This window comes from Cupressus sempervirens, chromosome 3 (genome assembly GCF_028749045.1).
Source record: "Cupressus sempervirens isolate cs-2001-9-10 chromosome 3, ASM2874904v1, whole genome shotgun sequence".
NCBI lineage: Eukaryota > Viridiplantae > Streptophyta > Pinopsida > Cupressales > Cupressaceae > Cupressus > Cupressus sempervirens.
In genome coordinates, this window is record NC_143120.1 from 691,120,546 (window position 1) to 691,264,724 (window position 144,179).

A 144,179-nucleotide genomic window follows, 5' to 3' on the forward strand; every position below is an offset into this window, starting at 1 on the left:
CTTTTAATTTGTTCTTACCTTTTACTAGAAAACCTAATTAGGGTTTAGAATTCTTTTGTAGCTTCCTTTGGAATCCATCTCCAATTTAAACTTTCTCAAATCTTTGATCAGGTCAGCTAGATCTAACTCATCGTATCAATCCTTAGGTAAAATATACCTTTATTTTTATTTGCCAAAACATTTCTTGAACTCACCATAAGATTTATTCAAAAATTTCAACAAATCATTTCATTTGACTCGTTGACCCATTTAGAAAATTTTCCTTTTTGTCTAGATTCATTAAATCTCACTCCATCATGATCACACATCTAATTAATTAATTTCTTTTATGTTATGCCTGTTTATTGGCTGGTCAGTTAGTCTATTTACTTGTTCACATTTATCTATTTGCCTATTGAGCCTATACACCAATAGCTCATGTTTACTGATAAGAATTTACATGTTTGCTCTCCAACAGTGTGTATTTTTGTTGATATGTGGTGATTGATCAGGAATTTATTGTACACTTTTTCATAATTCTTTGGGCCTTATTTTATTGACAACTTTGAGATGATGTATTGTAATTAATTATAACCCTAAACCAAGAAAAAATTTATATAAAAAGGCTTAGGGTTAGGGATTTTATTGATGTGTGATGCGAAATTTGTTTCTTGCAGTGGTATTGAGCTATAAGGGATTACATATTGAATCAGGTTGTAATCACTGGAGAATAATAATATTAGACTCGTTGTTTGGTGGAAGTAACCTAGGGATTGGGTGAATCACATTAAATCTTGTTGTCTTGTGTTCTCTTCTATGCAATTTATTATTGTTTGATATTGGTTATATTTGCATGTAATTGTTATTTATGTTCGTGGTTAATCCTAACAAGTGGTATTAGAGCAAAAAAAAAAAAAATTCCACTTATCCTCCATAGGAAAGTCTCACGATTGAGTGGGAATCTCACAATTGAGTGGGAGCTATGGCAGACAAGCATAAGTTGAAGGTTGACAAGTTTAATGGGTTGAATTTCAGTTATGGAAAATGCAAATGGAGGACTATCTTTATCAAAAGGATTTATGGAAGCCATTGGAAGGAAAAACCAAGAAACATGGAACTATGAAAAATGAGGACTAGGAGATTTAGACAGAGAGGCACTTGGAAGCATTTGACTATGCCCAGGACCATCAGAGACATTTAACATTACAAAAGCGAAGATGACGAAAGAGTTGATGGAAACCTAAGTGAAATTTGTATGAAAAATCCTCTACTTCAAATAAGGTATTTCTCATGGAACATTTATTTAATATGAAGATGGTAGAAGATGGATCTATTGCAGATCATTTAAATGAGTTTAATACTGTTACTAGTTAGTTATCTTCTATGAATGTCAATTTTGATGAAGAAAATAGGGTTCTCTTGATTTTTTTTGTTCTTTTTTCTGAAAGATAGAATAACTTGGTAATGGTTGTGAGTAATTATATTTTTGGATCTAATACCCTAAAATATGATAATGTGATTGGTGTTATTCTAAGTGAGGAAACTGGTAGGAAAACCTAAGGTGGATCTACACAATAAGTGCTTTGAATGCACAAAAGAGGCAAAATGGCTAAGAGAGGAAGTAATTCTGGAAATTGTGGAAAATCAAGAGGAAAGTCAAAGGGGAAGAGATCTCAATCCAGAGGACTAAGAGATTGTTGGTACTATGGGAAACCAAGGCATAAGAAGAAAGATTCCTGGACTCAAAAGAACAATGAAGGAGATAAACCAATTGGTAACAAGGAGGCAAATGTGGTAAGTAACAAATTCAAAGAGGATGCTTTACTTCTTTCTTTAGAAAGTGTTGATGATTCATGGGCTTTAGATTTCAGGGCTTCATTTCATGCTACAACCCATAGAGGTTATTTTATTGATTATGTCCAAAGAGATTTTGAGATTTTTTTTGGGGGGATAATGAACCCTATCAGATTGTTGGAAAGGGAAAAGTTAAGATTAAGTTACAAAATGGGAATCATTGGCTACTACATGAGGTAAGACATATTCCAAGGTTGAGTAGAAATTTAATTTTAGCAAGGAAACTCGGTGATGAGGGTTGTGTAGTCACTTTTAATGATAAAAATTGGAAGGTCTCAAAAGGTTCCCTTTTAGTAGAAAAAGGCATGAAAGTAGGCACCTTATATCTTTGTACAAGTCATAGTGTTCCTTATACTTTAATTGTTGCAAAGAAAAATGAATTTTCAAGAATAGTTACCATAGTTGAGTAGGGAGAACTATTGTGGTTTCATAATGCACACTCCATTTCTTCTAGAAATGGGGACCCCCTAGTAATTTTTTTGTTTCCTAGACCCCTAGTTCAGGGCCTAGGTCTTTTTTCGAAACTCCATCTGGAGTTTGGGTGAAGCCCTAGTCCTTTGACTAAGAAACCCAAATGTCAAAATAAAGATTTTTTATTGAAGAAAAGGGTGATTTTAGTGCTAAAGGGTGCACTAGTGCACCTAACACACATGCGCACCCATCCAGGGTGTGCATGTGTGCTATATGTGCAAGTGTACACTTTACTCCTTTGGAGATACACACTTGCGCACATGCGCAAGTGTGCACCCCTGCCCCCCTCTCTTGCTTGCACAATGCATGGATACACATATGCACAATTGCGCACCATGCACACCTTATCAAGGTGCGCATGTGCGCTAATGCCAATGCTGCACTTAGCCAGTTTCCCAAAGTAAATTAGTGCACTAGTGCACCTTCCAAGGTGTGCTAGTGCACAAAAACTAGCTTTTTTGGGGGGAAATTAACCATTTTAACTAGAGTTGACCTGATTTTTTCAGTCTGAGTCCTCTTTTGGGTATTTCAACACAAGATAATTAACATTTTCTTCTTTGTGCAAATAAAAAGGCATCCTTAACTTGTTGGGGTCATAACTTTTGACGTAGAGCTCAGAATTCAAAATTGTTTACACCGTTGGAAAGAACTAAAATTCTAATTTCAATCCCTAAAATAGTGAGCCTTTGGGTACCCAATTTTAGGAATTGATGAAAGTTTCAACTTCAAATTTTGAGCAAAAGACCTCCAAAAAAAAAATGCCTAGAAAATCTTGTCAAAAAAATATGAAAAAAATTCAAACATTTGACCATTTTGCATAGTCTAGATCACTTGGTCTTTGACTGGGACGAGCAGTCGAAGAGAAGAGAAAATCAAGGAATAGACTTTACCATGCATGACGATGTGCATAACATGAACATGTGGTGCATAACACACAAGTGGACATATCATCATAGCATCCTCATTATCAACAACAATAGAGATCTCACCTAAGTTGGTAACCTTCACCTTCAAAGGAGTCACACATAAGTTTTGATTCATGAATTTACACTAAACATCAAAGATAGAGAGGTTGGACACATGAACTAGAACAAGTTCCTCATCTTATGAAACTATTAATGACAAGATTCAACATAGGTGCCTTGGGATTTCAAATAGAAGAAGCAAAAGGTGTTCAAATCTATGAAAATGTTTGGCTACAAAGAGGGTATAAATCATCAAAAAGGGAAAAATAAGTACACTAGGGTGCTCTTAGACGTCATCTTAGAAAAACATAGAAACCATTTTCAAAACAAAGAACTTTGATTTTTTGATAAATTGAGCACCTTGCACAAATTTCATCAAAGGTGCGCAAGGTGCGCTTCTCCAAAGGTGCTTCAAAAGTTTTTGAAGAAGTAATAGGTGTGCCAAAAATTAACTATCAATTCCAAATTCAGAGCTTTTCATGCACCGAAAACGCATTCTGACAGTAGTTTAACTCTTACAAACATCCATAAAAGGTTGAGCTTCTATTTTTGGCATTTCTAGAGATTCCTACATCATCTGACAACTTCCTTCTTCTTACCTACTTCTTCTTTCATTGTTTTTAAGTCATGTAAAGGCTCATGCACCCATTAATTAATATAAACAAGGGTGGAGTCCTACTTGGCACCATTTAGAGAGTCAGTTTGCATATTATTAGATTTGTTTTATTAGTTTTAAGCATATATTTGCATGAAGGAATTTCTCGGTCTCAACACAAATTAAGGAGATGATTGCCTATAAATTGAGGAATTAAATATGTATTCTAGGTCATTATTTGATGCAATAATATATGCTGTTAGTGCTCTCATTTTGAGTGTAGTTATTCTTGCTAGAGTGTGTTATATTTTGTGGATGTATGTTCATGAAGTGTAATGGAGACAATGGTTTTTTATTGTGTTATTTTGATTGAGTGATCTTTTAATTCTAGTGTTTATCACATGTTTACAAATTTCATTGACGTACTTAGTTGGAGAAGAGATCACCTATTGTTCATACATAGCTTTTTGGCTTGCATGAGGCCACTTTATGTGGCCTTGCGATCTGATGAGAATTGAAACATCTTACAATTACTAAATTCGCATCGATGATTGCATCAGTGGAATTAAGGAAGAATTGTTCCTATTTTCATTGGTTACCTACTGATCTTTTCAAAGGCTTAACTTGCAAACGTGTTGTTTATGTGGCTTATGTCCATTAGGGATTTACTTTTCAAGTCATTTTCTTAAACTTCTTGTTACCTTATCTTTGTTATTTTCTTTTACAAACACTTGGTTAATTTAGGAATTCATATAGTTGCATAATTAAAATTGCATTCATTATAAATAGAAAAATAGATTTCTTTTTGTGTGGTTACTTTTTTGAGATAGCAAGCATATTCAACATCTTATTCAAAATTGGTCAAACTAGCAAAGGCCTTCTCATGAACACTCACATTTATCTTCTACTAAGCAGATTCCAGTAGGTTGCAAGATCACCCAGAACCTTGGAGTTGATCCCAGATTAGCTTTTCAAGAGAGGAGTTCAAAAGGATAACTGCCATTAAGCATCATGCAAAATGATAGCTCAACAAGATTAAATAGCTACTATAGATTTTGATACAACATTGTGGCACAATAGATTTGGACACATGAGTGAGAAAGGTATGAAATTACTTAATTCAAAGAAATTTTTACTAGATTTGAAATGTATCAATATGAATTTCTGTGAAAGTTGTGTGTATGGAAAATAAAATAGAGTGGGAAGGAAAAGAAAAATGAGAAATTAGAGCTTGTGCATACACATGTATGGGGACCAACTCAGGTATCTTCCCTTGGTGGCTCTCATTATTATGTTACATTCATTGATGATGCAACTAGAAACGTATGGGTTTATTTCCTTAGACAAAAATCTAATGTATTTCAAACTTTTAAGAAATGGAAATGCTTGGTTGAAAATGAGATTGGTAATAGATTAAAATGTCTTCGATATGATAATGGTGGTAAGTATTGTAGTCATGAATTTGAATATTATTGCTCCACTAATGGTATTCATAGACATAAAACTATTCCAAGGACTCCACAAGAAAATGAAGTAGCCGAATATATGAACAGGAAAATAATGGAATGTGCAAGGAGCATGAGGTTGCATGTTGGGTTTCTCTTAAACGTGTGGGTGGAGGCTATCAATACTATTGTATATTTGATTAATAGAGTCCCTCTACTCCTTTAGGTTGTGGTATTCTAGAAGAAGTATGGATTGGAAAGAAGGTGAGCTGTTCTTTTCTCAAAACCTTTGGTTGTGAAGCATTCACACATATAGATTCTAGAAATAGAACCAAGCTGGAAGCTAAGTCAAAGAAATGTATATTTTTTGGATATGACATTGATGAATTTGGTTATAGGCTTTCGAATTTTGAAAATTGTAGGAAGCTTGATGTATGATATGGTATGTACAAGGCCAGACATTGCACATGTAGTGGGAGTCATTAGCAGGTATATGATTCATTCAGGTATTGAGCATTAGAATGTAGTAAAATGGAATCTCAAATATTTGAAAGGAACATCTAGTAAGTATTTACACTTTGGGGGCTCTACTACGGATTTACAGGGCTATGTTGACTTAGATTTTATACCTGGTATATTGATACCAGGTAGAATACTACAGGTTATTTATTTACTATTAGTGGGACAATAGTAAGTTGGGTTTCTAGATTACAAAAGGTGAACACTTTATCCACAAAGGCAAAGTATGTTGCTGCTACAAAGGCAACCAAGGAGATGATGTGGCTTCAATTCTTCATGGAAAAATTGGGACACCCACAAAGGGATAATTATTTGTTTACAAATAGTTAGAGTGGCATTCATCTTGCAAAGAATTCTTCTCTACATTCAAAGACCAAACACATACAGTTGTGGTATCATTTCATTCTATCGGTTTTGGATGATGGACAATTAAAGTTGGACAAGATACGTATAGACAACAATCCAACGAATATGTTTACAAAGGTAGAGACAAGGGAGAAGTTGAACTCCTCTTCAACTTCGGTTGGTGTTCTAGAGTGAAAAAAATAAAAGAACAATAGAGTCCAAGGTGGTTTGATCCAGCGGGAACTCCATATGGTAGTGGTATTGCTACATGATCGGTCTCCAAGTGGTAAATTGTTGTCTAGTGTAGAGCCTGATTAGTCCCCAAGTGGGAGATTGTTGATATTTGGTGACCAATTAGGAATGTACTATACACTTTTTAAAAATTTCTACCTATTTATTGGCTAATTAGTTAGTTTACTTACTTGTTCACCTTTATATGTTCGTTTGTTGAGCCTGTATACCAATAGCTCATGTTCACTCATAAGAATTTACATGTCTGCTCTCCAATAGTGTGTAGTTCTATTGATATGTGGTGAATAATCAGGAATGTACTGTACACTTTTTCATAATTCTTTGGACCTTATTTTATCAATAATTTTGGGTTGACATATTGTAATTAATTATAACCCTGAAGTAGCAAAAATATTGTATAAAAAGGCTTAGGGTCAGGGATTTTATTGATGTGTGATGTGAAAATTTCTTCTTGCAACAATATTGAGTTGTAAGGGATTAAAAATTGTAATTAGGTTGTAACCACTGGAGGATAATAATATTGGACTCATTGCTTGGTGGATGTAGCCCAAGGATTGGGTGAACCACATTCAATCTTGGTGTCTTGTGTTCTCTTCTGTCTGATTTATTATTTTTTGATATTGGTTATATTTGCATGTAATTTTTATTTATGTTTGTGGTTAATCCTAACAAGTTTACCTATTCATATTTAGGTTTCCTTTCACCAATTAGCTTCTCCTTTACCTCACTTCACTTAGTATTCCTTCTTACCAATCGCTTATACCTGTTTGCTAGTTGGTCTAACTTCTTATACTTAACCAAAAGTGTGTTATCTCTTCAATAGTTTGCCAATAATGACAATCATATCTTCCAAAATCATCATTAATAACCTTATTATGATTTTCCAACAAATAACCTCCACATGTATATCCATGTTATATGATTATAACTAACTCATTACAAGTCATTACAATCATAACACCTTTCATTGATTTCAATGATCAGTTGTTACTCAAGAACTCATTATTTGTTAACTTATCTATCATAACTTCATTGATTGTCTACCTTAACCTGAAATTGTATCATCTATCATATTTCCATTCTATAAACACTTTACCCATAATGATAACAAGTTTCTATCATAATTAAATTAGTATCACTGACTAGTGAACATCCTCCTATGATTGGCCCACTCAATTCATCATGGATTTGATAATCTAATCAAATCACCCATCAATTGTCACTAACTTCTCATAGTAGTTGCTGGTACTTCATTGATCCTCTCATTCTTTCCTTAGGCTAGCAACACACTCAAGCTTCATCCACTCAATTACAATGACAACATACTAAGAGCACTATGTCAATAGTTGACACCAATGACCACATAACTGATCACCATGTAGTAAAATCATCACTTTTTTTTTTACATCATCACATCATCACATGTTCTATATCATCACTTGTTCTATCAATTTAATCACTTAAATGCCAACATTTGCAACTTCCACTTGGCTTTGTACCCTCCCCAACATATTATGGTTCAAGCTTCTCGCTTCTCTTACATATCTCCTGTGGATATTACTCTATATTTCCCTAGAAAAAAGAAAGGGTTAAAAAGACCCAAGTTTGCAAAACTTCCCCCATGCTTCCGCTGTCTATGGTTCTCTATTAGACATGACTAAAAAGGGTAAACTTGAGTAGGTGGTCCCCTCTAAAAATAAAGCTATCAAAAACCCTAAAACAAAACCCAAAGTTCATGTAGTGGATTCAAAAGAAGAGGAAGAGACACCTCGTAGATCCTCTAAGATTACTGCAAAACTTAGGGTTATGGAGATGACAGTTAGATAAAATTATGGAAGGAATAATGAGACCATGAAGACTGAGAGTAATCCTAGATTAGAGTTGAATATTCAAAATAGTAGCAGCTCCATCCATGTTTCTACTAGCATCAAGATAGAAGAACTAAAGGAGGCTTAAGATAACCATAATTTTGATAGAAAGGAGGGATCTCCTATAGAAAAATATTTCCTCTCCTCTCTCACCGCATGAAAAAGGTAAAAATGTAATTGCAAACTAGGATGATTTGGTGGAGACTGTAATGGGCACCCTAGAAATGCCCAAGAACTAAACCAATTACTGATAAAAAAATTAATGTTTCTTGCATAGATTTTGAAACCACATAACATGTACAAGAAGGAAGTTTATGCAAACTGAAGATTGAACTACTGCTGAAATAATATTAGTTCTCAAACTAATAAAATTAAATACATTGAATACTCACTATTTACTCTAGCATCATAAGATCAAATACATAACAAACTCTTCAACTCACTAATTACACCCTTGTATCCAAAAATGTGTCCAAGTTGCCTGTTAATGAGTTGATAACAATGAATTCCAAAGGCCAAACCCCAAGGGAATGATGTCTAGAATGTCACAAGAGAGGATAAACATCCTCTAATGCCAAGAACAAATCTGTAACTCACACATCCAAGTTCTTATCAAATGTCGTTCACAATAATTTGATGCTAAACAATGAAGCTCCCACCTTTATTTATACTTTTCCTTCACCCTTCTAGAAGGAAATAAAATATTAATTAATTGCATTTATTAGAAGCTTCGCCCTTCCAATAATTAATGTACTATCTAGAAACTTCTCCCTTGCAATACAATGATTAATTGTTCTTTTAGAAAATTAAATTACTAGAGGCTTCCCCCTTTCCAATAATTAATGCACTGTCTAGAAGCTTCTCCTTGCAATACAATAATTAATTGTGATTCTTAAAAAATTAATTAATTAAATATAAAGTCACCTTTAACTTTAATTTATTTAATGACTTTATACAAAATTAATTTAATCAATTTCTCCTTATTTCTTCACTTAGCCTTTGGAGAACGTAAAGGCTAAGAACTCCACTAAGTTGCTAAAAGATGGGGATTATAGTCTACCCTCCTTGAAATTTCTTGTCCTCAAGCAATCCAGCAACACAATGAACTCCAACCTCCACCTAGATCCCAAATGAAGTAGTATGTGACATCCCTGTGGACATTAAACCAACTGCAAACCAGCATCATCAAGACCAACCACGTCCTACAACCTAGCACCCAAAACTTGTGCTGATGATGTAGAAGTTAGAATGCCACCAAAAGGCAACTCCATAGAAGATCTATGAAACCTCTTCTTCCCTGTATCCACCCACATAATTTATATTGGACTGGAATCCTGATCATCACCAACATGTATTGAAATTTTTTTAGCTATGGGCGAAACATATGCACTCATGCTAACTGTATCAACAATAGGTGTAACCACATCGAAATATATAGACATAGGAACAACACTAAGGACTGCAACGAAAAAACCAAACCGAATCTATAGTTAATGAAAACTCATAATCATCAACATGTGCACCATCATTAGAACACATATCAACAATTGCATGCATATTGCTAAACTCCTTGTTGGATGGTTCAACTGACACATAAGTGGCTGCTGATATGAAAATATCCTCACATTCTCCTAATCTCACTATTGTTGCATCACCATCCCCTAACAAAGCCTCATATGTGGACTCCTGACTCTACACACATGACTCAACACCAGATTGTGAATCAATAATACTAGAGCATAAACCCACATCTACTGATTCCATTGAAACACCCACACCACCAACATCATAGTTGGGTGGCTCTATACGTTTCTTGATCCCACCTGAGGAAGCAACTACCTCCTACACTATAGCAACACCATGAGATCTCAAATACAAATCTCCAGTAATAATCTTGTCCTTGAGAGAGTTGCAAGTATTAGTGGTAACAACTACATCAACTATCTCTGTACTAACTATAACAAAAGCTCAAGGAGTCTCAACCTGTTGAAGCTCAGTGCTGCTATCCTTTGCTACCATTGACACAACCACATGTCCCTGTGAAGTAAGTCCATCGTCAACATTGCAGATAAGACTAGTAGATGTCGTACTAAATATAGGTACATTTGCATCAGGGACTCTTGTCACAAAAAACTCAAACTTGCTTCTTTGTAACCTCGATCTCTGCCTTCTAAAAGAAGAAACCATATACCTCACTGCACTTTCAATTGTCTCTGGATCTAAAAAGTTCTCCCTCAATTTCTGTTGATGAAGTTTCTCCATACTCTCTTGCAAAGCATTCATCTTCATCTAACTTCCTCATTACTCCACCAAGTACAAGTCCTCCTATGTTTGTTCATGGCTAGAAAGTACTAGAGTACTGGTCACTCCAAATGCAATAGAAAATCTGACAATAATTAATAGTTTCCTACCCCACAAGATGACAAGAAACTTCTTTGATACCATTGTAATGGGCACCTTGGGAATGCCCATGAACTGAACCAACTACTGATAAAGATTTTAATATTTTTGCATAGATTTTGAAACCACATAACATGTACAAGAAGGAATTTTATGCAAACTGAAGATTGAACTATGACTGAAACTATATCAGTTCTCAAACTAACAAAATTTATATATATATATCAAACTCACTAATTACTCCGGCATCATAAGATCAAGTACATAACAAACTCTTCAACTCACTAATTACACCCAACCTACCTGTAGTCAGAAATGTGTCCAAGCTGCTTGTTAATGAGTTGATAGCAATGAATTCCAAAGGCCAGACCCCAAGGGAATGACGTCTAGAATGTCAGAAGAGAGGATAGACATCCTCTAATTCCTAGAACAAATCTGTAACTCACACACCCAAGTTCTTATCAAATGCCATTCACAATAATTTGATGTTAAATAATGAGGCTCTCACCCCTATTTATTCTTTTCCTTCACCCTTCTAGAAGGAAGTAAAATATTAATTAGTTGCATTCTCTAGAAGCTTCCCCCTTTCCAATAATTAATGCACTCTCTAGAGGCTTCTCCCTTGCAATACAATAATTAATTGTGCTTCTAGAGAATTAAATTACTAGAGGCTTTCCCCTTCCAATAATTAATGTACTCTCTAGAAGGTTCTCCCTTGCAATACAATCATTAATTGTGCTTCTAGAAAATTAAATTAATTAAATATAAAGTCTCCTTTTAATTTTAATTTATTTAATGACTTTATAATAAATTAATTTAGTCAATTTCTCCTTATTTCTTCACTTAGCCTTTGGAGAATGTAAAGGCTAATAACTCCACTCAGTTGCTAAAAGATGAGGACATTACAAAGACAAAGGCTCAAGGATAAGGATGTTGTGATTTGGGTGTCAATTATGGTAAGGAGATGAATAAAATGAAACATGAGTTGTAGAATCTAGACATAAACTTCAACATACTGACACACTTTGTTGTTAGAATCATGCACTCTTTGATGTCCATGTTGTTCCTTTTGCAACAAGAAAATGAGGATAACAAAGAGGAAGATGAAACCACTAAGGAAATTTTTTAAGTTCCTTATTGAAGATTGGACTAAGATGTTGTTGTTCGAACCCAAGGATTGGAAAAAGTGTTGATGCTTATTTTTATTTTAGTGCTAAGGATTATATGGTGGCCCATCTTCAATGATTGAATGAGAATAATTTTTTTTTAGTTTACTAGTATTTTGAAACTTTCTGGAATATGGTTTATTAGATTTTCCTACATGGTCGCTTAAACTTTTTATAAAATATATTATGAATGTTCTGTATCACAAAAACATTACTCTAATTATGGTAAATAGTAAGACCTTAAATAGTTGTTACAATTTATTACTACTTAATTATTATCACTATAGATCGGTTAATAGGTTTTTAAAAGGTATCAGAGGACTTAGATATTGTCTTCCTCTTCTTCTATGGTTAATATTTTTGATTTGTAAGTGATGAGATCAGGTTTATCTTGTTTGGGTTGTGCTTGCCAGTGGATTTGCAACTATTTATTCATTGCTAATGTGCTATTGATGAGGGTCTATAATCTCAACTGCAAATCTTCTTTTGTTCTTGGACCAATCCCTTAGTTTTGGTTTCTTATCTATAATTTATTTTTATTTTTTTAAAAATATTTTATATTCATTTATCTTAGAATATAAAAAATTATGCTGAATGTAAATCTAAAATGATATTTAGATAAATAATAATTTAAATATTTTTCTTTGGTGTAAAGATAATATTAGTGAAAGGAAGGTAAGTAGGCAAAAAAAATGCTCAAGCTATAATACAATGGATTACTCGTTGTCATGTGTCCTTTAAAAAATAAAAAATCCCTTGCCCTTTCCCAAGGCTGCTATGCTCAACACTGGTCCAATTTGGGGATATCTCAATTAATTGATCTCTTTGAGCACGATAAGATTATTAGCTGGGAGGATATTAGAAACAAATTTTATATCTTGGTCTCTATAAAAAATACCTATAATATGATCCTTAAAGCTGTTAAAGATTTTTCCACTAAATGTCATGTGGACTCTCATAGATATTTGGAATGCAAATGGCCTAATGGTGTTATTACTTCAAAAATCAAGGCTAAAAATATTTACAATATCATTGGTCTCAATAAGACCATCCTTGATCATGTTAATTTTGTTTGGTACTCATCTCTTGATAATAACAATTTGATTTATTTATTTTTAATATTCTTTGGAAAGGAGCTATTGAACCAAAAATTAAATGCTTAAAGTTGTCGGCTATTCTTGACAGGCTCCCTATTAGAAAGGATAATTCTATGAATGACCATTGTAGACTTTACAGACTTCTTGAATCTGGAAGACACATTCTCTTTTAGTGTGTTTTTGCTAAAGAAATTTGGGGATTGTTTGGTATCACTTACCCTATGCATGTGAATATTCCTGAAATTATCACTGGGAATATTAATGGTATTAAAAAATATTTCTATTTTTTTTTGGAATATTCTCTCTTCTAACATTCTCTAGCAGATTTGAAAATGCAGGAATGAGCAAAGGTTTTAGAACAACTCCAGGGTTCTTACGGAGTCTTTTAGAAAACTCACTTATTTTAAATTTTTTATGCAAGTGCACACTACGATGATGATAGAGAAGGACAAACTTAAAAGATTCCTGAAGATGGGCATGCCACCTTCTTTGTTTATGAGCTAAAGCATGGGTATGAATGGAGGAGTAACTTTGATGACCTCTGGATGTTTGAGAGGACCTGCAAGAGACTCCATTAGGAAATCAAGAGGAACCTCAAGTCCAAGAAGGACAAGATCTTCATGCTAACTCATATCCATGAGCAAAAGAGTGTTGTGTGGATAGAGAGATCTTTGGGGTGGACTGCTTAAGTAGACACCCACTATGATGTCTTACATTAGTTTCTCTTTCTTCTATGTACTGTAATATACTCAGTTATACTTTGATTTTGTGGTGAGGTCGAGCCTCCTTTTTAATACTTTCTATTGACACTGTTGTATCTTTTTTTGACACCCTTATATATAATACAAACAAAATATTATTTTTCTATAATACACCTACCTTCCTTCTACTATAAAACATACCTTTACCTCCACTTCTATTCTATTTCACCCTTTCCAATTTCATCTTCTTAATCATCTATACAACAATTTTACATACCATATATAATGCTCATACTTCTATTAATAACAATACTTCTAACTCGTGTTATACTCTTATTAACAACAATACTTCCAATGGGTGTTGTGGATATGTTGGGATGTTGTGGATATGTTAGGATATGTTGGGATGTCTGAACTGTTAATTTTCTAAATTGACCTTTTATATTTTAAAAAACTTTACTTCTAATTTTAAGAAAAATTATATTTAATTTATAAGTACTATCAACATTATTAGTTTTATGTTAGATAAATACTTTATTTGATTAATAGATTATGCATAGATTAATTTTTATGTTAGATAAGTACTTTATTTGATTAATAGATTATGCATAGATTAATTTATGATATTTTCAATCAAAACTATAAATTTGTTTATAACACTTCAAATATTACTTTTCTATTATTATTAGTTCTTGCCCTTGGCAGAAACTAATGGAATCACCAAGTTCCATATTAGTTCTATAATCTAAAAATTTCATTGATATACTAATGTTTGCAAAAGGTTTATTAATTTGCATATTTTTAAGAAATTCAAAAATACAATTTTTTTAAAACTTTATTGGCTCATGATGAAAAAGGCAATGAAAAAATTTAATTTTCTTCAACAAAAATACAACTATTTTTTCCGACACCTCTATTAATGCAAGCATTAATTGCAACTTTATCTTTTCTTGTGACAAGTGGATAAACTTTTTTTTACAATAATCATTTTTCTAACACCTCTATTAATGAATGCATTACTTTCAATTTTATCTTTTCCACATTTGTGACAAGTGGATAAACTTTAAAAAAAAAAAAAGACAATCAATTTTAATTGATGTTTATCTTTGTAATTTGTAAAATGTTATTCAAATATAGATATTTTAATCAAATATAGATATTTTAACTCTATTAAATTGTCAATTTTCAAAAAATATTTTTTATATAATTTAATTTCATATTAATTTTAATTTTAATTTGTATATAAGTTTAAATTAGAATTTAATTATTTTTATTTTTACCTATCTAAACCAATGCTTTTAATAGATTTTCTTTTATTTTTTATTTTTATATATAATTTTATTAGATTATACATTTATTTAACATATATAATTTTTACTATATTGATATTTTTAGTTTATACTTTAAAATACATAATATTAATTTTGTATCAATTTTAATAAAGTTCAAATTGTTTAGCTTGGTATATTATCAACTTTATTTATTATAAGTGTGTTTGGTTTTTTTAAAGCATAAATGTTATTTTTAAATTAATTTATGTTTATTTATTTTTATGCATTGGATTTAAACTTAAGAATATTGTCCAGCTTCTTCAATTGGATGAATTTATTGCTTAAACAATATATATCAAACAATTTAATAATTGAAATTAATCAATTTAACTCTTTTTTTTTAAAATTATACAATTTTATCTATATCTCATATATAATTAGTTGATAAATATCTTTAGTATGATAAATGTTCTTTAAGATGTCATCTAATTTTAATTTAGCATGATACTATAATGTTTATTTATATATTTTTTTACTATTTTAATTAATATACATCATTGCAGTTATATAATTTAATAATATAGTTACTATACTCGTAATTTAATTTAGTTTAGCACTATAATGTTATTTTTTTTCATTATTATTTATTTGTTATTTTATTAAATTAAATATATTATATTTTAACGAAAATCTACTTCAATCTACCATAAAATCATCAAGATAGGAATTTTGGCACATGCACCCCTTGTTCTAAATGTATTCACCCCTTTCCAATGTCCTAAGAAATATTTTTAACGCTACCAATCCCCGCTACCCACCCTGCGCCAAAAATTAGGGGCAACTGCTAGTTAGGTAATTTGTTTCGAGGCAAAAGCAACGAAAATCTGGTTCAAATCAAGGTGTCCCCAAAGTGTCCACATAAGCTTAAGAGAGAACTCGAAATAAATTACAAGGATATATCTCAAACAAAGATCACAAGAATCAATCCGTTGGACTAATAACATGTGGTGGGCATGAACCCAACATCTTGACAATTTTTAACTAAGACATGGCTACCCCATGTTTGTACTCTTCAAGCTTCTCAACCCACCAGATACTCCAGAGAGCAGGATGGGCTTCGTTATGCCCACACACCCAATTGTCATTTCGACAAATTACGCCACATTTTTATCCTCAAATCTTTCTTTGCACGGTTCTTGGACTGGTTTTAAGCTTCCCAAATACAAGGGAAATCCCTTTCCAGTATATAAGATCTCAGGAAAGATTCAAGCCAGAAATGAGCTTAACAGTAGCCTAAACTTGTCTGAAGATTTGGGATTGGATCAACCTCCGTCTAAAAAGAAGGTACTCTTCGTTCCCAAATTATGTTCAGCGTTACGTACGCTCCCCTGCAAGTCACCCACTTACATATAAAATTGTTGGGTTAAAAGCATTCATGACATGGGACACGTACCGGGCTTGATTATAGATATAATAGTTGTACATCTTAGTTCCTGGTTTCTAAAAGAAATAAATTCAAACAACTATTGAAAATCTCAGTATCGATTTTTCAAATCTATATTTAGCTTGGGGTTTTATTTCTTCATTTGTCCTTCTTGTCTAAATTCCTACAGAGAATGTGGCTAAATATAAATTGATCATTCAAAACTATGTTGTATGATCACAACGCATATATGTTGTATGATCACAAGGCAACTCGGTTAGAAAGTAATAATGGATTTGCTGAGATGATAAGGTAATGGGAATTGAATAGCCGAAGGGGTTATTGTGCGATGGATATGAAGGTATTCCTAAGACCTTGAACCGGATTCAAAGTCTCCTGTTATACACAAAATAGCTGTTGAGAGATAGCTTCGAGCATAATCCTTGATTTTCACTTGGAGTATTAAGAATGTGGTTCAAGGTCACTCACTCCAATTTGAAAGGCTACGCATGAAAGTCACCCATGATTCCTTGATGAAAGTCAATGAAAATTCAGTGTTCGTTCACATCTAACTAGGTGCTCAAGGGTGTGGCCTTGGACAATATTTATGGATGCCGAATTCTAGTGGGATTCCCAATTTCATTTATGGATGTTAAGTTATTCCTAATATTTATCAGCACGGCTAGCTTAGCTAGTGTATAGTGACCTCATAGTGTGCCCATGAAAATGCATTTAAATATGTTTTTGTTATTCTGACTGTTCTGTCAAACTTTGATGCCGTGGACAATCCCATTTCGCTGTGCTTTTGAGAAATTTTATTCAGAACTTGCATTGTATTCATAGTTGTCAATTTTTTTGATATTGTATAGATCTTCATTTTCTTTTTGGTTCTATTTTGTATCTAGATTTTGCCTTAGACGCGTTTTAAATTTCTAACTGTTGGAGGATTTCTTCCTTAGAACTCATGATTAGACGTTTAACTTTCTGTTATTCTTGATTTCTATTGATCCGCTTTGGTCATCTGTAGACTTAATCATATTTCTTTAACATCCCTTCTTTAGTATTTGGGAAATCTGAAAATTGTTAATTTCACTGCTGTCAACACGAACTTTACTCTTTGAAGAGGGATTGTGAAAATCTTTTCTCTTTCTATTTTTTTTCAGGTGTTGTATTTTGAGGATTTGCCTTTCAAGCTACACCATGCTTGTGCTGTCTTTCTCAGCAATGTTGTCTCCATATATTTATATTAGGTTCCATACTTTTTAAAAAATTTAGAATGCTGTGTATGGCTTTCTCAGCCTCCTGTCTTCTGCTCTGTTGCTGAAAATTCCAAAAATTAAATTGCCTTCCTACACCATCTCAAGCTTTGATATTTTTAAAAATGTGCACCTTTGAATTGATTGAATGACTAAAAAATCATCATTATGACATATTTGGTACCTTCAACATTCTTCAATCTTATTACCCCTGTAAACTTTTGGTGACATTATTCTTTTGCAGTTTAAATTGTTTCCCTTGATCATTACAAGATGTCTGTGGATGCTTTTCGGAAAATTATTGCTCATCTTGCTGAACAGAGAACTTTTAATTGGTGTAAGATCAGATATTCACTTCCATTTCAGAAGTTTAGCCTGTATTTTTATCGAAATCATCCACATTTTTCTTTTCTTTTGATAAGTAGGTGCTACCAGTACGGGGTTACCTCTCTATATTATGCAAAGCAAAGTGTCACATAGTAGACAGGGCTTTGGCCATTTTTACATATGATAGGATCATATTATGTCAGATGCTCGAAAATATAGCCAAACCTCTGGCAACATTCATCAGTCTGTTTCCACTTTTATTGCTCATCCAGTTATCCTCCGAGTACAGAAATGCATTAAAGGTGTTGAGGCTGTTGCAAAGCGCTCCAGTTCTGAATAATTCATTCCCCTTCTTTATTCCTTCAGTGGAAGGACCTGGCTCTTCAGTCCCCTCCCTATCTGTAATGGGCACCCTGGAAATGCCCAAGAACTGAACCAACTGCTGAAAAATATTTTAATGTTTTTTGCATAGATTTTGAAACCACATAACATGAAGAAGAAGGAATTTATGCAAATTGAAGATTGAACTACTGCTGAAATAATATTAGTTTTCAAACTAATAGAATTAAATACAAGCAAACTCACTAATTACCCCAGCATCATAAAATCAAATACATAACAAACTTTTCAACTCACTAATTACACCCAATCTGCTTGTAGCTGGAAATGCGCCCTAGCTGCTTGTTAATGAAGTTGATAGCAATGAATTCCAAAGGCCAAACCCCAAGGGAATGACGTCTAGAATGTCACAAGAGAGGATAGACGTTCTCTAATGCCAAGAATAGATCTGTAAATCATGTGTCCAATTTCTTCTCATATTCAACCTTGCTTAACAATAGTTACAAACTCTCTTTTTATTCCTACTTCATAGGGTCGACCACTTTACACAAGCAATGTGGGATAAATAAAATAAAAGAAAAGGCTAACGGTCACACAACTGGACAACTGCTAAAGTTTTGGAACATTACAGTCCGCCCTCCTTGGAATTGGTTGACCTCAAGCAATCTCAATCCTGTTTGCTATAGCCCCTACTCACTCTCCCAAGTAGCATCTTCCTCTAGTAGGTGTCTCCATTTGACTAAATATTCTTTAATCATCCTCTTTCGCAGTCCTTTCCCTGGTATCCAGAATAGCTTTAGGAATCAATACGAACTTCCCTTCCTCATCTAATGGTGGCAAATTTGTAGAAGGCACAACTCTTTGATCGATGGCTTTCCTAAGCCTTGACACATGAAACACGTTATGCACCCGACTGCTCTCTGGAAGCTCAATCTCGTAGGCAACCTCGCCCACCTTGCGAATCACTTTGTAGGGACCATAAAACCTAGGCTTCAACTTCTCTGCTTCGTTCTTCTTGAGTGATGGCTATCTATATGGTTGTAGCCTCAAGTAAACCATATCCCCAACCTCAAAGCTGCACTCTATCCGGTGCTGATCAACATACAATTTTTGCTGATTCTGGGCCTATTGGATATTCTCCCTGAGCGCCCTAAAAATATCCTGACTATCCTGCAAGAAGTCTTTGGCTTTGGGCACTTTACTATCCCTCAAAACTAGATCCATGAAGCTAGGTGCTTCATAACCATACAGTGCCATGAATGGAGTCATCTTGATGGACATATGATAACTGGTGTTATAATAGTACTCTCCTATATGTAGTCATTTGACCCAAGCTCTCTATTGTGCAGTCACATAGTTCCTCAGATATCCTTCCACCCATTTATTCACAATCTCCATCTGCCCATTTGTTTGCGAATGATAACTAGTGCTAGGTGTAAGATTTGTGTTGCACAATCCAAACAATTCCTGCCAAAAAACACTCATAAATTTACTATCCCGGTCATTGACAATGAAACTAGGTAGCCCATGTAACTTGAATATCTCTCCGAAGAAAAGAACGGCCACCTGTGCTATTGTGTAGGTGGATGGAATAGCAAAGAAGTGAGAAAACTTTGTCAGCCGGTCAACTACCACATAGATGCAATCTCTCCCCTATACTCGTGGTACCTGATGATGAAGTCCATAGAAATACTTTCCCATTTCCTATCCAGAATGGGCAAATGTTGTAACAACTCTGCAGGATATGTGTGTGCTTCCTTATTTTGCTGACAAACTGCACACTCCCTGACATGCTTCTGAACATCATCCTTGAGCCCTTTCCATATGAATTGCTCATAGATCTGCATGTAGGTCTTTAAAACCCTTGAATGTCCAGCTGTAGTTGCATCATGAAATGCCTTCAGTATTACCTCCCTAAATTGTGATGAAGGAATCAAATATATCCTACCCTGGAACTTGATCAATTCGTCCATCTCCACATAACGATCATCTTGTATGGTGCCTGCAACTTCGTAATCCACTTCTGTTGTCCATCATTCAAATCATGTTGGCTTATGAAGTATTTGATGTTGTTGTGATCAATCTTGATAACAAACTTCCCCCCAACTAGGTAGGGCCGAAACTTGGCCAATGCATGCATAATAGCCAACATCTCCCGATCATAGATGGAATAGCTCCTCTCCACTCCATGGAGCTTCTTGCTCTCAAAAACAATGGGATGCTTCTCCTGCATCAAGACTGCCCCAATCCCATCTCTTGACACATCACAATGAAGCTCAAATGGCTTCGTGAAGTCCGATAGAGCTAGTATTGGACATGATGACATCACCATCTTGAAATGATCGAAGCTTCTCTGAGCTGCCGCTGACCATGCGAAGGCCCCTTTCCTGGTAAGGTCTATCAAGAGTGCAATGATCTGTTGAAAAACCTTAACAAATCTCCTATAAAACTTGCAGAGACCAAAGAACCCCTTAAGTTGTATAAGGTTCATGGGAGTAGGCCAATCAACAATAGCTCTAATCTTTTCGGGATCTACCCGAACTCCATCTGCGTTAATGATATGCTCAAGGTATAGTAGCTAAGTCAACCCAAACTCACACTTAGAGTCCTTGGCATATAGTGACTCTTTCTCCAAAATGGATAACACCATCTCAAGATGTTGTAAATGCTCCTCCCAAGTCTTACTGAAGACTAAAATGTCATCAAAGAAAGTCAGGACAAATCTCCTAAGTTGCCCCTTGAATACCTGATTCATGCAACTCTAGAATGTAGCAGGGGCATTGGTTAGCCCAAATGGCATAACCAAAAACTCGAAGTGGCCATAGTGACATCGAAAAGCTGTCTTCTCAATGTCCTCTTCCCTCATCCTAATTTGATGATACCCTGACTGTAAATCAATCTTCATAAAAAAACATGCACTATGCAATTCATCAATCAGTTCATCTATCTGTGGGATGGGATATCTATTCTTAATGGTCTTCTTATTTAATGCCCTTTAATCGATGCACATGCACATCGTCCCATCCTTCTTCTTTACCACTACTACTGCTAAAGCAAAGGGGCTCTCACTAGGCTTGATATGCCCCATCTTCAACAACTCCTTAATTGCCTTCTTTATCTCATCTTTGTGCTTCTTAGGATGACAATAGGGAGTAATCATAACTGGTTTGGCTCCCTTCTCAAGCTCAATAACATGCTCTATCCCCCTGTCAAGAGGAACTCCATGCAGAATCTCGCCAAATACCTTAGTGTGCCTGTCAAGTATCTCCTGGATATTTGGTGGATGACTCTTCACCTGTGGCTTCTGTGAAGCTGGCATAGTGAAACATTTTGCTGCCCACTCTATGTTATTATGTCGAAAAAGTCTCTGCGTTCTCCTTAGGGAGACTACTCTGCAACTCCCATCTGAAAGTCCTCTAAGTACAACAGTTCTCCCCACATGCTGTAACCTCATCTCCAATTTTGCTAGGTTGAGTGTGAACTCGACTAGCGAGGCCATCCATGTCATGCCAAGGATGACATCATAGTCTCCCATGTCTACTACATAGAATTCATCCTCCAACTCATAGCCATCTCCAAACTTGATGTGAAGATTAGATATCTTCCAAGTGCATGATAATTTGTCACCATTAGCTACCATGACTTAAAACTCGACATGCTCCTCAGTCTGTAAACCTCTCTTGGCTACCAATTGTGGATCTATGAAATTATGTGTAGCACTGGTGTCAATGCGTGAGATCACTTTCTTCCCCTGGATAGTACCCCTGACCTTAAATGTGATTGCCTTCTGAACCCCCCGTTAATCATGCCAATGACTTCTCATTCTCAAGAATGCTACTCTCCTTTGTAGTGCTATCCTCATCTGAATCAGAGTGTTGATACTCCCTCTCTGACTGTGACTCCTCTGCTAAGAAACACTCCATTTGATTTGCCTTAGCCTTGAGAGGGCACTTATGAGATAAATCCCAAGGCTCTTTGCAATGAAAACATACCTTCTTCTTTCTCAACTCATTCAGGATGTCATTATCCAACTCATTCCTTTTTGGTTGAGCATCCTTGTGAAAACATTTTTTGTCCTTCTCCTTGTCCTTTTTCATATATGAATCCCTATGCTGAAATATGCTCCTAAAAGAAGAATGTGCTAAGTCATGAGCCTTTTTAGTGGCCTCCTGTAATGTAGCTAGGTCATGGCCCTTGACCCAACCTCGCAAGGATTCTGAGAGCCCATCCATAAAAACACTACTAACCTCCTCTCTGAAATATCTGTGACCAACACAGCTAACCTCTGAAATTCATTGATATACGTCTCAACTGATCCCCACTACTTGAGTTGTGCCAACTCCTTAAACTGTAACTTGGGATCCTTGGTATCAAATCTCTTTATGAGCTTCTCAGTGAACTCCTCATAAGATGCGATCTGATTATGCTCCAAGGTTGCCATGCCATGGTGCCACCACTCATGCGCTGGTCCATCCAAGTGAATAGCCGCATACTTTATAGCCTCCTCCTTAGGCATAGGATTCAGTTGCAAGTATGTATCTTGTAACGCCCCGCTAAGGGATCCAAAAGAATTAACCTAAAGTTTTGATTAAGTCTGCCAAACATTTTTTTTTTAAAAGAAAGAATAACATACACGTCAAACATAAAGTAGCAGAAGCAATAACATACAATCATACATAAGCAAACATAACAGATTACATTCCTTAAGGATCCCAAGACGTTGAGTCACATTTAATTTTTAATTAATACTAAGTCTAATAAATAACACATCCACATAAAAGAATAATTAAAAGTCCAAAGTCTATTGAAATAATATACATTTGTTCCGAATGCCACTTGGCAATAAAATTCGGAATGCTCAATCATCCACTGTACATGTAATAGGGTATGAAAGGCTAAAAGAATATACATATAAAACTAGACTACATCATCTTTTTCTGATCTATGATACAAAGTACAATACAGTAAATGAAACCATCCATCATAAAGATACAACCATCCATCATAAAGATACAACCATCTATAAGAAGACACATAGTAATCCATCTAACTAATCATCATCAATAACTGAAATCACTGAATAATCATCATGCATACATGAAGTATAGAGTACCAAGTAATCTCATCATAAAATCAACTGAATGTGAAACAATATCTGATAATCTCAAAACAATACTATTAATAATCAAGCATAAAACTGGCCTAAAAGAGTTCGGCAATGATAATAGAAATGTAAACTAGGGGTAGGCACTACATCCACCCCCCTTAGACTTAGGCTTACTCCTAGAAGCCTATAAGGATGGTAAAGCTAAAAACTCACTGTGCGGGTCCCATTGAACCCTTTCCCCCCATAGGAGGATATGACTCCACTTGAGAACACTACAACAATAATATCCGAGATAACAACGTACTATGATAACCATATAACATACTACTTTTAGTCACTTAGAGCAATATGATTCTGTTTTAATAGTAAACCAAAAACCATATTGATCCAACATTCATTCTTTTAACAAATACTGAAATAGATCTCCTAAACACTCTAAACAAAGGATCAACATCCTTAATCCATTGGAAAACATACAAGATGCTATAATAACCATAAACCATACTACTATAAGCATATATAAAAGACACATGTTTTGAAAACAGAATAAGTTTCAATTTTTAGTTTTGCCTATTTTTAGGTTTACGTATAATTCAATTTTGAAGTCTAAAAGTTCAAGTTTGAAAATATGCAACTAAATGTTTAAGTTTTGTTTCTAGTTCAACTAGTTCAAGTTTCAATTTGAAAAAGATATACATAATAGTTTAAAGTTTGTTTTAGTTTCAACTAGTGGCGTTCCAATATACCCAGAGCTCCTGATGTAGAAACTCGGGCTCTGATACCAGATGTAACGCCCCGCTAAGGGATCCAAAAGAATTAACCTAAAGTTTTGATTAAGTTTGCCAAACATTTTTTTTTTTAAAGAAAGAATAACATACACATCAAATATAAAGTAGTGGAAGCAATAACATACAATCATACACAAGCAAACATAAAAAATTACATTCCTTAAGGATCCCAAGACGTTGAGTCACATTTAATTTTTAATTAATACTAAGTCTAATAAATAACACATCCACATGAAAGAATCATTAAAAGTCCAAAGTCCATTTAAATAATATATATTTGTTCCGAATGCCAATTGACAATAAAATTTAGAATGCTCAATCATCCATTGTACATGTCACAGGGTATGAAAGGCTAAAAGAATATACATTTATAAAACTAGATTACATTATCCTTTTCGGATCCATGATACAAAGTACAATACAATAAATGAAACCATCCATCATAAAGAAACAACCATCCATAAAAAGACACATAATAATCCATCTAACTAATCATTATCAATAACTGAAATCACTGAATAATCATCATGCATACATGAAGTATAGAGTACCAAGTAATCTCATCATAAAATCAACTGAATGTGAAACAATATATGATAATCTCAAAACAATACTACTAATAATCAAGCATAAAATTGGTCTAAAAGAGTTCGGCAATGATAACAGAAATGTAAACTAGGGGTAGGCACTACATTTCTACCTTCTGCACCCAAGCTCTTGCGGTCATCTTCCCTGAAGCATCATAATAAGGTAAAGAAAGTTCCCCAACTTTCTTTCTCAGCTCAAAGTTTTGATTTCTCCTTCCTAATTTGGGCATGTGTCTCATCCTCAAATCCATATAATCTCTGAGGGAAATATCCGCCTGAAACTCGAGTCCACTAGCCTTCTAGTCCCTCCTGAACTGATCTTGTAACTCGGAAATCTGCGGTTCATTAACTAGTTGAATTGGATCTCTGGGTGGGAAGGTGGGTAGAAGAGGTCTTGAGCTCGCTATTCGAGCTGGGTGTGCAACATGTCTAAAGTTATCAGCCTCATTCCCATTGTTGCCATGTCCATTATTACCATTAATGTTATTCTTAGGACCGTCATCGTTGCTTCGGCCTCCATTATTATTGCCCCTATTGTTGTTGTTTCCTCCATTGTTATTGTTTCCTTGTTGACATCACCTGGATTAATATTGATGCCCATCTGTCTAGCCATAAGCTGCAACATCATATCCATTCGCCTATTCTACTCCTGTTGCATACGCTGCCCCTCCTCTAATGTACCTAGTAATTGTCTGAACATTACATCCTCCTGATCTGGACCGGTATTCCTGCCTCCACCTAATCTTGTATTCATGTCATCTCGATCACCCATATTGCTGTCTTGTTCAAAGAATATCTCCTTTGTGTCTGTATGACTGGATTGTATGTCCTTTTGCACAAATGAACTAGACTATTCACTCTACAAGTTTGAACTCCTACTTTATCTTGCTCTGGTATTGCGGAAATTATAAAGCCCTTGTCGCATGCTCAAACATAAATGTTTAGCCCTTCTGATTTTAGTGTTTTGACATTTTGTCAAACACTTTTCCCTTTATCCGGCTGTCCCAAATTCCCAATAAGACCTCCGCAGGATGACATGACTTATAGCTCTGATACCATTGTAATGGGCACCTTGGAAATGCCCAAGAACTGAACCAACTGCTGATAAAGATTTTAATTTTTTTGCATAGATTTTGAAACCCCATAACATGAACAAGAAGGAATTTATGCAAACTGAAGATTGAACTACTATTGAAATAATATTAGTTTTCAAACTAATAAAATTAAATACAAACAAACTCACTAATTACCCCAGCATCATAAAATCAAATACACAACAAACTCTTCAACTCACTAATTACACCCAATCTGCCTGTAGCTAGAAATGCGTCCAAGTTGCCTGTTAATGAAGTTGATAGCAATGAATTCCAAAGGCCAAACCCCAACGGAATGATGTCTAGAATGTCACAAGAGAGGATAGATGTCCTCTAATGCCAAGAACAGATCGGTAAATCATGCATCCAATTTCTTCTCATATTCAACCTTGCCTAACAATAGCTACAAGCTCTTCTTTTATTCCTACTTCATAGGGTCGACCGCTTTACACAAGCAATGTGGGATAAATAAAAGAAAAGAAAAGAAAAGAAAAGGTTAACGGTCACACAACTGGACAACTGCTAAAGTGGGAACATTAAACTACCATCTTCTTTGGGAGTGTTAGGTACAAGCCCCAATTCGAAATGAACTCCAAGGAAGCTTGAACATTTGCTAACTTGTATTTCAAAACTCATGTTTGCAATGGTTGTCCAGTTATAATCAACTACAAATTCATTCATTACTTCAGATGCCTTTTCTCTTGACCTAGTAATATCAGCAATGCAACTAGCAACCGTCACACCAATGGCATTCGAAGTTTAGTAGCCCAGAGAGAATGCGCCTAAGGTCAGAGGCCATGTCAGGATTGGCAGTGTTAAACAGCCTTCAGCACTTGGTCATGTGTAAGCTCCACTCTACATATACAGCTAATCTTAACATGGTGCACTATCTTGCTGATTGAGCCAGTACATCAATCTTCAATATGGTAGGCAGTCTTAATATAGAATTATATCCTATAATGAATTGACAAAAACTGTGCTGCTAAGATCTTGTGATCACACAACAACCGAGAAGATACATGTAATCCAATGCATCCGCATTTTATAATTAGAAACATCCTTTTGACCCATTAATTGAATCTGCCCTCTATCTATTAACTGTCTTGTGTACAAGATTTGCTGATCTTCATATTGTTATTATTCATAAATGATTGATTGAAGTTTTGCAGGTTGTGTGACTATGTCATTATTCTTCAAAGTCGAGTCATACCCATGAAAGTCCTTCAATGGTGCCATTTTACCCAGGATATGAGAAGACCCACAGCCTACCTGCTAGCCCTATAAATAAGGTACTGCACAATTTTCATTGCCTATGTTTTGTCCTCATGGTTAAGCTTGTTTCTGACTCACCCTTGCATTAGTAAGTGTTAATGTTTTGCCCAAAAATAAAGATAAGCAATGATAAACAAAATAAAGAACACTAAGACACAGAAAGACACAACAATTTATCATGGGCAAGATCCTCCAACTTGAGGGGAAAAATCCCGGCCACACCCAAAATATCTCTCTTTTATTAAACAATAGAGGTGTGAGAACAATGCTTCTAATTGAATACACCACTCCTCGTACAAAGTAATCATACATATCCTGAATTGAGAGACTCTCCATATCATAGCCGAAAGTCTCTTCATATTTTCAAATGCATGTTTCTTCCCATGTTGCATGCCTTTTCATATTTCCAAAAACATGTATATGAGAGAGCACAAATGCAAATTTTTAGTGTATCTCCTACACCTACAAACATCAACACTCCCTCTTAGCAAAGAAGATATCATTTGCAGATTCCACGACATCTTGACAAACACAATGTCTACACTCATGTGTGTCAACAACAAATTTTCAACACATTTTTTCTCAACATGATATAGTTATCTCAGCATGATATTCACCATGGCTAGTCCTAGGGTGTGAAGAAATAGAAAACTAAGTCATGGAGTCTCACCTATGACTTCCACCGTGCCTACTCATAGAAGGTGGATCCACCATACCCACTTAGAGAGGGTGGAACGAGGGCTTTCACCTCAGATCTCTTCCCAGAGAAGAATGCATCTTTACCATGCCTACTCCCAGAGGGTGGATCCACCATACATATTCACAGAGGTTGGAGTAAGGGATTTCACTTCAAACTTCTCTCGTAGAGAAGAACTCATTAAGAGGAGATTTCACCTCAAAATTCTCTTGAAGAGAAGGACCATTAACAAGGGATTGCACTTAGAACTTCTCCCTCTTAGAGAAGAACTCATTAACAAGGGATTGCACCTTGAACTTCTCCATCATAGAGAAGAAGTCATTAATGAGGGATTGCACCTCAAACTTCTCTCACATAGAAGAACTCATTATAGTACATAACAAGAACAACTGAATGCTGAGACTCCCACTCATCAGGGGCCTGCATTCTCACAACTAAAATATCACAATAATTACAGAAGACTTCAATGCTTGACCAATCAAGAATCTTTTGCAGTTACAATGCTATATGAGCTTGTTGATCCTTTGCAAAGGACTTGGCGCTCTTTATCTACCACAAGAGCTCCCTCTGAATCTTAATGAGCTAAAGAAGTCCTTCTTGTTCAGCTCATCAAGCTTTCTCTGTATGTAATAGATATTTTTTGTCTCAGCTTCATCTCCAATGGTTTATCGCTTTGATAGATTGCCTTGAATTCTCGAAATTTAACTTCCTTTGAATGCAATCTCTCATCATCCTTATGCTTCTCGATCTGTCTTGGAAGCATTTTATAGTGATTAGTAAATAGTATAAGCATACATGATTCACTATTTCTTCCTTATGGCATGAACTAACTACATAAATTTCATGATAAATATTCAAAGGTATAATCATAAAATACGCATCTCTTTACTGCAGTCAAGGAATAACACCAACCAAGCAATACTTGAACTCCTTGAGAAATAGTGCCTTCAATTGAGACTCTTGAGCCTCTAGCTCCATATGAATGCCACAAAAATGACTTCATTTGTTAGCATAATGTTGTCTGAAATATCTCTACTTAGGACGAAACCATACTACTCATAAATGATTAAACTCAAAATCTTCTTTATTCTGTTAGCAAGTACATTTGCAATAACCTTGTATGTGGTATTGTACAAGGAGATTGGCCTGTAATCGTTGAAGGATGTGCAACTCTGTAATCTTTTGGAACTAGAGCTATAATTGTTTTATTGATGTTTAACAACCCTTTTATGCTTCCTAAAGTCCTCCAGCAACTTCTATATATTACTTCCTAAAGTCCTCCACCAATTTCCATACATCCCTAATACAAACTTTTGTTGATTTAGATTGTTCATTAATATAAGAATTTTTTCCCAATTTTCAGTAGTTTTGGTAGGTCCATGAATGAGAATTCCAACATACTTCGTGTCAAGTGAAAGGCTATAAGCCTTAATTGCCATCCAGTTTGAATGAGCCTCAATTAAGCTGACTGTCATCTCTTGCTATTTCCACAAACCGCACCCTTCCATCTGTCCCATTGACCTTTTGCAGATTTCCATTCCTTGTTTGTAATGTCCTCTTTTTTGTGAGTGTCAACTTTCGGAGGATTAGCCTATTCCTTGACCCAAATAGGCTAATGGAGTGGTTCTGAGGGTCCATTTGGCAGAGTTGGTGGTAATTTCCACTCTAGAGGTCAGGGATGTTTAAGATTGTCTTTGTTTGATCAGATCAACACACTTACAATTTATAGTGTCTATTTTGGGTACGTTAGAGTTACTATCTTTAGTAGGGCTCTTGCACAATTTTCTAGCAGTGTCAGAGCTTTTACTAAGAGGCTTACTATTTATAATAAGTTAGTTATGTCATGTTGCTATTTTTGGTAGGGCATTTAGGGGCCAAACTCAGGCAGTGATAATTAGGATTTTTCAGTTGATTGAGTGGAGGATTTGATGAGCTATTTATTGATTAGTAATTATTAATTAAGTTAATAATTATATTAAAATTTATAATAAAGCAACATCTAGTACATTTCATGTTTTATTACAAAATACCTTTGGGGCCTTAGTATGGAGTTATTACAACTAAATATTATAATTTGAATGGCAAGAAAAGCAAATATGTTTTAAAAGATGTCATGATTTAAGTTATGCAGAGAGTGAACTTGAAGCTTCCAACTGATTTGTCTTGAAGATTATAAATGCATTCAAATGCAATGAACTAAATCGTCCATTGTGCATTTGGTAATTGTGAAATTGTGAGAATTTTTGTTAAAGGGTTTTGTAGAAGGAAGTGCTTAAGAAATTGGGAATTCCTTCAGCTATCATGCACTGTGAATTGATTGAAACTATACTAGTGAATTGTGCCTGAAAGATGGTTTATTCTAGAGCCATCATTGTGCTCAAACCGCGATTGTTTACAAATTTGGTGTTGAAGCTCCATTGAATTCCAGTATTGATTATATTATTAGAGGATCGTAGCTAGTCAAGAGAGATGCATTTGGATTTAGAAGCAATGGCTGAATAAATAAGAGCCAAGTGAGGGTATAGAAAATGACATTTGGAGTCGAGAGTCACACTTTGTTGTCTTTGGTGCCAAAATGCAACATTTCCAAGTCTTGGTGTCAAATTACAATCATTCTTAGTAGGTTGTGATTCTTCTTTGGGAACAAGGGAGCAGCTACAAGTTCATTGCATTTTGTTTTTTTCCAAAAAATTCTAAAAGCATGTCATTGCCATTGTAAATCTTTCATTGGAAATTAGTAAATAAGATTTTCCTATGCAAGTTGGCATTATTTTCTAACAATGGCTGAATAAATAAGAGCCAAGTGAGGGTATAGAAAATGACATTTGGAGTCAAGAGTCACACTTTGTTGTCTTTGGTGCCAAAACGCAACATTTCCAAGTCTTGGTGTCAAATTACAATCATTCTTAGTAGGTTGTGATTCTTCTTTGGGAACAAGGGAGCAGCTACAAGTTCATTGCATTTTGTTTTTTTCCAAAAAATTCTAAAAGCATGTCATTGCCATTGTAAATCTTTCATTGGAAATTAGTAAATAAGATTTTCCTGTGCAAGTTGGTATTATTTTCTAATCTTTTCTTGCATCATTATATGTTAGGTAATTGCAAAATCATTCAAATACAAACAATCAAATATATGTACATTGAGAAATTAGAGTTTAAACATTGCATGCCAACTGTATGATGAAACGTCAAAAGGGAAAAATTGAGTTTCCAGGTGGTAGAGCCCGCAGATTTCTTAGAGAGGTATCAAAGCTTACATGCAAAGTGTTTGACAAAATGTAACATATTCAAAATTGATAACCCAAATCAGATTTAAGACAACATCCTAGTGTGGGGATATTACGGTGGTTTCTTGCCATCTTGTGGGGGAGGCCTCTTACATTTAGAACAGAGGGTTTGTGTGAATCATGGGCAAAATGAAATCTATACAGGGTCTCATGCCAGATCTCATGTGGGCCTTATAGGAACTATAATTATGCTTTAGAAATTATGATAGTTTTTTTTGGGCTTCCACAACATCCAAAGATTCTAGAAGCTTTGTTTGCAAAGAAGGAAGAGGCAAACACTTGTTCAAGTAATAATAAAGGTTCTGATTTTTATGACAGTAGTTCCTTGCTTCAGCGTAATGATGGTGTTGATGTTAGGACACGTGTGGAGGATGTTGTTGGTGTTACCTTGAGTGTTGACACACAATATGGGAGTCTCAAATATGAGGATTGCTTGGAAAATACAAGCTCTAAAAATTCTGATTTTCATTACAGCAATGGGTTGTGTTTGCAACAGCCTAAAACATCAGAGAGTTCTCACGTGGATGATGATGGTACTCGATATTTTGGTACTACTAATACAAACTATGATGCGGACTCATGCTACATTGAGTTGGACTTTTCATACCAGACTTAAGAAAATAAATCAGAGGATTCATTGGTTGGTAATAGGTCCCAGGATTGTGACTTACAGGGAGTTGTAGTTGCATGGGAAGTGGGAGTGTTCAAAGAGATTGTCATAACAACTTCCAATTTATCAGATGAGCCATTTGTTGAGGTGCTTAGTAGCAATACCTCGGTTGTTGATGTGTGCAGAGATGATAGCACACATAAAGCTATTGTTCATGAGGTGAGCCTTGTAGATGCAACATCCTTTCATTGTGTAGATTTTGATGGTGAGAGCTTGCATTAATGCTTTGAATTTTAGGACTTCAGTTGGTTAGGCAATTAATAGTGAATGATAGTATGATTGCCATAGCTATTGAGCATTTTGACGCTTCTCACTAGATGTGAGCCAGTTGTGGTTAGAGCACTTTTGTGATAGATGACACTATAATGACAATCTTTCCCTTACCAAGTTTCATACGCTTTGAGAAGCTGTTAGAATAATGAAACAACAATATTTGTAGTTATTAGATGACATAGATTACATTCTCGAGTGGTATTGTACTTGTTATGATGCAGTGAGGGGAAAGGGGGATGAGATAGATGAGCTCATAGCTCAAAAAACTGTTATCAGAAACTTATCATCGAGGGCAAAAGGATTTTAGGAAATGTTAGAGAGAAGTTGGAAACTTAATAGGAAAATATCACGATCTTAAAAAATTGCTTAAGCTCAATTAGAAATGCAATTTTTTTGCAAAATTCAATAAGGAAATTCACCTAACGAGTCAGTAAATAAGTAAACAAGCCAAGCAAGCTGATATAGATACATATAAATGCAAATAGGTAAGAAAATGCCATTCTCTTATGGAATGCTAATGTCTGATAGTCTGCACTCTGAAGCAATTTAAATATAGATAATTGCCTTTGTAAAACTATAAGCAAATACAAATATAATATCAAAATAGTCTACCATTTCTCTCCTCTCCAAACCTGTTTTTGCAATAAAAAAGGTTATGTTTTGCCCTTTTTTGGCCTTCTCTATGTAAATGCATCTGCAGGTGTTAAATACTGACTTTTCGCAATAAAACATCAAGGTATCGATGATATTTTTCCAGTTTCTCTGTGATATTTTGGAAATTTTCTGCAATATTTTCCTACTAGAAAGTTATGCAACTTATCACGCTGTAGATCTTCTCACGATAAGTGAGCTTATTGCAGAGATATCTCCAATATCTTAATCTTTGGATGAGCTCATTCACGAGTGTGAGACGAGTATAGACTTATTGGAGAGCACACAGTTAGAGCACCCAGTTGGCTCTTTAGGAGTCACAATTACGATTAGAGGAGTTTACTGTAGATTTGGGATGGGCACAGTCTTCATCACCTACATGCGTAGTGCATTTCTCTACAGTGATGGCGATGACCTTATATCTGTGGGTTTTATTTGTGAGCTGGTTGAGAATGTGACTACTCTTATACAGGTGCAGATGATAAAGCCGGGACAAACGCATTTGTAGAGGGCAACAAAGAACCAAATGTTGCATCAGCTTCTCTAGTGGTTTCATCCACCACGATAGTTGATGGTAATGGGTCAGTTGACAAAGCTTGTATTTAGAACTATGACAGTCGATGCTTCACTGAGGTGGGAGGCTTTAATTGGGATTGCATATGGAGGAGAGCTCATCACTACTTTTTTAATCCATACATAGAGGATTTGATGATGCATTAGTGTGGATTGGTTCAGGGTTTGTACCGTCCTTTGTGCGATGGATATTTGCCATCTTCTATAGATGGAATCATAGGCTACAAGTTAGATTACTTGTTGAGTCAGCACATCCATGGGAGACTAGAAAAGGATGGAGACAGTGAGACCTTCAAATGTTCTTATCTCCACAATACGTATGGATGTGAGCTCAGTGTGCTGCGGGATTCAAGTGATGACAAGGTTAGCACTGCAGTTTGGGTGAATGCCATTGATTGGCTTCATCGCTTTGAGCACAATGAAGTCAAGTTTGGACTTGAGCAACAAAAGTCTGAGGACGTTCTTTGGGCAGGCTTCTATTCAGAGTTTGGGATCCTTCTAGTGCATTGGGATTTCAGACAAGGTTTGTAGAGGAGTTTTGGGATGGTGTACATGGTGCTGAGACATATAGTTTTACTTTTTTTACCCTTATGTGCAAGATCTCTTTCAGCTGCATAGTTTGGTTGCACAGGTTTTGGATAGTGTGTATGATAGCTCACCGTGCATAGTTTCGGGAAGCAAGCTTTTTCAGCCTACTCATTTGCTTCCCTTTGAGATGTTCAATCGTGTGACATCTATAGTTAGATCAGATTCAATTTGGTAGGTTTTGTTAGTTAGATTGGTGATGATGTTACACGAGCTAGTTTGTAATCATAGGGACATTATATAGCACTAATTTTGGATCCGAGTGGACCATTGTGTTTTTTGTTTTTGAGATAACTTGGGGCCAATAGATTTTAGGAAGGGGGACTGTAATGATCCCTTTTTCGTTAGTGTCAAGTTTTAGAGGATTAGCCTATTTCTTGACCCTCGTAGGCTAATGGAGTTGTTTAAAGGGTCAAGTTGGTAGAGTTGAAGGCCAATTCTCACTCTAGAGGTTAGAGGTGTTTAGGATTGCTCTTTGTTTGAGTTAGTCGACACACTTTCTATTTATAGTAAGTGTCTATTTTGGGTAAGTCAAAGTTGCTATCTTTAGCAAGGCACTTGGATATTTGTTAGCAGTGCAGATTTGTGGTGACGTTAGAGCTTTTACTCAGATACTTACTATTTATAGTAAGTTAGTTATGTCATGTTGCAATTTTCAGCTGGGCATTTAGGTGTCAGGCTTAGGCAGTAAGTATCAGGATTTTCCAGTTGTCTAAGTGGAGGACTTGAGCTATTTATTGATTATCAATTATCAATTAAGTTATACTTAATTAATAATTATACTAAAGTTTATAAAATAGCAATGTCTAGTGTATTAATTGTTTTGCTATAAAATGACTCTGTAAATATGGAGTAATAATAATTTGAATGGCAATAAAAACAAATATGTTTTAAAAGCTGTCATAAATTACGTTATGCAGAAAGCGAACTTGAAGCTTCTAGTCGAGTTGCCTTGAAGGTTATAAATGCATTCAAATGCAGAGAACCGAATCATTCATTTTGCTTTTGATAATTGTGAGAAGTTTTGTGACAAGGGTATTGTAGAGGAAGGGCTTAAGGAATTGGGAATTTCTTCAGCTATTGTGCACTTTGAATTGGGCTTAAAAGAAAGTTCATTCCAGAGCCATCATTGTGCTCAAACTGTAATTGATTGCATATTTTGGTGTTGAAGCTCCATTTAATTCCAGTATTAATTATATTAGTAGAGGGCTTCATTTTTATGCAGATCACAGCTAGTCAAAAGAGCTGCGTTTGGATTTAGAGGCAGTGGCTGAATACACAAGAGCCACATGAGAGCATAGAGAGTGACATTTGGAGTGAAGAGCCTCGCTTTGTTGTCTTTGGTGCCAAAACACAACATTTCCATGTCTTGGTGTGGAAAGATTGACATTTACATACGATGCCACATAAGCAATTACCATAAAAATGTGGAAAGAGTCGATTTGAAAAGTCAAAGGTTGAAAACACGTTTGTAGAGCCAACAAAATAATTTACTTCTCCATAATTATATAATTAAATTACACCAGAATTCAACCTACACGTCAAAATATAAAGATACAATAACAATTACATTTCAAATGCCAAGTACTGACCAAACTGTCAAGCAAATGTCATCACATGACTACAAATAAATAATACATCCGAGAAGTTGACATTCATGTCAGCTTTAATACAACAAGAAAATACACAATATACTTATATCAAGTCTGTCATACATCAAGAATCACCATAGAAGAATGTCGATTTGCATGTTGAACATTACACAATGAGTACGCTACATGAGTACAAGATCATTAAATAACACAATTACATAAAAGAAATATGCAATTGGACCTCTGTCCATCTACATGAATCTCCGTCTCCAAAGCCCTTGAACCGGAGTCCATTTACTATCACGAGACGAGAGTGTGGCCTAGGTGCTTTTACTGCACAACCATGGAGTGCTTAGCCCCCTAGGGTTATTCCTGACACGAAGAACTCCACGACCCTGCCCGAGGAACCTAGCAACTCAGGATGGTTGGATTGGATGGATCTGGTGCAGCCATGTGACTAATCTACAATGCAACCATATGCCTAAGTAGAAACTAAACATGGATGTGGCAGGGAGAAATATATATAACCATGCATAACAAACATGTGTAATAAATATTGGCTTGGCCAAGCATTTAACCAGAATAATACTGGCAGGTAGAGTGGAAAAGGACATTTATTCTTTCAATTAACTTCCCTTCCCTGATTTGTCTCCACATTCAGCACCTTTCCAATAAAGTAACATGTCACAATTCTTTTCAGTTCTCTCGTGTTCATTACTCATATAGATCAAACATAGGAGCCAAAGATTGAAGATGAAATGCAAGGAACTGATTATGAAGAAAAACTATCACAGTTACACTGGAGTAGATCAATCAAATTCTCTCATGATATAAATATATCTGACACACAGATCTACAAAATAGTTTTTCTATTCTATATTCCTACCATTTAATGATTGAGCAATTAATGACAGAATTCATATCACCCCAAGGGGTCTCCACAATGTAACTACTCAAAATGCTGCCTACAACACAGTCAGTCATTTAGTTGTGGAACTTTACCATAAGAAGAACCATTACCAGAAATCATTCTTAAGAGGGCAGCTAAAGTAGGAATTGTTGGCCAGATTGTTTCCCTAACAATTCAAGGCAGAAGGTTTACTAATCACAGCAGTATTGTCTGTCTTGTGAGAGGTTGCCACTAGTTTCAGCAAGTTAATCATGATGAAAGGAGAGTCAAAATGAGCAAGAAAACATATGTTTGAGAAGAACTCTAACAGGCTTGAAACCATGAAATTGACCAATTATCTGTTTAGCTAAATTGCCATACTTCTTAACGAGTTCGGTCATTTAATTAAAAATTGTAAGAAATATTAATTTCTCTTTCCAAGCCATTGATGGTTCTTAGTCTGATTGAAGCAAACTTTGATTAAGTAAGACACCTATGCAGCACATCTAAAATATAAGTTTATTCTAGTTACAATGCTAGAACAGCACATAACTAGTCAATGATATCGGCTCTAATAATATCTGGATAGACAATGGTTTTGATTCCCAATAATAAAATTAATGTCTTGCGAACTCCCCCGCCTGAGTTACTACAGCTGAGAGACGTGAATAAACAAAATAGATAACAAAACATTCAGCATGCAATGCCCAGCTGGAAGATGTTTCACTCAATTTAAAAACCTCAGCTTAAATCAAAACGCGAGGTTCAGAACTGGGAAAACATTTATCTGTATGGTTTATACATGAATGCTCTTCTTCAAGAGGATGGTTTTAAACAAATCCTAAGGAATGATTAACAAGTCAAACAATGATGACCATGCTCGCGTATTAATAAAACTATGCAGTGAAAACGGAGATGGCACGGTATTTAAAATTTCCTCAATGTAAAGTAACACAGAAATAGAGTGAACTCATTCTTGAAAATGCATCAAACTGATTCAACATGCATTCAAACTGACAGTGATAGTTTTCAAAAGAAACCTGGATGGTGAATCAGCTTGTGGAGTTTTCCCAAAGAACTGATCCAGAACACTTCCAGCACTCGTAGTCACCCCCTTTCCAAATCACCACGGGTATTCCTCAACTACTGGAATTATGTGCAGATGGGCTGCTCTAACTATTTATTCAGTTTTAGTAAAAAGGGCATGGAGTTATACCAAAATAGCTACGCCAATGTTTCAGTAAGCAGGACTCCTTTTTTCCCATTCTTTGCAAATTCCTTCTTTTATTTATTCATTTATTTTTTTCTCAGCCGAATGCTTTTGTCCTTTACAAAAACTAAAAACAAACTACCCAGTTCTCAGCGTTATCTCTAACTGCTGTAGAAGTAGTAACTGTAAAATTATATTATGATTGTTTCACTTCCCATCTATATCGGGAACACTCTCCATATCAGTTATCCACGAATGAACAGTTTTTAACTTCAACTGGTGAAATAATTTCCATTCAGTATTTACTTAAATAAAATACAAAGAAGTATGCATACTGAATTGTTTAACCATTCTTCATCTATTTCGTTTCATCATTTTAATAAATAAATAGTAAATTTTATTATATTTAAAGACACTTTTAAATAAGATAGAGCATTTTGAATAATGATCTAGAAAATAAAAATCCTAAATCATCACAATTTTAAACACTCACATACTAAATTTTAAGATTAAAAGAGAGACAAAATTATATAAGAAAAGATACGCACAAGAAATTTTACAGTGTGTGCATGTGCGTGTGTGTATGAACACTAGAGGATTCAATACCAACCCTATCGAGGAGCTAAACTCCTCTACCTCAGCCACACTCTCGCCTTCAACCTGCATCGACTCAGACACAGTTGCAACCATAGAAAATAGATCAGTACTCATCAGTGATCAACTGAAATAACATCAATAATTGCACCCAATGAAATCATACCACATTTCATTTATTTGTAAATTACAACATCATGACAAGTAATTTCATCATTGAATATGAGGATATTAGTACATAACATCAATAAATGTGCCTCGACAACATATATTCATCATTATGCATATGAACTAATTTAAAAATCAACATCAAATAGGAATCATAATCATAGCATCATCATCTATGTATCCATATAAACTTGTCAAATGTGCATCATCAAGTGTAGATAAATCAGATCTATAATTAAAACATGTTGATGCGAGTTTTGTGTCACTACATAACATATTAGTAATTGGATGCTTGATACAAAATATCAAATACACAATTCCTCTCTTGAAAAGTTATCTCTCATGGGACATGAGTATAACTCCAATGTTCCTTACACCGTTGGATACTCGCTCAGTTTTATCAATGTGATTTGCTGGTAATCACGTAGGCGGCCTTACGTTTTCTTGTTTGAGAAAAATTTGGATCTTGGTGAGAAAATGGAGATGGTGGTTCGGTGTGAATGCTAGATGATGTTGATGGCGCGATGATGGCAATGTAGGGTGAATGGCGATGGAAGGTGAGAATGCCGATGTTTTGGTTTACTTCTCTAACTAACCTCTTCTAAGCATGAAATTTGGCTGCTCAACTACTCCTACTCCTAAGAATGGAAGGTTAGCAGATGGACGGGGATCGAATCTAATGAAGGCTAACCAGCGGCCCTACCTCCATAGATGCAACGCTTCAAAGGAAAGTAAACTAGATCACCACACAAAGCCTCCCAACCAGCCGCTAGGATGCTAGTGGCCTAGTGTTGACCCCTATCAAACATCTACCAAAGCTACCATGCAACTATCCATTTTATTTTACTCTTACTCTAACAACTTGAAATGAAATTGCTTCAACTTGAAAAGAAAATTTAACTATGTGGAAGTAGAAAACATGCAATAACACCCAATGTTCTTAGTCAACATGCAATGAAAAAAAGAGCACTTTGGTATTATTTTCGCAACAATTTCTCCAAACCCCCCCCCTTTACAAATGAGAGCCAATGGCCTTATATAGAGGTCCAAAATACAATGGACGGTAGAGATCAAAACAAGATCGACGATCCAGATTGGATCCAAAAACCCTAATTAGGGTTGCCACCCCATCGGCCAATGAGAAGATGCCACCTCATCAATGGACCAATGAAAAAAGTGCAAAAGTGGCAACAATGAGAAGGCACCAAAATGGTGGCCAATCAGAAACAAACACTTGTCCTATTCTAGAAGAAAGAGAAAGTTGCCACTTGGGCTTACATAAGATGATCTTCTAATATAATTCTTCCCTTTTCTTTTGTTCTTTTAGCTAAGGCAATGAACTTAGCTAGCCTTTCGTTAACTTCTTCCATAGGAGGACAAGGTGTGTGCTTCGCTCGGAGTTCTGCTGACTTTGCCACGCTGTTTGCTGCTTGTAGTATGCTTTCGTGATCCTTCTCATATTCCTTTGCAAACCCAATAAAAGCATTGAGTGAGGAAAGGGTGTTCAGATGTTTCCTTTTGACGGCAGCCTTTCCTAACTCATCCAATCTCGATCCAAATCCTGTCTCACTGACATCCTCCTCTCTAATATCCTCAAAATCAAGCGCCACCCCAACGTCGCTCATCATGGTCGAAATGGAAGTGTCGACGCTTGGGCCGTGTTGTGCAATCTCATCATGAATTTCTTCAAGTGTTCTGAATCTGGTAGTCAATGCGACATACCAAGATTCAACTATGCTCAATCCTCTCTCATCAACCAACCGGGCTCTTTCCAAATATGCCTCCAGTAGCCTAATGAACGCCTGCAGCCTAGGAATAACCAAATCCTTGATGGGAAGAAAATTCTTCCATTCCTCTTCAAATAATCTGAATTTGTTTCTAACAGTCACCAATGACTGGAATGTTGAGATGAAGGAGGGCAAGAAATTTCGCCCATCTTGGATTGTATCATAGATCCAACCCCTTACTTCATGTAACTGAGCTGATACCTCTTCTGAATTGCTCCCGCTGTCTTGAGGAAGGGCTGCCTAATGCAGCTGTTGGATTGGCTGGCAATCTCTCCAATATTTGTTTTCGGCCTCCAACTTTACTATCCTTTCGTTTGCCTTCCTCAATCTTTCTCTGATTGATGCTATGCCTTCCTGAACCTCCTCACATTCCATATCATCTGTATTTCTTCCCAAATTATGTTCTACTATTTCGTACTCCCGGGCTGCAATCTCATCCGCTGCCTTATTGACTGTTGGTATAGCAATCTGAACCCTTTGGTGACCATCACTGTCGCTTCTGATTACCCTTGCCACCGTATTTGCCATCTGTTTTTGGTTCTCGCTATCATCCTTTTCTATTAGTCTTTGGATATCATCAACTGCGTGAGCCATTACCACCTCACCTCTCGGCATAAGCATTTGCCTTAACCATAGTGGTGCAGTGCATCTCCCCAAATCCGGATTCGGTTTGACCAACAAAGCATCACCAACGGCCTTAGACGCCTGACTTATCTCTTCAATATCAATCGGCCCATCTTCTTCTCTACTAGTTTCTGCCATATTTCCTTGCTGGTTCTCCGAGAGAGGGGAGTACTCCGTACTTTCATTGTAGCCACTTGATTCCGAATCAGAGCTCACCTCCACTGCGGCCCCTTTATCAATCGAATTGACCTCTTGGCTTCTAGCCTTAGTTATACTCTCCCTTGACGGCGCTGCCCGCTGTCTCTTGGCTGGAGGTTCCGAACGTTCTTGGCTTTTCTCTACCTCCAAAGCCCTCTTCTTGCTATTTCTAACTGTCTCCGATTGCCGGCCACTTCCTTCACCCTTCTGTCCGATTGATTCTACTAAACCTTCCTTTGGTTTCATCATCTCATAAGTAAGGAGAACCTTTTGTCTTTGTAGCTTTCTCATCTTGGCATTATACCACGACTCGGTATGCAAATCTACTGTCCTTGTGACTGCCTCCAAGGAAGGATCCTGATGATCGTCCCAATCCATTGGATTCAACTCTGTTCCAACTACTGTCTCATAGTCTTCTCTCAACACACTACGATCATCCTCCAATTGATCGGGAATATCAAGGCCTCTCCATCTGATATCTCTCATCATGTTCACCGACAATCTCGAGAAAGCTAGCTTTCTCACGTGAAAATCATCCTTTGCATTGGCCCAAAAGTCCTCTATAGTGGGAACATGCTTAAATTTGCTTCCATGAGATGCCTTGATAAGACCAACAGGGTCGAATCCTTGCCTTGCTCTGTACCATCCTAGATGATACCACTCCAATTCCTTTTCCGCAGCCTCAAAGGTGGCCCGATTTGGGCAACTATCATTGCCAATTATAATTGAGAAGGAAATGCCTGTTTTCCCCTCATTCCTCATTACTCTATCATAGTGCTCAAGCTGCCTAGCCAATTCCATCAAAACTACCTTGTCGGGCGGGTATCTTGGAAGCCTCTTGGGACAAACTGTACTTCCTGCCACTCTAATGTATGTGAATTGCGGGAATTGGATGAACCAACTCTCAAACTTCTTAATCCTTGCTTCTGCTTCCGATGAAAGTCTCTTAGCAGGCGCCCCTTGTAATACCCTTACTGTCTTCATGGCGAATGCATCGCAAAACATCTTGTAATCCTTGTTATTGTGCAAATGAAGCTGCGGATAGCATTCATGCACCAAATATTGCCCTGGCCCATTACCAATCTCTCCTAAGGCCCTAAGTCCCGGACTCTCATACAATCTAGCAATTAAGTAAAACAGATAGGATCCCATGTAGAATTGCCTTTGGTTTTGAACTGTTCTAAGTTGCAACTCTAAATTTTCACTTATGATCCTAGCCCAATCAAATTTTCCTTTTCCCTTTTCAATTTCATCAATGAAGAAGTACATCCAGTTTTTGAATTGCATAGCTTGAGCTAGGCCCATGATCCGACTGAGAAGAACAATGAGATCACCATATTCCGGCTTGAAATCTGCCACTGTAAGCCTTGTTGATTTGTTAACTCCTTTCCTTCCTTCGTGTATCCAATTCCGCTTTAGATGTGAGAAGTAGGCCTCTTGGTTACCTTGACCACCATTACAACTGTCATGCCCTTGCTTTGGGGAATATTAAATGTCTCTTCAATTGCTTGTTCGCCAATGTTGGCCAACACTCTCTTCCCTTCGCCAAAAATGATGGATTTACTGTCTAGATCGAATCTGGATGCACACTCCATAATCAATTCCGGACAAGGCAAAGTAGGAGGAAAAGCTGCTGCATGTACAATTCCGCTCTTGTATATCCTCTTTGCCAAGGGGGATTGTCCTTCCTTTAGTCTGTCCCTCATCCGTATCATGTCCACTGTAGCGATATTAGTATCGGTTATTTTCTTCATTTTCGAGAAGAAGGAAGTTTTGGGCGTCATATCCTCTTTGTCTTTCTTAGCGTTTGCCCGCTTGGGATTCTTACTTGCACTATCATCCTCCATGCTCGTCGCCCTATTACGGGATGGTAGAGTGGTGGACCAAAAGGCAAGAAGAACCAAGTAGTGCAATTCTTAGAAAAGAGCGAAAGAATGGATGTCAGCTTAAGCACTCCTTGCAACTCTAGATGATGACTTTCACCTTAACTAATAATCTTACAGCAACTTTTCGGAACCCGGGATATGACATCAAAGAATTACAAATCCCTTTGCAAATTAGAAAACAAAGCCTCTAAGCTTATCCAACACTTGCCTTCTTTGCAAAAATCAAACTTTCATATGTATCTCTTCTCCCAACAAAATTGCCCAAATCTGATATAAAAATTGCATCCCCTCTAGAAAATCAGAATTTTGTCTTCCACAAATTTCGGCCCTCACAAAATTCGGCTCCCACAAAATTCGCCCAAGCAAAGAAGGAGCAAAATCTGTAAAATCTGCCACCTAGGGCACAAATCGCAGCTCACAAAGTGGAGCAAAAATCCCCAAAAACGCAAAAAATCTGGCCCTTAGACAAATCGCCCAACAATGGCAATGGAGAAATTGCCCAAAAATCGCCAAAAAACTGCCTTTCACCAATTTCGCCCAAGTCTGGAAATCTGCCCTTGCTTCAAATTCGCCCAAGCATGAGGAGCAAATGAATTGATGAAAATGAAATGGGAGGGGACTCCCTTTATAGCAGCTTTCACCTTCTTCCCAGGCTGGCCGACTTGGTCCTATAGAGGAAAAAAAAAATCAAAATTAAAGCTAAGTTAGTGGCCCATTTTAAATACTTTGCCAAAATTTTAATTTTCTAAAATGAAAACTGCACTTTTAATTTACTAATTAACCACAAATTGCAAAACGAAATTGAATGGTGCCTTGGGGATGCTAAAAATTTCTATTTAATGAGGGTTTGCTAATTAATACATCCTTGAAGTTGAATTTTGGCTAACCAAAAGCCATTTCTTAATATTAATTTACCAATTTCATTAAATACCAAAAGCTTTCAAGGCAAATTTAATCTATTAAAGCCAATTTTTGCAATTTTCCTCTAAATCGATTTTGCTAAATAATTAAAATTTTATGACAAAAAAATAAAATTGCCTCTAGAGTAAAAATTGATTTTGCAATTTAACTTCATCTTACAAAATTAAATTCTATTTCACCAAAAAAAATAAGATTTTCCAAGAACCTAAGTCTAACGAAAAATTTCCTTATTTGAAAATCATTCAAATTTACAATTAAATCCAAATTTTCAAAAGAAATCGTCTAAGTACAAAATTCACAATCTTATCCTGCCAAGTTGAAATCAATTTTGAACTTATTCGGCGTAAGGATAGAACTGATAGCTCTGGAAAATCAAGTTGAAACCGGGTGAAAAATACATCTAACCTTCTCCACTGGCCCTAAAGGCGATTAAAAAGGGGGTCCCCAAGATTTTGGGGCGATTGTCCAATTTCATAGCATCAATCAGAGAAAGATTGAGGAAGGCAAACGAAAGGATAGTAAAGTTGGAGGCCGAAAACAAATATTGGAGAGATTGCTAGCCAATCCAACAGCTGCATCAGGCAGCCCTTCCTCAAGACAGCGGGAGCAATTCAGAAGAGGTATCAGCTCAGTTACATGAAGTAAGGGGTTGGATCTATGATACAATCCAAGATGGGCGAAATTTCTTACCCTCCTTCATCTCAACATTCCAGTCATTGGTGACTGTTAGAAACAAATTCAGATTATTTGAAGAGGAATGGAAGAATTTTCTTCCCATCAAGGATTTGGTTATTCCTAGGCTGCAGGCGTTCATTAGGCTACCGGAGGCATATTTGGAAAGAGCCCGGTTGGTTGATGAGAGAGGATTGAGCATAGTTGAATCTTGGTATGTCGCATTGACTACCAGATTCAGAGCACTTGAAGAAATTCATGATGAGATTGCACAACACGGCCCAAGCGTCGACACTTCCAAGATTTCTTCCCATCAAGATTTCTTACCCTCCTTCATCTCAACATTCCAGTCATTGGTGACTGTTAGAAACAAATTCAGATTATTTGAAGAGGAATGGAAGAATTTTCTTCCCATCAAGGATTTGGTTATTCCTAGGCTGCAGGCGTTCATTAGGCTACCGGAGGCATATTTGGAAAGAGCCCGGTTGGTTGATGAGAGAGGATTGAGCATAGTTGAATCTTGGTATGTCGCATTGACTACCAGATTCAGAACACTTGAAGAAATTCATGATGAGATTGCACAACACGGCCCAAGCGTCGACACTTCCATTTCGACCATGATGAGCGACGTTGGGGTGGCGCTTGATTTTGAGGGTATTAGAGAGGAGGATGTCAGTGCGACAGGATTTGGATCGAGATTGGATGAGTTAGGAAAGGCTGCCGTCAAAAGGAAACATCTGAACACCCTTTCCTCACTCAATGCTTTTATTGGGTTTGCAAAGGAATATGAGAAGGATCACGAAAGGATACTACAAGCAGCAAACAGCGTGGCAAAGTCAGCAGAACTTCGAGCGAAGCACACACCTTGTCCTCCTATGGAAGAAGTTAACGAAAGGCTAGCTAAGTTCATTGCCTTAGCTAAAAGAACAAAAGAAAAAGGAAGAATTATATTAGAAGATTATCTTATGTAAGCCCAAGTGGCAACTTTCTCTTTTTTCTAGAATAGGACAAGTGTTTGTTTCTGATTGGCCACCATTTTGGTGCCTTCTCATTGGTTGCCACTTTTGCACTTTTTTCATTGGTCCATTGATGAGGTGGCATCTTCTCATTGGCCGATGGGGTGGCAACCCTAATTAGGGTTTTTGGATCCAATCTGGATCGTCGATCTTGTTTTGATCTCTACCGTCCATTGTATTTTGGACCTCATAAGGCCATTGGCTCTCATTTGTAAAGGGGGGGGGTTTGGAGAAATTGTTGCGAAAATAATACCAAAGTGCTCTTTTTTTCATTGCATGTTGACTAAGAACATTGGGTGTTATTGCATGTTTTCTACTTCCACATAGTTAAATTTTCTTTTCAAGTTGAAGCAATTTCATTTCAAGTTGTTAGAGTAAGAGTAAAATAAAATGGATAGTTGCATGGTAGCTTTGGTAGATGTTTGATAGGGGTCAACACTAGGCCACTAGCATCCTAGCGGCTGGTTGGGAGGCTTTGTGTGGTGATCTAGTTTACTTTCCTTTGAAGCGTTGCATCTATGGAGGTAGGGCCGCTGGTTAGCCTTCATTAGATTCGATCCCCGTCCATCTGCTAACCTTCCATTCTTAGGAGTAGGAGTAGTTGAGCAGCCAAATTTCATGCTTAGAAGAGGTTAGTTAGAGAAGTAAACCAAAACATCGGCATTCTCACCTTTCATCGCCATTCACCCTACATTGCCATCATCGCGCCATCAACATCATCTAGCATTCACACCGAACCACCATCTCCATTTTCTCACCAAGATCCAAATTTTTCTCAAACAAGAAAACGTAAGGCCGCCTACGTGATTACCAGCAAATCACATTGATAAAACTGAGCGAGTATCCAACGGTGTAAGGAACATTGGAGTTATACTCATGTCCCATGAGAGATAACTTTTCAAGAGAGGAATTGTGTATTTGATATTTTGTATCAAGCATCCAATTACTAATATGTTATGTAGTGACACAAAACTCGCATCAACAAAACATAACATCTCAACTTCATGTATCCATCCAAACATGAAAGCGAAAAAGACATGTTCGCATTGTTTGACAAATGTCAAACATTAAAAATTGATAACCCAAATCAGATTTGAGACAATATTCTACTGCGGGGATATTACATCTTTGCAGTAAGCAAGAAACCAATCACTCTTAGTTGCGGATAATATAGTCTCCCACAAAAATTTCTAGTCTCTCGATAAGATCTGAAGTTGGCAACTTATCATGTGCCTCTTGTAAGGGGCCCTAAGTCATTGACATTCCATAATAAAATCTTCATTTCTTCACAAGGGAAGCATCTCCTCCTATAGTACTTGCTAATTTGTTTCTGATGCTGTTGTAATTCTTCTCTGCCTCCTCAAGTTCTCTTAATTCCTTATGTGACTTCCTGCCTTTGTCTGGATTATTTGAGTCCAAGGCCCTGGCCATGGATTGAGTTATGTGTCTTTCTTCTATAATGTTTCATCCTCTACTTGATCATCTTCAAGATCAATCTCCTCTGCCCCATTGCATCTGTCACTCATTTCCTTATATTGCTTTTCAATTAACTTCTTGTTTCCAACCTTTTCAACCATTGCTGGGGGTGAAGGGGGGTTTCCTGCTGAATTGTTGATGCTCGTATCTTGCTTTCCTTAATTATTTTTGGTGGATATTTGCAGGGCCTATCAGATTTTCCTTTTACTTGCTAGATCATCTTAGTTTAGGGTTTCTCAAGACATCCACCCTCATTATGATTTCTTGATTTACATCTGACGCAGAAGAATTTGTCTTCCTCTATTTCGATTTTCTGAACCCATTTTCTGCTCTTGACCACAAGTTTTATGGAATCAGAGATTTTCCTCGCTGCTGCAATCTGATGCCTGACATATTTATTAATTATTTCATGATCACCTTCCAGAATGTTCATGTTGATAGAAGCAAGGGTTCCAAATTTTTGCCCTATTTTTTCAATGCAGTCTCGTGCCCAATAATCCATCAGTATCTTATATAATCGAATCCAAACATGCCTATCATATGGATGCACTTTGGTTGTATCGAATTCCAGGCATCATGGTTGGATATATAATGGTGCATCCTTATTTCATGCTCCATTATGTAATATTCTCTGCTTATCCTCCACCTCTGTGAAAGCAGCCATGAAAAAAATTCTTGGGCAAGAATTGAGTCGGAATGATGGTCTGCCATTGCTTTAGAATCCATTTTTTAAATTTCTTTTCTTCTAGGTTTGAGTCTGATGAATCTGCAGATAATAGCTTGCTTATGCAAAATTTTGATACCTTCTTCCACTTCTGCTGAAATATCAATGGATATTTCACATTCATCATTGTTATTTGCAACCTTAATATTTTCGCACTCTGTTTTGCTCTTTTTTGCTTCACTAGCCATTTTTTTCAACTATCATTATAATTTTGAAATTTTCCACTTTTACGTTATAAGGTTTTGAGTCAATTATTCAGTTTCATTTAAATAAGTGAACTGTGCTTCACAATTTTGCTGATGGGGATGTCATCCTGAATTTTGTTATGGTCTCTTGACTATTGTATAAGCTGTCTATTATTCTTGTTACTTTTATAACAATTTTCTTGATCTGATCCATGCTGCAAATTGGCAAGATTGACCTTTCATATTATTATTAGAACTCAGAGAGACTTGCATATCTGTTTCGTGTGTTTCTTTTCTTTTTTAGAGTTTTCTTGATATAGTTGCATTTTGGCAGAAAGAAGGCTCAGACCTTCAAACACTTATCAATAGGTTTTGGAAAGTTGCTGCACCGTATTGGACATCTGATGATAAAGTTCAAGCTAGATTAAGACTTGGTAGTGTATTTGCTCTCACCTTGGCAACCACAGGAATCAGTGTTGGGTTCAATTTCCTTGGACGAGATTTTTACAATGCTCTAGCCAGTGAGTAACTGATGTTTAATATTCTTTTATTCCTCATTCTTTCAATTCTTCTTTCTCCATTTTTGAATTATTTATATCTAATGCAAGCACTCATGCATTGTATGCCTGCAATAAGCATATGGTTCAAAAGACATGCATTTAGATGGTGGGTTTATGATACCGTGCTTATTTGGCATATATTTTTCCATGTTAAAATTGAGAATATCCTAATTAGATCTTAATTGGATCCATATTTTGTTTCATATGAGGATTAAGTTATTTGATTTCTTCCTTGTTCCTTCATTGATGTTTTTTCAGGCAAGGACCAGGAACAGTTCACAAAACAACTTCTGTATTATTTAGGGGCTTTTGCTGGAGGTATTCCGGTGAGCATATTGCTGCACTCTTGTAGGTACTGCTCGACAAACCATGTAATGAAGGAAATGTTTTAAAAACCCGCTCCATTCATAAACCTTTTGTTCCCAGTACTCTATTATTTTTATTCTCAGCACAAGATTTTCCATCATCTGCATATATCATGTATATTCAAGAATGGTCAAACTGAGTATTTTTATGTTTGCAGCATATGCTAAAACACAATGGTCAAGAGTCAACATGATAAATTAACTTCAACCTAATAGAACTATGATACGAATTGAATTAATCACATTGCCTATTGTCAGCCACGTAAAAGAAAAACAACTTGGGAAAACCCTAAAGTGAGTTAATTTGTTTGAGCTGTTATATCTAAACTCTTGCACTTCTCCCTCCTCAGCAACTGCTAAAACATATTTGTCAATGTGCTAAATGATGCAAACCTTCTAGAACTGTAATTAAGTTGAATTAATCACATTGCCTACTGTCATTTTCACAGGGAAATCTACTTGAGAAAGCCCTAAAATGTATTTATTTGTTGGGAGCTTCTATGTCTAAGATTTAGTGCTGCTCCCGTCCTCTCTATGCCTCTGCCCTGCTCATCCTGCCAGAGCCCCCACTAATACAAGAAAGGATGTCTGTGTTGTTTATAACTTCAAGAAGTTTTGAAAAGTTGTGTGAGTTAGAAATTTTGAGATTTTTAGCTATGTAGCCGGTTCAGATTTGGTACGGATGCGGGTTCAAAATTCATCCAATTTTTTTTGGGTTGGTTTCGGATTTGTCTTGGGTTTGTCCATACAAAAACATATGTTTTTTAAAAAATGTCTGTGTATTTATGTGACAAAAAATAAGTCCATGCACCACTCTGCTAATAGTAAACCAACCTAGCAAATTACACCACCATATCTATGTTTCAGTTCAATAGGATATTAATTGCATCATTTAGCCATACATACAACATGATACACTTGTTTAATCACATGCATGGAACATATTTCTATATCAAGGGGAACATATGAAAATGAAGGAATCATAAAAAGATAAAGTGCAGTTATCTGAATTTTTATATTTATTGGTTAGAAGATTTCTAATCAGGCTTCAGGCTAGATCAAAAGTTGAGATTCAAGTTTTAATCTCTGAATTCAAAGATATCATTGCTTTTTAAAAGAAATTCCTCTATAATTGTCAATTTGGATTTCACCTATTGTCATTTCGGATTTCCCTACAAGCGAGTTTTCATTTTCATTCACAAATGCATAAATGACATATAAGCCATCTTTTTGGCCTTTTTAATGTCCACTTTTGAGGTTGAGAGGATCAAATAGATCAAATAAGGCAAAAAAAACACATTAGAAAAGTCAAAAAATTGTTTTGAGACCAAATTCGACCCGGGTTCGATTGCTGGGTAGCAAATTCTTAATTTGCTCCAAATTCTGCCTGGGTTCCTCTGACAGAATTTACAGCAAGTCTCTGGCTTTCTAGGTGAATTTGGGGAGAATTTGACAAGGACCAGACTTTGTAGTATGTACAGAATTGAGCCAGACTTTGAGGGTTGCTGGAGAGATTCTGGAAGTTAGATTTTTAGTCAGTGTTTAAAGTAGAATCCACCTGTTGTCATATCTCAATCGACCAAGGGTCTATATATGTGGTAATAATGATTCAACATTAGATAGAAGAAAGTATCATGAGTTCATGCAGATAACACAGTTGAGGACAATTGGAGGATAGTGGTTGCAGGTAGGTCATCAATGGCTAAAATGTGCTGTTTATTACCAGGAGTCCGAAGTATGGAGTCAAATACAATCAGACTCAGTTGTTGTTCGTATAAGCTTCCTTCCATTCCCAATAATCCTCATTAGCACATATTTTGAGATATTTAGATTCCTTTTGAAATGTGATAAATTGATGATTATTTTTAGTTTCCTACTTTCCCTTTTCAAGGTGATCATCTGACATAAATTATGCATTTTTTTGGAGGAGTAAATCTCTAGCATACAGGCTATCTCAGTGCCATAACCATCAGATAGAAGATTGATGAGTTGTGAAGGCACAAGTGATATTGTAGAACTCCAAAGTGGGAATACTGCATGTAAAGTGCTAGTGGCTACTGGGTAAGTCTTATGAGAGAGGCGTGATCATGCAATAAAATGTCTAAATGAGGATGTTCCTGAGTTCTTAGTGTTTGTAACTTGTATCAATGCCAGTGAATCTTTCTCATCCTGTGCTTCCTCTTTTCCTTAAGCTTCATCCTCATTCTTGTCTTTTTTTTTTAATCCTCTTTGCTGATATATTTAGCAACTCTCTTATGATGAAGGTGCCTCAACAACTATCAGTTCTTTCCTCTTTTTCTTCTTGAAAGTGAATATAATAAGGAGCTATGCATTCATCATCTATGTTAAAAATAAAAGCAGTAGTTTTATATCATTTACTTAGGTCCTAAACTGATCACTGCTGAAACTGAAGATGAAACTGCTGAAAATACATTGATGATTTGAGGAGATTTATCAAAAACTGAAGAGAAGTTTGCATGTGTGGATGGAGAAACTAAATATGAAGTTTCTGAAAAAATACACCATGCAATTTTCTGGAAATGGAAAATCAAACCTGCATCTGCTGGAAAAATCATATCTGAATTTTTCTCTCTAAGCTCTGGAAAGAAAGAAAACAAAAGCAATGAGATAGTTAATAGATGAATATTTCGTTAAATAAAAGAGAGATTTCATGAGCAGGTGTGGGTGCCAACTGAAGTCAGATCTAGGACAGTAGATATGTTTTCCAAGTTCTTGACCAAACATAGTCATCCAAGATTTTGAAATTGTCAACTATGCAAAAACATGTCCTGTTGAAAATTCATATATATGAAACCCCAAACATACAGTTATGAATCTTATGATAATTTCTACTTGTTGATGTCAGTTTTGTACCACTATATTACATATAGCAATGCAATACTTGATATGGAATATCAAACACTCAATCCTCTCTTGAAAAGTAAATACTCATGAAGAACATGAGAAAAACTCCAAGGTTCCTTACAGCTGTGGATACTAACTTAGTTATATTAATGTGATTTGTTGGTTAATCACGTAGGTGGGCTTATGTTGTTCTTTCAAGGATGTCGGACTTTTGTTGTGATGGTGATGAATCTAGCTTTGCAATGTATACTAGCACCAAATGATGTTGATGGTGATGATGAAGGGAATGTCCACCAATAACGCTCTGATTTTCTAACTTGTTCCAAGAATGAATTCCAACTGCTGAACTACTTTCTAATTTACTTCTACTCCTATGAATGGAAAGATTAGCAAATGGATGGGGATCAAATCTGATGAAAGCTTACCAGTGGTGCTACCTCCATAAATGCAATGATTCAAGGGAAAAAGGACTAGATTACCACACAAGGCTTCCTAACAAGCCGCTAGGATGCTAGTGGCCTAGTGTATGGATCCCTATCAAACATCCACTAATATCACCATACAACTATCCATCTATTCTTACTTTTGCTTAACAACTATCTTGAAATAAAATCTACTTTAACAACTTAAATGAAATTTAACTCTAACTATTGGAAGTAGAAACCATGCAATAACACCAAGTGTTCTTAATCACCATGCGAGACACAACAATGATAAGAGAAGCAATTTTGGTATTATCTTAAGCAACAATTTTCTTCAACCACTGGAAGTAGAAACCATGCAATAACACCAAGTTTTCTTAATCACCATGCAAGACACAACAATGATAGAGAAGCAATTTTGGTATTATCTTAAGCAACAAATTTCTTGAACCCTTTACAAATGAGAGCAAATGGCCTTATATAGAGGCCAAAATTACAACCAGTGGTAAAAATCAACGATCTAGATCGAATCCAAGAAATCCTAACTAGGGTTACCACCCCATCGGCCAATGAGAAGATGCCACCTCATCAATGGACCAATGAAAAAAGGAAAAGTGGCAACCAATGAGAAGCACCAAAATGGTAGCCAATCAGATTCAGACACCTATCCTACCAAAGAAGAAAGGAGAATTTGCCACTTGGGCTTACATCAAATGATCCTCCAATATAATTCTACCCTTTTCTTTCATCATTTTAGCCAAGGCAATGAACTTGGCTAGCCTGTCGTTGACTTCCTTCATGGGAGGGCAATGCATGTGCTTCATCTTGAGCTCAATTGAATTCATCATGTTGCTCGTTGCTTGCAGTCTCTTCTCATGATCCTTCTCATATTCTTTCACATATCCGATAAAGGCATTGAGGGAGGCAAGGGTGCCCAAATGCTTCTTCCTGATGACAACCTTTCTTAACTCATCGAAATTTTTCTTCTTTCTCTTAACTGCTCTTTATTGTTGGTTACTGCCCCTATCTTTTTGTCTGATTGACTCCGCTGGACCTTCTTCCTCCGGTTTCATCTTCTCATAAGTAAGGTGCACCTTTTAACTTGTAATTGCCTTAACTTCTCATTGTACCATGATTCGGTGTGTAGATCAACTGTCCTTGTAACTGCCTCTAAGGAAGGACCCTGATGATCATCCCAATCCACTGGACCCAATTTTGTTCCATCCACTGTATCATAATCTTCTCTTAGTACATTTTCATCATCTTCCAGTTGATTGGGAATATCAAGGCCTCTCCATCTGATTGCCCTCATCATGCACACTGACAATCTTGAGAAAGCTAGCTTTCTCACATGAAAGTCATCATGTCCATTGGCCAAAAAATGTTCTATAGTAGGAATATGTTTGAATGTGTTTTCGTGAGATGCCTTTATAAGACCATTAGGATCGAATCCCTGTCTTGCTTTATACCATCCTAGATGATACCATTCTGACTCCTCTGCAGCTACAAAGGCAACAGGATTGGGGCAAGTATCATTGCCTATTCCAAATGAAAAAGGTAATCCCTGTCTCAACGTTAAGTTTCATCATCTTGTCATAATGCTCAAGTTGCTTAGCCAACTCCATCAAAACTATCTTGTTAGGTGGGTACCTTGGAAGTCTCTAGGGACAAATTGTACTTCCTGCTACTCTAATATATGTGAATTGCAGAAACTGGATGATCCAACTCCCATACTACTTAACTTTTTCTTCCACTTCTGATGAGAGCCTTCTAGCAGGTGCTCCTTGTAACATCCTTACCGTCTTCATGGAAAAGGTGTCATAAAACATCTTATAATCTTTGGTGTTGTGCAAATGAAGCTATGGATAGCACTCATGCACTAAACATTGCCTCGACCCATTGCCAATGACTCCTAAGGACTTAAGTCTAGGATTTTCATATAATCTCGCAATCAGATAGAAACAATGGGATCCCATCTAGAATTGCTTTTGATTTTGCACTGTCGTAAGTTGCAACTCTAGATTTTCACTTATAATTCTAACCCAATCAAATTTTCTCTTTACATTTTCAATTTCATCAATAAAATAGTACATCCAGTTCTCGAATTGCATACCTTGAGCCACGCCCATGATTTGACTGAGAAGCATAATATGGTCGCCATATTCCGATTTGAAATCTGACTTGGTGAGCTTTGACGACTTGGTAACTCCCTTCTTGCCTTCGTGTAACCAATTCTGCTTTAGATGAATGAAGTAGGCCTCCTAATTATCTTGAAAGAATTTGGTTGTTTGATCCATCATTCCATTGTCATGCCTTTATGTGGGGGAATATTGAATACATCTTCGACCACTCGTCTATTGATGTTAGCCAACACTCTCTTCCCTTCATCAAAAATGATGGACTTGGTCACAATATCAAATTGGGATGCACACTCCATTACCAATTCCGGGCAAGGAAAGGTAGGAGGGAAAGCCACCACATGTACAATTCCGCTCTTGTAGATCTTTGCCATGGGGGATTATCCTTCCTTCAGTCTATCTTTCAATAGTACTATGTTCACTATGCCGATATTGCTTTCATTGATTCGCCTCACTTTCAAGAAGAAGGTGGTCTTAAGCATCATGTCTTCCTTGTCTTTGTTGGTATTCATTCCCTTTGGGTTCTTGCTTGCACTAACATCACCGTCCTAAACACTTATTTCTACCTCTTTGTTTTAAATGATATGAACTATATTTATCAATCTCCAAACTTCTTTCTATTGATGGAATCTAGCTTATTTCTGCCTCTCCAAATCCTATCTCTACACTTATCAATCACGAAACTTCAATCCTATGGGTGGGACTACCACTTATTTCTGCCTCTTTGTTACTTTAGGATGGACTACACTTATATCTCCCAACTTCAGTCCTAGGGTGGTCTAGCGTATTTTTGCCTCTCCAAGTGTCTTATTATGAAATCTACATTTATATCTCCCAACTTCAGCCTATCAATGGAAATGATGAAGTGGTGGATGAGTAGTGCAAAAAGAAGATAAGGGAAACAAACTAAGCAAGAACAAGGAATAGAATCCGCCTTTAAAACCAATATTCACCTCTAAAAATGAATGAGAATTTTACCTTAAATCTGCCTTTACCAATAATCGGGCCTCTTCAATTTTAGATTTGATCTCTGAAAATTCAGCCCCTCCAAAATATGATGCCCTAGCAAAAATCAGAATTCACCAACTTTGTGAAAATTTGCCCTTTCCACTGAATTTCGATCTCCTTGCCAAAATTGCCCAATTTAAAGAAATTGCTGCCCTAGGGCAGAAAAATCTATTCCAAATTAGAATTTCGCTTCTCTAAATTTGCCCAAAATTGCCAAAAATTAGATTTCAAATCGCCTTGCCTCACTACCAAACAAAATCACCATATAGCTGGAGGAAGAATTTGCTGCCAAAGAAGGAAATCTCAGAACCCAAAAAAAATTGCCCAATCTTGCAAGACTCCTACAAAATCGCCTTAGGACAGAAACCACCCATTCAAGGAAGAAGAAATCGCTGCCAAAGAATGGAAAATTAGACTCCAAAAATCGCTGCCAAGGACCAAAATCGCCCCTTTAGAAGAAAATCGCTCAAGCTCCAGCAAAGGAAGTGGAAAGAATGTGGAAATAAGAGGGGGGAAACCCCTTCTTATATCCTCGAGCTAATCTCCAGAGTGGGCCGACCTGCCTGGAGGGAAACACAAATTTAAGTTAGACCTCCAAAGATGACCCAGTTTTAAATAAAACATGAAAATAACTAAGCCCCATAGTGAAATTGGCCATTTAATTGCCATTTTGATCCAGAATTGCAAAATAGATATAAGGTAAGTCTAGGAGATGTCAAAATTTTCATTTAACAACATTTTGGTAATTAAAATATCACTAAAATCGAATCTAGCAAGCCAAGATCAATTTTCAATTCCAAATTACCAATTTCTTTTAACATTTCTAAAATCCTCTAGGCAAAATTTCCACCAAATTAATGAGATTTTGTAGTTTAATCCCATTCCAATTTTGCAATACAATTTCAATTTTTAAACAAAATAAATCCTTTTTTTGGCAATCGAAATTCAAACTCTAAATTCAATTTCACTATCAAGATTTCTTTTCACCAAAAAAATTCAAGATTTTCCAAAATGACTAAATCTAACAAATTCATTTTGAAAATGCTCAAGCTTATATAATAATTTCAAATTTTCAAAAAATCCATCTAAGTCCAAAATTTGCAATTTTATCCTGCCAGATATCGTTTTAACCATCAAAAAAATGTTGTTGAATTTTGTTTGGCTGAAGGATAAAATTACATGTTTCAGAAAAATCAAGTTTCGCATTAGGTGAAAACAAACCAAATCCCTTCCTGTCCCGAAATCGTCCAAACCTCTAGACAACTCCAAAAAATTTGCTAAGGCAATTGGAAAATTCCAAAAATCCACGAAAATTGCCAAGGTTTGCCCGAAAAAGGGGGTCCCCAAAATTTTTTGGGGCGATGGTGTGAAAACCTCACAACACTACTCAATTTATAAATAAACAATTAATGTATATTGCTTCTGAACGAAATCAATCTAGAAATTTCATTTAATTGATTGTTGATTAAATATTATATTTAGAATCCGCTCAGAGTTTTAGGCTCATCTTCAGAAGTGGCTAATAAGTTAGCTCAAAATCTGCAGCAAATTGCAATTAATTGGAATGGTTTTCAGAATCTTCAAAATTGTATGCTGATTCTAACTGTAAAATATGTTAAATTTCCGTGCAATCTTTGGGTGTGATTGGCCCAGATTCAATCAGGTGTTTATGTCCTGAAATTCAGTACAGTAATTCAGAGGGATTCTATATTGTAATTCAACACCTTAGGGGGTTTCATCCTCAGGTCAGATTGAATTGCAGTTCCAAGTTTCAAAGGAGTGATAATCAGATAATATATGATGTATTCCATTAACTTATTCTTCCTTATGTTTGGTTAATATTTCTTGTATACCTTTTGTCTTTATTGGACACAACTTTTCATGTAATATTAATTACTTTCAAGATTTTCCAAAAATTCAAACTGTAATATTAATTACTATTTATTACTAAATTTCCATTCTTAAAAGAAATCGCAGGGACATTCAGGAGAGTCCACACACATTTCCAAAATATACCATTCTTAAAGCTTTGCCACTTTCACCCTTGTGAACCTTTTATTGTCAGGTAGTTACTTTCCCTCTAGAAACCTTCTTTATGCTTGTGGTATAAGTAACATAAAACTAATTCTCTTTTCATAACTAACAAAAATATACTTAATGAACCAAATCCCAAAATATACTTAATGAACCACGACCCAAATGGATGTTACAAGGTACAATGCTCAATGCTGAAGCTTATTAATTGAGCATTATAACATTATTTATCTCTTGTAAACCTTCATGTGAAACCCCGTAACATAACACTGCACATAGAGAGCTAAATTGAGAACTCTTCATCCTAAGAAAGAAGAGAATCCCATTTATAATTGTGATTCTCTCAAGCATACCATGTTTGTGGCTAAGCAAGAACCTTGTTTCTACTTCACGTCATTAAAATAAACAGTTGTACAAAACAGTGCACAGAATCCACTTCCTCTGTCTCTAAGGTTTTTCATGATGATGCCATCTCTACCATATCTCTTCAATGCTACTATTGGGCATCTTTACTCGGATATCAAAATATATTGTTTCTCTATCCAAGGGCCTTATTCTACCTTCAACTCTCTTTTTGGTGCTCCTAATAGACATTAAAAGTTTGCAGTTTATGTCACCATTATTTTTCAATGACATCTCTTCTCTTGAGGATCCCCTAGCAAATATGGTGTTCCAGATTTCTATCTGATTTATATATTGTATCCATTGACATAAAATGAACTAGTACATTTCTGCGTGAATACATGTGTATCCAACAGACTGAGATTTACTTTGCTACCCAACTTCTCCTTGAGAGAATCAAAAAGATATCATGCTATCTTCTTTATATTATCAGGGACCATACTCTGAGAGCCTGGCAGACCTCTCTACCACTATTTTCAATGTGGTCGTCTTGCAAAAGATTCAAGAATCTTGTGCACTTTAGAGTGATTTTGTTCTTGTTGAATTCTCAGGTCAGTTTCAGAGTTTTACTAGTGAAATTGCATCATATTCACAGAAATCTCTGAATTCCCTGAGACTCCTGAGTTCTCCTTCCTATCTTCAACATTGCAAAATGTTAAGCCATTTGATGATTTGACACTTTGTTTAGAGTCTTAGAACAACTTGGTCTTTTTGTTCTCTTTTCCCTCTCTTTTAATGAGAACCATTAAAATTTCTTATTGAATGATCTGAATTTCTAAGGGAGCATTCATAAAGGGGTGGAGTTATCAACTAAAACCAATTGTTGAGTCATCGGTTGAGCATTAAGACCTTCCTTTTTCTTGGTGACTTTATCCTTAGTATGGATCTCCCAAAAAGCTTGGTACAGTTCTCTTCTGCCCCTTTTCCTTACCTTAAAGGTAAAGTCTTGTGTAATAAAGACCAAAGTTAGAGTTTCAAGTTTGTATTACTATAAGTTACCGGTTTGGGTTCGGGTACAAGAACTTGGTACACATGTTCGTGATTTGTTTTCATCATGGTTTGTATGAGCTTGTGTGTGTGTATATATATGCATCAAATATACAAAAAAAAAAGAGAAATATGCATAATTGTAAAACTAAATCATTTCATAGTATGAATCTATGATGCTTGATAACTGTATCCTTAAGTCACAGATCATATCTGGGTGATAACTATATCCTTCAAATTCTAAATCCTTGTCAAGTCAAAAAAATTAAAGCTTTGATACTAAAAGAACTATATTTCATCTTGCAACATCTCCATTTTTGTAGACTGTATTGTAGAAGAGCTTGAACAGAGGCTTAGCAATGTTCATACAACCCTGAATAGAGTTTTGCTAGTTTGAACTCTGTTCAGACTCCAGAGTGACTTGCAGCAAGCAAACAAAGCAATGAAAGAAGTTCCACAGTTTCTCTTCAAAGTACATACACTTCTAAATCATTTTTGTTTCTCTTTGTACTGAAGCACTGATATTTATTGAAGTCTAAGAAGTCAAACAGATATGTTTATAAAAACAGTTTATCATTATTCTTATTTTGGATGCCATGGGTCCCTAGTGGTCCAGGCGGGTCTGTGGGCAGTCCTCCCAGGCCCTTGCTGGATTCCCACAGGTCTGTGCTGGGTCCACACAAGGTTCTTGTTTGGACCTCTGGGTTCATCCGGGTCTGCAGCTCGGTCTGCACAGGTTCTATGTTCTGACTTGTGGGTCCGTCCGGGTCCACAGTTTTGCGGACCTGAATGGACCCACAAGTCTGAACATAGACCCGAACGAACCCACAAGTCCGGACACAGACCCTGTGCAGACTGAGCGCAGACTGATTTGCAAATCAGGACCCGGTTTGTACGCAGACCCAGTTGAAGGGTCCAGGGTGCAAATCAGCTAGCTATAAGTTGCTAAGGATGCTTTGCTAATAAAATTTGTGTACAATATGGTAATACTTATGAATTTTGCTTCCAATTCTGGAAGGCATCATCTAAGCAATGCTAATATTTTGATGCAGGTTTTTGTTCTGAGAGATTATGGAAAGGAGACTCTTGCTTTGAGATGGCGGGCTTGGATGACAAACTACTATTTAGACCGTTATTTTGAGAACCGGACCTTCTACAAGATACAATCGCAATCACTCATAGACAACCCAGATCAACGGATTGTTGATGATATTAGCTCATTTACTGGGACTGCTCTTTCATTTTCTTTGACACTATTTACAGCAGCTGTAGATTTGATATCTTTCAGCAACATTCTCTTTGGAATTTATCCACCATTGTTTGTGGTGCTTATTGTTTATTCTCTTGGAGGAACTGCTATCAGTGTCCTCCTAGGAAAGGTAAAACTAAATATGGGATAAACTGGTAAAGTCATAAGCTAATTGCTCTCTTTGACCTCGTAGTACTTCTGAATATGAGCTTTTACAAAACCTCAGTTGCTTATTCATCCACTCGTTTATTGCTGCAGGGATTGGTCTCCCTGAATTTTATGCAAGAGAAAAAGGAGGCAGACTTTCGATATGGGCTTGTACGCATCCGAGAAAATGCTGAATCAATTGCCTTCTATAGAGGCGAAGGGAATGAAATGCAGTTGCTTCTTCAGCGATTCAAAGAAGCTTTTGAAAATTTAACTGTAGGTTAAACTGTTATTACTTCATTATTTAACTCATGTATCCATGATAATTATTGCTAATTGTCTAAATGCAAGAAATTAAATTTTTGTATAATTGTGGAATTGAATATAGCTGGACTTCTAACTAATTTGAACTTTTATTCATTTATCCGTGATAATAATTGCTAGTTGTCTAAATGCAAGAGAAACTTTTTGAATAATTGTGGAATTGAATTTAGCTGCACTTCTAACTAGTTTGAACTGTGTAAATTTCTCATTTTCAGTTCTAAGGTTTTTATTTTTGAAGAACATGTATATCGTACTGGTCTACAACTCTATCCTACATCCTTATGTACCAAGGCTAAATAACTATTCTTCGAAACTTTGTCACACTATACTGTGGTATCAATTTATTTTTCATGTATATGTCAAGTCTCTCCCTGATATTGATTGCCTTTTTTTATTGCTTGCAGCAATTATTGATTTCATCAAGGAACTTGGACTTCTTTACTAGTGGTTACCGTTATCTCATTCAAATTTTACCTGCAGCAGTTGTGGCTCCTATGTATTTCTCAGGGAAAATTGAATTTGGAGTGATAAACCAATCCTACTCTGCTTTCAATCATGTCTTGGGAGACTTCTCTTTAATTGTCTACCAGTTTCAAGCTATTAGTGCTTTCTCAGCTGTTATTGATCGGTTAGGTATTTAATCGTAACTTACATTCTTCTTTTTCTTGTATTACCTTGGTGAACAAAATACGTCTATTGCAAAGTTAAACTCTTTGTGTTAGAATGCCCGATGATACAAGTTCTGAAATACGGAAATGTCATCATATATAAGGTCATGTTACAATATGCTATCTAGCTATTCTCTATTGATGAATGATATCACCAGAAATAGCATGAAATGTTTGGTACGTGCAATATCACAGGCACGCAAACAAGGAAACAAAATGCACAAAATACGACAAGTGAAACAGTATTATTGATTTGAATTGAGAATACCGAGGATTACAATCCAGTATGCTACTGATTGATCCACATTGGGTATCGATGTTGTACAATTACAGTCATACAGTGTCGGTGCAAGGATAAATTGCTGTTTGCATTGAATGTCTGATCAATTATAGTGGTCTCAGACGTCCAATAAGCTGCTGACTTTAGGTGCAAATTGTTTATCACAATATTGCCACCTCCACAATGCCAAGATGCTGATCGCTGCCATGATATTTTGAAAATGATTGTGATGCTCCCATTTTGTTCGCGTCTTATAGAGATTGCTGTATAATGAATATAATAATGTATCAATGTTCTAATGAAGTATTGCTCATGAATGCCGCCTCCTCTCCAAATGATATGAAAGTATCATTGTGATCCCTGTGAAGTATGAGATATTGAATTCTGATCACGAAAGGAAATGTGTGGCCCGTGAGCTGGCTATTGATATACACTGAGCTATACATGAAGATGCAGTTTGATGACAATACGTGTAATGCCCCCAACTAGGAGGTTATCAATTTTCAATGTCTAACAAACATTACTAGCCATCTAAATCAATTCCATTCAAGAAACAATGAATAGTTTATAATAGATTTGAGAGTTGACATATTTAAACCCGATTCCTTACTTCTGTCCTAAACTCAACCCTATAAAGGATGTGGACTAACTTGTCAGAGGGCACTGGCACCTATCTACAAGTAGGCATCCTCAAGGCATTGGGTCTCTATGTTCGTACTCATCTCGGGATTTCCCCTCAAGGCATTGAAAATATATATCCTTACCCGTCTTGGAATTCACCCATTGTGTGAGGATTTACTTCCGTATCTAATCTTATTACTACTCAGCTTAATGATGGGAGGAGTAGGTTTTATCTAAGTTGCCAAGACACCGCAATCATTCCCTCAAAGTTTACAGATTTATGCCCTTAATGGGTCGATGCCTGCAAACCGCTTAGGGTCGTTGATCCCCACCCTATCTTGGGACAAAGATCCATCGCCTGGAATTTATATAAGCCCCTTCTTGGTAACATTGCAGACTTCCCTTCTATAAATCAAATGGTAATAAGATTTGGGTATAATTTCTGTGTATAATTATATTTAATTTTTCTATCTTGAGTATGTACATCAATTATTGACAAGAGGTTCCAAGCACATACCTGACCCAATATATACATATAGAATAATTCTTATATTCCAAATATTCAGATTATATAATCCCAACTATATACCCCTGATATATAATTTAAATGTGTACTAATACGGTTTATTAGTATAAGCTGGTATCGATAACATTTAAAGAATTGGACCTTCAATTGACTTTGCCTTAAGAACTTATATTTGGATACAATAAGTACCGAGCATACACCTTGTGGATTAAATCCACTGCAATGAATATTTATTTACAGCTCTGTGTAACCCACCCTGAGATCTATTTACTTTTCAGCTGTGTCACAAGGTTCGCCGAATTTTCGGCACTAGGTTTAAAATTTGGCTAATCTATGAAAACACAATGGAGTTCAGAGAAGTTTGTGTCAAATTCTAATGCTTAAAAGTAGCTCGACCACCTTCTAAAAACGTAGATTTTTTCGCAGTTTTTTTATTTAAATAGCCTCCATCAGAGTAAAACGCATCAATGGATGGATGCCTTGGGAAAATATTTTCATAGTATTTCCGGCTGCTGGCAAACTCCATTGCTGGGAAATCATCAACGTTGCACCTTTAGTTGTGCGTAGCTAGACATCTGTTTAGTTGGGCATTTTCGGTTGTGGCTCTTGGCAATCATCTTCATCGCCCGTGGCTGTTGGCACTGCTAAAACTTGTTGCGGTTCCTTGGCAAGGTTAAGAAATCTGCAGCATTCATTTGCCAAAAAGACGCAAAGGTAGTCCGCCTTTAATTTAATGTTCTAAATTGTAACATTATGTATTCTTGTATGGTTTCATTTTTTATGTATTTTTTATTTTAGTTTTGTTGGTTTAAACTTTTACATAATTCATTTATGTATTAATAATAAATTGATTTTATTATTTTAAAAGTAAAAAATTTATACGAATTTTTTTTAAATTTGAATATTTAATATTTAATGTATTTTTATTTATTATTAATATAATTTACTTATTAATCTATAAATAAGTAGATTGAAACATTTTTTAAGTTTTATTATTTTTAGTTTGTTTTGCAAAGCTAGATTAAAAAAATTAATATATTGTTATTTTTATGTTTTAAAAGATATAGCTTATTTATTATATTTTATTAGTTTGTATTTGTATTTTGATATTTCAAAATAGAAACTAGTTTTATTTTAATTTGTTTTTTAAATTTGTAATAAAATTTTAATATATTTTACTTTATTATATATTTTATTTTAAAGTTATTTAAAAAAAAAAATTGAATTATTTAGTGTTCTTTTGGATCATACAGGTGGTAATTGAATGGCTCTCAAAAGATCAAACTCTAAAGTTCCTAAATATGTAATCAAAAACATCTTTGTAATCATCCTTTCACATGTTTCTAATGGTTAACATCTCATAAATGTAATATCTTTTTTTTGATGATTTCAAATCTCTTTTCTCATATTAAACTATTTGGATTATTTATCATATTTTTATTTATTTTAAAATTATGTAAGGTGAATTTCATAGTTGTCGAACTCGAACTAGAACCTTGTGACTTAGCTTTTCAGACTAAAGACTTTATTATTCCTTCTATATATATTCCAATGGCCATGTAATAATCTTTCTATTTAATAAGACCCACTGTACTGTATATATATTGTCACTCTCTAATACATCCTTCCATCAATACCCATATACTTTATTCTTCTTCCTATTCGACCCTCCTTTGGTATCTTCCTCAGGATCAGATATAATATACGAAGCTAATTCGTTCCTTTCTTGTCTCCCTCTGTGTTTGTTTCCAAGGAATGGATTTGATATTAAATATAAACCTTACAGAAGAGGTACCATGTTGCACTGTTTGAGAAAAGAGATACATCTCTTCCAATTTAGATCATCATATCTCGTGATGTTTAACAATCATTCGTTACTGCTGCTTAATTTCTTATTAGCTGCTATTCAAGTCGCTGTGCCTTCAATAAAGTGACGATAGTGCTATTGGTTTGTCTTCTAACAAATGATTTCATTGACCTTGATTGATTTATAATGGATCCCTTGATGGCATTGTTGACTTGGTCATGTGCGGTGGCATATTAATCTTTGGGATAACTTTGTTATTGTTAATAATAATTAACTTTGTTAATTAAATATATTGCTATGAACATATATTCATTAATTGTTGATTATTTATTTTAATGATCGATATAAATAAATAAATATTTATTTATTTATTTAATAATGACATCAAAATATATTAAAATAATATAATATATTTTATTAATTTATTGATTTATTTATTAAACATTAATTTTAGACAGGGCTATTACAATGTCAATGTTACTTATAGCAGATGAAAATTTATGTAGTGCACCATTATACTGCTCCCGGATCTGCCTTGTTATGTCAATGAAGTGTAGCTGTATAATGTTTGGCTGAGCCAATAGCCTATTATTGAGGCCACACAATATCTCAGATGAAGTTGTCTAATTTCTGATGCTCCATATGTACCAGTTCTGATTGAAGTTCCTTAACCGAACATATAGCGCTATATTGGATATTGCTGAGGATATGATCTCAGGTATATTATTGTTGAGTGTGAAGCAACCGCTAATTGAGCCAAGGGAACATTTTTAATCTCCAACTGATATCAATGCTGATCTACAAGCATGATGAATCACATGTATTAGTCCAATTAGGTCTTAAAGAGACCACCTAATTGGAGAAATAGCAGACTAGGGAGTATCTCACCTCCAAAATTGTAACTCCAATAGAATTTCCGAATAGGAATCCCAGTCACAAGAAAATACAAGGTTAAATGAGGGTAACGATCTTCTGGCAAGCTGATTTAAATACAAAACTCTAACACTACAATTCAAACAAGTCAGCCAATGCAAATGGCTGCTCTAATGCTAACAATCTAAATAGGTCCTAATGACAAAAAAGTGGCACACAAATGCGCCCTCTCAAATGGCTCCCCTTGCAAGGATAATTAGTTCACGAGGTACAAATTGAGCTAACAACAAGTTATAAGGGTGTTTGCTAAGGAGAGGATATGATAAGCTCACCTTCTTGGAATTGCTTGCCCATTAGTGATTCCAATTTGGATATATTCCAAAATTTGCTCTCACATGTGTCATCCTCAACTAGCAAGTCCTTTCACTTGATGAGATACTCATTGATGGTACAAGATTTGGGTTTCCTCTCCTTGAAATCAATGACCTCAATGGGTTCCAAAGCTAGTTTTTTTTCCTCATCAAGTTGCGGAAGCTCCTCTGGAATAGTGACTTGTTGTCCAAGAGCCTTCTTGAGGCAAGAGACACAAACATGTGTATCCTATTCCCTTTCGGAAGGTCCAACTCATATGTTACCTATCCTCCAAATTACACTATGAGGTTTATAGAAGTGAGGCTTAAGCTTCTTTGCTCTACTTCTCTTCAAAGAAGACTACCTGTGGGGCTGCAATCAAAGATAGACCAAATCTCTGGTTTTAAAACTAGGCTCGATTTAGCCTCAATCTAGATACATATTTTGTTGATTGTGGGATTATAGATTATCCTCGAAGAATTGCAGGATATATAGACTCTCTTGGAATTGTAGGAATCTTGCTGATCCACTTCTGCTACCACTTATTTAAATCCTTTTTCTCTAGGAAATATTGAAGACTATTGTTTGTCAGTCCTGACCACAAATTTTGTTCCCACCAAATATTGCTTGAACTTGGGCAATGTGTGCATGATAGCAAGCATCTCCTTATCATAGATTGAGTTGAGTCTCTTAGAACCCTTAAGCTTTAGGATTTCAAATGTGATGGGATGGCAATCTTGCATCAACACTGCCTTAATTCTCTCTTCTGATGCAACACACTCAAGAACAAAATATTAAGAGAAGTTGAACATTGCCAACACAAGACATGTACTCATTGTCACCTTCAACTTGTCGAAAGCTTATTGGGCTTCCTAATTCAACTAAATGCTCCTTTCTTCATGAGATTGGTCAAAGGAGCACCAAACCATGAGAATCTGATCTGCCTATAGTAATTGCATAACCCAATGAACCCTTGCAACTTTATAAGTGTCCTAGAAGTGGGCAAATCAAGAATTGCTTGAATCTTCTCTTGGTGCTCCTAAAGTCCTCCTGTATTGATGATGTAGTCCAAGTAGAAAATCTCCATCATGCAAAACTCACATTTTGATTTCTTTACAAATAAAGATTGCAACTCTACGATCCTCAATACCTCATCCAAATGCCTCAAGCATTCCTCCCAAGTCTTGTTGTTAACAAGTATGTCATCAAAGAACATCAATAGGAACTTTTGCAGTTACTTGTTGAAGATGTAGTTCATGCAAGACCGGAAAGTGGCATGCGCATTGGTCAAATGAAAGGACATGATGGAGAACTCATAGACCATACTGACATTGAAAAGTTGTCTTATGCACATATTCGTCCCTTACTTGAATCTAATGGTACCTAAAACAGAGGTCAATCTTTGAGAGTGCCACATGAAGCTCATCCAAGAACTCATCAATTCTTTGGATGGGGTACTAGTTCGTGATTGTCTTCTTATTCAACACCTGGTACTCTATATACATCTTGAGAGTCCTGTCCTCCACCAACCGCACCGGAGATGCGAAGGGGCTTGAAATAGTCTTGATGTGCTGCATGTCAAGAAGCTCTTGAATTGCCTTCTCTATTTCATCCTTGAACTTCTTGGGTTGACGGTGATGAAGCCCAAACATTTTTGCCTCCATTTGAGAAATAATGACGGAGACTTGATAAATATTGTTGAGGCCACTCAAGAGATTGTTCAACTTCAACATTGATGATAAAACTAAGAGGCCAATTATGAAGAGTTTAGGTCTATACAATTGGATATGGCTATATATATTTATGCTGCATATGATGAAATACAATAAAAAAGAACCCAGAGACAAAATGATAAACATTAGTACATAGCGATACCACATCAAGTCACAACAAAGTTCTTACTTTAGAAAGAAATCAAGGCACATACGGTGATAATATAGAGCCTCGATTCGAGGATTAAGTGATTGAAGTTAAGACTGTAATGATTATATTCTTCAGTATAGTTGACACTCTAGCACAACAGAGTATATGAAGACAAACTTGTGTACTTTCAAAGTTTGCAACTAATGACAAAGTTCAAACAAAGAGATGTTTGTATCAATTTATATGCTTTGACAGATTGGTGTACATATTTTTAGTGGAGAAAAGAAACAGAGTTGATAATATCATTCTGCAGTTATAAAGAAATAAAGTAGTGATTAAAAGTTTATGCCATGGAAAATGATGAAGCACTGTGAAGGTCCCACTGGGATTTAGTAATTTGGCAATTAATGTAGAAGAATGCTTATCCAAATGCATAATATATACCAATGAATGAAATAATGCCAATCTAAATCAATTCTTGTCCAGATGTAGTGTTGAAGGCTTCTAAAGGTATCGTCATAGAGAATATGCGGTGAGTTTTATGGCTATGGCTGTAAATAAACTCAATCCTAATCTAAACTCGCCTAGCGAATGAAAAGTATAATCAAACATTCCAAATACTTGCGATAACATAAGATTGTTGAACGACAGTGAATCCCTAATAATACACATGATAAGTATGCACGATATATAAAGGATGCTATGCGATACATTCCACCCAAGTCTGAGTGAAAGAACTGTTGTGAGAGCATGATAGGCACCAAACCGGTGATGACACAATGACTTGAAAACATAGAAGAAGTATAGCTTGCCCTGGAAACGAAGTGATTATGTAGGATCATATCGCTGATTCCGCACAATAAAGGTATCGGTAGCAATTAAAAGCTTGAGTTATAAGCACGGGATATAGTCAACAAGGAATAAATTGTAGAAGAGGATTGATCTGACAGAGAATGAAAGCCGTTAGATATCAAAAGAATGGAATATTAAACATATGAGCATTTGAATTTTTCAAAAGTCTGGCCTAATATTTTGAACGATGCATCTCTAGATTGAGTCAGTTTGAAGAAAATGCTGAAAGTAAATTCATGTTTCAGAAATATTGCAAATCCAAACCATTAAAAACGACAAACTGTTCGGTGACAATATATGCCAATTCGCATGAAGTTTTCATGGTTCTTTAAGGTAGCCAGTGGTGTGTGTTTTCACGTCTTAGAATAGTTGGATATTCAGAACAAAAATAGTGAGCATTTAGAGGCATATCGAGTGTGTGCACAGAAGAGTTATAGGAGCGATCTTTTGGCATTTGTTTCGAACCATCACCAACAAGAATACTCCAACTTTCGCTGATAAACATAATAGAAATAATACTAATAGACAGATTCCAAATTATTCTTCTAAGTAGTAAGTTGGAAAATATGACCTGTTAATTCTCGGTTAAGAAAACACATACTCTTTTGAGTATAGGTTTAATGTCTATTCATTAGTATATATTAATATATAAATATGACAGGCAATGAAGAAAGACACACACATTCAACACATTCAACATTCAATAAGAAGAAATATTTGACATGCACTTGTAAGGAGGAAAAAGGGGTGTAAAGATGGCTTTGTAATATAAATCTATTTATTATAATTAAATAATAAATAGAATCTCTTTTTGCTTTTTTTTATTAAAAAGACATGGAGATTTAAACTGCAGTTGATTCGTCCTTTATAATCATTTGAAAAATTTTGTAAACAATTTAAATGTCAAATAAGTGGAAACGATCATTTAGCATCTTAAATGTGATCATCATAGATATAGTGAAATATCAAATTGTTTCTATATTTGTGTCCAGTTGGTCTCCCTATCATAGGAGTTAAAGTTCAATCTGGACTAATTTAAGATTGCATATATGTTTTATCTGTAGCATCTTGATTACTAAATTGTTGACACTATAAGTGCATAGAATTTCATAAAGTTGTACGTGAAAATCTTCATTGTAGTTGACTCTGTTGCTTGAATAAGCAAAGGCATTGGGCTTTTGAATCATTGAAATATTACAATTGGATTTATATTTGAAGTCAGAAAATCTATATCTTCATTCTTACAAACATCAAATCCATTATTGAGTAATATTATACAAAACATTCATTCTGTTCAAACATTCAACATTCAACTTTATTTTGATCGAGTTAAGGACTTTGCCAACTGAAGAACTCACCAAAGCTTAAATTGCTATAGAAAATCCTTGAGCCAAGCAGTTAGCGTTTAAGGTGAAGGTCTACTTGCCTAGGTGTAGCAGAGCCTAAAGTGCAAGGGAATCAAGGTGATTTTTGCTCTTTGGACAAAATTGATGGTGGAATCTAGTTGGAGAATTGATAAGCTCCTAGATTTCCAATCCATGGTTTTGAGAACCAACAGACAGTAGGGAGTTGTGATGATTGGGATGGCTCCTTACTCCAACTCATTTGTGTTCTCAAAGTCTGAGGTAGTAGGTACCCTTGGGGGAATATCGATGAAAACCAACTTGTGCTTGCCTAACACTGATTGAAGCTTATTGTTGTGATAGTGAGTGTACTAGCCACTCAAGGACTTGGATGAAACCAAACATTATGCTGCCCATACAACATCGTTGTGTCTAAAAGTTGCCTCCATATGCTTGGTTGAAGCCTCTCTACGACCTTCATTGGACATTCCTTGCAAAGCCACTTTTTCCATCTTCCTTGAATGGGAATTCCAATTTTTTGAAACTTTGTGTACTTGTCAAGAGTCTCTATCAATCAAATTCCCAAATGACGTCTGTGTCATCCAAGTTCACTGTGAAGAAGTCATTTGTAATTGTGTAGTTTTGCATGGTGATGCTCAACCATGGTACCAAGTGTACACAGGGTAGGAGAAAGCCTCATGCCACCTTGACCTTTAACCCTTCATGCTCTAGTGCGTGCAATTCCCTCTTGGCTGCTAGGGATGAATTGATGAAGTTGAGTGTGGCTCCACTATTGAGCATAATGACAGATCATTACCCTTGAAGCATGCCATATACTTTGAGTCCATTGCATCATGGAGTTCGAGAAAGAGCAACAATGGTACCATCTTTCCTCACAAGTGTAGCAATCTTCTACGCATGAGGTGTCTCCTCATCATGCTCCTCAGGTTCCTTGATCGCCTCCTCACTCTCAGACATCACCTCAATGTACGTAATCTTTCCCTTGCCAAGGCATTTGCAACCTAGTCCCATGGCTCTTAACTAGAGAGAAAGTTTCCTTCTCAGGTCTTGACATATGGCCTCATCCATTAGGATCTTATTCTAAAATGGTTTCTTGTTTTGGTCCATTTATGGTAGATTTCTTTGGGTATGTTTCTTGGAAGTTGACGTTGACATGTCACGTACATTCTTTATTGCCTCAATGAGTGTTTAAGGGTGACGAGTCACCCAACCCTTCAAAAGATCCATTAAGCCATCCATAGAAACTGCTACCAGTCTTCTCTTTGAGATACCAACATTCAAAGCCCATGGAAATTTGCAATATAGCTATCTGCAGATTCTCCTTGCCTCAGTTGTGCCGAGTCCTTAAAATTGAGCTTCAGGTCCCTCTCATCAAATCTATCATTGAGCCTCTCCATAAAGTTGGCATAGAAAATGATTTGGTCTTCTCCAAGTGTGACCAATCCATGATGCTACCATTTGTGAGTGATCCTTTTGAGCTGAAGTGCTGCAAACTTGATTGCTTCAACCTCAGGCATAGGAAAGAACTGAAAATGTCTCCCACTTTTGCACGCAAGCTCCAGATGTAGATTTCTTGAATCTAACGTAAAAAGGAAGGTTCAACTTACCAATTCTCAGATTTAGATCATTATTTTAGCTTCCATTACCTTTGGAGGGTGGAAATCTCATTGTTAATTCAATATAGTATTTAAGAGCCAATTCAGGGTTGAGGCCTCCATCAAAACAGTGTTGTTTGAGGTGTTCTTGCATTTCCACCAATGAGAGAGTTTGGTCCCCCTGCTTCTTAGTCCTTTGAGGGAAAGTTGGCATCAACAACCTTGTATTGTATTGTTGGATGTGTGATCTACCATTAACTAAATCATCACCATGGCCATTATTTTATCCATTAGTTCCATTCCTCCTCTTTTCTTCCAAGTGCTAGAGGGTTTGGCCAATTTGATAGCATCGTCTTGGTGCATCCCCCATCCTATCTAAGGAATGCAATTTTCTTCTTCGATAGACTTTGAGGTCATTTCTCATCAACCTCCACCAGATAGGCTGGCATGATCACCAGCGCTAATACCATTGCAATATTCTAGGCATGCAAACACAATATAGGAGCAGAAAAACAATGATATCAATTTGAATTCAAAATGCTGAGGATTACAATTCCTTCTATTACTAATTGATTAGCGTTGGATATTGATGTTGCCCTTTGGTTGATCAGGGATAGTGTCTGCAGACCTCCAAGAAGCCATTGACTTTAGGTGTGAATAATTGATTAGGATATTTGCCACCTCTATGATGCCAAGATGTTGATCACTGCTATGATATAATGCAACAATTGTGATGCTCCGCTGTTGATTGCGACCCTTGTAGAGATTGTTGTATGTTGCATATAATCATGTATTAATATTCTGATCAAGTATTATTGATGGATGTTGTCGACTAGGAAAAGGAACATTAGAAACTAAGTTACCAGATTTGTTTTTGGAGGTAACAAAGTCTGGATTGGTTTTGACTAAAGTCTGGTCTTGATCAAATTGTTTGTAAAGTCTGCCATAGTTTGTCAAATTGGCCCAAAGTCTGCCATATGGACCTAGGCTGAATTTAGGTGAATTTCAAATGCAGTAGCAAGACTTGTTAGAAAGTAGCTGCAACTATGTGGGGGGGTGGGGGGTGGAATCAGTTGTGTGCCAATTATACCTTAAATCCAACTTCAATAACCAAAACAATGAGCACTGCCAAGAGATAAAACATGCACAATAACACAATAATTTGTTAACTAGGGAACCCCTCGATCAGAGGGAAAACCCTGGTGGGGATGGCACCCACAAGATGATGTACTAATATAAAAGTTCCTCGCGAAAGGATGTGACTTTGTTAGGAGACAATTACAATACAATTAGTACATTAGTCCCTGTTAGGAGACTTTGAACCTTGTCAGAAGGTCCTAGCCATGTTAGGAGCATGAAGAAAGACAACTGAGCACACTATCCAAATTGCTTCAGCAACTGTATACAACAGGTCTTCAGGATAACAAATCCAAGGAGTGAACTGGCCAAAACTACAACTCAATTGCCAATATAGTTCGTTTAAAGTTCCCAAACCAACATCAACTCAATCCTTTCCTTTCTTAGTCTTTTAGTGGTAGTGCCTATTAATGATATATGTTTTTCAAATGGCAGCGACCTCTTATATTTATAATGATCATCATGTCTATTCGTTAATTTAATAATTAATATAATAACAGATATAATCGTAGTTATCTCTAAAATATATATATCATTATTATATTCATTTTTCTTATATAACAATAAACTTATATCTTATATGTAATGAACATATATATATATATATATATATATATATATATATATATATATATATATATATATATATATATATATATATATATATATATATATATATATATAGGTTTATTTGACTGAAGCTACCAAACACCAACACTCCCTTTTAGTTAGGGAGGATAAACATGACAAATATAACAAATATTAGGAATGGCAAACTAAGGAAACCTTTTATATATTCATAGGTTTATCTGACTGAAGCTACCAAATACTAACACTCCCTCTTAGTTAGGGAGGATAAACACAAGACAAATATAACAAATATTAGGAATGGCAAACTAAGGATACCTTTGATTAGAAGGTTTCCACTATGAGTATTGGCCTTCCAAAATATCAGCACATGATATTCGTCAAATACTCTCAAGTTACATTTGATATTGTGAGTATTGGTCTTCTAGAATATCAACACACGATATTCACCAAGTACTCAAATAAGGTTTGATATCACCTCTGATATCATGAGTATTGGTCTTCTAGAATATCGACACATGATATTCATCAATTACTCAAAAATGTTCGATATTACATCCAATATCATGAGATCTAATATCATGAATATTGGTCTTCTAGAATACATGGTATTTACCAGTTACTCAAAAATGTTTCATATCACATTTGATATTATGAGTATTGGTCTTCCAGAATACATAATATTCACTAATTGCTCTTTGAATAATGGCCTTCTTGAATGTTGAGATGCAAGATATTCACCAAGTACTATGAGTAATGGGCTCTAGGACATCAAGTCGCATGATATTGACCAAGTACTCTGTGTAATGACCCTCTAGAACATCAATTTGCATAACATTCACCATGTATTTAAATAATGTTTATAAGGTGTCTACGCACACATTCTCATAATGCGTACCATATAAACATACACCATGCAAAGTATAATCTATCATGATCTGCATAGACATTGTAAGATATCCATCATAATAGAAAATTATGCTATTGTAAGATCATCAACTTTTAATAGTTTCTGCAAATACAAGTGATGATCATTTGAAAGTCAAAATTAAGCTATTGTAAGATCGTCACCTTTCAATAACTTCTGCAAATACAATTGATGATCATTTGGAAGTCATCACCTCTTCATGAGCTACACAGGGGGTAGGCCTATCAAAATTTGGTCACTCATATGGATATTCAGACTCTCTCTAAAAACCAATCTTCTGAGCTCCTCATCCAAAGTTGCCTTTGACGAAGTGTCAGACTCCCTCTGAATTTGATATCGATCTCCCTCTTCCTCCAAGAACACACTCCATTAGCTCTTATACTACAGATTAAAATAAAATAAGAAAGAAAATAATATAGTACTCAAAGAATACTTATTTCTCTAAATATCCTTTAGAGGTAGTCTCTCTAGAAATGGTTTCTCTTCATGATATACTTGGATCACTCATACTAATTTTCATGTTGTCTTTGTGTCTGCCTGACCATACACGTTGCCACTTGAACAAATGACTCGGATCAATTTCATATCTTGAAGTTTTGCACAAGACAAAGTCATATCACGTCTGATCTATATACTGTAGTATGCTCACTTCTTTCTTTTCAGAATACTTCCCAAATGCATCTATCCAGTAATATCTCTTTCATATTCTTTTATTACATCAGATTATATTCACTGTGAAAAAATCTGTCACATATGCTCTGCCTTTTAGACATGAGTATAGTTTATATGCTTATCACTCATCTTGAACATCCACTATAAGTCTGTTAAACCGCACAATTACCGGCATGCTTGTTTATGAACAAACTGTCTTGTTAATGCATCGTTAGGCACTGCTTCACTTCATCAGTTGATTTTAATAAATATTTAATTCATCACATAAGACAAAATTCCCTTATCTTTAGACTTGGCAAAGAGTTGTTTGCAGAAAATGATTCAATCAACTTTCATCCCTTTGCTCATGAATAATCTCTTCTAGTATACTGCAATAACTTCATTTATTTCCTACCAGCACTATCTTCTTTAACTCTTCTTATATCTGTCTTCTTTATTCACTTCAGACGTTCCACACATATCTTTGCAAATGACTGAATATATATAAATATATATGGTAAAGAGTTATGTCTTTTGATAAATGGGATGTCTCTTACAGCCTTTTCAATTTAATTATTCATAATCACATGAGATTTTATTTATTAATTAGTTAATTTAATTATTATAACTCTATGAATCACAGTCGCATTAGTCTCCATTATTATCGCACACATATTTGTTTGGGCATACAAGACTGATTTCACCATTACTCTTCATTGGGACTTTAATGCTACCTTTATGTTCGCTTTGTTTGTAACTGATGAGATGTATAATTTTACTCCATTTGAATGCTGACAGGATTGTCATTTGCTATATAAGGCCAACATCATGATAGAAAGCATCAAATGTACAATTGAAATCTCTGGTCATTCTTTCCATGCCTTTTCGCCGGTTGCTCCCTGCTTTCCAATGTTGCTTTCTAGTCCCATAACAGACATTTAAAACCACCTAAGGTGGATGCCTATTATTGTTTAGTTGACGCACAATCTTTGGCTAACATGGATTGTTGTGTTGGCTGACTAAAGTTTTACAATTCTTATCTCCCTTCCTCCTTTTCTCCTGTCTTGTTCTTTTATTTTTTTTAGTTTTATCTCTACCTTTTCCTACTTGTATCCTAGCTTACTTTACTTTTGTTTGTACATGACTTCTATCCATGTGAATAAATTGCTGAGTATCAGTGAACAGTTTTCCTCCAATATGCTTTGAATTAGGTGTGCCTCCAAATGACAAATGGCTGTAGACAGATCTTTTCTCCTGTGCATGATCCACTGTTAATTGTTCTCTCCCTTTGTATGTTCCACTAGATGTATTTTGCTGCCATCATACCATGTAATAATTGTTTGAACAAAAGTCACATAAGTTCCAGTTCAACTAATTAATCACATGGTTTTTTAAAGTTTCAGTGATCAGTCACAATTTCACAACCATGAATTCCAGTTGCAGTGAACAATTACCTTCAAGCTGCTTAGACTTTATAGAAGGAACCTGACTTTGATACCATGTTAGTTTTTTAGGATTGCTCCAAGTGTTTTTCACTGTCTATTCATTAATCTAATAATTAATATAATAACAAATATATATATATATATATATATAAACATCAACATCCTCTGCACAAACCAAGGAAACAACTTTCCTGTATACCCTAGCCAAATAACTAATTAGATCGGCCTTTTAGGGCTTTCCATAATACAATAATTACATAGGACCTCATTAAGATATTATGTTAAGGTTTTGACATGTTACAATGCAATTTACAATTTCCAAAATAATTACCAATACAAAAGTTGGCTGCCAGTGAACATGTTGCACGTTACACTTCATCGACCTTCCCAAAATTATCTTAAAGATGTGCTATCATGAACATATCATCATAAACATGTCTTCAACCGCGATTGAAGCTTGCTAACCTTAATTCCATCTCGCTCATAAGTTATAGCCAAATATCTGCAACATGTTTTATTGCACACTGGCCTACTACCAGTCTTAACAAAATGATTTGTAGCTTACGTGATTTTCAATCCAAACATACACAAACACAAATGTAGTATTTGAACACATTCATGAAGATGATTGTAAGCTCGCATAGCTTAATTTGTTACATCCCAACTTTGCTAACCAATCCAACTTCTGTGATGTACAATACCCTTGTCTATCATTTACCAAAACATATATATGTTGACATCAATGACAAACTTTTCATCATTACAACTCATATGCAGCATATCCAATTGCCAACCACTTATGTAATCATAACGATCTCCTCCTCTGACATTGGTGGCAACATATGATGAAAAAATCATCAATCCAAAAAGAAATACTACTTCTTGAACAATCTTCCCAAGAGTTAATCAACTGAACACATTTTTTTGAAAATCCTCAACATATACAACCTATACATGCTCTAATATATCTGCTACTCCCCCCCATAGGTATTACTCTCCCCCTTGGGTTTTTATGTATTATTCTCCCCCATGGACATCAATGACAAAGGTGTTAATATGCCAATTTGAGAATCCGAAGTGCTCTCATTATTGTACTTGCATTGGATCATCATCAAGCCAATCATACCAAGTGCCAATAGATACCGTTATATCAAAATATTGACTGGAGTTCTTGAATTAACTATGCCCAAAGCGACCACTCCCCCATAGGAGTAGTATCAAGCATCAAATCCAGATGTATGAATGGTGCTTTGATTATCCTAGACTAATGCAATTCTGCATCAACTACTTTGAATTAGGTGGGGACATTACCCCAAACATACCTCTAAGGTATCCAAATCTATTCTTAGTCAATGGTTTATTAATCTGCTATTTGTTCTTTTGTACTGACATATTCCAATCTGATTTCCTTTTCTGCAATTTTTTCTCTTCGAAAATGCTACTTTATAGAAATGTGTTTTTTTTTGTGATGATAAAATTGAATTCCTTGACATGCTTACTGTACCTGTGTTATCACAATGTATAATAATAGGTTTTGAAAACTCAACACCTATATCCTTCAGCATTTTCTTCATCGATATGGTCTGATTACATTTGTTTGTTGCCGCTACATTATTTTGCTTCTGTTGTAGATAGTGAAATGCAATCTTGTTTCTTGCTTAGCCAAAAAAAACAATCTTCCTCCTAAAAAGAATGCACCACCACTTGTGCTCTTCCTATTATCAACATTACCTTCCCAATCAGAATCAGTGTTTGCACATAAAGTAAAATCATCATACCTGTGATACCATAACTCGAAATCTGATGTGCCCTTCAAATATTTGAATATCCTTTTCACTACTACTAAATGTGTCTCTTAAGTTTGCTTGAAATCTTGCAACAATCCCAAAGACATTTGCTATGTTTGATCTTGTGTGAGTTAAATATTACAATCCTCATATCTTTGATTTGTACCTTGTTTGCATAGCACTAGCAGACTTATCCTTGCTTGATAAACTGTAACCATAGTTGCTCCAACTGGCTTACAATTCTCCAATCCAAATCTTGTTAAAAGATCCTTTAGATACTTGGTCTATGATATGAAAATTCTATCCTTATTCTGAGTTATTTGCAATTCAAGAAGTATTTCATTTCACCAATCATACACATTTCAAGCTCATTCTTCATTTCTTTACAAAGATTCTCACTAGTCTCATCATTGCCTCCAAAAATACTATCATCAAAAAATACAACAATGATCAGTAATCCATCTGAATTTGTCCTTAAGCACATGTTACTATTTGCATGACCTTTCTTGAATCCCAAGCTTAGTAATTGTCTATCTAACCTTGCATACCATGCTCTAGGTGCCTATTTCAATCTATATAATGCCTTCTTCAATTCGTAAACCATGTCTTTGTCTTCTGTGAGTAGAAAACCCTCAATTTGTTCAATATAGACTTCCTCCTCAAGATTGCCATTCAAAAATGCTGACTTAACATCCATCTGATACATCTTGAAGTTTTTGTTAGATGCATATGCTAAGAACATTCTCACTGCTCCAATCTTGCAACTGGGGCAAATGTTTTTTCAAAATCAATTCTTTCTTGTTGTGAGTATCCTTTGCATACCAATCTTGCTTTGTTTCTTATTACTTCACCTTGATCATTCATCTTGTTTTTGAAAACCCATTTAGTAACAATAACATTCTTGTTTTCAAGTCTAGGGACTAATTCCCAAGTCTTGTTCTTCTCTATTTGATCAAGTTCTTCTCTCATAGATTTTATTTAGTTTTCATCTTTGCATGCTTCATCTGTAGCCTTTGATTCAACCTGTGATATCAAACATATTTCCTCTCTTATTTTTTTTTTCTTGTCAATATTCCCTCACATTTCTACTGCCAATTATTTGTTCCTCTAGGTGATTCTTTACAACATACTTAGGTGTCCCTTGTCCTTCTCTAGGTTCCTATTTAGGTTCCTTAATCTATACCTGTATATCATTATCCATCTCAAAGAATTGTTTTTGATTTGTATTCTAATTATTTGGTCTCTTACTTGTACTAGCTTCATTGTTTGAACCATAATCAAGTATTATTTCTTGTATTTGGAACTTTTCATCAACTTTTACATTTGCACTTTCAACTATAGTCTTCAATCTCTTATTATAACATCTATATGCTTTTCGAAAGAATAACCAAGAAATATGCACTCATCACTTCTAGGATCAAACTCCCGTATGAAATCTTCTCTCTTATACAACATTTGCTTTCAAAGATTCTAAAACATTTCACATTAGGTGTGTGCCCAACCCAAACCTCATAAGGTGTCTTATCAGTTCTTTGTGTGATCCAAACTTTGTTCATAGTGTATACTTTTGTTGTAACTGCTTCTCTCTAGTACATATGTGCTACATTCCCTTCTAGAATCACCACTCTAGCTGCTTCACTTACTGACTTGTTCGTTCTGCTATCCTATTTTGTTGTGGTTTTTTAGTAGTTGAAAGTTGTCTTTTGATTTCATTTTCTTCACAAAACTTGTTAAATTGATTTGATATAAATTCTCCTCCTCTATCAAATCTTAACATTTAATTCTCAATACAAATTCATTTTCAACTTTAGCCTTGAATATTTTAAACTTGTCAAAAGCTTTTGATTTGTCACTTAGAAATGCTACCTACATCATTCTTGTAAAATCATTAATGAAAAAAATGAAGCACCTTTTACCATAGAATGCTCGTCTTTGTGGGTCCACACAATTTTGTATGAACAATCTCCATCTTTTTTGATGTAGTGAATATCTTGCTTGGAATGAATTCTTCTTCTATTTACCCATCACACGTTCCTTGCACACCATGTTAGATAGTTTCAAAATCTTTGGTAGATTTCATACTTTATTATTGTTACTTACCTTCACAATGTTATCAAAGTTTATATGAAAAAATCTTTTGTGCTATAACCAACTATCATCAACTCTACAACCAAACAATTTATTTCAGTAGGATTCAAATGAAAGACATTACCTCTAGTTCTTGTACTTGTTCCAATCAGTTTACCTTTTCCTATTCTTGATCGTACATGTCTTCTTAGTGAATTGCAGATGATATCCCCTATCAACAAGCCGTCCAACACTCAACAAGTTATGTTTGAATCCATCAACAAAATAGACATCCTCAGTGTTAGTTTTACCATTAAGTGTAATAGATCCTTTTCTTTTAATAAGACATGGAGCATTATTAGCAACTCTAACTACTCCACCATCATAGCTTCTAAATTGAACAAACTTTTTTCTATCATTTGTCATGTGATGCAAGCATCCACTAGCTATAATCCAATCAGACTTTTTCTTCTCTACATGCGATACACGTGCTATTTCTTCTTTGACATGAGTTTCTTCCTCTTTAGCAACAAATCCTATCTCATCTTCATCATCATTGTCTAAGAAGTTTATCTCTTTGAAATCATACTCATCATCACTAGCATAAAAGCAATCTTTTGGAAATTTTGACTTGTAAGGCTTTCTAGGTTTCACCTTTCTCTCTTAGGACATTGATATAAAAAAGGACCAAATTTTTTGGAGTGCCAACAAGAAAAAGCTTTCTTACCTTTAGATTATCTCTTTACAATTAATCAAATGGCTTCATCAATCTTCTTTTCTTCTTCGTGCATTTAAGCCCATTTTCTAGCATAATCATCATTGGTATATCTTTATGCACAAGTAGCTTTAAAAGCAATCTCAAATCTAGGTAGATTAGGCTTCAATCTAGATTCAAATGCCAATCAAAATTTCTCTATTAAAATCTTACATAGTTGGAATTACTTCTTCTATTGCAATCACCTTAGTATCATAAGCAGGGATTAATGATCTCAAAATTTTGTAACATACCTCATCTTGCGATATGGTTCCTCAACCTTTTATGCCTGCAACAATCTCAGTGATCCCTTAAACATATGACTTAATTGATTCATCTTCTTGCATCTTTTCATTTTCAAGCATGTTTTTCCACTTTTGTAGCCTAGACTTCTTTACATATTGATCTCCTTCATAAAGTGCTTCGAACCTTGTCCAAATATCAAAAGTAAGTTGCAGACCTTTTACCTCAAGAAATTCTATTTCTGGAAGTGCAGAGATCAATGCTTCTCTATCACACATGTTGTACATAAAGATCTCCTTCTCATTAGTACAGGCAGGTAGATCCTTTTCTTCCTTGACATCCTTTTGAGTCTTTGTGATCATCCAGTAATCAATCCCCACATAGATCATGTGAGTTTTCATCTTATCCTTTTAATTGTCATAGTTCTCTCCATCAAACTTCATACTTTCCTTTCTGAATGTCATGGATCTCCTCAAGCTGCTAAGATTCCTTATCAATGAGGACTTGATGCTTTGATACCAATTGTTGGAAAGTCCATCAACACAATTGAGCGGGGGTGAGTGGGTGAATCGTGTGTCAATTGTAACTTAAATCCAACTTCAATAACCAAAATAGTGAGCAATGCCAAGAGATAAAACATGCACAATGACACAATGATTAGTTAACTAGGAAAACCGTTGATCAGAGTGAAAACCCTGGTGGAGATGGCACCCACATGATGATGAAATAATATAAAAGTTACTTGTGAAAGGATGTGACCCTCTTAAGAGTCATTAAGAGTCAATCACAATACAATTAGTACATTATTTCCTGATAGGAGACTTTGAGTTTTGAACCCTTGTTAGAAGGTTCTAGCCCTGTTAGGAGCATGAAGGAAGACAACTAAGCACACTATTGAAATTGCTTCGGCAACTGTATACAAAAAATCTTTAGGATAACAAATCCAAGGAGTTAATTGACTAAAATTGCAACTCAATTGCCAATACAATTCCTTTGAAGTTCTCAAACCAACATCAACTTAATCCTCTCCTCTACTTTGATCAAATTAGCATCCTTTGACCACATACATGATACACTTACAAACCAAGGAAACGGCTTTCCTTTATACCCTATCCAAATAACTAATTAGGTTGGCCTTTTAGGGCTTTCCATAATAGAATAATTACATAGGACCTCATTAAGATATTACATTAAGGTTCTGACATGTTACAATGCAATTTACAACTTCCAAAATAATTCCCAATACAAAAGTCGGCTGCCAGTGAACGTGTGGCTCGTTATACTTCTGTGACCTCCTAGAATGATCTTCAAGATGTGCTAATACGAACATGTCTTTAACCACGATCCAAGCTCGTTAACCTTAATTCCATCTCGCTCATAAGATATAGCCAAATATCTGCAAACTATTTTACTGCACACTAGCCTGGTACCAGTCTTCACAAAATGATCTGCTACTTATGCAATACTTAATCCAAACATACACGAACACAGAGGTAGTATCTGAACACATTCTTAAACATGATTCTAAGTTCGCATAGCTTAACTTGTTATATTCCAACTTCGCTGACCAATCCAACCTCTACAATGTACAGAGTCCCTATTTATCATGTACCAAAACATATATATGTTTATATCAATGACAAACCTGTTCAATACACTCATACCCAGCACATCGAAGTGCCAACCATTTCTGCAATCCTAATAATGGAACATTAGAAACTAAGTTATCATTTTTTTTGGAGGTAGCAAAGTCTGGCTTGGTTTTGGCTAAAGTCTGGTCTTGATCAAATTGCCTGTAAAGTCTGCCACAATTTGTCAAATTTGGCCCAAAGTTTGTTAGATGGAACCTGGCTGAATTTAGGCCAATTTACTGCGAACTTCAAACGCACTAGTAGGACCCAACCAGACTTTGGTATAATTATTTTTTGATTAATTTAGTCTATTCGACCCTCATACCCTAAAATAGATGACTAAAAAGGCATAAAAGGTAAAACATGTCATTTGGACTAAAAATTAATATATATGGTGGTGTATCTTGCTACGTTTCTTACTATTAGCATAGTGCTGTATGTACTTATTCACTGCTGTGTATATATGCATTTTACAAAAAGGATTTGTTTTATGGACAAACCCAAAATGAACTCAAACTCACTACAGCAAGAAATTCGAACGACTTTCAAACCTGAATCTCAAACTTAAAATCAAACTTAAATCTGAACCAGCAACTTAGATTAGAGACAAATGTGACATATAAAAGCCAAACACGAAAAACTATAATATCATGTAAACAACACCCTAATCACATCAGTGAAACTATGAATTTGCAATGCATGAAACAAATAACAAACTAAAAAAAACTCTATGCATCACCTTCATTCCATTCCATTGTTTTACTTTCTCCTCTAATAGATTGTCTCTCTTTAAGTAACGAGTGCACAAATATGATAAAATCCAAGGCGAATCACAAGGATATTCGAAAGACAGTGGTTGAAAGGAATGAGAATTATGGGTTCAATATATAGTTTTTCCAGAAAAATCAACATGGACGAGATCAAAGGACAATCTATGGTTAGGATCAAATGTGAGGGCTGGTTAGGTGGAACCGAATGGGAAAGTGTTATTTAGAAGTGAAGAGGGAAATGGCATGTTTGTGATTTAAGTTGAGTGAAATAAGGAAGGTGAAAGAACAATGTGGACTTAGAAAAGGGGTGGAATTTCCTCATATCAGACAATTAAATGAATTAATTTATTTAAGTGTGGGAAGACAGTAAAGTGGGGTAAATAAATAAATGTATTTATTTACCAAAGAGGCGACATTAGGATAATAGACAAATTGAATGATTATTTGCCCTAAGACAAAAATGCAATAATTAAGGAAATTATTTATTTTGACAAGTGACAAATTGACAGGATATGGTCCTATTGGAGGATAAACATTAACAATTAATTAAATAATTGACATCATTCAATTAATGGTAGAATGAAACCATATTGATGAATGATAAAGACCAAATGCACAATATAGAAGACATGTCAAAAAGGGAGCCATATGCGTTGACCATATTTAAGTGTCCACAAATGCCAGGTCCTCTCCAAATGATGTGAAAGCACGATCATGATGTTTCCAAGGCTGAGAAATTGAATCACAATTACCAAAGGAAATTTGTGGCCCACAAGGTGGCTATTGATATACACTGAGGCATACATGAAAGATACGATTCGATGGCGATATGAATGTTGCTTATAGAAGATTGAAAAAGACGTAGCACACCACTATATTGGATTTAGATCTGCCTTTGTATGTCGTCAAGAAGTGTCACATTGTTTGGCTGTGCCAATCGCCTATGATTGAGGCCACATGATGTCTTGGATGAAGAGTTTGAAGTATTGATGCTCGATATGTCCCAGTTCTAAATTGTGTGAATCAAACACACATTGCTATCTTCAATATCGCTATGAGGATATGAGCTCAAATATATTATCATTGAGTGTGAAGCAATCATTAATTGAGCCAATGGAATATTGCTAATCTTCAACTGATATCAATTTTGATCTGCAAGCGAGATGAGTCACATGTATTAGTCCAATTAGGTTTCGACAAGACTTCACCTAATTGGAGAAAATGTAGACTAGGGAGAATATCTCAACTATGAAATTGTAACTCCATTCAAATTACCAAATAGGATTCTTAGTTACAAGAAAATGCAAGGTTGAATGATGTTAATGATCTCTTAGTAAGCTGATTAATAATGAAACTCTAACACTATAACTCAAATGTGTAAGCCAACCCAAATGGGAAAAATCAAAATAGGTCCCAACTATGAAAAGGTGACACACTAGTGCACCCCCTCGAATGGGCCCCCATGCAAGGCTAATTACTTCATAGGGGACCAATTGAGCTAAGAAGTTATAAATTGGCCTGGCCTAAGGAGGGAATGTATATGCCATTGTAAAGTCAGTTTAGTAGAATGCACCATCTGAGGATTCATGAGGATGGTTAATAGACTAAGTTGGAGATTTTTGATTGAAAATAAATACCCGGTTCTGTTAATCAATGGCTTTTAGATCATGATTTTTAACTTTGTTGGTGGTTTGGGTTTGGTATTTAGTATGATTAGGCTAGGCTAGAGAGAGAGAGAGAGAGAGAGAGAGAGAGAGAGAGAGAGAGAGAGAGCCAATACACATATATGATATATACAAATATATGTGTGTATTTATACACACATAAGTGTGTGTGTGTGTGTGGGTGTAGTGCAGACACATGTATGTATCCACACACACACATATATATGTATATATATATACATATATGTATACATATATGTATGTATATATACATATATGTATGTATATATGTATATATGTATACATATATGTATATATACATATATGTATATATGTATATATACATATATGTATACATATATACATACATACACACACACACACACATATATATATATATATATACATACATACATATATACATACATACATATATATATATATATATATATATATATATATATATATCTATATATATATATATATATATATGACACAACTGATACTTGATAATTCAAGGCTAATTTTCTAACGTTGAAAATAAAACAAAATGTCTTATATTAGTGCATCTGCGTTTGACTTTACTTCTGGACATCCTTTTTCTGGATTCTAGTATTTTTATTAGTCAATTTCAGATTAGTTTGTTTTAAAGCTTGTTTTCTTTTCACTATTTGTAACAACCGCTTTTCCTGGGTCTAAATTAACATATGACATAAGCATAAAATACAGTTATAACTTTGATTTCATAAAAAGGCAGTTACATCATTCATGTTCATGTGAAGAAGATTTACCGTTAAAGTCAGTTAAACAAAAATTTCTTAACTAAATACTTGAAATACCTTTTTATGAAATTACTTTAGAAATTGAAATCACATACCTCGGAAAACTGAGACTGAAGATCAAATAAGTATGCTTCTGCAACCACCCGGTTAGTCCACAAATACACCATAACAATTTCTCAAATCGACTGCTATCTCAAAAATCATTTGATGAATACAACTAAATAACACTATAACTTAAATTAGGGCATCACATATCATCTTACCAATTAGGGCATCATTTACCTTTGGTTTATTTAGGGCTTCTGCTACCGCTTTACCACTTAGGGCTTCCGCGACCACAGATTCAATTTAGGGCTTCCTCGACCACGGATTTTATCTAGGGTTTTCGCGACGACAGATTCAATTTAGGGCTTCCGCAACCATGAATTCAATTAGGGCTTTCGATACCATAGATTCAGTTAGGACTTCCACTACCATTGTATCAATTAAGGTTCCTGCTGTCACACAATCAATCAGGGCTTCGGATTTCTTTTCCTTCGGATTGCTTATCTGTGACAATTTCTCAAGATTAGATAATGACTTATATTCAATATTCATTTATATGAAAGTAAAATAATGATAACAATGAAATGCTTCAATTTAATCTTACCTTCTCATAAACAAAAATGATAATATCTGTCTCCGATAAACAATTGATTGCATGGCTTATCTTTGTCTGACGCATATACGACATCTTGAGAGAGGTGAAACATTGCCAGGGGCTTAACCTCCCAGCCTCGGACCACATTATATATCCCCACACGATCTCTAACGAGATTGGCCCTCCCTACTCGGAATTGACAGTGAACATCTTACCATTCACTGGGCATCATGATATATAACACGACATATGACTTGGTAGCAGGAGATCATCATAACAAGAATATGCATGAGCTATTAATTAATTCATATTAAATGGTAAATATTGAAAAGTCTTAAATGATACTGATTCATATTATTGAGGATACTTTTCTCTTACCTCATCACCCATCTTCTTGGCTTCACAGCCGAGTGAGTTCCAGGTATTCAAGATTCTCAGAGCAGATGGCTCTTACAATTATTCAAGAAGATTACATACAACATCATTTCACATTCTGTGATCATATTCTTTAGCGATCTCAAAATTGACAATATTCTTCCTGATTGAAACATGCATAAGCTAAAGAAATGTTTTATGTATTATTTTTACAAGTACTGATGTCAACTCGTTTTGTCGACTCTCTACACCCCCTCACCCTATTCAGGCCCCCAAGTTGGTGATTCCTAGGTGTTAACAGATTAAAGATCCTAATGATACTTTACACCTTCACCACACACTGGCGTCTTCGCCCGGTGAATTCCTTGGTGTTCTGCTTCTAATATCTCATTCCCAGTTAAATATATGTTTCGAGATGAATTTGATTCCATTTGGAATGATAACATCTATGCCTTGAGTTGTATGTGAATTTAAAGAATCCCTATTTTATCTTCTCACATATTCAGTTATATATGAATCGACAGATTATTATGCATAAACAATATCATATTATAACCAGGATTATGACAGACTGTATAAGCAAAATCATAACTTCAAGAAACCGTCAGTCTTGGTAAAAAGAAATTAAAAAAATAATAATTTTATGCTTAAAACCTTTGTCTTACTACTGACGTCTTTAAGGAACAGAATTCTGAATAATCAAGTGTTAAAGAAGGTTACGGGTTGCACCAGATATCTTACGAGACCAAAAATCTGAGTTAGACTTGCAATGGAATGAATTCGCCAATCCTTGCTTCCTGATCTGGAAGACTCGCCATTGCATGTATGACCCATAAGATGAAGCCACACTATCTGGATAGCCTTCTGGTAACAGCCAAGATATCATAAAAGTTTTTCAAGTCCGTGGCAATCTTGTCTTCTGAATATGCAATGATATTGACCATCCTGAAACCAACTTTCAATAGACGTTCTTCTAGACCCCGCACACATACATATTTCCTCAGATTCGCACCATCTTTCTCTATACACAAGTATTCCATTATCACGCCGATGCAAGTACTTCATTGAATTTGACAACATCGCCTGATGAAATGGGTGCTCTAAGAACAGACCCCCTAATACTGTAGAACTACAGGATGCATCTTGCTTGTTCGGAGCCAAGTCAAAACAACAGCGAGCAAATGTCACCCCTTTCCATTGATTCTCCATAATTGCTTGGGAATTCGCCCATAAGAAGAAAAAGTAAACCGGTGCTTAAAACAAAATTTTATATCTTCAACTCCCATTCTTGACTTCTTATAACATAATAAGGTGACCCATTAACTTCCGTAACTTAAAAGATTAATAGACAAGTAAGAACGCCAAGTGTCTGATCGGTTATAAACAAAGATTATTAAAATGAAAAGAATAAAAGAATGGAAAGAGAGTTGGAAGGTTGTAATTCAAAAATTATAATAATAATTGAAATGTTATTATAATTTGAACGTTATTAAAAACTTACAAGCAACATTACTTTATTAATTATTAAATTAAAAAGGTGCCAAATCATCTATACATATATGAACGTTTTTAAATATTAAAAAAAATATATTAAAATCCTTTGAGATATATATATATTTTTTATATATAATCTCAATTTTTTTTTTTTAAAATTAAATTATTAAATAACTCATGCAAGTTCTACACATGTATTCTGGCTAGATCTTTTACTTGTCTGCCCAGTGATGGTGATGCCCTACCTAATTCTTTTCTAACAATGCTTCCACCCCTTCGACATGCTCCCTGCAAGAAATTTCCTAGTAATTAATTTATTTAATCATAACAGTTAACCTTTCATCTTAATTCCATGAATTCGCGATTAACGATCAACTAACATGTCATCTTCATTTGAAATCATAACAACCATCTTATCATTTCGCTAGAATATATCAAATTAGACTGCCAATTGACTTCATGTGAACCTCAACAGCTATAATTCAAGCTAGGTCAAAAATTGGGATGTAACACTATTGCTACACTATGTATATGTTCATTTTAAAGCGGTACTTTTTGGAATGCTTTATTGTCATTTCTTAGATCTGTAAAAGTTATCATTTGGAAAAGGTGCTTTGAGCTCATAAACTTGGAAGGGAAATCTATGTTGGAGATGTTGTCATTCAAAGTTTCAAACATTCGAATTTAGTTATTGATTTCTTGTCTAAGATTTTGATAAGTGAATTATAGTAAAGCTTGGCGTCAAGCTTTGTATTAGCACATGCCTTTTGTCTTGGCAAGTTTGTGTACTGAGTTATTTAATTTTATTGCATCTCACTTTGTAATTTTTATTTGTTAGAATTACTTTTGTAACTTGTTTAATCTTGTCAAATTATGGAGATCTGCTGGTTTCTGCTTTTGTTAATAGAATAAGCATTCATCTTTTAATTCATATTGTATTGTTGCAAATCTTATAGTGAAATTTTTTGTTTGTGAGATAAGTCCCTTTAGGGCTTGTTCTCAACCTCTGAGATTAAAAAAGGCAGGTCATGTCTACTTTTCAGTTGTGTCCTCTCATATGAACACCTAATTACAATATGAATAGTGTACACAATTGTGAAGTTTATAGAGATTTAGGTTTCAGTATTTCAGTGAGCTTCACTTGCTAATTTGAAGAGATGTTTTGTGTTCCATGCTATTACGTATGGTGTTCTCACCAGAGACAAAGTAGAAGGGTAACAAACATTAAGGTCTACTAGATATCTGTACATTTATTAGGATAATTGTATGTAATATATAATATATAAAACTCACATAAATGCACATTTTAAGCAAAAATGACACCTACATTTATTCCCAAAAGCAGTAAAGGAGAAGAGTAATATTATTAAGTCTTGATAGTATCAAATTTTTTTAATAAGATTGAATTTCAAGTATATGCTTATGTGTTCATGGATGTTAAAATGTAGAAATTGAGAGAAAATATTAGCTTTTGTTTCCTCTCTATACCTGCACACAAATATAACAGAGATACTCTACAAAGAAACCCACAGAGGTTTAGAACAAAGAGTGGGTATCATCAAACCATATCTGTAGATCATCATTTCTTCCTTGTTCAAGCTTAAGAATTTGGAATTCCAATCAATTTGCCTAGCAGATTTGTCTTAATTAACAAACAATCAATATTCTTTCGCTCTGTCCAAGGCTTGATAAATAACTTTTAATCCAGTCAGTCTGTATTCATCGAAGTTAATATAGTTTTTATCACTGTAAAATGCATTCAAAGAAGTCAATTTTATCAAGGATATAACTTGTTAGAACCACAAGCTAAGTCATTGATGTCATTTGTTACCACTTTCCAGGCATAAATACCATGAACAGGTTGCTGACTTCATGCTCATTCATGCAGACATCAGTAGCTCTATACTCTATGATGCTATCTCTCTTTTGAAAAATCACTTTCATTGAATTGAATAGATGATGGGTAATAATATAGGAAAATGAGGTATTTGAGATGTATTTGCATATGCTGCACGATCCTTTAATTGCAGGTTGGCTAATTAAATGTGAAAATTGGAAAAATGAGATTTAAATTTGTAAGTCTGTTGTTATTATCAGCTATACGCATATGATGCATTATGGGAAATATCTGTACACAGTTTACATAGAAAAACATTTTTTCAATTTTTGTTCAGAATTTTAGCAGCTTTCTGGACAGCATTTGACAAAGATTCTCCTATGAAGGACCATATATAGTAAACATCTTTAAACTACATGGGTAGAGCTATTATTCTAAGCCTCAAGTGAAATTGATACGAGGGAATAACCATCATTAATTTTCCCATGGAAACTGGGCCTTAGCCCAGAAACATTACTGAGGAAAATTCTAGTGGCAATACAATATAAAATACCTAGCCTTGATATCAATGCCAAGAGGAGTCTACTTAGGTGGTAAATGGACATAAACTCAGGGAAATGTATAAATAATAAATATGAACAACAAATAGAGGTTGCAAGATCTGCATTGTTTGGACATCACTGTTGACCTCGTTGGCATGTTTACTTTTTTCCCAACAATTAGGTGACCCATCAGGGCTCTTCCACCTTCCCTTTGGTCTCTAGATCACAAATCGGTTTTTCAACCTTCTCATGGATATTATCATCTTTTGGGTGGTATATTAGAGGGTGTTTTCTCACTTTCTCTACTTGCCTCCTTAGTTATCAGGCTCATTAAGCTAGTTTTTGTTAGTCTATATCAGTCTGTATTAATCCAGAGTTCTACTCTTTGCATTGATCGTACTCACCTGGGTCAATAAGGATTTTCTTGATTTTATATATGAGTTTTATATATACATAATGTTATTCTATATTTCAATCTGGTCACATAAATTCTAGTAATTTAAAGAGTTGTCAATATTTATCTTTTCATTTTGAATCTTTTTGGGATGCTATCAGATATAATGAAATCACCATTATAATGCTGAGATCTAATGAATTATCAACTTAACATGTACCTAGATTATATAATGAAAGAATCAAGGCAATAAATTGATACATGTAGAAAATTTGTTTTGTTAAATTACAGGTAAGACATACATCTTTTGCCCATATGAGCAGAGAAAAGATACAAACCTTTGCACAAAAAAACTCATAAGTGAGGATGCTAACATACTAGAGATTTGCTTTAGCATACAGATGATCTAGGATCTATGGAGAGATTGGACTACTAGCTTTAGTATTGTCAAAAAACATTGTAAAAGAGAACTTTGATAAGTTTGTGAATAGGTAGGGCTTTTTCATCTATTATTGTTATTTACTGAAGATTGTAATGTGGTCTGTGGTTGGGTTCTATTGGCAGAACATCCAACCAAATTGCTATAAGCTCATACACACCTTGAGTTACCGTATACTTCCGTATGAGTAACATGATACATCTGATATGATGGAATCAAGGTTCCTGCTTGCTCTCTTGCAATGCCAATTTTGTTAATGGCAATATGGTCTGTGTCAATCAAAGAAGCTCCTTAGTGTTATGTAAATGAATCTTCTTGGAATTTATATTTTGGCAAGGCATCCAAAATTATGGCAAGTGGAATAATAAAAGTGAAAAATTGTTACAGTTGGGTTATTATGGTCTTCTCCTAGTTCGATGCTTTCCCTTACAGCTCTTGGTTTGGTTGTGAGCAACAATTGGTAGGATTGCATTTAATTAGAATTGGCTCGAAAAAATTTTGATTTTTCATGAATTAATATGGAAGTCTTTGTATGCACTGGAGAAACAATCGTGATAGAAAATAAAGAATCTGTGCATTTGTAGATAAAAGTTTTCATGCAAAGCAAAAGGATCACAAAATTTTCAAGACAACTACGAGGAAAAATAAATTAGATTTGCATGCATGGTTTTACTTATAGTTTGTTTTAGAAGGCCTTTTAAAGTTTATTTGTGTTGCAAATAATTTTGTAAATTTGTAATGTTACTTGTGTTGCGTTGTATATGTGGACTTGTCCATTTTTTGGTAATATGATTTTAACTGGAAATTATCAGCCAAATTGCAGGATAGGAGGTAAAGCTGGGTAGAAAACCTTAAGAAGTAAACCAGTGTGTGTTTAATTTTATGGGACCACCATTTGGCTAGAAAATCTAGACAAATCAATCCAACCTTACTATTTGAGAGATTGAGAGCTTGTAAGCTGCATGATAGACTATTAGTGCTGTAAACAATGAACACTGATGCTCACACATATTCCAACAATAGAATTCAGAAGGTGAGATGCAGAGCGTTCTGGGGATGCATACCCATTTTGTTGGAGAAACCAACCACGGAATGTTTAACTAGTGCAAGCTCAGTAATCTTCCCTGTAAATAGATAGCAAAAATTGCTCTTTACGCGATGATATTTTTCTTAGGATGAGATTTGTTCCTTACCTTTCTGTTGTTGCATCCATGACAGGCGAGTTCAGTGATATTTTGGATCAAAGTAATGCACAAGTGATAGAAGATTCCAAACCTCAGATAACTATTTTGAAGTCTGGGATGATGTACACTGGCACATCTGGCTCAGAGTCAAATGGAGCAGCTAATTTTCAAGCTCGCTCAAAACTTTTGGAAATTGAGCATTTAACATTACAAACACCACAATACAGTATGACTCTTATTGAAGATTTATCAATGGTGATATGTAAAGGAGATCATTTACTAGTAAGTTATTTAGGTTTTTATTCTCTAATTTGAACCTTAATAAAACTGATGCTTCTATCTGAGGTACTGTCATAAAGATTAATAGCTGATTTCTTTACAGATAATGGGTCCAAGTGGAAGTGGTAAAACATCTTTATTGAGATCCATTGCTGGTCTATGGTCTTCTGGTAGAGGCACCATTAAGTTCCACATAAAACAGAATAAGCAAGATCTCAGCAGAGCCATTCCTGGGGGAGTGAATGACAGTAACCAGCTACTTAATGAAGCAAATTCCCAGACAGAGGACAAGGAACAGGAACTGTTAGATTTAACTGTAAGAAACTTTGAGTCACTTCTTTTCCTTCCTCAAAGGCCTTACATGGTTTTGGGAACACTGCGCCAGCAGCTTCTTTACCCTACATGGATTGAAGATCTTATTAGTGTTGAAGAATCAAGTAAAAGTAAAGGTATATTCTACTTGTAGCCTTTAATATCTCATATATAGTTATTCTGTTGAAATCAATTCATGTTTCAAGATAGAAAGATATATTAAAGTCCTGAACAACTTAGGCAGTGGAAGAGATTCGAAAGAATTTTCATTTGCATTATAAAATTACTATTGTAAAAATAATCAAACTTTCCAAAAACTAACTAGCCTTAAACAATGTGAACATATAACTTGAGGATGTCAACCTCAAGTGCTGAAATTACTGAGGTGCAAGCAAATCAGAGGGTCATATAAAGGAAAAGTAGAAAAAAACAAGTATGGTTTTAATATATTGTATTATGGATTTGAATAATTTAGAATTTTAAATCCTTGAGGAAATAATTACACATTTGCTTTCCTATTATCTTGTCTGTATGTTTCCATTGTGTTCCTCTCTACTTGTTGTCTCAAAGAGATACAATATTTTGTAAGCATTATACTCCTTGGTTAACCAACAGGGGGAATTCTTTTGCACAAAATTGCTCTCGTTTTTGTTTTCCTGTCAATGTGAATGTTTGTTTTACTATGGAAGCCTGCTATAGGAATGAAAGCTTATCAAAACTTTAAATATTCAGATCATATCAGTGACTGAAGTTTTGCACGAAACAAATAATGATTGAAATTGGACTCCAATCTACTGCCTATGCCTTATGCTACTTGATGTTTATAGAACAACTAATATTTCACAAGTTGTTAATAGCCCTCCTTGATTTAATAAGAGAAAGCAACGGCCCTCAAAATTTGTTATACCTGTCTTTAGCTTTTCTGAAAATTCCCATTCATGGTATCGAGTCTTGTGGCTTGACTAGTGAGTCTCATCAAGTCCTTTCAGAAACTTGCAAGTCAGTCAAAACCTGCTGAGAATGCTGTACTTGTTTGTTATGAGGTAGATACTTGCTGTTGTCAAAAAGTCAGCTGCAGCTTGCTAAAAGGAGGCAGAAAGATCTCTCATTTTGATTGATTTTTCTTTGCAGGTACTAAGAAATTCTGAAGCACAATAAAATAGACTTAATCTTTGACTTAAAAGGCAGTTTTACAAACCTCCACCTTACGGATTCAATTTGTATATGGGGTTGTGCTTTAGGATGTGTTTTTTGAGGTGTTCTTCACGTAAAGGTTTTTCTCTTTGTTGAGCAATTTTTTCGAATTCTGAATATTGCAATCATAGCTTTTTCCTTTCCTCTATTCTTCCTCTAGTTTTCGTTAACTTCATTTTGCCTTTCTTCTTTAATATTGGAGTAAATGCGTTTTTACCATTTACTCTTGCTTATGTCTACTTAGGCATTATTTATTTGTTTATTAGGGCATTTTTAGTTGTTGGTAGTCACACTGTTATTTGTCCCTATTGGATTTCCCCTTGCCATTATAGGCAAGGCTATGTACATTATTTTGCGTTTCAATATAGTTTTCATATGTGATTAAATATCCTCTTTTTCTCTATTGCATCAGTCAATTTGAGGTTAGATTATTTTCTGTATTGCGGGCATTTCATGGACAATTATTTTGCCATTATCAATTGTGTAAATCCCAGTAAGGATATTTTCTCAAATTTTCTCAAAATATGTCGCAGAAAATTAAGGCTATGTACATGATTTTGCATTTCAATATAGTTTTCATATTTGATGAAATATCCTCTTTTCCTCTATTGCATCAGTCAATTTGAGGTTAGATTATTTTCTGTATTGCAGGCATTTCATGGACAATTATTTTGCCATTATAATTTGTGTAGTATCCCAGCAAGGATATTTTCTCAAATTTTCTCAAAATATGTCGCAAAAATTTAAACGGATAATTCCATTCAATATATTTCAAATCATCCAGCTAAAAATACAAAAATACTCAGATAAAAATATAATTTCAGAAATGAATATTGCAATTCAATCTTCAGTTAGAAATAATACATTCCAATTGTAGTTACAAAAATCAAAATACAGCAAAATAGTTTAATAAGCAATAAAGATTTTAAGCACAAGTGAGGCACCTGTATGACATCTCCAACAGACAATGGGTTACTGTCCATTGCCTCCAAGTTTGAGGGTTTCGGTCCTGAAACTGGCTGAAAGATGAAGCTTCTAAATTCTCCAAGAAAATAGTAATCAAATCATAAAACCAAGCTTATGCAAATGAGCTTCCCTTTGTTCTTCTATGGAGCAACCATCTTTGATTTCCCATTTTTTTCTTTTCTTCTTCTTTCTATTTTGTCACTTTTCAAACCTCTTTTAATATTAAAAAGACTTATCAATTTGCATTAAGCTCCCACAAAGCCATTTTTAATATTTTAGAAAGTTGGCATTTAAAATTCTAATGTCCCAAGAAAGGGACATTACAATTTGGAAAAAGTCATTTTTGCTCCAAGGTTTATTGCTTAATTTTTATATTGGCAAAGTTCTTTGTATCAGTTTGCAATCTTGTGAACTGCTTTATGCTAGACAGTTGTTTGAGTGGATTAGCTTTGTCTTTGTGCATTGTTAAAACAACTAAAATTTCTAATGACTAAAATTGAGTTACTGTTGTTAAGATTGAAGTTGCATAGAATCGCATATGGCTAAGATTCAACCCACAACAGGTGTTGTAGAAAAAAGATTATCGTTTGATGAACAAGATGAAGCTCTTGATACTCTTCATAAGTACATTTGTTGATCTTCAATATCATGTTACAGCTTGTATACAAGCCAATGAGATTTGGACCACCTTGGGGAATCTCTTTGGTAAGCTAGATAAGATGAGGAAATTTCATTTGGGAAATGAACTGATGAGTCTTGATCAAAGACATTTTGATCATATCTAGAGCCTCTTCACCAAGTTGATTCTCTCACAAGTAGTTGTTTGAATGTGGGGTTATAGAAGATGATGAATAATTGATACTATTTATTTTCTCTAAGCTTGGTCCTAATTATTGTGTACTTGTTTCCACATCTTACGATACTATGGATGCTCTAGGCATTGCACACAAAATGCATTTACTTGATAGTTTTGTTTAACACAACTTACAAGGGAACAAACAAGGTTGGTACAAATGGGCACTTTGATGCCTTTGAAGTGTCTAAGTTCTTCTTGCAAAGGACCCACATCCAAAGGCATCAAGTGTGAAGGACAAAATACGACATAAGTATTTTAAGTCCAATGAGAAAAAACAATCATACTTCGCAACCTACTTCTAAGTCCAAGACCTTTTCCAAAGAGGAATGATCACAAAAGAAGATAAACTGTTCTTATTATAAGAAATTTGTAATGTTCTGAACCCGTACATGACGCACAGACAATCCTTCTCCAGATAATTTAGGCAACTTGATGAAATATGCACGATGGATTGGGAACTAGCACAATGGAGTAAAGAGCATACGGATGCCAAATTGCCAATGTACGGATGTAGTATGGTGTGTAGGGGTGCCAAGTGATGCTTGGAAGTAGGCCGTATGATTATATAGGTGGCCGTACGGTGGATGTTGGCTGCCATACGGGAGAATGAACTAGGCCGTACGGTCTATTCCTTGTGGCTGTACGGTGATGTGAAGCTGGTCCGTACAGTGGTGAAGCTATCCGTACAACGGAATTTGTTGGTCGTGCTATGGATGGAGATGAAGCCGTACGTTGAGGGAATAGGGTGTGAATGAAGCAATACAAAGGAAGTATAGAGTGATATGGATGGATGGATGGGTGAAGGGGAGGCTGTGCGATTGGCAAAAGATGAAGGAGATGGTCGTACGGTGGTGAAATGAAGGAGCTAGGCATGGGCCGTACAGTGGGCAATGTAGTCACACGGAAGATGACTTTGTGTCAGAAGAAGTGGATGATGTACGGGTAGAGAGGAAGTACTTAGACATATAATAACGCAGAGGCCCAATTTCATAAGATAGAATCAACAATGGAGATTAGAATACATAACCGTTCAATAATATTTGCCAAAAAGATGGTGCTCCGATTTGTTAGATCCGAGCGAAGTAATACATGCAACAATGGAATAGGGTGAGGGTTGAATCCCACCAAAACCGTATAAGCCAAATAGGGAAGATCTTTCACTTCCGAAATGGCAAATTACAAAGAACAACAGGAATTCGCAATAGAGAGAGAATAATCAAAAAGCATGCCTACAGACCACCTACAAGCCGTGCTTAAATACCCGTCGGGAAACTTTCCGAGGGTGTACAAAGATAGCCAACGGCAATGCAAACTACGGAAAAAAAATAAAAATGGGTCCGAGATACATTAAATCAATCGGCCCATTACAAAAGTTTGATTTATTATTTATTTTATAACGGGAACATTACAAAATTAGGAGATGATGAGCATTGATGTTATCCTAAGAAGATTGGAGAGATTTCATACCTTCAAAAGCACAATATTTCACTATCCTCATTAGTGTCTCCATCTTTATTAGCTACACAAATAGTAGCTTATCCATTGTCATCCACATGGTCAGGAACTTCATATTTTTGGAATGGCAATACACTTTTGGCTTTCAATATTTTCATTAGAATGGTAGATGGCTTATTGGTTTAGGTGCAACATACCATATGACATCTTCTATGGATACGTTTTCTTCCTGCTGTGCTTCCGTGCATGCACACATCTGCCTCTGCCTCAGAGACAGGGTGTCACGCATTGGTAAATGAGTTTATGAGAGTTGTGGGATGTGATCTCAGTGTTTACCACTGCCAATGCTTAGTATTATTAAAATACATTATTATTGGTGTGTTCATTAGAATCAGCCATTCTTAATATAGTTGATATATTTGTTATTGAAATCAGTTATTCAAGTGACTATATAATGATCACTTGGTACCGCCAATGGGAAATATTGATTATAATTTATAGCTCGTTTATTAGTTCATTTTATAATGATTGATATTATTATTATGTCTGTATTGATTATTATTGATGGATTATATTAATTAAAATAATATAGATTCTTTTTCATTTATTTTGACTAATATGACAGTATTGATTAGAAATAGATATTAATATACAAACAATAGCAATATTACTTAATTCATAATCTATAATCTTTATATCTTGATTATTAATACATATTGATTGATTAATTATTAGTAAATCTTATTTCGAATTAGGGATATCACAGAAACCTGAATAATTAAAAATATTTTAGTTTGGGCGCCACTAAAGTGCCCTTGGTCTTAAAAGACAATCACATGTATGAGGCTAGAACTGCGCTCACTCCAAACAGTCCTGGACTCGAACATATTTTTTTTGGTGATGAACTAGTTCCATTTATGGATCAGTCTCCCTTGACATTATTTGGCTTTTTTGCCATCCCAGGTAAGGGTATGTTATCAATTGTTACAAGTCGTTATATCTCATGACAGGATAGCATCTATCATTTTTACTGACTTTTTAGTAGGTGAAGATAGTAAACTTTTATCAGATAATCTTTAAGCACTGTGTCCATCAAAAGATCTGAGGTAGTTCAACTCTTTGCATAAAGATTTGGCGGGTTCCTTGCCACTAGGGAAGTTTGGGATTTTAGGGACTTCTAAGGCTAATAGATACTAGATTGAATACCTATTTTAATCTAACTCAGCTACAAGACGCATTCAGTGCTTGTTAGTTTCAGGAATCACCGTGATAGATGGTGAATGATTTGAGAGATGGTGTACCCCTCACGAGTGACCACCAACAATCTTTGTCATTATGTCAGCATTCCTAGTGGAGAAGGTTGATTACTCTTCACCATTCATAATGTCCAATCTAGTGGATAATGAACAACACCAATTTTCTTTTTAAGGATCATTGGCCAGCATATAGTGACATTGGGTAAGGTATTGGACGCACCTTGCTTCTTCCTAGTATTACTTAGCCAGGTCCACTTATCCTGAATCATTATCCTATGAATGTCAGAAGAATCTCTATAGTTATATTTGTCTCCACAAGGGTTCTAGTCCCCTTCCCTGGCTATATCATAGGTTCTTTCTTAAATTATTTTGTATATATCATTGTATTGACTTGTTTGTCTATTATTTAATTACATGTAGTTACACCTCTCCTCTTAAGTTATTTTAAACTTTTTCCCTAGATGTAACTATTGATTTTCTATTGTAATTTACTGTACTTTTGAGATCCGCCTGACATTTTGATTATTTGGGGGCAAAACTTCCTTCTTTCCATAGGAGGCACTGAATTGAACATTAGATTAATTGATAAGGTCAACAGGTCATGTAGTGGGTGACAAATTGTCATATTCGGAAGGACCAAATGTTCAAGTTCATGGCGAGTATGAGAGGACACTTAAAAGATGTAAGATTCTAATATACAATAGGCATTGAAGTATCCATGCAAGTATTCCTACAGTGTATATTGATAAAATTCTTTTGCTGCCTCCCATTTTGTAGAACCTTGTTTTACTGCTGTGTGCCCAATGGAAATGTGTCTAGCAGAACCTTGTTCCATGATGGTACTAATTTTAACTATATCTGGGAGTTTTTCTACCATTCACATCAAATGACTCGTTTGGAAGTACTGATCTATAACAATCTTGCCTTTTACAATGGAAAGTCTCATATAGTGAATGAAGATTCACAGTTATCAAATGAATGCCCCATTGAAAGATATTAATTATTTGATTCATATTTGTATCACAATGTCACCTTTATTTTTTAGTTATTCTTCATTTGCACTAGACATATTTTAAGCAGTACCTTATTGCCATTGATTTGTTTTATCATATATGCTCATAATTACGATTTGTTTCTTTCTTCAATGCTTGCATATTGCAAACAATGGTGCATTCTAATATTCACGAGGCTATGCAGAAAAGTTTGTGGCAAGAATACAATAAGTTCTGAAATTAACATTTAATTGATTTTTCTGCTCTATGTCTGAGATGATCAGAAAACTATATTTGGGAAGCCAAGAATGATCCCAACCCAAAAAAAATGCAAATCATGTTCTAGTTGATCTTTAGAATTGCCAAAACTAGTTTCGGAGGTTCTCTTTTGATTTGAGTATCTAGTATGATGAAAATCTTAATCCTTTTTTTGAAAAATATTAATTTTGAGTACTCATTTTCAATAAAAAATAATATTAACCATTCAGATTTGCCATCTAGCGTTTAAAATTAATATGTAATATTTTCTATATAAACCCAAATCTTCTGTCCAATTTCAATGGAGATATTCAAGCCACAGCTTGTCCTGATCAAAAGAAATCTGAAATATGTTGCTGCATTTGATATTGAAAATTGGAAGGTTTACTTTGATGGCATTTGATAACTATTTTTCTTAATCTCTTAAGACAAATTCTGTCTGGAGCTTATGGAGCCCTTATGCAATCTTATGAAATTAATAGTGTGTGTGTGTGCCCCCTCACCCCATTGATGTATTTTTGCAACTCTGAAATTGCTCAAGGCTGTTTGTAAGTGAGGTAAATTTATATAATAAATCTTTTTGAACTGTCCAATCATGATCTTACTCATGCTACAGTATGAATTTCCATGAACAGCTTCTTTACCATTTTCATTTCAAAATTCTGCCTCGATAAATTCTGGTTACGAACTTAAATCTGTACCAAATGAGGATGAACTTGTGCGGGTATTGAAGCTCGTACGCCTTGGTCATCTATTGGAACGTTGCAATGGTTTGGACTCTAGTGTTGATTGGTCGAGCGTACTTTCTCTTGGTGAACAACAACGACTTGCATTTGCTCGATTGCTTCTTGTACAACCAGAACTTGCTTTGTTAGATGAATCTACAAGTGCACTTGATGAGGTCAATGAGGTATGCTTGTTCTTCAAGATTGCATATATTCTAAGGTTTTGAAGTGTTATTGCTTTTTTAAGAACATTAACTAGTTAATCTCTGAAAAATAACAGTTACTCTAGGTATCCACTTCTTTAAATGGAACCATTATTTTATTTGAGTGCCATTTTTTATGTATTTTCATAGCACAAAATCTGAAATCATTATGTAATTTTTTAATTTCAAGGAGCAGATAGCTTAGATGCTTGTCAATTTTTTTAATATTGTTAAACAAATTGGTGCAATGCAGGCTCATCTGTATAAAGAGATTGAAGCTGCAGGAATTACGTATATAAGCGTTGGACATAGAAGTACACTTCCCAATTTTCACAAACAGATTTTGCGGTTGGATAATCCTACATCTCCTAGTTGCGGATGCAACTGGATACTTGAACCTCTTGATCAAAATAAGCTAGGTTTGACAAAATCAGCTGTGTAACTGTAAATATTTTTCCTGTGGGCTACAGTATATATTCACTCATAGGTTTTGCAGCTGACTATCTGTTTTGTGTCTTTGAATCAGATAGAAAATCAAAGGCTAATAATACTTTACACTGTAAAATAGCAGTTGACTTCATGTGTTGCATGAGGTTTCCAAGATACAGAATTGAAATACAGTAGAGAAACTATTTCTGTTTTATAAGGTATGCAAAAGGTTATTGTCCATGGGCGGTGGAAGACAACTAGAAGACATTAGATTCCTGATATATTTTTTTTGGAAAATGAGGAGTTTTCCTAAGCACCATTGTAGAGTTAAGATGTTGACGCTCATATTTTGATATGGTAAAATCTATTTTATTTTTCAGGACTTTGCCGTGTGAAATGTGAGGATATGACCAGTAATTCAATCTTTAGATTGTTGCAGTCTAGCGGATTTTGCAAAGTTTGTTATTGCACATCTACATTTGTTGGGGACACGTCCCCGCCCAAAAAGGCCATGTTTTGGAAACGGGGAGTCCCGGGGACGGTTATGGTGCGCCCCCCCCCCATCCCCCTTTTCTGAAAATTCCTAGGAGCATCCTGGAAACTTGGAGACTTCGGGAATTGTTTTTAGGGACGTCTGTACATCCTGGGGATGGTTGGGGAGGCCTTGGAAATAACTGGGACAGCTGGGCATCTTCGATTCTATAGACAACGTCAGCACTTATAATTTTTTATTTTTTATTAAAAAAAGTGGGGCCCTCCTTCCAAGTTCACCCTACTGTGCTTATTATTGTTTGGTAGTTAATTCCTGCTATTTGGGGCCCTCTAATTAGTATTTGACAACATTGTGTTAAGAATTATGGAATTAATATTGTTGTTATAGTCACGCTACACGCTCACAATTATATAGCAGACTGTTTGCAAGGTGCTAGGAAAGTTTGAAAAGTGCATTATAGATCTAGAACATGCCTTATGTCATTTCTTGGCAATACATCAGTGCTAGGTTGGTCTTGGGTTGATTTGGGTTCTTTGTGGAAGATACGGTGAATATTGAAGTTGCATCAAGATCCCATCTTACAGAATTTGTATAGAGGACCCTTTGGTATTAATAATAACATCAATCCAATTACAATGGATTGAAAGTGTAGTTTCAGAATTAAATGATAGTAGTGTTTTTCAATTTGATATTAGAACCTTGACCCACTTGGGTTTGAGCGCCGCAAGTGGCTTTGATGATCTCTTTATAGTCCCTTCGTCATTCATGCAGTCGAGAAGGCTAAGACAAGGTTTCTGATAAAGGGGGAAAATGGTGAGTCATCTCTCTCGGTGATCCCTTGTTCAATTCCTTTGTGTTTCTGCATAATAGCTTCTCCTCTCTTGGGGACGAGGATGACATGTAAGGTGTGTTATAATGAATTTGGAATGTGCGAGGGCTAATAGACCTCCCTAGAAGATATTCAGTTTGTGATATCAAGCGTAGGCTTTGTAATCTTGATGTTCTTTGCCTTCAAGAGGTCAAAATTGTTGGATTTATTCTCAACTCATCCTCCTGTGTTATTTGGCTGGATAGTGCCATGTATGCTTCCCAGCATGAGGCTAGCTGAGGTGGTGTAGTTACTCTTCTTTTGCCTCGTTTACTTTCTTCAATTATTTTACATAGTCCTAATGATGCGGTGGAGCGCTCACACTTGTGACGATGGTTGGTGGATCATTTGCCACCTACAACTTGGGTTTTTTGTGGGGACTCTAGTATGGTTGAGTTGGTTATAAATAAGGAAGGTCTTTTGCCTTTTTGATGGTCACCTAGCGAAAGAGAAGCCTGGTTTTACATGCGCAACAAGATGGGCTTTTTTTATCCCAATACTAATCGTCGTCGCTCTAGTGGGGCTTGGCATACTTGGTCCAATTTTTGAGCAGGTTCTAATGAGGCATGTAAGAGATTGGATCGGGCCATGCTTACAGCTCAATCCTTCTTTTCATTTTCCTAAGAGAGATAAACTTGTCACCCCTTTACTGGATGTGACATTGTCAGATCATTTTCCCATTCTTTTTTTCTATTGTTTGGCACATAGCTCAGCCTCGTACTTGTAAAACTTAGTTTTATCTCAATACTTCCCATCACATTTGCCCACCGTTGCTCACATTCTTCACATTTGGAACCTTAGGGTGGATTCAACGGTAGAATGATGCCATCATTCATACTGTGATATTTCTTTGCATTTACAAGCGATAGTTGGCCAAGTAATGTAGAGGATCTTATGAGGCTACCACAAGAGATATTCCTACGACCTCTGAAGCTCTTGCCATGAATCCGTTTGATACAGAATTATAGGTCTGGGTTGCCAATCTTCGTCATTAAAAACACGTTGCAAACAATTATGTCGCTTGGGGAGCTAAGATCAAAGATCGTCCCCACTGGTTGGAGGTTGGTGATCAAGCTTCTAAGGATGTTTTCAATGCCTCGTGGGCTCATTACTCTGTTGTGGGCATCAAGTGTATTAGGGAGGATCAACATATTTTATGTGATCTTCCTGATATTCTCCAGGCTTTTGTGTGCCACTATGAAAAGGTTTTCACTATGTAGGGACACTCTACTAGGCAAGACCAAGCTCTGCAAACCTGTATAGTTGCCACTCCTAACACGCTTGCCCTTGAATAGTTGCCTTTTGTGAGCATAAGCTTACACTTGCTGATCTCAAAGAGGTTGTCTTCTCCATGGTTGATGGTAAAGCCCCTGGGTGTGATGGCTTCCCTTATGAATTTTACAAGTTCTTTTGGGATGATATTGGCCTTGATCTACATAAAGTCTACCTTGAAGCCTACAATTCTCACTCCCTAGGCAATATAATTAATAAGGGAAATATTTAATCCATATTTGAAGTTGGAGACTTGGAAGACATTTGGATTCGGAGGCCCACTACCTTGTTGAATGTCTCCTACAAGATCATTGCCAAGGCTCTCTCCCTCAATATCGTGCATCTTTTGCCTCAAATTGTTCACCCTAAACAAATAGGCTGTCCAGATATATTCTGGATGATATATAGGCTGTCCAAACAACATGCTTTGTTTCTTAAGATTGATTTTGCTAAAGCTTATGACCGGATTGAATGGCCTTTCATCTTGGCTATGTTACAAGCCTTGGGGTTTAGTCCTATCTTTTTGCAATCAGTACAAATGCTTTTTGGGGATGCTTTTGCCTGTATTACCATTAATGGTCGACTATTTGAAGCCTTTGAGCCCTTCAGATCTATTTGTCAAAGTTGTCCTTTGACACCTTCTCTTTATATTCTAGATGCTGAAGAGTTTGGCTACCTATTTGCCAATGCCATATCTTGGTGCCTTGTTCGAGGCATCTCCCTTCCTGATTCCACTATGCAGCTTGTGAATGGCCATTTTGCGGATGATTCTTTTCTCACCCATATTGAAGACAAGGACAATGTTGCTAGTGCCTTGCAATGCTTGGATATTTTCTATCTAGCCTATGATTCATCTATTCAATGGCACAAGACCTTTGCTATAGATAGTCTTTCCTATGCGACCTGCAATGGCTTCAACGCTATCGGTGGAAATGGGTGAAACATGGCGAAATGTTTCGCTTTTTGGGCATCCCCTTTTCTTTTCAAGCCTCCCCAGTGGAGCTGTGGAATGCAGTCCTTGCTTGGATTGGGAAGAAGTTGGAGTATTGGATCACCAAACCTCTTTCCTTAGTTGACAAGTTTCAGATTTGTTTCAAGGTGCTGGCTGTTACGCATGTGTATTATTCCTCTTGTTGGGCTCCCTTGAAAGCCTCATACCTCAAACTTGAGCGTCTTTTGAAGGACTTCCTTTAGGCCTTGGATGCTTTGTATCATGGCTTTTATAGAGTGGCCTGAGATTTCTATTGCTTGCCCAAAGACTCTGGGGGTCTTGGGCTGCTCTCGACTCAAAAGCAAGGCATTACCCTTTGTGCGAAGTGGATCATTCAGACTCTCACTGACGATGAGGCCTAGAAAATCTTGTTGCATCACTGCATTTCTTTAGGCTTTCCAATTAATCGGCTAGCCTGGAAGGGGATTGGGCTTTAGACTCTTCTTGTGACCAATGAAACAATGCAAATTCAAGACTCTTTTGTTGCTAAAAGTATTTGGAAAGCCTAGGAAACTCTTAAGCCATGGCTTCACTGGGTAGGTGATGGGTTCAGAAATGGGCTCTCCATGAACCAACACAACTTGTGACAGTTGCCCTTGTTTGCTGTACAAGGTGTGCCTCTAGCCAAAATCAAGGGCGCTAGCACGCTATGTTTGTTTAGACATGGCATCAAGACACCCAAAGATTCTTTTCCAGAGCCACTATGAGCTTCGCTCATGGGAGGACATGCAAGTGCAGTTCCAACTTATCCATCTGGATTGTTAGACAATTGATCTTCTAGTTTTTGTAGTGCCTTCGCATATGTTGCACAAGCTTGGTATATAGTCATCTCGCCCATGGTGGAAGGATTGGAAGTGGTACCCTACCACTGCTCTGACTAGCTACAAACCCAAGCTAGGATACCGGTGGTGGGTTCCCCACTTACCTATGGTTGAGGTCCTCAACCAACGTTAGCATTTGTAGTCCTCTCCAAAGACTTGGAGTCTTAGAGTTGCCACTTTGTGGAAAGCTATCACGGAGCCAAAGATAACTCACTTTGCTTGGTGTATTCTCTTTCAAGCGCTGCCTTTGGGCTCTTGGCTCCAGCATTTGGGTGTCTTGGACCCCAGATGTCCTTTTTTTGGGCAACTAGAAATCTTCCTTTATATTTTTTGGTTCTGCATGTGCGCTCAAAATTATTGGCACTTGATCCATGATTTTTATAAGCCTTTTATGCCAAGAAGCCTTTTTTTGGCATATGGTTGTCTTGGGAGATTCGATCAGACTCACTTTTAAGTATTCCTAGATGTGTAATGCTTTTAGAATGGAGATTTTGTTTACTATTTGGAAAGATCAAAATGTTGTTTTATTCTCTCACAACTTTCTTGATATAAATGTTGTTATGTACGCTAAAGCATGTATTTGTAATAATGTAATGATGCAGATTCAAATACAAACATACAAAGTGGCATTGGAGGTGGCCCACTTGCAGGAGCTTCTTGTCATTCGGGTTAATGCCCCTTGCACCATTGCTAGGGTGTTGCTGAACACTTTATCCGGTGATCCTATGCCTCCTCACAGCTGCAAGAGAGGTCGTAGCAGTGCCACTTGCTGCTCGCATACCTCTAGGTCGCAACCTACACACTACTCTCCTAGTGGTGGTTTTGGTAGTTGTCGTTGCTCTACCCCACCTATGCGGAGGTCAGATATGTGTTGGTCCCTAGTGGCTTCTCCTACTGCTCCTAATGCGGGTTGGCCTTCTTCTCACAGGGACCCTAAATGGGCATTCCTCAATTGGATCTAGCTACTCCCCTCCCAGGCTAGAGGGAGAAAAAGAAAAAGATCATGCTATTGTCGTTGCTGCTGACGAGTGGGCTCCCCCCCACTGATGTATGGGTTTCTAATGATAGAAATCCACCCCCCTCCACTGGCACTACTCTTGTGGCCTAAGGGCATTTTTTCTTGTCTTTTATTTTGTTGTTCAATCTTTAGCCTTTGAGCTTTTTAATCTTTTTTGGCGAATAGTTGAGATTCCGACCCAATGCCATTTGAACTTACAGAGTGATCTTGTATCACTCAACCCCTTTTTTGTGAGTATGCAACTTTAATATTTAATTAATAGAGAAGGGACTATTCATCAAAAAAAATTGTAAGGCGAGTTATTGTTCATGTTGCTATTGAAAATGAATTTTAAATTATGTTCTTGAGTATACTTCAACGTTTTATGTTATTATTTTAATATTACATCTACATTTACAACAATTCCAAATTATGAATACATTATAGCATATTAAGCATTGAGTTTGAATATGAAAATGTTGTATGTTAAGGTTCTATGATGTTTAAATGACATGGTTTATCCATGTCTTCATATGAATGTAACGTATATATGCAAATTTTCCTATATATATATTTGTGTGTGTGTGTGTGTGTGTGTGTGTGTGTGTGTGTCCTTGGTTGTCATCCCCCCCCCACTCCTGTCCCCAACATTGGCAAAAGAAATTGTCGTCCGAAAAACCTGTCCTACCGTCCCTTGTCGCCCCCGTCCCAGAAACTCGAGGGAACATAGTTGCACATCATGGGCTTTGATAATAAGTGTTTATTCTTTTTCAAAGTTATAACCAATGCAACAATATTCTCATAAGTTTATGTTCCTGATGCCTTATGGTGAATAAAGATTTTCTTTAGATATGTGCTTTGGATATAAGGTTTGTTTAATATGAAATAGAATGGGAAACAAAGGTTTGTTGAACACCCCTTGGTCCTTGTCCTCTCCTTTGAGTCTCTTTTTTGTGCACTTAAATTATTTAATTTAATCTTAATGGAATGAATGGAGAACAGTCTCTTGTAGTAGATTATGGTTTCTAATGGGATTAACATGAAGGCACTACTAATTCAATTTTATTTTTTATTTTTTATTTTATTTTAGAAAATGGCGCACCTACATATATTAATATTAAACAAAAATAATATACAAGATCGATCAATCTGAAAGAGGCTTAATAAGGCCTTTGGCTTTGAAGATGCAACATGGGCTGAAAATTGAGAACCATTTCTTGGGCTATTTAAAATTTCATACAAATGACACCTTAGAGCTCGTTTTTAGCTAGTTTTCTTTTTGGAAGAGTTGCAAATGATAGGCTCTTTTAGAAATAAAACCCATTTATATAGAATTGTTTATCAATCAAAATTTTAAGTTTATAAACTACAATGTTCTTTTTAATTGGTTGGAATAGATTATATTATTGAAATGGTGATGCATACCCTTCCCTACTTTGTTTTAGGCTTATTTTGATTTGTTTGTCTTTGGTGCAACAATTAGTGCACAAACTGATGACTTTTCATGTGGAAGTTGGTGAATGATTTGATCTTAAGAGTTCTATGATTTTACACCTTCGAAGAACATTGTGTTTGCTGATCACCTCAAGTCACTTTTACGGTGTAGAAATGAACTTGGCTTGTCCAAATTGACCCCTGAATTTTCAAATACAAAATTTAAATTTGTACCCAACTTATCTCTCTCCAATTGACTCTTTTTGAAAAATGAATTAGCAAGAGAGTGGTGGCTTGTGGTACAAAGCACATACAAATATAAGGCCCAACAAACAAGCCAACTACAACACAAGGGTCACAAAGCCAGCACGAGGCATGCTGATAGAAAACAAACTAAAAGAACAAGGCAAAGAGGCCATTGTCCAAATAGAGTGGACCAAAAGTCACACCACAAGGGAAGTCGTGTGAGAAACAAACAAAGCCTACAGACAATAGACAAAACACAAAGGGAAAGCCGACAAAAGTAGCATATGAGTTCCTTCTATGCTTATGGACAATCATCAAAGCAATACAATCTTGAGGTTCCCCAACAAAGGAGACATCGATAGGGCAATCGACAACACAACCGTCATTGTGCTAAAGAAGTCGAGCCACACCAACAAAACCATGGTGCAAGGCCATAAAAGATAAGATAAGATAAATTTATTAATGTCCAATAGGAGACCAATGAGGGTCTAAGGGACTGGAAACAATACAAAGGGAAAACGTTAGCAAGGGGAGCACCAAACAGTGTCCACAGAAAGAACATAAAAGAAAAACAACAAAAGAGCCAAGAAAAGGAATTCCAACAACTAAGAACTCCTCACAGGCGAGAAGTAGTCCATAATGGAAAGGTGGGCATTAGAGCAATCAGGTACTTTGGAAGGTCGTTGCCGAGTGTGATCTCTACGGGGTCTCATAGATCTAGTGTGAACCGAGATAGAACAGGGAGGCTGCTTCAATCCTTGGGTAGGGAATGTAAGACTGAACAAAGAGGTGATGAGCTATGTAGGGGTCGATGTCGAGCAAAGCTGGAGCTATATGGTGTGCTTGCGAAGCCGCATGGTCTCCTAAAGGTAGAGTGCAAGATAATCCTAGTCAATATATTTGAGGAATGAGGAAAAGACTGACACTCTCTAAACAAACAATAGAATCTCCCTTGGATCTCATAGTAAATGGGACAACGAAAAATAAAGTGAGACTTGGTCTCAACCTCCCCAAGGTGACAAAGTCGATAGATCTTGTCCTCCCTACCAATCTGGTGATTAGTTTGAATACGTAGTTGGTGAGATCCCACTCTAAAAGATCCCAAGGAGATGCAAAGAGGGAGTAGAAGTGCCCACCTGGCCAGAGGATCAAACAATAACAAAGTAGGTGGTAAGAGTGGGAATACTTGGTGCCTCAACAAAAACTTTCATAGGGGTAACATATTCATTAGCAATCTGGGAGCTGTTAGAGGACTCTAAGATGGAGTCATCAACACAAAGGATCATTTGATCGGAACAAGCAACGTAGCATCAAGTAGCAACACCTTTGCAATGCAAAAAGAACACTAGTAACCGGTAGCAAAGCAACATCGACAACATAAGGGGTGGCCCTCATAGTCCGACAATTGTGTCCACAATTGGTTCCCAACCATGAGCACCAAATCACTAGAGAGTGATCGAGACAAGTCTAAATCAACCAAAACACATGTGAACGTAGTAAGGCCAAAGGTTGTTGTAACACCATCAACCTTCAAGAACCACCCAAGGGAGTTCCCAACAACCTCGTAGAAAAACATCTCCTAGAAATGCAGTGACAAATTAGGAAGGCAAGCCCATATGAAACACATATTAAAAATAGGGTTGAAAGAAACTTTCCAAGGTTTGGCAGAAAGGGAGTGATTCCCCCAAACCCACATCTTGCTCATAATTAATTCTCAATCTCCAGAAGAAGAGAAGGTAGCAATAAAGAAACCCTTAGCGCATGGGTAATGCTGAGAATCCCCATAAACAAGGGGTTTCTAACTTTTAGTTACCCAATAGTGTAGATTTGGGAGAGAAGGCCAAAGACCTGCAAATCTACCCACTAGCCCATGTTGTTGGTAGCAATCAATATTTTCCATCACTTCAAGGCCACAAACCACCATAGGTGAGGCCTTGGCATAGGAAATGTGACGAGTTTTTACTCTTGAAGGGTCAGTATAAGAAGCATAGTTAACAACATAAGCACAACTTTGTTAAGTATAGTAGGAGATTTAGGGAGGGTAGTCCCTGCATTCCCAACTTTAGGCCTAAGGCCACCAACAACAACCTCCTTAGAACCTACAAAAGGAACAATAGTGTCCCCTGTAGCAAGGCCAACGGGGTAGTAGAAACATCGGAAAGGCCAGAGCAAGACAGGAACAAAGAGCCCACCTTGCTACTAACAACCAAAGTTGTGGACACCATAGAGACAACAATGTCCAACAACGGTGAAGGAACCTTGAATGAAGCAACATATGCGCTAAGGGCAGAATCTTTAGTCATAGTGATAAGCATATTTTTTTAAGTTTGTAAATTGTTGACGTTCCAATGGCATTCTCTAGTTAATTGTTGTGAGTTGATTGAAGTACAAAATATTTCAAAATACCAGTGTGTTTTGTTAAATGACACACTATTTCATTTTGAACACCTTTCATTTAGAACATATGTATCATCATAAGAGCATAGCATCTAGATGACACCAACATCCTATTAAATAGTGGTATTAAGATTGTACCAAATTTTTGAATTAACAAGTGTCTGACTAAAGGAGAATAGTCCTAGCCTAACAAGCTTGCCAATAGTGTCAACATTAGTCCTTTAAGACACTAATATAATTTTTTTGAAGAGCACATTCTTGACATAAAATTTAGTGTAGCTCATATACATATGCATAAGATTTAGTTCTATGAACAAATGTTCAAATCTATTGATGCTATAATTAGTTTTGCAATCTCATAAATGAACTAGAACATTATATAGAAAATTTCTTACTCTCGAGGCAATTGTTTGGCATATTATATTCTTTTAACACAATGACAAATAAATTGGCTAATAAAAAACTTTGCCTTGTGGGAAGGCCCAGTCATAGTGAAGGTAAGCACTATTTCTATTGACGAGAAATAAATTTAAAAAAAAATCCATGTATGCTTTTTGAATCAATATTTTTCATCCATATATGTTTTTTGAAACAATGTTTTGGATTGCACTCAACAATCCATCATTAACAAGACTTTTCCTCTTCTTGATAATGGATTGTTGAGTGCAATCTGAAATGTCAATTCAAAAATAATATACAATTATTTTTCCCAAAAACTTTTGCTTATTAAACATGGGTTGGTGGAAAACCTACCACTGCCACCACTACCAAATTGAGAAGTATATAGAGATGGAAAAAATTGTAACACAAGGACTTCCAATAGAATCTAGTAACCTTGATGCTATTCTTAATAGTTGGTTGGTGTTGATGAGTAGACCAAACCTTAGAGGAAAACTATTGTAGAACATAAAAGAGAACCATGAAAAGTTTATTAGATGATCAAATTTTATGAAAGGTGCTCACATGTGGCAAATAGTTTGCAATAGTTACTTGGTGACTTGAAACACAAAGAACAATATTGCCTTTTCAACCATCATGAAGCCATTCACAACATTAAAAGCTTATGTGCAAGCTTATGTGCAACTAGTAGAGAGACACAAACTCACTTGGTTACCTGTACCCTTTCAGACTCCTTTGCAGCTTTGGTTGATTCCAGATTGGTGTGGAATGGGGTTCTCACAAGAACAAGAAGATGCTAGGGGGAGAAGGATTGGAAGGTTCAATGGATTCTATTGGAATTCAATAGCTATTAATCTAGGCATGACTACAGCTATAGGCTTTGGGTCTCTAGCTATGTTGAATATCTCTTTTGTAGTAGTTGCTTTTGGACAAGTAGGGCAATAGTTTGGGGGAGTGATGAGTAGTTGTTTTGGTACTTTCTATATGACTTTATAGTTTTATCTTAGAATTCATTGGTCATTATGAGGTAAGTGCACCAGCATGGTGTGTAAAAAGAGGGTTATAAGTGGCCACTTTTTTTGAAATAAGGTGAAGTTGAAATTAAGCTCAAAATTGAGATAATAATTAAGAAATTCAAAATTAATCCTATGTGGGCATTGGATTTAGGCGTTACAACTACAAGATGATAGTTCACAATGCTCCAATGACAATTTGCATGATTTTCGATTTGCGGATGTGTGTACATTGTGTAAACATCTCCATGACATGCACTCGTCTTCGGCTATCCATATTATGTGGCTAAGATATTGAGTGGATATTGGTAAAATAGAATGAATAAATGCAAACATGTGACCTAGAAGCTATGTCTTAGGCTAAGGTAGGAACATTATGAAATTAAAATTTCACCATGGTGCAAATTACAACATTATCATTATAGTTAAGAAGAGCTCTAGTTGAGTTGGATTCCCTGGCTTTTGTGGCATTTAGAAAGTAGATAAAATGGATAGAAGTATTTATTTAAAATATTAAATTATTGATCTTCTTAAACAAAAAAAAAAAGTGAGAAACCTCACTCATGAGTATATCAGGTTTTGCCCCATAAGATTATAAAAAGATATATTTTATTAAATTGTAAAAATATCAAGATATATTTACACTATATAAATGAAAATGGATAGAAAAATAAGATTGAACAATTAAAATGAGCAATTTCATTTAAAAAATGCAAAACGAGAATAGTCTTCATAGATTATTTTTCTCTTTATGAATGTTAAATTTTATTTTTTTGATATTATAATAATTAAAATAACAAGACATAAGCAAGAGCCTACAACGCATTGGTAAATTGTGAGCCTCTCATCAGGGAGGTCTTGGGTTTGAATCTACCCATGATTAACATATAATACTAATTAATCTTAATAATAATAATAAATAACCTAGGCTTCGACCGTTTACCTATAAAAAAAAATCAAAATAACAAGACATTTAAAAATGAACTTATCTATGGTTTCACATGATACCATTTTAAAACACTTATTATCATGACCTAAATACAACTACACCAATATTTTCAAAGGACTATGGATAATCTCACCTTCAATCATTATTTGGGAAATATGGAAAGAGATAAATACATACATCTTTAAGAATTAGGAGATATCAATTGATACAGTTATCTCTAAAATAGAAACTTCAATAATTGAAACTTTGAATAGCAAATTAAATCAAACCAATGAAAATATGACATCTGGCATGAATCTATGAGAAATAGGTGGATAGGCCTTAAGTCCCTCCCTTTAATGGCAAAGTTGGGGATTCTAGTCAAAGTTTAAGGAAAACTTATGTCTGGACCCCCTCGGAGGATGGATGGGTAAAACTTAATTTTGATGGGGCCTCTAGAGGCAATCTTGGCCCTGCAGGAATTGGATGCTACATTAGGAATAGCTTAGGAAGAACATTAGTAGAAAGATCAAAGAAAATTGAGCCAACCACAAACAATGTTGTAGAATTTAAAGCCTTAATAGAAGGCTTATGGCTCTGTTCCCAACTCAATTTCAAAAATGTTGCCATTGAAGGAGACTCTGTGATTGTTATCAATGCCTTGCATAATAAATCTACCCTTAATTGGAAGTTGAGTATCTTTCTTAACCTGGGCTTGGACCTTATTTCGAAACTAGGAAGAGTCGCGATTAACCACATATATAGGGAATACCTTAGCAGATGATCTTGCCAATAAAGGCACTGATGGTTCTGAGACCTTGCATTGCTCTAACATTCAGGAATTTCTTGCTTAAAAAATGTTGAACTAACCCATGATTAATTAAAATTATTAGATGACACATCAAGGAATGATAGACTAAAACTATACTTATAAAAGAATTATTACAAATCAAGATAGTTTAACATATAGACCCATGGAATCTTGTTTTATGGCATTTTGGGTATATGCCAAATTACTATTAGCCTGAATTATGTGAATGGTTTAATATGGCTTATTATTATACAAACAACTATTTAAAGCACAATGGGGTTGTTTAAATCAAATAACATTAAAGGCTAGGTACATGGTTTTCTCTTTCTCAACAATTTTCTTAAAGAAATATATATTAATAAGGATTTGTGAGTAGGGGTTCTAATGATAGACCGTAAATTTTTGTGATCAACTCCCCTTCTCACAAGCCTAAATAAAAACTTATCAAAAGCATTATGGAAAGCAGACGTTAAACTAGCATCCTAAAGAATTCAAGTGGATGACTTCTTTAGTAAAAGCATAACAAAGGCCTAAATTACTAACTCATCCCAAAGGTTAAACAAAGATCTGGGAAGTTTAGGGGTCATAACACTGTTCCCCTGTTAAATCTTGGTAAAAATTAGAAACTTAGCTATTAATAGACAACCCATTAAGAATTAACACCAAGTAGGATTAATCTTATTAGATGACTTCTTTAGTTAAAGCATAATAGAGGCCTGAATTACTAACTCATCTGAAAGGTTAAACAAAGATTCGTGAAGTTAGAGGATTGAAATGATGTTCCCCTATTAAATCTTGGTAAAAACCAGAAACTTGGTTATTATTATATTAGTCTATTAATGATTAAAACCAAATGGGATTTGCCTGTATACACTTATGCCTTAAAACTAAACAATGTAGAATGATTAAATTTAAGTAAATAGGAATAAGAGTCATTTACTAAGAACTTTGATGTGAAGAGGTTAATAGATTTTTCTTTGTATTGATTCCTCCTCTTTTTCCTTTCTTATGATTTAATCACTAACCCCATGTGGGAAGTTAGCAACTTTTTGTGATGTAGATATTTGATCTAGTATTCTCATCGCTGGACTTGAAGAACACTTGGACATAGTTTTGCCCTTGTAGCTCTCAGTTATCCTTATTAATGAAATTTCTTTGTAATAAATGGTTACAACACCATGTAAAATTTTGATGAATAGAGCTTTATACTTACTGAGGAATGCCCTTTTTAAATCTGTATAATATAAGACTTTGGTCTCAAGCTAGATTGGAGGTTTTCTTTCTCAGTTCTTTCTTACCAGTGCTCGTTTGAACTGAGTACTCTGTTACTTTTTAATAAATAAAAATTTAAAAAGTTACTTAGATGCATTTACAAACAAAAACTTAAAAAAAATGTTTGAGATGTAAATTTTAATATAGTATATAAGTGGTTAAAAACATAGTTTAAAATGTAACATTAATGCATGCTTATTATACTTTAAGTTATTATATTTAATTATAATGTTTTAATTAGTATAATAGTTATTATATTGATTTATAATGTTTTAAATAATGTTATTATAAATTGAGGAACTTAATAAAATGAGTAAATAGATTGTGTTATTGTTTGAATATGGTAATTCACACAAAATTTAGAATTTGAATAGTTAAGTACAAAAGGGAAAAGGTAAATAAATTGAAATATTAAATGCACTAAAATCTAGGCAAAAATAGTGCACTAAAAGGTGTCCCTATAACATAAATTTGTGTAAACCAATCATAATTCAAAAAAATATTGTGATTATGAAAAATTATAAATGTAAACCGAAACTTCATAAAAACTATGATTATTTTAAAAATAGAAAGATATAGCATTTTGATTGGGGGAAATTAATTCACTAGTTAGCACAAGTAAATGCAATAGTCTTGCCTACAACAAGTTTTTGATTATGAAAAATTATAAGTGTAAACCAGAACTTCATAAAAACTATGATTATTTTAAAAATAGAAAGATATAGCATTTTGATTAGGGGAAATTAATTCACTAGTTAGTAGAAGTAAATGCAATAGTATTGCCTATGACAAGTACAATAATAAATGTAGCTGAATGAAATCTCTTTTGACAAGAGAAATTGTTAAATTCAATTAATAGTTAATAGATATTTGTGTTGCTCAAAACTTTTCATTGTCACATTGTATTGTGGGGGTGGAGATATATAATATTAGGCCCAACAAATAGACACACCAAATTAATGAAGCACAAGATGAGGGTCACCAGGGCATAACGTGTAGATGGCATCCAAGGTCTTCGATGGGTTTGTGAGAAGGTGAGCATGGGGAATTGAAGTTTGAAGTGACAATGCAATAAATGCATACTTATCTATTCAAATTTTGTTGGTTATTTTTTGTATTCCTAAAAAAAACTCCAAGAAAATTAGCTCCAACCAATAAAAAATAAAATAAAATTATACATTAGAAATATATTTTAAAAATAATCCCCATCCAAATCTTAGAATTCAAAACTTTGTTTTCTATATGAATTATTTCAATTTGAAAACATTAGTTCGCTAAAAATTTATTGAGATATTCATCATATTAAATAAAAATAATTAATTAAAGTTTTTTTCAATTTAATTTTCCCTTGTAGATTTCTATTATGTTTGATCTGTAGAGTTCAATTATACTTATTAAGAATGGCTCATTTGGATTCAGAAGAAGTCCATTTTAAAACTTTGATTTTAGTGTACTTATTACATGTATTTCATTTTCTTGCGAGTGAGGTTTAAGAAAAGTTAATTTCACACAATCTCAATTAAAATGAAGTACAAGTTAAAAATCAAGATTTGCAGATATGAAAAATTCAATATACACATAGATCAAAAGTTAATATAAATTTTCATTTTAAGAAACTTGTACCCATACAATGATAATTTTGATAAAACTCATGAAAATAAATAATTCAATAGATACTCAAAATATATATGTAGGATAATATATAACATATCCACCAAAATGTAATAGAAGATATACTGTCATAAAAATTCAACATCTAAAGCTATCTATCATCCATGTATTATTCAATAATGCAATATTATATTACAGCCGTGAAAGCTTTCGAAACCCAAGCCATCAACAAGAACTCCATGTGAACACACATCCATGCATCTAACCTTCACAAATTATGACTTACCTCAATAAATAGCCTTGTGGCTACTTTATTAAAAATAATCTCCCACAAAACAACCAACTGGTATTACATAAACATGTGCTACCTAACCTTTGACTCAACATTTGATATTGTGTACTTTATTAATTTTCTTTCCCTAGTATTAAATAATTACAATAATATAATAATACAATGTTCCATTATAACATTGAGTGACCCTAATACTATTCCAAAAGAATCCCTACATATTGCATGCTAATGTAGGTGCTTATTGTATGCCTAAAATGTGGGCACACTTCTATGAGTCATTATATTTAAAATTACTCAAAAATGAGGTCTCGAATGGCGACTCAAGATTGCCTAAAGAGAATAAGACAAGAAGATAGAAGTTCTCCACAAAAAGCTTTGATGCTCAAACTCCTTCAAAAATTGCTCTCCAAACCTGTAGCATAACAATAGCGTAATTGTGGATGAATTGTGAATGAATTGTGGATAATTTATGGTTCTTTTGTGGTTGTCTAAAATGAGGAGACGACTCTCCCTTATAAAGAAAAATATGGAGGTGAGAGGCTTCTCACAACCAATATGAGATAATAGAGTTTGATCCATGTGAGACAAAATTCCACCAATGAGAAAAGAGGAGTGGTTGAGAAGAAAGTTGAAAGAGGATAAAGATAAGTCCCACTTAGAGATATGTGCATTTAAGTGTAGAGAAAATAAAAAAAGATTTATTTAATTTTTTAATTTAATTTTCTTTTTAAGTGAGAATTTTATTTAATTAAAAGGGAGCAAGTTCTTTTAATTAAATAGGAAATATTTAATTAAATTAAAAGAGGGTTTTTTCTCTTAATTAATTAAATGGGGATGAATTTAATTAAAAGAGAGGTTTTCTTTTAATTAAATGGGGAATTATTTTATTTAATTAAAAGGGAGATTTTCTTTTAATTAAATAAGACTTAGGATAAAATGATTAACCTTAAAAAAATATTGAAATAATTGAATTTGATTAAGAAAATTGATTTGAATTGATTCAATAAAATATTGCAAACCATTGATTCAGGAAATTGATAAATTGAATAATGGGAGCCCATAGTCTAGGCGACCATTTTAGGGTGCATACATTTGCCCCTCTTTGACTAATGTGTGATCGATTTGGGAACACATGTAGTCAAAGAAAGAAATTAAAGTGTGAGGTCGATTTGGGATCACAAAACAACCCAGATGTGTCGTCGAATCGGGAACACATCAGGACAAAGAATACAAATAAATTTTGACTTGAAAAAGTCAAGGATAAAATTGATAAAATTGAATCAAAGATTGAATTTGATAATTACTGCCCCCTCGTGATCGAAATCGAAATGAGATAGAGGAGAAACAACAAATTGATAAATTTGATCAAATCGAACAAAAGATAAGGTTCTTGATGTAAGATAAAAGATATAAGAATCATAGAACCAAGGTAGATCATCAAGCATGAAATATTATGCCCCAAAGGTGATTTAGAAAAAAAGAAGTGAGGAAAAAGAAAATGGAAGATAGAAGTTTGAAAGATATAGAAAGAAATAGAAAGAAGAAAAGAAAATGCCCCAAAATCAATCAACTGTTTAAGATAGAAATTTCGATTGAGATCACGAAAGAAGATAATAAAATGAAGATCAAAATGTGACCATAGTTAATTAAAAGCTCACAATAAAGATGAAGGGAGAACCCTCTCAAACTCATAATGCAGCCTAAAAATGCAAACTAACATGAAGTCTAATAATGCAAGCTATATGAAAATGCAAAGGTGTACTTGCAAAAGAGAAATTATAACATAAGATTTTGTGTTCATCATTAATTAGATAATGTAAAGAACTTATTTTCATCATTGGACCATTATTAACGGACATTGAAAAATCACACAATCATCACTAGTTACAAACACAACTATGAAGATATGAATGTGATTTATATCGGATTGGAATGAGGAAAGATTCTAACATAAGCATCAAAGACATAAAGGTCAAGATGACTTTGATGTTAGCTTACCCAATTTAATATAAAAAAACCATGCTCGCATCAAGGCATAGATGCCAGTATGACTAGAAGAACGGTTGTGCAAAAATAGTCAAAGATGATGCCTCAAATCTCCTAAGTGTTTCAAGGGGACAACAAGAGACACTCTAGAGTTTCAAGACCACACCCACAAGCAGAAAATAAATAAAAATGTGCCCCATGCCCCAAGTCCTCTAGCGATGCATCCTGGAGAGACTTATCAGACAAAAGCACTCAGCGAAAATCAATAACAGGCAGCACACCATTACATAGCATAGCTCAAACATCATGACATAGCTCAAACATTAAGTGTTTGTGTTAAAAAATTTAAGTGTGTTAACTGATACTGAGTTCCAAGGATAAAGATCAAATGCTTGCAGGAAGGGAAGATCACATGATGATACTGGGTAAGACCAAACCAATAAGTGTTGAAAAACACTCGATGTCAATAGTTGTATCAAAAAATATAGTTGGGGTGGTGTTGAAAAACACCGTTTGTGAGGTGTCGTAAAGACTAACACATCCAAGAGACCAAAGCTAAAATAGTTATGCCCCCTAGACAAAGACCAATTCCAAACCAAAGCAACAAGAACAAGGCATGATCGAGAAAGGCTAAGTGTCGAGGACATGCGCTAAGAAACAAGGATGCAAAGGCCTCAATAGCACCCATTTCCAGGTTTTCACCACTCAAATTTTTTTTATTTTAATTAAAATTTTTTTTTTTCAGAACTTTTAATAAATTTTTTTGTATTTTTGCTACCGAGGCACTTGTTTCCAAGTTTTCACCAAGGCACTTTTTTTTTTTTTGTATTTTTGGAATATATAACTTTTTTGGAGATACATCAAAGTGCCTATTGCTAGGTTGTCACTAAGAAGATCATTTTTTCAGGACATTTTCTAATTTTTAGAATTTTCGCAATATATCATTTTTTTGAATTTTTGGAATATATCATTTTTTTGTATTTATTGAAATATATCATTTTTTTGTATTTTTTGAAATATATCATTTTTTTTGTATTTTTTTGAAATATATCATTTTTTTTGTATTTTTTTAGGATCAATAAATATGTACAAAGAATATACAATGCCCCCAGATAGAACAGGCATCAACCTTTCAAGCAAGAGCACATCATTTAGTCCGAATGTCTAGCAAGGTAGAGGACATGAGTGATTAGAAAACTGGTGGATATGATGGATAAGCAATGAGTGTATGAAGCAAGTGAAAGTTGTCTTCAAGGACTGACTCCTCAAGAGTACCCAAGCTAGGGAAAAATTGTCATGTAAAGCACATTTGGACAAGAAATGAAAGGCTAGCAAAGGATAATTCATGAAAGCATAATGTAAAAGTGGGAAAGATGTAATCCAAAGGAGCAGACATGTCAAGAGGCTTCATAGCATCATATTTTACTCTTTTTTATTAGATCAAGACCAAAAGGGTAAATGGGAAAAGGGCAACGAAAGAATAGAATGAATGGAGGAAAATAGATATGAAGGCTAAACATGAAGGAATGAAAACAAGATCATCATAAGATAGCTCACAAGATAGCCATATGTTTTTGTAGAGGTCAACATTGTCAAGATCAAAGAGAGAAGATGGAATGGATGAAAGATGTAGAAGAACTACGCATGATGCCTAATTGTTAGGTTTTCATCATGGTACTTATCCAAGGTACCACAAGGGAGTGGTTTTCACCATAGGATGAATTTATTTCTCTTTACTTTTGCTACCAAGGTGCCTGATTACCAGGTTTTCACCAAAGCACATTTTTCAAATTTTTCATTTTTAAATTTTTTATTTTAATTTTTTTTTTCAATTGTTTTGAATTGTTTGGAAGAAGTCAAGCTTTTAAGATAATACTCCTTGAAAGTTTAAACCATGACATGAAAAGGAGTTGAAATGATATGCTCAAAGATGCTGATAGGGAAAGGAAGATGGAAGACAAAAATGGAGGGTATGGCTTTAAACAAAGCAAGTGAGATTGGAAGATGGAAATGAAGGCAAGATCAACGTCAAAACACACCTTGAAGGGTAGTGAGAGGATGGAGAAAATTTGAATGAAGGAATATGTGAAGAAATATGGTGAGTGAATAGAAGAGGTTGCGGTTTAGGGACATGGAATGGAAGAATGCTTTTGAAAGAAGATGAAGTGGAATTCTTTGGAAGCTTGAATGTCAACTTCAATTGTTGTTCAACATTAGACTCTCTCAAGAGAGACTTTGGAATCCATATAGCCGTAGGCCTCTTTTCATTTCCTTTTGATGATTTAGAGATAATATCTTTAATGATGGATTTTGGAACCCATACTTGTTTTATAATTTTTTTTTCTTAGATATCTCTTTTGACTTTATGTCCCCATGTTGATTAGAGGAGACATGGTGGTCTTCTTTTTTATATGGATTCTTGAATTTCTTCTTTTTCTTTTATTGAACATTCAGGTTACTTCCAAAATACTTGGGACTTGTGGAAGAAGAAGGATGATATGATTGGTTTAGGTGAGTGGGTGGATGAAAAGGATGCAAGGATATGCATCTACGTTGATCTTGAGGAAAGATAGGAGATGGAGGGACGTAAGGACCCAAGATGGATGATGAATTAGGAGAGTTGGGAGGGGAAAGTGAAGGGACATAAGGACCCAAGATGAAAGTAAGACGTGAAGCATTTAGTATCGATGGGGGAGGTCTAAGGATGGATGTGGAAGATGCAAAATGATAATCAATAAGTTCACCATCTATATGACAATCAAGGACATCAACATCTTTAGAGTGAGCATCAAGATTTTCAATAGGATCATGAACATCTTGAATATGAGAAACTTCTTTGATAGGAGTACTTGAAGCTTGAGAAGACTTAGGAAGAGTAGAAAGTGGAAGAGAACATGGAGTGGTAGAACAAGAAGATGGAAGACTTTGATCGTGACAAGGATCTTTGGATAACATAAGCATATAATTGTTCTCTTGGATTTCAATAGGCTCATCATTGGAAGTAACAACACTATATTTAATAACCTTAATGGAAGTATCATCTTTGGAAGGTGCAAGTGTACTAAGGTCATTTTTATTGTCAATAAGCTCAGCGATGTAAGTAGTAGCTTGATCTTTCTTAGGAAAAGACTTAAGACATGGTGGAATGAATGAGAAAGGGTGTAAGGGATCAAAAGAACCATGAAATGTATCAGAGATATCATGAAAATAATTGGATGACATTGAGGGTTCTTGATCTTGATCTTTCTTTATATTCTTTTCTTTATCATTTTAAGAGTCCTCTTGACATGAAGCCACTGCTAAGGAGAAGGAAGCATGTTGGAATTGTATGGAAGATTTTGGAATAGATGATAAAGGACTAGCTGAAGTACGCATTATAGCGCATGAAGGCTTAGGCTCTTTAGGTTTAGAATTATTGGAAGTATTTGTAGCCAAGTGAAGGTTAGCTTGAGTTTCTTTAAGAGGTAGCCCTTGAGGATAACTATAAGGAACTGCATGAAAAACATTAAGATCTTTGTTGGGTGAAGGATTGGTAGAAGATTTGAGAGACTCAGAATCTTTAGGGGATGCATGGATAGTGGAGGAAGTAGATGGAAGAGAACCATCACGAGAAAAAGGGTCAACATTAACATGATCTTGCTCAAGAGTGTAATCTTTACTTTCAACATGAGGATTTTGAGAAGAGAAACTCTTGTGGCATTGATGTTTTATTTCAGCTGAAAAAAAATGCTTTCTCTTCGTCAAAAAATGCAGATTTATCATTTAGGTATTGTTCACAAAATTTATCAATGTTGTTTTCAAGATTCAAGTCATATGGATTCCCATCAGTATCTATATGTGACTCATCCCCTTTAAGCACAAGCATAGGACTAGGAGGACTTTTAGGATGCATAGGAATATAATAGTCATTGTCATCATAATCATTGTCACTATAGGCATTATAGATAGGCACATCACAAGACTTTTCATGTTGTTCATTATGGTCTATCTCAATAAGAGGAATAAGACTCTTGATAGAAGTAGAAGAAGAATGATATCGTGAAGAAGAGGTAGGTGAAGACCTACATGAATGATATTTATAAGAATCATCATAAGACTTGGAATATGAAGAATGAGAATGATATTTAGAAGAATCATGATAAGACTTAGAAGGTGAAGAATGTGAATGATATTTAGAAGAATCATGAAAAGTCTTAGAAGATGAAGATTGCGAAGGATATTTAGAAGAATCTTGATAAGACTTAGAAGATGAAGAATTCAAACGATATTTAGAGGAATCATTATAAGACTTAGAAGATGAAGAATGTGAAGGATATTTAGAAGAATCATGATAAGACTTAGGAAATGAAGGATGTGAATGATATTTAGAAGAATCATCATAAGACTTAAAAGATGAAGAATTTGAATGATATTTAGAAGAATCATAGTGAGACTTGAAAGATAAGGAATATTTGGAATAAGGATATTGTGATTTGATCTTGCACATGATCCTAGCAAAGGTGTTTGATTTATCCATTTTTTAAAACATTTTTGTCACAATGTTAGCATCCATGTCTCTATTGGAGCGACAACAATTTTCAAACTCAGCAAGAAGGTCAAGATCATCTTCTCTCAAGTGAGGGTCCATAGCAAGATAGTTGAGATCCATGGTTCTAGAAGAAGAAGAATCAAGTATGGAAGAAGAGAAAGGGTGAATAGAAGAAGGTAGACTATATGATAATAGGAGGAAAAGAATCAAGAAGACATGAAGAAGAGGAAGAATGGAAATGGAAGACTAGAAAGAAAGAAGAAAGAAGACCAAGAGTCATTTTGAGAAATTTGATACCATTTGAGATCATTTGAATGTTGAGCGACATGTAATAGCACTTGTAACCAACATGAAAGAAAAGGTACTAGTTGATAGGATAACCCTAAGAAATGTTGGTACCAAACTAAGATAGTAAAAGCACTCACTTGTCCAAAGAGAAATGATAAGATAAAATATTGCAATAGGTGTAAACCAACACTGCCACAGAGGTGCCCACAACTTTGGGTGAATACCCTAGCACATATGGACCAGGAGAATGATTTATCCAAATTTTAATTAATTAAAATTGAATTTTGATGAAAGTGGATGGACAAGAGATTACTAAGACTCTCCAAGTGTAATATCAAAGGATCCAAAGGTATATCTTTCTCAACAAGGACGATATCTAACTCACCAACTCGAAACAAGGTCTCTTGTGAAATCAATGATTACTAATTCAAGATGTCAAAGCACAATAACCTAAGGTGCAAAAAGGCTTCTAACAATGGGGTAAGTAGCCTAATCCAAATTGGATCAACTTAGGGAGACTAGAAATAATAGGACAACAAAGTAGTTTGATCATAAACTCTCAACTCAGGAACTTAGATTTTGTTCATTTTAAATGTCCAACTAGGTGTATCGATAGAATTTTAATCATAAACCAAGCATGCAAGATAGCAATCAGGGATTTCAAGAAAATGTCTTCAAACAATGAGCAAGGGACAAAGCAACCTTGCACATGAACAAGAATAGTGTCGTAGTATCAATCTAATCCCTAGAACCACTACTATGTATGTTCTCAAAATATTTTTCAATCATGCACATAGTCCTAGAAAAGAAAATTTGGCAGCACTATGGTTCTTAGTCATGTTCAACTCTATAGCTTTTGTAATCTAAAGTGGGTAAAATCCAATCCCGACACACTAGGGTTTTGACATATTCTGAGAATTTAATCAATCAGAGATACTGAGGAGATTTGACAGCCCAACAAAAGACTACACTCGTGAGGATTTCCTCCACAAGGACATTTATATAGCGGTTGCTACTATCACGTCAAAAATGGCTATTACCACTTGAGGTACCGTCAACATGGTTGACCCAATAAAGGGAATGTCCACTCTGGTTTAACCCTCTCTAATCAAGGTGGACTCACAAAGTTGTACCACATGGGGACTTGGTTTGGATTCAAAGGTTTCAAGTTTTTGATGTGCCCAAAAGGGAACAGAGCATACTCCTCTAGCCTCTTCACCTTACCCAAACATAGCAAACAAGATTTTTTGACACACTAATTTGAAATTACCTCACCAACTTTTTAGAAAATCCAACAACAAACACCACCAATCTCAAAAGAGAGAAGACTAATGGATCTTGAGGACAAATACAATCCGAATAGTAAGATAATAACAAATATCCTTCCCTACCTACAAGAGGATCCATCGTCAAGAGGAGCTTCGCATGTAAAGCAAGCGAATGAAGCTCAGTCTCTCAAGATCTCTCAAATAGTGTTTATAGGGCCTAATTACTATGTGGAACACAAATGTGTGAAAACAAATCTAGATTCAATTTTAAAGCCCCAAATGAAGTGTGAATCTATGAAAGCATGTAAAAACACTCAAGCCAAACACATGAGATGCTTATTTTAGTTCCAAATCCAAATGTTTTAGAGTTCAAATAAAATACCTGGTAATCCTTGCAACGCGTCTTTTCTTTGTTGTACCTTTTATTTACGTTTGAATGCTGGCTCACAATGAACAAAGCCACAAACAAAACAAGCAAACACAAGATATGCAATATATGTCCAACTCATGCAAAACTAGGGTTAGCTCTAAAAATCTGAATTTTAAGACTGATAATAATCAGTAAGTAACTCAAATGAAAACCCACATCATGCATTGATTTATTGTAAAAATTAAATGCAAGCTATTCATTAAATGCCTTTTTTTTCAATTGATTTTTGACCTAGTCATAAAGATTGGATCTACATAATATGAATTCGGATCCAAAACTCAAAATACAGAAAATTAACTCCTATAAAAAATCAGAGAGCTTTCCAAAAATGCAAATTTTTTTGAAAAGATCTTTTAATTTGTGCCCTAGGGAGTTATTTTATCAAAGCAGACCATTTTTTATAAATTGAATTATTGACCCTAAATATGACCTCTAAAATCAAAACACAAAGAACCAACTCTATTTAAAATTTAGAGAGCTTTTTGAAACTATAAATTTTTCCAAAAAATGTGCTGATTTACTTCCGAAAATGATTTTTTAATGAAAAATAAGGAAAAATCATAAAAAATCGAAACTGTTTCGAAAAAATCTAAAAATTGGACCAAAGCTTTTTGGATATATCACCACCCTGAAAAAAACAAATCTAGGGTTTTTTTGAGTCTACAAATAGATCTGCATAAAAACCAGCAAGCAAAGGTGGGTTGCCCCATAGTGGGCGCCAAAAATGTATGCCTAAAATGTGGGCACACTTCTATACTCAAAAATGAGTTCTCGAATGGCGACTCATAGCTCTCTATTCATGGAGTGCAAGGGTTTGTAATGGAGGCCCTCAGCTTGACCTAGTTTGTGCCCATGCAAGTACACCATGAAACAAGAGATTCAAGAATCCAATATGAATGCAAATGGAGATGAAAACTATTCTAAATGCTAACAATGCAAAACAATGCAAGAAAGGAAATCTAATCTATGAAAGGAAATAACAATGCAAGACCTAATCTATGAAAAATAAATATGACTCTAAGATAATAAGCAAATGCAAGGATGAAATCTCATGATAGAAGCCATGGATGTAAGAGAGAATAAGACAAGAAGATAGAAGTTCTCCACAAAAAGCTTTGATGCTCAAACTCCTTCTTCAAAAATTGCTCTCCAAACCTGTAGCATAACAATAGAGTAATTGTGGATGATTTATGGTTCTGTTGTGGTTGTCTAAAATGAGGAGAGGGCTCTTCCTTATAAAGAAAAATATGGAGGTGAGAGGCTTCTCACAACCAATATGGGATAATAGAGTTTGATCCATGTGAGACAAAATTCCACCAATGAGAAAAGAGGAGTGGTTGAGAAGAAAGTGAAAAGAGGATAAAGGTAAGTCCCACTTAGAGATATGTGCATTTAAGTGTAGAGAAAATAAAAAAAGATTTATTTAAATTTTTTTTAAGTGGGAATTTTATTTAATTAAAAGGGAGGAAATTCTTTTAATTAAATAGGAAATATTTAATTAAATTAAAAGAGGGGTTTTTCTCTTAATTAATTAAATGTGGATGAATTTAATTAAAAAAGAGGTTTTCTTTTAATTAAATGGGGAATTATTTTATTTAATTAAAAGAGAGATTTTCTTTTAATTAAATAAGATTTAGGATAAAATGATCAACCTTAAAAAAATATTGAAATAATTGAATTTGATCAAGGAAATTGATTTGAATTGATTCAATAAAATATTGCAAACCATTGATTTAGGAAATTGATAAATTGAATAATGGGGGCTCATAGTTTAGGCGACCAGTTTAGGGTGCATACACTCATATATGAAACATTATATAACAAGAGCACTTGACGAGCCAGAGTCCTTGCATTTTGGAAGAGGTGGGTTTTTATCTGATGAGTTGATTGTAGACCTGTTATTTCATGTGGAAAATGCGTGAAAAAGGTATTTGTAAATATATTTATTTTGCACTTTAAGTATCAATTTAGCCACGAACTAGCTACTTTTAATTTTAAAATAATATTTTGCCACTAGATTTTATGAACAACCAATGTGACTATCAAATAAGATTGCCACCTAAATTCAATACTCAATAGTCATCAATTTGTAATCAAATTAGATACTGTTAATGTTATAATTATGTCAGATAAATTGTATTATATATATAAGATATATAATATTATATATGGAATAATTAACATATATTAAGAGTTATATATATATATATATATATATATATATATATATATATATATATAAAACTTGTGTTATAACTATAATAACTAATGTAAGTTAGTATGTTAAAGAGACATGTCTCTTCAAGAGACATGCCTCTTTATTTCTCATTCATATATATATATATATATATATATATATCTTTTCATATAGTAACTTGAAAAATACATAAAATATCCACAAGCGCTATTACAAGTTACAGAACAGTTTAATGGATCATATCTTCAACATGGTATCAAAGCAGCAACAAACCCTTGGGAGAATCATTTTTAGACGTGGCTTTTTATATTTGCAAGATACATTTGGGTATTTCTAGTTGTAACCGAGACATCTACCGTGCAGAGCATCATTGTGCAGAAGGGCTCAAAAGATAAATTAATATTTCTGGATTTTCACAAACTCATGGGTGCCAACAGCGAAAGTGGAGATAGAGTGATTCACAAAATATGAGCATGCAATGTTGCTCTCAATGAATTGAAATTGAAATAGCTTTGATTAAAAATAGATTAAGATCAACACATTGTGCACCATATAATTTCTTGGTTTATGTATATCGACATACTAAACTAATTTGTGATGTCTACTGCAGCTTTGCTTCCTTCTCTCACGATAGCTAGAGCTTTCACATCTTTGGGGAGCCATGGCACCTCTTCCCCTAGTCCTCACCTTGCTAGCAGAGACTACTCATTCAAGGACACTAACGAAGGTGGTATTGACTTTGGTGATTATGTCTTCTCTTGTACTTGCACATGCTTTTGATGCAATGGTGGCTCTTGCATCCTCTACTCACAAGAAAATAGTGGTGGTTCTTGCATTCCTTCTTCTCGGGTAAATTAAGTGCAGTGCAATGAGACAATAACAATAACCAAAATAATTTTTAATAAAGCGCAGTGGTTGCTACTTGGGATGCTATCACTTCCTTCAAAGGAGAACACCATTAAGATGGTTTGGTCAGAGACGTTAATTGGAAGAGTACAAGTTTTACGTTGGAGCTCAATGTTATTACCAATGATACACTACATTCAACTTGACCTAAGTTCTCATCTTTAGATCGATATAATATGGCATCCCAATTCAATTCATCCAAATGCAAATTTGCTTCCAACTGCAAATGAAATTTGAATTCAAACGCAAGCGAGGCTTTGACTTCCTTGTCTTCTTCAGTTGTGGTTATCAAATGGCAATGGCGGGCACATGACCTATTTTGATATTCTTTTGACCTTAACTTCACTTATGATATAGAAGTGGCCAGTACCTCAGGCATCACCCCTATTCGAATAGGTGCTGATTTCGTTTACTATTTTCAGCCTCAAACCCTAAAACAGTTCAATATTACAACTAAAGCGTATGGCAAGATGTTCAAATTAATAGCAGGTCTAAGACAAGCATTTTATTCCATTAGTATAATAACTTGGCATGTTGATCACTGGTAGAAATATTAGCCACTTGGAAGCACATTATGTGAGGAACAAAGTGGGGATATTGCAAATGTTGGGATTGATTTCTATACTAAGAGGTAATCTTAAAGCCTATAGAAGATTGATTGATAAAATCAGAGATATATCTATAAAGGGCAATTGGGCCCACGATACGAACTAACATAGAAGACATTGAGATTTATTACCATCATCTATAAAATAGAAGGTGGACCCCTTGTTAATGAGAGAATATGCATCCGAATCCACTGATAGCATCATACATCAATAAGGTGGAAGATGAAATTTTATAATAACTAACACAAGGTGACGACTTCCTTTCCATTGCAACATGTAAACATTTCGAAATCCAGCAACAGGCAAATACCAAAACAATAAAATACATATCAAAATGGAAAGAGGAAAAACAGCAGGAAGATGGATGGACATTGAGGAAATTGCAAATCACATGATCTGATATGACACGACATCAAGAATAAACAGTCCCTCAATCGTCGCACAGGTGGACATTTAAATAGGGAATGATCAAGATGTTCCCTCCCAAATAATCACTGCTTATTACTACTGATAATTGGAAAAGATTAATGAAGGATTGTTGATATTCATTAAAACATTTGGGTCATATTAGTCATCCGCCAGCTAAGTGAAGTACTTCACATATAAATGACTATTATTAAATGGGCATTGACATGATAAGTATGCAGACTCTAATACTGGCCCTACAATGTAGCCAACATGACCACCAAAGGCAACAAACAAAATGTAAATATGTGGAATATCTTTCAAATATACTCATCCCATGAAGAATAGTATGTTTATCACTAATACAAAGGGGTGGAGTACGACTTCAAGATTTCCTATGGTTAGTGCAAGTATCAAAGGAAAAAGACAGAGATTGAGATTTAGAGAGAGCCTGACATTTCATTAGAAGCAATCCTGAAAGAGAGGGAGTAGATAGAGGAGACAATTTAGTCAACCTTCAGTGATCTTAGCCTTATCGATTTAGAAGGAGTAAACCATGTTGAGATGGATTCTCTAGTGATAAATAAATTGTAGAAGTCAAGGGGATTATGATTCATATAACTCGTGGTATGTTCTAGCCATCTATTACCAACGATGTCAGAGATTAAGTCTATCATATATGATGAGATGCAAAATTATTCAAATGATAAAAGAGTGGGAATTTTACATTGTGGCGGGTATAATAAAAAATGTTCTATTCCCACCTGGACCTACTTTAGAGGGGGAGATGTTTCATTCAAAGGCAGCCTTGGACAAAGAGAGGGAGAAGAAAAGTTGATATCAAAGGTCATGAGTGCAATTCTTTGTAATGCATTCTTATCTATGAGAGATAAGTTTGAGATGAAAACCTTATTCTTTGATATGTTTCATGATGGATGTTATAACACCACATGACATATCTATGGTGACTTCAAGTTAACTTTTCTTGTTATATGTGTATGAGCTTACCCCCCTGTGTACATCATAAAGAAGTGACGACTTCTAAATGATTATCACTTGTATTAGGAGAAGTTGTTGTAAAGTGACGTCCTTACAATAACTTGTAACATGATTCATTTTTGCGAAATTGTTTCATGTAAAGGCTTTATCTTATAAATCAACAACTAGGCAGTTGATATCATTAATTTGATTATCTACAAGTTGCTTGTATAGATATATTTTTGGTACTTGGTGTATATCTTGCCTTGATATTCTGATAGGCCATTACCACATTGAGTACTTGGTGGATATCATTTAGTTGATGTTTTGATAGGCCATTACTTAGAGTATTTGGTGAATATCATTTGATTGATATTCTGATAGGCCAATGCTCATGTTACCAAATATGATATCAAATAGTAATTGGTGAATATCATATGCTAATATTCTGATAGGCCAATACTTACATGATATCATATTCTAGAAATCTTCTGATCAAAGATTTCCTATATGTATTATTTTTGAAATATTACCTATGGTGTAATATTTATGTGTTTTATCCTTCTTCATTAAGAGGGAGTGTTAATGTTATAATTCTATCGGCTAAATTGTATTATATATAAGATATATAATATTTTATATGGGATAATTAACATATATTAAGAGACATGTCTCTTTAACATATTTACATTAGTTATTATAGTTATAACACAAGTAATATATATATATATATATATATATATATCTTTTCATATAGTAACTTGAAAAACACATAAAATATCCACAAGTGCTATTACAAGTTACAGAACAGTTTAATGGATCATATCTTCAACAGATACACTATCATGCTAAAAGATGCTTTGTCATGCTATTGTATAAAATAAAAATATACATTCCATGATAATGTAAATGTAATCTACAATGTAAAACAATCTTTGCACATGTAGTATTTTTGTTTAGACATAGAACTGTTTATTCAACTTTCAAATATTACAAGCTAAAGAAAGTTTGTACTTGTCCAATTATTGAAAGCGATTTCCAAGTTGATGGTTACATCTGACATTTTTGAGGTATAGATACATCTTAAAGATCAAGCAAATTTTCTGATGCAAAAAGTGACTAGAGAGGAAGTTTTTTCACTATTTTCATGATGAGGAAGTGAGGAAAATGTCTATTTTCTTTAAGTAGAAGCTGAATTTGCGAGTGGTCGCTAATTTGAGCTTAGTATGTTGTTGGTGTTGCATACGTTTGTCATACCTACATCATACAAAAGTGATAGGATTAGAGGTGGAAATTAAGGTAGTTGCAAATATGTAGTACGAGACAAGATAAATAGTTTATTTTTCTAATGAGTATGAGTTGTGGTGTGATATGAGACTAGTGTTACCTTTTGCCTTTTATACAATGCTACAATTTTTTTGTTGAAGTTGAGTTTGTGTTTATGCACTTCGTGATTTTTATACAAGAGTTAGTACTATGTTAGTATTTATTATAGGAAATTTTGGTTCTTAGTTATGGTACCTAGTAAGAAATGCTTGTACTAACTTACACTAGTGGATTCCTCTATGCTAGCTATAATTGAATTGCCAATTGAAATAGTGAACGTTTCGTGCACCTCGAAGTATCGCATAAGGTAGATAGCTCTCGACATGTTATTCGTGTACTTGTCAAATTGGATTTTAGACAACTCGGGGAAATGTTGTTGCAGGATCTTTCCATGTAAGTTGCATTCAATAACATCATCTTTTGTTTTGATGATGCATTGGAGGTATGTTTGGAAAGTGAATGTTGTTCTTTTTCCACATTTGGTATAGTGAGTGTTGTTTGTGATTGTAGTTTGAGATATGGACAATATTTCCTGGTAGGAGTGTGCAAAGGGGTTGGTATGGTGATGAATGAACATTCTCTATTTTTCAATGAATTGTTACCTAACAGAAGATAGATTAAGTTAGAAAGAGTGTGAGAAAGATTATGAATGGAGTAAATAGTATTGAGTATGAAATGTGAAGTGTATATTATGTTTCCTCTTTCGTGGAGGTTTGATGATATCAATGTTTGTGATGATGTTGTATTCTATTCATCAATTAGTAGATTGATAACTGTGGATAAGCCTGAACAGATTGTTGTTGAGCTTCTTGGACCATTGTAGACAACATTTTTGAGAAGCGGGAGGAGCGGTGTTGGCCTTGTAGTGGATGTGAAGATGTTTTGCAAGTTGTTGTAGGGATAGCTGTTTACTCTTATGACTGCAAACTATAGTAAAAAGCAAGAAGCTCAACAAAATATGAAATTAAAGATAAGATGAAAAGAGTGCATGAAAAATGACTATGTAGTTGAAAATGTGTTCCATATGTTGATGAGATGCAATGAGAACAATAAGAGTGCCATTTTTTGAGTGGACTAGTTTGAAGATCATTGTATTAGGCATTAGCCTTGTTGCTTGCACATAGCAACAATTTTCTGAATTTTAGGGTTAGAGTTTAATTGAAGGCTATAGTCAACATCTCCTCTTTCCAATGTAAATACTTGTCAATCAATTTATTGGTGATGCTGCTTGTTATAGTCTTTTGAGCATCTTTGTCAATCAAATCTATGTGTGCAATTGATGATTTCTATCCAGTTGATGAATTTGTCTTGCAGGTTGGTCCATATGTTACCAAAATATCAGCTTCAAATGCCATTGTTGATTCTCTTGTGCAAATGTCAACTATGGCAGATGAGTTAATTGTTTTCAACTTTTGTATGCAGTAGAGAAAGTTGGTCTAGTATACAAACTGTTGAATACAATTTCTTTATTTTGGAAAATGTGAGAAATGCAAATTAGGAATTTAGGAGTATTCTTGCATTTTCTATTTCAGGCCATGCACCTCATCTAGAGACTTTCTTTAATGTTGGATAACATCCATGATTTATTGGAAGGATGCATGAGCCAATAGAAAATGGCAAATTCTTGGCATAATGCATTTTGTTATCTGAAATATGTCAATCTTAACAACTATTCCTGTATATGTATGTTATAGTTGTTATTGCAGTATGACTGCAAAATGGTTTTTCCAATATGTCTCCAAAATAGTTGTTTAATATTGATTTTGTGTGTATAGATATGATCAAACATGCTTCCTGTATATGTTGGTGTATCAACCGTGAGAAAGAATCTCCTCTTGCATAAATTGAAGCAAATGTGATTGCTGTTTTGTTGACTTTAGCACGTCACTGTTGAAGACCCCTGTAATTACTAATTGTGAATGCACTGACAACTTCTTGTGATGGTTTCTATAAAATTGAATAGGTTGGTGATTGGTGCATTTGGTGTCAATAATAAGTTTGTGATTCAAAAAGTGCTCTGCATGTGGATACCACCCTTTAGAAGATGCCATTCAAAACACATTGCCATGAGTTAGATTCATAGTGAGAGAGGAGTCATTCAATAGAATAAATGTCTTTATTAGGAGGCTTACCATATCTACCCTCCACCAAGGCTAAATAAATTACCTTTCCTGTCAAACAAGCTACATACTCCCCAATGAATGTATTTATGTATAATCATTAAAATGCAAGCGGTGGGAAAACTAGACATTATGTTTAATAATAAAGCGAGTATTGGAGGTGTTCATAGAGACAGTGTTACATAGTATGAGATGGAGCAATTTGATGGCACCATGAATATACAGATAAAAGGAGTATAGTGCATGCATGCAGCTCGCCTGACCTTTGCGCATAGGCAAAGTTTCTATCAGCAATTATTTCAGTATTATTTCCCTGTTGATCTGGGTTTGCAAAGGAGGAAGGTGAAAGGGGGGGTTCTATGTGGGTGTGCAGAGGAGGATGAAGATTAAATGTGGTTCTCTATCTGTTTATAGACGCTAGTTTGGGTATCTAGAAATGGTGTTTCTTCAAAGAAAATGTGGATACAATACACTTGTTGGTAGTATTTTTATTCTCATTGGTGTATAAGATGGAAGCTATGGAATCGACTACATACATCCATCTAATGATTTATTTCCAAATTGTATGGTTGGAAATGCTTGGAAAGTTATGTATGTAAGTTGAGAAAGCGCAAACTAGGTGTGGGAGATGCTCAGTAAAAGGAACACGAACTCTACAAAAACAACACCCTCTTGCTTGCGCCAATCTGAGAGCTCTGAAACAGAGCATGGGAATTAATGTAGTCTCAGTGATGTTATAATAGAAGTAATTGCACAAACTGGATTTGTTACAAAAAGTTTTTGAAACTTTAAGAAAGTGTTGTTGATAAATGAGAGCCCTATACTGTGAGCCTTGCAATGCGTCCTCATTTCCAATGTGGTGGAAGCTTTGAAACTATACATGGATGCTTAGACATGGCATATGAATGGTTTTATAACATGCCTCAAGGAAACGTGTTCTCTAGATGTGCAAATCATAAATTTCTTGGTGTAGCTACAACAACTTCAAGCAAATGCAACTTGGAAGTATAAAATGTCATTCAAAGAATAATGAATGGGGTTTATTTTTGAAAATGTGGCTGCAAAACAGGGAACCAATGAATGTACATTTCTTGATGCATTTGTATTTTTGTCCATTACTACTTTGAGAAGATCTCAGAAGTGCTGCAACTTATGTTTCTTATTAGAGGTTCTATGGAAATAAAATTTATTTGTCCCTGAGAGGGGTTCATTACAAAAGTGAGAAGAAGAAGAAGAGGAAGACAAAGAAAATGAAGATGAAGAGGAAGAAGAGGAGGAGGAGGAATAGGAAGCGTAAGATAAGGACATGGAGGAAGAGGACGAGTATGAAGAGGACGAGTATGAAGAGGAAGAGGACGAGTATGAAGAGGAAGACAAGGAGGAAGATAAAGAGGAAGAGGAAGAGGAAGAAGAAGAAGAAGAGGAGGAGGAGAAAGAGGAGGAGGAGGAGGAGGAGGAGGTGAAGCATAAGGAGGAAGAGAAGGAGGAAGCAAAGAAGCAAAATATGAGGAGGAGGAGGTGGTGAAGATAGAGAAGGATCAAACTTAGAAGAAAATGAGGAGGAGAAGAAGAAATTAAAGACAACAAAAAGTAGGAGTAGAAGAAAATGTAAAGTTATTTATAAAGTTCAAGTAGACTAAAACCAAAAACCTCTCATACAAAAGACTCACAATTTACAATTGTATTGTAGACATTTCCCTTAAATTTATAGTCTTTTTTAATATTAATAAAAATTGATAATATAATATTTGAATAAGTCTTATTAGTCCCTGCCTTTAAAGGTAGAGACTAATGTTTTTGTCTCTACAATAGACAAGAATGGTGTGAACAAAAATTAAATACTTTATACTATACTTTATTGTGTCGTGATTTCTTAAACTACATTTTCATCGTTCTTCTTTTTTTATCATTGACTGATACTAATTTTGCTGGAGGTTTTATATTTTTTCTATTAATAAACTAGTAGAAAAAAATTGTAACCAAGGAGAGGACACTAATAAGAAAAATAAAAACATTTTGTGTTTTGTTTCAGTGACTTACCAGATTAAATTACCATTTTAACAAGGAGCAATCTATTATTATTATTATTTGTGTTTAATTATCTTCACTCATTGATTTTTGCATAAGCATAATTCCACATTATAAATCTCTCATTGTTTTCCCCAAAAAAATTGTGTTTGGAATAACCAAGGAATTAAAAAATAAAAAAAATTAACAAACTTGTAATAATTGGATTTGATTTTTTGGTTCATTTGACAAGTATTTACTATGCTTTCAATTGTAGCCCTATTTTACTTGACCCTAGAAAGGAAAAAGAAAAGTTCTTGTATTATATATATTTGGTAATATTATATAGTGCTTCATTGGAGCTGTGATTCCTGAAAGCCTAAGTAGGTATATATGTATCGCCTTCTACTTTTAATGTATTATTTTGCTCTAGTTGATTTTTTTTTTTTTTTTTTTTTAATACAATTGCTTCATATTTCAGCTATGCAATTCTAACTCTTTAAACTACTTTTTTGTGTATAAATGATTTAGTAGCAGGACTGTTTTAAGTATTGCGTTAAAGTTTGGCACCAAATTGCTCTGAAATCACAAAGCTATGCCTCTCATGCCTCTTGAAGTGATATTTTCATAGAACTTTCTTATCTTAGCTTTCCTACCTCTTGAGGTGATATCTCCATAGAACTTTCTTATCTTAGCTTTCTTACCTCTTGAGGTGATATCTCCATAGAACTTTCTTATCTCAACTTTCCTACTGCTTTATGGAGGTTAATTGCCTTGTTTTGATGCTACTCGTACCATCTTGTCATTAACTGAAGAACATACACCGATTTAGGCCATAAAATCTAATGTTCAAGGGTTTTAGTTTTCATTCATAAGTTGTATATTTTAATTCTCTTTTGAGTTTTATGATATAATCATATACTATGTAAGTCTCGATAACATGAAAATCTTATTAATTTTTTGGCATATTAGATGTGATATGTTTGATATTTTGTTCAGCACATTAGATTTTGACTTATCCAACTCTATATGAGAATTTAGTACTAATTATTTGAATTGGTTGTATGATTTAGAGGAATAAGACTACAATTAAACACACACACACACACACACACACACACAAATATAAAGTGAGGGGCAAAGGTGAAGAGTTAAATTTAATCAAGGATAAGGGATAAAGGTAGAGGATGGATTAATTAAATAAATAATAACTTTTTAGTTAATTAATGGCTAGATAAGATAAGTGAAGTGAGGTTGGGATTGACAAATTTAGTTGTCTAGATTGCATAAAACACATATCATTGTGCCATATACCTTGGATACAAATAGAGATACCACCAAACATATTGTTACTAAGCTTGACACAAGGATTCTTAGTGCTAGCTTATGTTTAGGTTGTTCCATTGAATAGTGAGATAACTCTATGTGGCATGCACTTTATTTCTTATGCATTTAGCATAGCACCTAAATTTTGAAAATCAAAATGTCAAACTATGCTAAAGAGAAAAAATCAATGGAATCTCTTGATAGCTTAAGTATAGTGTTCATTTCACATTCTCTAGACATCAATATTGTTTCTAGTAAGACTTCTAGAGGATATGCTATTGAATGGATGATTACTGCTTGAATCGTTTTTTGAAAAATCTTCTGCATTGAAAGTGTGCATAATTGTTAGATTTACATATCAAAAAACGAAAATCCATGTTTAAAGATTTCATGGATTTCTCAAAATATAAAAGCAATTAATATTGTATCAGTTGAGAATAATCAAAGACCGAATCCATTAATATCAGAAGTACAATTTACTCTATTCATATACCACCGTCCATTTTTAAAAGGTGTCTTTTGAGCAAGTGCCAAATTTGAAATTCTTTTATACTTCTCAATGTCCATTTGCAAACATAAATTTTTGCATCTCTTCTTTCATCCTAGTATTTTCACTCATAACAGATCAGAGTTGCAATTCAATATGTTAGTTCTATTTGTAGATATAAATTTTTGCATCTCTTCTTTCATATGATCACATATCTATCCTAGCATATTCACTCATAACAGATCACGGTTGCAATTCAATATGTTAGTTTCATGGATACTTTTTAAAGGAATAAGCTATTATGTTTTTTTTTTCCCAGAAGTTCACAATTCTTTGAATAGGTTGACATACGATATGGCCAAGCATTTCCCATGCACAACAAAGCAAGAGCTAACTTCTAAGGTTCAAACTCACTTAAAGCTTTTATAAATGTAGATCATTAACATATAGTTGTCTATAAAGGAGATTAAATGTGTGGAGAATGTTGTATACTAAATCTTTATATATTTTAATTTGTTTAAGCATTTTATTTTATTCCTGCAAGTTTGAAATTAATCTTACATATTCTAAGAATTTAAAATGCATTGAAGTATTCAAAATATGTTCAAAACAATATAAAAAATTTAAAGCATATGGTACATACATTAGTTCATTGTCTCTTGAACCTATTTCCAAGAGTCCTCTATGCTATGTCATAATGTTTTAACCCTCCATCTTTGCAAAAGGCAGGGACTAAAGCTCCATGAGAGCTCTTGTTATATAATGTTGTTTAGCAAAAGGCTGCACATTATTTGTATTATACTTGTTAGAATTGTATATTTTTTGAAGAGAAATCTCTAGATTTTTAAAATATTTATTATTTTCTGTAAAAGAACATAAAGTTAAATAATAAAAAGATATTAATAATTTCAAAATTAATATTATATAAATATACTCTAATCAACATTATAAATTTTAGATATATAAATAAACATGAAATTAATAGTAATAATTAATCTAGTAACAAATAAATTTTAAATAATGATAATAAATTTGAAGAATTAATTAAAAATATCAGATGCGAATGATTAAATTTAAGAAGTCATAATGAAGATTTTAAGAAATTATAATTTAAAAAATTATAGTGTAGTAATAACTGTCTGAAGTGAGGATTCAAAGAGCTCGTGCAAAGAAGTTTTAAACTTCTGAAAAAAGTTCTTGAAATTAATGATGTTCTAGGAAGTCAATTAGTAATAATATAAACGTTTTCAAATACAGGTATGATAAAAATGCGGATGGTTTCAGAGCGAAGATTTTACAGACGAAAAAAAAGAGACTGAAGCCGAACAGGTCAATAAAGAACTAAAGAACTCGAACAGGTCAATATACATCCAACAACTTGATTTAAAATATAACAGCCTTAAGAATATACGTCAGCCTGAACAAGAAAAACAGTTTTCTAATGTTGTATTCATTTAGACTTGATTTCAATTTTTTTTTGTCGATGTCGCATTCACTAAGACATTGTTTAAAATATCTTTTCAAAATTATATTCATCGAGGCTTGATTTAAAATAGTTTTTCAATGTTGTATTCGCACTGATTTCTGATAAGAGTTGAATGAGACTTATTGGGAATCAACACCAAACCCTTTGACATCGCTTTTATCAGGTTGTTTGTCCTCTGTTCTATGAGCGATGGGGATTCTGAAGCACAAAGCCTCGGCAGCTTCTGTAATAAGCTTCAGTTGGCTATGCCTAATTATTTGCGAGAGCGCGGAGGCTTTAAGGATAGTGCACAATTTGGATACCCTCAACACAAATGTTGACCAACCATATCGCACTGCATTTCATTTTCAGCCTAAAAAAAACTGGATGAATGGTTCGTTTAGTTTACAGAACCCTTTATTTCTGCTCTTAAAATTGCCTAATGATTGTGCTGGTCTGACAAATTGTATTTTGGATTGGCTTTTTTTTTATACGGAACGCGCCGTTGAAAACGATGAACAGATCCAAATGGTGAGTTTCTTCATAGTATTTGCTTTTAATATTTCAAAATTTGTACATTTAAATTTGGGGAAAGGCAATTTTTTCACGGAATGATATGTTTTGATACAGAACCCATGTTTTACAAAGGCTATTACCATTTCTTCATGCTATTTGGTTTTAATAATTCACAAATTTGTACATTCAAATTTGGGGAAAGGGAACTTTTTCACGGAATGAATTTTTTTGAAGCAGGACCCATGTTTTACAAAGGCTATTACCATTTGTTCTACCAATACAATCCGGAGGGGCCAATTTGGGGGAACATTGTGTGGGGACATTCCGTGTCAAAGGATCTGGTGAACTGGAGGCCATTGGATGCAGCGATTGTGCCGAGTGAATGGTATGATATAGGAGGTTGTTGGTCAGGATCTGCTACTTTTCTTCAAGGCGGGAAACCTGTTCTTCTTTACACTGGAAATACCAACGCTTCGCAACAGGTACAGAACATGGCAGTGCCCAAAAATTCGTCAGATCCTTTCTTGAGAGAATGGATTAAGATCCCTGAAAACCCTATTATAGTTCCAGATAAGGGCATGGATGGGAATAATTTCAGGGACCCAACAACTGGATGGTTTGAATCTGTGGATATGAAGTGGAGAATAATTGTTGGTTCATTAGAGGGGAAAAGCAAGGGAATGGCACTTGTTTACGAGAGCGCTGATTTTATCAATTGGGAGAAGGCAAAACATCCTCTGCATTACTCTGATTCTTCAGGAATGTGGGAATGCCCTGATTTTTATCCAGTTCCTCTTTCAGGAAATCAGGGTTTGGATACTAGTTTTTTGGGGTCTTCTGCGAAGCATGTTATGAAAGCAAGCTTGGGAGAAAGAGGGTATGATTATTATAGTGTGGGAAGGTATTTGGTGGATGAAGGCGTATTTGTTCCAGACAAGGGAGGGCAGGATGATGAGTTGGATTTAAGGTATGACTATGGTAAGTTCTATGCATCTAAGAGTTTCTATGATGTGAGTAAGAACAGAAGGGTTCTGTGGGCATGGATCACTGAATTTGATAGCCAGGCAGATGACCTTATTAAGGGGTGGGCTGGTTTGCAGGTACTTTCCACTTTCACTGATTGAATAATCTTTCTATTCGTGTTTAGTTTACAGGGGAAGAGACCCAGTAGGTATGGGGTCTATTTGAGTCAAAAATATTATTTTCGATCACTTTGCATTCTACGCTTTTATAGAGAGCTCTGTAAATGTGGAAATGTCTAAATCTTAGCTTTAAACTCTTCAGTCACCTTTACGGAAAACTGGCAAGTTTTCACTTACAGATTAGAAGTTCTAAGTACGTGAAATTAACCTAAACGACTACTAAGTCTCTTTCTCCAGCTTTAGTAAATGTTTGGCCTTTCCACTGAATCAGAATCTGAATAAAAGGTCACTAGAAAGTACTTGACTATAATTTAATATTTTGAAGATAGTTCAGAATTTATTTTGCTTTGTTGAAGTTGTGTTTAGGGGATTCCAAGGACCATTTGGCTGGATGATAGCACAAAAATGAACCTGATACAATGGCCTGTTGCAGAAGTAGAATCTCTTCGTGGAAAGAAGACAGTTAAGAATAACACTGTTCTAAGAAGTGGGGAGCTTGTAGAAATCTATGGAGTAACTGGGGCACAGGTATTGTTTTCCTCATACCGTACCGTTGCTTTCATCTTAACTTTTAGGTTGTGAAAAAGTTTCTAGGTGTGGTAATAGTACTGATATTATTGACCTATCCTTAGTGAGATAAATGAATTAGTTTATGTTCTTGATTAGATTTTATCTCTTGTTTTAGGTTATTGTAGATGTTATTAGCATACAAAATGAACAATATTATTTTAGAAATGTTTTTATTTGTTTGATTGATTTTGTTATATGATTAAAAGAAATTGTTTGGAAATAATTTAAAAAAAAAGAATCTATAATATAAAAAATATTAAAATTATAATTTTACTTTAAATATCTTGAATGAAATTTTTTTTTTCAAAATAATAAAAAACATCAAGATTTTCACTAATTTCCAACAGATAATGACCATAATTATAATGTTTCTGAACAAGTATCATTTCTTAATTCTAATGTTTCTGGAAAGTATCATTTCTTAAGAGTGGTTTATTTTAACCTTGGTCAGGGATCATCCAATGTTTCTGGAGAAGTATCATTTCTTAAGAGTGGTTTATTTTAACCTTGGTCAGGGATCATCCAATGTTAGCTTAAATGAACAACTAGTTGCAAAGTTTTTCATCTGTTTAGGTGAACTGTTCTGTTTAACAAATTAATATAAATGAAGATAACTTAAGTTCTGCCATATTTAATAAAGAGCTAATGTGTCTAACAAAGACCCCAATAGACTCAGACAGGCTGAACCTCAGCTCCATTGCAAATTTAAACATTTATTTTCACAACTCTTTCAATTATATATTTCTTTCTAACAACTGAATATACTAAGATATAGAAGTGCGAAAACAATTCACTTTTTGAGATACTAAACTTCTATTTTATGTTTTCAATTTAATAATGAATTCTCTGGTTCTGATTAAGAAAAACCTTCAGAAATTGGTTCTAAATTACTTGTTTATTATCAGATGGATGTGGAAGTTTCATTCGATCTTGAGAAAATGGAAATCGCAGAGTTTGAAGAGATGGATGCAAATGCTACTGCTCAAGAGTTATGTAGCAAAATAGGAGTATTTCACAAGGGTATTGTTGGGCCATTTGGGCTGCTTGTGTTGGCTTCCAAGGATCACACTCAATACACTGCTGTGTTTTATCACATTATTTCACACCAGAGCAAGTTCAAGCTACTAATGTGCAGCGACCAGAGGAGGTAACTATTACCACAAGTTTTATGATTGGTAGGGTAGAACTCTTGTGTCACTCATATTGTGAACTGACACTAAATTTTTATCTCCTTCAGTTCCTCAACCTTGGTAGGTGTGGACAAAACAATTTATGGATCCTTTGTTCCTCTAACTCACCCAAAGAAGATTATTTCATTGCGAGTGTTGGTAGGTTGTAAATTTTTCAGTCTGATGAAGAAATGTAATATACTTCTCTGAATTTTATTATATGTTACTGAATACGTAGGAGTTGTGATGTACAGGTTGATCATTCAATTGTGGAGAGCTTCGCAGAAGGTGGAAAAAGTTGCATAACATCTAGAGTTTATCCAACGGTAACAGTAGGAACAGATTTGCATTTGTATCTCTTTAATAATGGTTCTTCCACAATTCTTTGCAGCCAATTGAATGCATGGGATATGAAAACTGCTAACAAGATTTCTTGATTTTGAAATATGAAAAAACTGGGGTCACCTGAAATTTGACATAAAAAATCATCGAAATTAATTCTTCTGTTAAATTGTCGTGATAAATAAGTCAACTTCAGATATGGAAAAAGATTAATAATTAATATGATGGTGAGATTATTTCTATGTATATGACCGCCTTCTATTATTGGTGATATTTATGCTGTCTAAGATTCGTATTAGTTTTAGTTATTGATTTTCAAATTAGTGATTCGATAGTTTTTGCTCTTCTACGGCATTAGGTTTTAATTAGAAATATATGTTGGGGGTGCTATCATATGCCTTCTATTATTGGTGATATTTATGCTGTCTAAGATTCGTATTATTTTTAGTTATTGACTTTCAAATTAGTGATTCGATAGTTTTTGCTCTTCTACGGCATTAAGTTTTAATTAGAAATATATGTTCGGGGTGCTGTCATATGTTGAGTTTTGGAATTTTAAATATTAATAATAACTAGTATTTGTATTTCAAGGAGGTGCAAAGAATGTGTTGATAGGTGTTTGATTTAAAGTATAAATGAAGTTGTACTTAATAAAAAGAAATGTCACTAATAACGTCTTCTTCGAGACTAAATCTTTCTATGATTAATGAAAACGGTTTAAATGCTCCCATGATTACTAAAAAGATAGTATATTAAGCTTTTGGTGTAATGGCTATCAAAATTGTTGATGAAGGGCGCTCCCTTTAATATCATAAACACATAATATAAACAAAGAAATAACAACAATTGGTGAGAACAAATTATGGGCTTCTTATTATTGCCATAAATATGGAA

At 35.0% G+C, this 144,179-nt stretch overlaps 2 protein-coding genes across 4 annotated transcripts; both read left to right on the plus strand.

Annotated features, from left to right (window-relative positions):
- The first annotated feature begins 15,893 nt into the window (after positions 1–15,893).
- On the plus strand, positions 15,894–101,758 carry ABCD2 (ABC transporter family protein). Its single transcript, XM_089821482.1, has 10 exons — positions 15,894–16,272; positions 48,133–48,319; positions 48,617–48,684; positions 59,632–59,958; positions 60,087–60,251; positions 60,704–60,932; positions 92,486–92,733; positions 92,834–93,179; positions 100,655–100,929; positions 101,201–101,758. The coding sequence occupies exons 1-10, from the start codon at positions 15,988–15,990 to the stop codon at positions 101,387–101,389; spliced, it is 2,319 nt and encodes a 772-aa protein (XP_089677608.1). The 5' UTR covers positions 15,894–15,987; the 3' UTR covers positions 101,390–101,758.
- A 37,486-nt stretch (positions 101,759–139,244) lies between these two features.
- LOC149568619 (beta-fructofuranosidase, insoluble isoenzyme CWINV1-like) lies at positions 139,245–143,531 on the plus strand. 3 transcript variants are annotated; one of them, XM_089821483.1, is made up of 7 exons: positions 139,245–139,439; positions 139,731–139,944; positions 140,297–141,162; positions 141,571–141,732; positions 142,680–142,921; positions 143,012–143,102; positions 143,198–143,531. In XM_089821483.1, exons 2-7 carry the CDS (start codon positions 139,938–139,940, stop codon positions 143,378–143,380), a joined length of 1,551 nt encoding a protein of 516 aa, XP_089677609.1. In that variant the 5' UTR covers positions 139,245–139,439; positions 139,731–139,937; the 3' UTR covers positions 143,381–143,531. The 3 variants fall into 3 exon arrangements, with proteins under 3 accessions (XP_089677609.1, XP_089677610.1, XP_089677611.1); XM_089821484.1 differs by lacking the exon at positions 139,245–139,439 and having other exon boundaries at positions 139,565–139,944; XM_089821485.1 differs by lacking the exon at positions 139,245–139,439 and having other exon boundaries at positions 139,900–140,077; positions 140,300–141,162.
- The last annotated feature ends 648 nt before the right edge of the window (positions 143,532–144,179 follow it).

What these genes read in the sequence shown, in the direction of transcription:
- ABCD2 (XM_089821482.1), top strand. Translation starts at nt 15,988, where the DNA reads ATGTTTGTACTCTTCAAGCTTCTCAACCCACCAGATACTCCAGAGAGC. An exon ending in AACCTCCGTCTAAAAAGAAG is followed by an intron (nt 16,273 to 48,132) that starts GTACTCTTCGTT and finishes GCATTTTGGCAG; the next exon opens with AAAGAAGGCTCAGACCTTCA. An exon ending in GTAAAGGAGATCATTTACTA is followed by an intron (nt 92,734 to 92,833) that starts GTAAGTTATTTA and finishes ATTTCTTTACAG; the next exon opens with ATAATGGGTCCAAGTGGAAG.
- LOC149568619 (XM_089821483.1), top strand. An exon ending in AGGGGTGGGCTGGTTTGCAG is followed by an intron (nt 141,163 to 141,570) that starts GTACTTTCCACT and finishes AGTTGTGTTTAG; the next exon opens with GGGATTCCAAGGACCATTTG. An exon ending in ATGTGCAGCGACCAGAGGAG is followed by an intron (nt 142,922 to 143,011) that starts GTAACTATTACC and finishes TATCTCCTTCAG; the next exon opens with TTCCTCAACCTTGGTAGGTG.